At 38.5% G+C, this 116,189-nt stretch overlaps 1 protein-coding gene and 1 pseudogene across 3 annotated transcripts; one reads left to right on the top strand and one right to left on the bottom strand.

Annotated features, from left to right (window-relative positions):
- Window positions 1-23,587: 23,587 nt before the first annotated feature.
- LOC101442653 (EF-hand domain-containing protein D1 pseudogene) lies at window positions 23,588-26,179 on the top strand (annotated as a pseudogene).
- Window positions 26,180-53,334: 27,155 nt separating this feature from the next.
- On the bottom strand, window positions 53,335-115,604 carry IPO5 (importin 5). 3 transcript variants are annotated; one of them, XM_058276490.2, is made up of 28 exons: window positions 115,530-115,604; window positions 105,485-105,595; window positions 101,474-101,567; window positions 93,880-93,960; window positions 91,768-91,960; window positions 87,679-87,781; window positions 86,486-86,582; window positions 85,761-85,865; window positions 83,821-83,943; window positions 83,597-83,717; window positions 80,494-80,581; window positions 78,402-78,508; window positions 72,830-72,954; window positions 72,650-72,739; window positions 72,394-72,567; window positions 67,482-67,700; window positions 66,365-66,448; window positions 64,344-64,476; window positions 64,136-64,257; window positions 63,091-63,187; window positions 62,204-62,376; window positions 60,399-60,510; window positions 60,262-60,317; window positions 59,155-59,277; window positions 57,916-58,135; window positions 57,043-57,271; window positions 55,204-55,345; window positions 53,335-54,661 (listed from the first exon to the last, which is right to left on the bottom strand). In XM_058276490.2, the coding sequence occupies exons 3-28, from the start codon at window positions 101,561-101,563 to the stop codon at window positions 54,575-54,577; spliced, it is 3,294 nt and encodes a 1,097-aa protein (XP_058132473.1). In that variant the 5' UTR covers window positions 101,564-101,567; window positions 105,485-105,595; window positions 115,530-115,604; the 3' UTR covers window positions 53,335-54,574. The 3 variants fall into 3 exon arrangements, with proteins under 3 accessions (XP_058132473.1, XP_071064336.1, XP_071064335.1); XM_071208235.1 differs by lacking the exons at window positions 105,485-105,595; window positions 115,530-115,604 and adding exons at window positions 101,751-102,027; window positions 102,111-102,348; XM_071208234.1 differs by lacking the exons at window positions 105,485-105,595; window positions 115,530-115,604 and adding an exon at window positions 101,751-102,079.
- Between the last annotated feature and the right edge of the window lie 585 nt (window positions 115,605-116,189).

Consider the following 116,189-nt stretch of genomic DNA (forward strand, 5'->3'; position numbering starts at 1 on the left):
TAAATTATATTACCTAGCTATAGTAGTAAAAACAGCTTGGTACATAGACCAATGGAACCAAACTGATGGTTCAGAAACAGATCCTCACAGGTATGGTCAAGTGATTTTTGACTAGCCTGTCTAACCCATACATCTTGGGCAGAACAGTTCATTCAACAAATGGTGCTGAAAGAACTGGATATCCATAGCCAAAAGAAGGAAAGAAGACCCCTATCTTACATCTTACCCAAAAATTAACTGGAAATGGAAAAAAAAAAACCTAAAAATAAAAGCAAGCACCATAAAGCTTCTAGAAGAAATTGTAGGAAAATATCTTCAAGCCCTGGTGGTAGGTGGTAGATTCTTAAAGCAGATAAGAGGAAGACTGAGATGGACTACTGATGTTTAATGTATGTAGAAGCTTTAACTTTTATGTAAAAGTGTGGAAATGTATAGAGTGGATGGTAACAAATAGTGAGAAACAGCTAGTTTATAAATGGGTATGTGGCTGAAAATGGTAATCTAGGGATGCAAATGCCAATTGACAGAAGCTAGAGAATAATCTAGGAACTGAATAGCACAGTAAACCAAGAGGTGGATGAGAATTGTGGTTGATGGTACAGATGCAAGAGTGTCCTTTGGGAGCTAGAGCAAATGTACATCACTACTGTAGGGTGGCAGGAATGTAGGGAAGCATGGGAAAGATATGATTGGAGTAACCCATGGACTGTGGTTAGCAGTAATAATGTAATATGCTTGCATCTATGCCAAAGATGTACTGTGTTGATAATGGGGCAGAATGGAAAATGTGTGCCAAGTGTACACTATGGACATGGTAACAGTCAGACGATATTATTTTTTCTGTAACAAATGATATACCACAGCGTGGTGTGTTTATAGAAGGATATTGTTTGGGAATTGTGCACATGTGCATGACTGTTTTATAAGTTTGCAACTTCTGTCATAAAAAATATATTTAAAAAATAATAATAGCGTGGGTTGGGGGAAATATACACCAAATGTAAGATAGGGACTATAATTAGTAGTAAGATTTTTGACAATATTCTTTCATAATCTGTAACAAATGTCTCACAACAATGCAAGGTGTTGGTGGAAGGTTGATATATGGGACCCCTGTATAATGTTATGCATGTTTGCTTTGTAAGTCTACAACTTTTACTATACACTTATTGTTTATGTATATTCACATATAAATGATATAAAGATAATAATATACTACACTCTGATTTATTGGACTTACTCCACTCAGCTAACATGGAGTTGAAGAATGTCAACCACCACACCATGGAGCCTAGAGTGCTTACAACTGAAAGCAGGAGGATTGCATCCAATATCCATGTGGAATCTAAACTCCCTCTTGACATAGATGTGGAATGGACACAACCAAGCCAAGGTCCACAGGAAGGAGGAATACAGTAAGGATCAGAGTGGACTTAATGATAGTCTATTCATGAACTATTGTGGTTAATAATCGAAAAAATGTGGCATTGATGTGGGAAAAGTGGCCATGGTGGCTGCTGGGTGTGGGGAATGGGAGGAAGAGAAGAGATGTGGAGGCATTCTCAGGACTTGGAGTTGTCCTGGGTGGTGCCCCAGGGACAAGTGCCAGATGTTGTATGTCCTCCCATGGCCCACTGGATGGAACGTGGGAAAGTGTGGGCTATGGTGTGGAACACGGGACATGGGGTGCAGCGATGCCCGGAGATGTACTCACCAGATGCAATGGATGTGACATGATGATGGGGGAGAGTGTTATTGTGGGGGGAGTGGTGGGGTGGGGGCGGTGGGGGTGAATGGGGACCTCATATTTTAAAAATGTAATATCTTTAGAAAAAAATGAATAAATTGAGTAGAATTTGAAAAAAAAAGGTAATAATAGGGTGGGTTAGGGGAAATACTTTGGTTAGTAATATTTTTACAATTCTCTCTTTTTTTTTTTAACAACCATTATTTCTTTTTTTCCCCCTCTCCCTTTCCTCCGCTCCCCCTTCCCCCCCAGTTGTCTGCTCTCTGTATCCATTCACTGTTGTGTTCTTCTGTGTTCACTTTTATTCTTGCCAGCAGCCTGGGAATCTGTCTCTCTTTTTTTTTTTTAAGATTTATTTATGTATTTATTTCTCTCCCCTCCCCCCCACCCCGTTGTCTGCCCTCTGTGTCTATTTGCTGCATCTTGTTTTTTTGTCCGCTTCTGTTGTCGTCAGCGGCACGGGAATCTGTCTCTTTTTCTCACGTCATCTTGTTGTTGTGTCATCTTGCTGTGTCAGCTCTCCATGTGGGTGGTGCCATTCTTACGCAGGCTGCACTTTCTTTCGCGCTGGGCAGCTCTCCTTACGGGGCACACTCCTTGCGCGTGGGGCTCCCCTACATGGGGGACACCCCTGCATGGCAGGGCACTCCTTGCATGCATCAGCACTGCACATGGGCCACCTCCACACGGGTCAAGGAGGCCTGGGGTTTGAACCGTGGACCTCCCATGTTGTAGATGGATGCCCTAACCACTGGGCCAAGTCCATTTCCCTGTCTCTTTTTTGTTGCATCAGCTTGCTGCGTCAGCTCACTGTGTGTGTGGTGCCACTCCTGGACAGGCTGAACTTTCTTTCATGCTGGGTGGCTCTCCTTATGGGGCATGCTCCTTGCGTGTGGGGCTCCCCTATGTGGGGGACACCCCTGCGTGGCATGGCACTCCTTGCATGCATCAGCACTGCACATGGTCCAGCTCATCACGCAGGTCAAAGTGGTCCTGGGTTTGGACCTCCCATGTGGTAGGTGGATGCCCTATCCATTGAGCCAAGTCCGCTTCCCTTACAATGCTCTTTAATCATTAGTTTAAAATGTTTAACAACAATGCAAGGTATTGGTGGTAGGGTCAGTTATGAGAGTCCTGTATGATACTATGTTGTAAGTTCACAACTATTACTATATGCTTACTGTTTATGTATGTTTATGTGTGAGTGATATACTTCAATAATTTTTTTAAATGAAAAAAAAGGTAACCAAAGAGATAAAGAGATGGCCAAAAGAAAGATATGATGTATGAAAGCCAAAAGATGTAATTGTTGTAGTAATGCCTTTAGAGTAATAACATTGAATGTGAATGGATCAAACTCCTAATCAAAAGATGTAGACTGACAGAATGGATTAAAAAACATGAACCTTCCATATGCTGTCTTCAAAAGACCTACATTAGATCCAGGGATATAAATTGACACTGAAAGGTTGGAAAAAGATACTCCATGCAAACAATAACCAAAAAGAGCAGAGTAGCTGCTCTTTTTGACAAAACAAACTTTAAATGCAAAAAGTCATAAAAGATGCAGACAGCCATTGTATATTAATAAAAGGGATAATCCACCAGAAAAAAATAAGTCATAAGTATCTATGCACCTAACCATGCAAAATACATGAGGCAAAACTTAAGGGAGAAATAGAATCTTTACAATAATAGTTGGAGACTTCAACATACTACTCACATCATTAGACAGAACTAGACAGAAGATTAACAAGGAAATAAAAAACCTGAACAACATGAAAAATGAGCTAGGTCCAATAGACATATACAAATCATTGCATCCCACATCAGCAGATTATACATTCTTTGCAAGTGCTCATTGATAATTTTCCAGGATATACCACATGTTGAGTAACAAAGCAGGTCTCAATAAATTTTAAAAAAGTATTGAAATTATACAAAGCACCTTCTCAGAATATAATGGAATGAAGCTGGAAATCAAATAATTGACAGGAGTGGGGAAAATTCATAAATGTGTGGAGGCTAAACAAGACACTCTTAAGCAATTATAGGCCAAAGAAGAAATTGCAAGAGATATTAGTAAATATCTTGAGACAAATGCAAACAAGAACACATTTATAAAAACTTATGGGATCCAGTAAAGGCAGTTCTGAGAGAAAGATTTATTTATTATTTATTTATTTATATTTAAAGATTATTTATTTCTCTCCCCTGTTGTCTGCTCTCTGTGTCCATTCACTGTGTGTTCTTCAGTGTCAACTTATATTCTCATCAGATGGCACTGGGGATCTATGTCTCTTTTTTTGTTGTGTCATCTTGCTGTGTCAGCTCTCTGTGTGTGTGGCACCACTCCTGGGTGGGCAGTGGTTTTGTGCTGGGTGGTTCTCCTTGCACAGGGGCACCTTTATGTGGGAGCATCCCTGTGTGGGCCAGCACTCCTTGCACACAGCAGCAATGCATGTGGGCCAGCGCACCACATGAACCAGGAAGCCCTGGGTATTGAACCCCTGGACCTCCTATATGATAGGCAGATGCTCTATCTGTTGAGCCACATCTGCTTCCTGAGAGAGAGATTTATAGCCCTAAATGCCCATATTAAAAAAGGAGAGAGAGCTACAATCAAAGACCTAACTCAATACCTGGAGAAACTGTAAAAAGAACAAACCAAATCCAAAGCAAGAAGAAAGAAAGATATAATAAATATTAAAATAGAAATAAAATAAATTAAGAATAAAAATACAACAGAAAAAAATCAACAAAACCAAAAGCTGGTTGGTTTTTTTTTTTAAGAAGATCAATAGAATTGACATTCCCTTAGCTAGATTAACAAAGATAAAAAAGAGAGATGATGCAAATACAATCAGGAATGAAAGGGGGGACATTACAACTGACCCCACAGAAATAAAAAGGATCATAACAGGATTTTATGAGAATCTGTATGCCAACAAATTAGACAATCTAGATGAAATGGACATATTCCTAGAAAAGCACAAACAACATACATTGACTGCACAAAATACAAGAACTCAATAAAACAATCACATTTAAAAAGACTTTATCAGACGAGATCGGGCGTGTTCAGGGTGGTATGACCCAGGGGACCTGAATCTCTGGACTGACCATATGATAGCCAGGCCCTGAAGCCTCAACAGACTTCAGCTCCTACACTCTGGTTTATTGGACTTACCCCACTCAGCTAACATGGAGTTGAAGAAGGTCAACCACCACACCATGGAGCCAAGAGTGCCTACAACTGAAAGCAGGAGAATTGCATCCAGCATCCATGTGGAATCTAAGCCCCCCTTTGATATAGATGTGGAGTGGACACAACCATTCCAAGATCCACAGGATGGAGGAATAGAATATGGATTAGGGTGGACTTACTGATATTCTATTCATGAACTATTGTGATTAGTAATCTAAGAAAATGTGGCATTGGTGTGGAGAAAGTGGCCATGGTGGCTGCTGGGGGTGGGGAATGAGAGGAAAAGATGAGATGTGGATGTGTTTTCGGGACTTGGAGCTGTCCTGGGTGATGCTGCAGGGACAGTTACCGGACATTGTAGGTCCTCCCATGGCCCACTGGGTGGAACGTGGGAGAGTGTGGGCTATGATGTGGACCATTGACCATGATGTGCAGCGGTGCTCAGAGATGTATTCACCAAATGCAATGAGTGTCTCATGATGATGGAGGAGATTATTGCTATGGGGGGAGGAGTGGGGTAAGGGTGGTGTGGACTATATGGGGACCTCATATTTTTTTAATGTAATATTAAAAAAATAATAAAGACAAAAAAATAAAGTACTAGACTCAAATCCGAACCTAAAATAAGTAAAAATAAAAAATAAAGAGACTTAATCAGTCACCCAAAATTTCCCAAAGAAATGTCCAGGACCAGATGGTATTACAGGTGAATTCAATGAAGGCTTTTGAGAAGAATAAAGGACAATCCCATCTAAATTCTTCCAAAAAAATTGAAAAGGAGAAAAAATTACCCAACACATTTTATGAAACCAACATCACCCTGATACCAAAGCCAGAGAGAGATACTATGAGAAAAGAAAATTACAGACTAATCTCTCTAAGGAGCGCAGAAGCTGAATTTTACAACAAAATACTTGCAAATCAAATCTAACAGCATATTAAAAGAATTATATAACACAACCAAATGAGATTTGTTCCTGGTATGCAAGGTGATTCAACACAAGAAAATCAACTAATGTAATACATCACATTAACAAATTGAAGAAAAAAACCCCACATGATCTCTCAATGCAGAAAAGGCAATTGAAAAAATCCAGCATGCTTTCTTGATAAAATACTTTCAGAGACAGGAATAGAAGGAAAGTTCCTCAACATAATAAAGGGCATATTTAAAAAAACCCACAGCCAACATTGTACTCTGGGGAAAGGTTGAAGGCTTTCCCTCTAAGATCTAGAACAAGGCAAAGATGCCCACTGTCATTACTGTTATTCAACATTATACTAGAAGTTCAAGATAGAGCATTAGACAAGAAATAAAAGGCATTCAAATAGGAAAAGAGGAAATAAAACTTTCACAAAGGCAACTGCATTCGTCAGGGTTGTCTAAGGAAACAGAATCAACAAGGGATATCTGTCAATAGTATGCAATTTTGTAAGAGTCTCACATGTGATCATGGGGATGCACAGGTCCAGGCAGGCTGCAACCAGGGGCTCCAATGAAAGTCCAGTGAAGGTTATTGATGAGTTCTGGGAGATACTGGCTGCCCAAAGATGAGCTGGGAAGTTCTCACGCAATGCTGGAATCACTTCCCCTTTTAAGGCATTGAACTGATTGGATAAAGGGTCACTCATTGCTGATGGCAATCTCCCTGATTGATATAACTGTAATCAGCTATCTATGATTTACCACTGCAGTAAAGTAAATGGTGACTAACGTCCATAAATGTCCTTGTATTAGTTATCCCAGTGCTTGCTTGAATAAACAAGTGGGCATAATTACCTGACCAAGTTGACACAATAGCCTAACCATCACAGTCCGCCCCTTGTCAACTCAGCAACTATACACATTACCTTAAACCATACTTAGTCTCTAAGTAAAAACAATAACATGCATACATACATATATATATTTCTGCCCAACAATGTTCAACTCTCCTGCGTACAACTGGAAACACATTAATTCCATACAGAATAGGGTGCAAGTTCTTGGGTAATACTCACTCTCAAACTTGTTCTCAAATATTATGACATGAAACTGATACAACTTGTTATATAATAAGGGAAACGTTTGGGGAAAGAGACAAAGAAATTCATTTTGTGTACATATACATTGTTATCATAATAAAACAAGGAAGAAAGATTCATGTCCATTATAGTCCTCATTTCTGTAACTGGTCACATGGTGGAAGTTCATATTTATCACTACCTTCTTCCACTAGCCATTCCATTACCCTCAGCAAGCACTTCAGCTGGCCATGGTTCTTTACCTGGTGGGGTAACCCAAACTTTCATTCCTGAAGATTCTGGGCCATTGTTAGTCCTGCTGGATTGGGTTGTTATAATTTTCCATTGACTTTAATCATAGGACATGGCAGTACTAGGAGATGCCCTAGAGGGTCTCCTGTATTCCAGGCAAACTCTTCTTTACCCCCATTATAGTCCTATTTCTCCTTGATAGTCGGGATCAATCACCCCATCCAGTACAGTAATTCCCTTCTTTGACTGTTGATTCAGAGGTTAAGAGGAGCCCAAAGTGGCCAGGCAGCAGTTTTTTTTTTGTTTGTTTCGTTTTTTGTTTTATTTTATTTTTTTAAAGATTTATTTATTTAATTCCGCCCCCCCCCCCCCCAGTTGTCTGTTCTCTGTGTCTATTTGCTTTGTCTTGTTTCTTTGTCCGCCTCTGTTGTCGTTGGCTCGAGAAGTGCGGGCGGCACCATTCCTGGGCAGGCTGCACTTTCTTTCGCGCTGCGCGGCTCTCCTTATAGGCGCACTCCTTGCGCATGGGGCTCCCCTACACGGGGGACACCCCTGCGCGGCACTCCTTGCGTGCATCAGCACTGCGCATGGGCCAGCTCCACACGGGTGAAGGAGGCCCGCGGTTTGAACCGCAGACCTCCCATGTGGTAGACGGACGCCCTAACCACTGGGCCAAGTCCGCTTCCCCAGGCAGCAGTTTTAACTTCCAGTTTAATGGAATCATTGTTGTGTTCTCTGGTGACAGCACTCCTCCTTTTGGGACTAAAACCTGTAGACCAGCAGAGTTTGAGGTTGCAGGGACAGGAAGCAAAAATTTTCCTAGTGTGTCACTAGGGGTAATAGTGAATGGTGCCACTCACATTTCCACCCCTTGATTCCTGGACCCATGGATCCTGGTTATGGGAGAAACAGCATCATAGAGTGGACACTGATTTAGAGCATACACAGCCTCCTGGAGAGCATTGCTCCAGCCCTGCGAGGTACTGCCACCTAGTTGGCACCATAATTGAGTCTTCAAAAGGCCATTCCACCGTTCTATCAATCCAGCTGCTTCAGGGTGATAGGAACATGGTAAGACCAGTGAATTCCATGGGCATGTACCCATTCTCACACATTGTTTGCTGTAAAATGGGTTTCTTGATTGGAAGCAATGCTGTGTGGAATGTCATGGTGGTAGATAAGACATTTGGTAAGTCCGTGAGTGGTAGTTTTTGAAGAAGCATTGCATGCAGGAAATGCAGACCCATATCCAGAGTAGGTTTCTATTCTGGTTAGAACAAATCACTGCCCCTTTCATGGCAGAAGTGGTCCGATGGAGTCAACCTGCCACCAGGTAGTGGGCTGGTCACCTTAAGGAATGGTGCCATATCGGGCTAAGTGTGGGTCTCGCTGCTGGCAGATTGCTGGCAGACTGGGCACTCAGCAGTGGCTGTAGCTAAGTCAGCCTTGGCAAGGGAAAGTCCATGTTGCTGAGTCCATGCATAGCCTCCATCCCTACCTCCATGGCCACTTGGTACATGAGCCTATTGGGCAATGACAGGAGTGGCTAGGGAAAGAGGCTGAGCATTAGCCACAGAGTGGTTACCTTATCCACTTGATTATTAAAATGTTCCTCTACTGAAGTCACCCTCTGGTGAGCATTCACATGGGACACAAATATTTTCATGCTTTTTGCCCACTCAACAAGGTCTATCCACATCCCTCTTCCCCAGACCAATTTGTCACCAATTTTTCAATCATGTTCCTTTCAATTCCCTGACCATTCAGCTAAACCATTGGCAACAGCCCATGAATCAGTATACAAATGCACTACTGGCCATTTCTTCTTCCAAGCAAAATGAACAACCAGCTGCACTGCTTGGAGTTCTGCCCTCTGGGAGAATTTGCCCTCACCACTGTCCTTCAGGGATGTCCCAGAAAGGGGCTGCAGTGCTGCAGCTGTCCACTTTTGGGTGGTACCTGCATATTGTGCAGAACCATATGTAAACCAGGCCTGAGTTTTCTCTTCCTCAGTCAACTGATTGTAAGGGACTCCCCAAGAGGCCAAAGACATGGACTGAGAAAGAGAAGGTAACATGGCAGGGGTGAGGACATGGGTATTTCGGCTACTTCCTCATGTAACTTACTTGTGCCTTCAGGACCTGCTTGAGCCCTATCTCATATACACCATTTCCACTTTATTATGGAGTGCACACCTAACTTTATGGTTTGGTGGGTCAGACAATACCCAGCTCATGATAGGTAACTCAGGTCTCATGGTAACTCAATGGCCCATGGTTAAGTATTCAGTGTTTACTAAGGCCCAGTAGCAGGCTAAACGCTGTTTCTCAAAAGGGGAGTAGGTATCTGCAGAGGATGGCAGGACTTTGCTCTAAAACCCTAAGGGTCTGTGTTGTGATTCTCCTATAGGGGCCTGCCAAAGGCTCCAGACAGCATCTCTATATGCCACTGAAACTTCCAGCACCATTGTACTGCTGGATCATATGGCCCAAGTGGTAGTGCAGCTTGCACAGCAGCCTGGACCTGTCACAGAGCCTTTTATTGTTCTGGTTCCCAATCAAAACTAGCAGATTTTCTGGTTACCTAATATATGGGCCAATGTAGCACACCCAAATGAGGAATGTTTTGTGTCCAAAATCAAAGAGACCAACCAAGCATTGTGCCTCTTTTTTGGTTGTAGAAGGGGCCAGATGCAACAGATTATCCTTCACTTTAGAAGGGTTATCTCGACATGCTCCACACACCTAGAAATTTCACTGAAGTGGAAGGACCTTGTATTTTAGTTAGATTTATCTCCCATCCTCTCTCAAGCAAATGCCTTACTAATAAGTCTAGAGTCTTTGCTACTTCTTGCTCACTAGGTCCTATTAACATGATATCATCAATATAATGGACCAGTGTGATATTTTTTTGGAGGGAGAGATGATCAAGATCCCGGCGGACAATATTATGACATAGGGCAGGAGAGCTGATATACCCCTGAGGCAGGACAGTGAAGGTTTACTGCTGGCCTTGTCAGCTGAAAGAAAACTGTTTCTGATGGTCATTACAAATGAGAAAAAAGCATTCATCAAATTAACAGCTGCATACCAGGTACCAAGGGACATGTTGATTTGCTCAAGCAGTGATGCCACATCATTGCACAGCAATGATACAACATCATTGCACAGCAGCTGCAATTGCAGTCACCACCTGATTAAATTTATGATAACCTACTGTCATCCTCCAAGATCCATCTGTTTTCTGTACAGGCCAAATAAGAGAGTTGAATGGGGATGTGGTGGGAATCACCACCCCTGCATCTTTCAAATCCTTGATGGTGGCACTAATTTTTGCCATCCCTCCAGGAATCTGGTATTGCTTTTGGTTTACTAATTTGCAAGGTAGGGGCAGTTCTAGTGGCTTCCACTTGGCCTTTCCAACCATAACAGCCCTCATTCCACTAGTCAGGGATCCAATGTGGGGATCCTGCCAGTTACTGAGTATGTGTATTCCAATTATGTATTCTGGAACTGGGGAAATAATCACAGAATGGGTCCGGGAACCCACTGGACCAATTGTGAGGTGGACCTGAGCTAAAACTCTTTTAATCACCTGACCTCCATAAGCCCCTACTCTTAACTGGTGGACCACAGAGATGTTTTGGGTCTTCTGGAATTAATGTCACTTCTGAGCCAGTTTCTAATAATCTCCAAAACGTCTTCATTTCCTTTTCCCCAATGCACAGTTACCCTGTCAAAAGGCCATAAATCTCCTTGGGGAAAGGTGGGAGACCTGATCTGCTCCTCATTCAAGGGGCTCTGGGTCTGTAAACTGTCTCAAGTCTGGGAATTGATTAAAGGGCCGTGATTCTCTGCATCTGTAATTTGAGTTAGGGTTTTGTTCGATTGACCTAGAACTCTTCTGTTTATACAGATTCAGAAGAAATTTAGTAGACTGCCTGTCTATTTCACTTCTAGGTATCCCATGATGTATTAGCCAACGCCATAACTCTACGCGACTTAGACTATTTTGAGTGCTTTTTTGAATCTGCCTTTCATTGCAGTAGCCATACCCACCTTGGCTTTGGCTATTAACTGCTGATACTTGACTTTTACCAGACCGACATCTGATCATCCCCATAATGTTTAAGTATTCTAATTTCATCACAGCCCTCCCTACAGTAACATCTGGACTACAGAGAAGAGCAACCACAACCACAGACCTCTTCAGGAATTAGTCTTACACATTTATTGCTCATAGTCCTGGTTAAATGTGTGTCCACCGGACACCCTGGGTGGGTGGGCAGTTCTCAAATAGTAAATCCATTCTAGCATTCCGATCTCACTAAGCCTTTGAATTCCCTCTTCTACTGTGTACCAGGGCAAATCGGGCATCTCAACCTCAGATATGCTAGGCCATCTTTTGGCCCATGTTTCAATTAGCCACCCCAAAAAACTGTCAAGGGCCCTTTCTAACCCCTGGAATTACAACAGTGAATCCAGAGTTTCTGCTTAGTGAGCCTATATCAATAAATTCAGCTTGATCCAACTTTATATTCCTTCCACCATTATCCCATACCCTCTAATCCATTCCCACATATATTCCCCTGATTTCTGTCTATATAAGTTGGAAAACTCATGCAGTTCTTTCTGAGTATACCTTACATCCTCCTGGGTCACACTTTGTATTTCGCCTTCGGGAGCTTGTTGTGATTTTAGTCTAGTAATAGGTCTCAAAGACTAGAAAGGTTGTTGGGGTGGGTAGGGAGAAGGATTAGAAATGCCTTCCAAGCTACTGACCTCAGGACATTTCCTTGCATTTTCTTCTGGCAAGGCTAGATTTAATCTCTTCAGGCAGGGATTGGAAGGCAGTTTCCTCAGGACAGACTGGAGGCTAGGCAGTGCATGACAGAATTTGGCTGGTACATGCCTCAGGGCTGGGAGGAGGTCCAGACTCCCTGGGGCAGGTTGGAGGCTGGACAGGGCAGGCTCTAGTTTGTCTGGTACCCACATCAGGGCTGGAAGTTGTTTCAGAGTCCTTGGGTCAGGCTGGAGGCTAGATGATACAAAATTGATAAGGTGTGGTGTCCATAGGGCAGGCCATCACAGGTTTATCTGGTAAAGTCTCAGCAGAATTCAGGGTTCCAATGTTTCCACCAATATTATCATCACCGCATATGTCTCCATCCCAGTTCTCTGGATTCCACTCTTTTCCAATCAGTGTCTTTACTTTAACTGCAGAAACCCTGCAGGGTTGAGATTTTAGTTTCCTTTGTAATTCTGCTACTTGTACAATGAGAGTCTGAGCTTGGTTCTCAGATATTTCAAGCCTGTGGCTACAGGAGACAAGATTTTCTTTCAGAGCACACATAGAAACTTTCACATCATTCATATGGTGTTTAAGTTTCAAATTTGAAGCCTTTGACTCATCTCTTTCTTTTGTAACAGTATCCAGAGTATCTCGGAGGAGCCGGCCAACATCACTATACTGTTTGACTCCACAATACTGTTAAGGTGTTGAAAACACTCACCCAGATCCTTGCTTCTTCTTTTTTTTTTTTAAGAGTTCTTTCTTTCTTTCCCCTTCCCCTACCCCCCCCCCCCATTGTCTGCTCTCTGTGTCCATTACCTGTGTGTTCTTCTGTGTCCACTTGCATTCTTGTCAGTAGCACTGGGAATCTGTATCTCTTTTTGTTGCATCATCTTGCTGCGTCAGCTCTGTGTGTGTGCAGTGCCACTCCTGGGCAGGCTGCGCTTTTTCACATGGGGCAGCTCTCCTTGCTGGGTGCACTCCTTGCATGTGGGGCTCCCCTATGAGGCAGACACCCCTGCATGGCACTGCACTACTTGTGCACACCAGTAGTGCGTGTGGGCCAGTTTACCACACGGGTCAGGAGGCCCCGGGTTTGAACCTGGACCTCCTATGTTGTAGGAAGACATTCTACCAGTTGAGCCAACTCCATTTCCTGATCCTTGCTTCTTATAAGCGTGGAAGTAGGGGAATCCAGTGATGCTATTTTGCACATCTCGATTGCCAACTCGTGCCATGACTGTTAGCAGCCTCTTCATTATAGGAAAGGGAGTTGTCAGTACCCTTGAGTCTAATTAGAGAGCCAATTGCAAAACTCCCAGAGCCACCTCAGATACTCGATGTTTAAGACTCTGTTCCTCAAGAACCAATCCCAGTACCAAGCTGTATTAGTCAGGGTTGTCTAAGGAAACAGAATCAACAAGGGATATCTGTCAATAGTATGCGATTTTATGAGTCCCTCACATGACCTTGGGGATGCACAAGTCCGGGTTCCGCAGGCAGGCTGCAACCAGGGGCTCCAATGAAAGTCCAGTGAAGGTTACTGATGAGTTCTGGGAGACATTGGCTGTCCAAAGATGAGCTGGGAAATTCTCACTCAATGCTGGAATCACTTCCCCTTTTAAGGCATTGAACTGATTGGATAAAGCATCACTCATTGCTGTTGGCAATCTCCCTGATTGATATAATTGTAATCAGCTATCTATGATTTACCACTGCAGTAAAGTCAATGGTGACTAAAGTCCATAAATGCCCTTGTATTACAGTTAGTCCAGTGCTTGCTTGACCAAACAACTGGGCACAATTACCTGGTCGAGGTGACACAAAAGCCTAACCATCACAGCAATGAAAAAAAAATAGACAACGGGTAGCTCTTCAAAATTAAACACTTTTGCACCTCAAAGGACTTTGTCAAAAGGATGAAAAGGCAGTTGACTCAATGAGAGAAAATATTTGGAAATCATATATTTGATAAGGTCTTAACATCCATGATAAATAAAGAGATGCTACAACTCAACAATATAAAGTTCAATGATGCAATTTTTAAAATGCACAAAGGCCAGAATAGACATTTGTCCAAAGAAGAAATACAAATGGTTAAAAAACACATGAAAAACTGTTAAACATCGTTGGTGATTAGGAAAATGCAAATGACAACTACAATGAAATATCATTTCACACAATCAAAAAGATGGAAAAACGACAACTGTTGGAGAGAATGTTGGGAGATAGGAACGCCTATTTACTGTTGATGGGAATGAGAATGGTACAGCCACTGTGGAGGATTCTTTGGCAGTTCCTAAGGAAGTTGAATATAGATTTTCCATGTGACTTGGCAATACCACTACTAGGTATGTATGTACCCAGAAGAACTGAGAGCAGTGACACGAACAGACACATAATGGAGAACACTAATTGTTCACAATTGCCAAAAGATGGAAACAACCCAAGTGTCCATCAACTGAAAAATGGATAAACAAATTGTGATACATACACATCGTGGAATATTATGCAGCTGAAGGAAGAAATGACAGCATGGGTGAATCTGGAGGATATTATGTTGAGTGAAGCAAGTCAGACACAAAAGGACAAATATGTTATGATTGGGCTATTATGAATTAAACATATTGTGTAAACTCATGGAATTAATAACTAGAAAATATTGGTCACCAGATAATATAATATATTTAGAGAATGGCAATTGAAGTTTAATCTATGCAGAACTGGTAAAAAAGCTTGTTAATATATCTTTGGAAATGAATAGAAACAGTGAATGCACATCATAGTGTTTGTAACTAGCAGGGCTGATATATCAGTATGATAGTGATTGAAAGGGAATGTCTAAGGTCATGTGCATTACTTTAAGGAAAGGTAAGAAATGTAACATGTGACTGTATAGCACAATGAAACCTTGTGTGAAATGAGAGTATGGGTAATGTTGCATATATAACTCTGTTTTTCTTTGAAACTGAACAAATGTACTTTAATGCTACAAGATGTTAATATTAGGCAACGACACAACCAAATCAAAATATGGACAGTAGTTTATAGTAATATATTAATAATCTTCCATTACGGGTACAAAAAAAAAAAAGGAAATATACTAAGTAAAAGAAACTAGACAAAAGTACTACATATTGTTTGACTACATCTATACAAAATATAAACATAAATAAACTAGAGAGACAAACAGAATAGCAGAAATGAATGGCAGGGGAAGCATAGAAAGATTGAGAGGTGATTATTAAGGGGTAGAGCTTTTTCTGTTTATTATTATTACTGAAATAATGAAATGTGCTAACGATGATTAAAGTGATGAATGCACAATTATGTGATTATATCAAATATCATTGATTGTACACTTTGGGGGGATTGTATGTTTTATTGATATGCATCAATTGATTAAAAAATAACAAAGAAACTTGTGCGACACCATCAAATGTACCTATCTATACATAACAAAAGCCCCAGAGAAAGAGGAGAGACAACAGGCCAGAAAGAGTATTTAAAGAAATAATGGCCAAAAACTTCCGAAATTTGATTGAAAACAAACAAACAAAAGAGCTTTCTGCTCAAGAATTTTAACAACTCCAGGTAGGACAAACTCGAAGTCATCCACAACTAGAACATCATACTAAAACTGTCAAAAGGCAAAGACAAAAAATCTCGAAAGCAAGAAAAAATGACATATCATGCACCAGATATCCTCAATAAAATTAACAACTGATTTCTCATCAAAAATCATAAGTTTGTACCTTCAACATTTTCCTTGTGTAAATTCCCCTCATCTTTGAAAACGAATCTATTTTTTTAAATTTATGGATCACTAGATGCACAGAAATAAATTCTTAAGGCAAATTAATACCCAAAAGTGTTTTTGAAAGCTGATACAAGTACAAAAATACCACAATTACAAACAGACTAATGTAATAGACAATTTACCTTCCCTTGTTATGAAAATGAAAATATGTAAAAGCATTTTTCCCCTTATGGATACAAAGACCCATAAAGAACTGGCAAAGGCAAATAGAAATCATGACAATCAATTCCATTTCCTTTGGTCTTTCACTTGACAGAGACCAGATCATCAGACCATAAAAGTCAGCCACGCAAAATTATGGCCATGTTAAAAAATTTCATGGGAAGCAGATGTGGTTCAAGCAGTTGGGTGCCTGCCTATCAGACAGGAGGTCCCAGGTTCGGTTCCTGGTGTCTCCTAAGGAAAGTGAGTAAGCTGACACAAGCGACTGGCACAGTGAGCTGATGCAATGAGGAGATACCATGAGGACCTCCTAAAAAGAAGACAAACAGACACAGAGAGCACACAATGAACAGAAGCAGAGAACAAGTGCAAACAACAGTGATGGCAGGGAGGAAAAAGAAATAAATCTTTTTAAAAAATTTCTCCATGGGAGCGGGTGTAGCTCAGTGGTTGAGTCCCTGCTTTGCATGTACAAAGTCCTGGGTTCAATCCCCAGGACCTCATATATATTTATAAAATTTCTCCCTCTCCTTCCTTACACAGTTGGACTGTGGACAATGTAGAACCACACTTGTTGAGGAAGTATAATAGGTGCTCAAGATCCAAAGACCTTAACTGCCACACAGTAACACTCACCAGAGAAGCTGAGCCAGAACTCAGGGAGTCCAGGTGAGGTGTTTCTGTAGGCTCCTAGGAACAGGTTCAGGTGAGCAGATCTCAGGCAGACCTCCAGAAACAACTGTCAAAGAATAGTTTAGAGATTGAGTTTAGTGAAATGCCCACCTGAAACTTTCTTGTATACAGGGGAGACCAATCATATAAATGTCACTAAATAAAGACAAACTTAAGAAAACTTAAAATTGCAGACCATCTGTGGATAGAGATTGCCCCTTGCCCTCATTATGTCCTTGGGTAAGCTGATTGGCTGAAAACTATCAGGGAAGGCGATTTGCCTTGGAGCAGACTGACATATTTATCAGGAACGGCAAATTTTGTTTTTCCAGGAAACCTTGTGTTTATTTCAGCTGTGACATAAACATGGTATGTCCATCTCTGTGTAATGGGGATGAGTGCCTGGCCCTGGACCTATGCCTTCCTTAGGTCAGGCTTGCAGTTTCCCTAATTGCAAATCCTCATGGTATGATGGATAAAAGCAAGGGCTGCGAGCCCATTAGACCAAGCCTGTCATTTTCTTAACTGGGCAACATCAAATATTAATTTCCTCATCCAAACATGGAGATAGTCATATCTCCCTTCCAGCACTACTGATAGGATTAAATCAGTAATGTTCATAACATGCTGCTCACAGTGTCTCCCATATAAAAATCACCCCAAAAATGGTAGCCATTATTATATATTATTATGCAAATAGCTCCTACGTCAGTCACGGTGCGGTCAGGAGACCGAAATCACGCAGTAATTTGAACAGATAAATGTTAATATAAAGTTATTAATTATAATGAATGATTACCGACTAAACGAGGAATAAACAAGGAATACGGAAGAGGAAGTGTAGGGGACAGCCACCACTTCTCTGGCTGATGCAGAGTACCCTGTGGAGGGCCAAACCTGGAAGAGGGGACACCTGCCCCCCCCACGACCGAGATCCAGGCTCTGCTGGAGAGGGCGTGGCCGAGCCCACTGGATGGAAAAGAGGTTCACTAAGGTGCTGCCCTGGTGAAACCCAACAGGAATCTGCCCTCCAGGCGCCAGGAAAGTCTGAACACGGGAGAGGCCGCATTTCTGAAATCACTGGGAATCCACCACAAGGTGGTGACACTGCAGCGCGCAAGGGTGAGCAGCCCTGGGTTCCGCCGGAGAAGCAGAGAAGAGGCTCCCAGAAGCAGGAAGGTAAGTCCTTCCCCCTGCGGTGACCCACCAAGCCCTCTACTCACTATGCTTAATAGTGTGCCACCTGGCTGGGGACAAACGCTCCAGTGTCACAGTCTGGGCAGTGAGAGGTGGATTTGGTGCTAAGCAGCGGTAAATTGACACCTGGCACAGCCACCAAGAGCACGATCACGTTCCGGTAACTCATACATCCGCTGTCCGCAGCCTACCAGGACTGAAGAAGAGCGTGAGAAAAAGTCATCACCCTCCTTCCTGGAAAACCTGCTTGATTCGTACTCCAGTCAGGATGGTGTTGTTTCCCTAATTGTAATTGCTCATGGTATTACTGGAACTCACATAGTTCTATTTTAAAACAGCATTAAGTAAACAGTGTACTTCTTAGACTTTATGAAGAAATAATCACTTCAGGTTCTTACATATAACGCACAGTGATATAAGCAGCTATTATGCATATTCATATTTGACTCTTGCAAAATTCTACCAGTTTTTGTTTCCAATAACTTTCTACATGTTTGCTTATATTTCTTTTTTTAAAAAAACACTTTTATGCCTCTAGTAAAACATTTAAAAAGTTTTTTAAACTTTGATGTTGTTTTTGTTAACTACTGTTTCCTGAATGTAATCTCTTCCTAGTGACTTCGTGAAATAAGGAAACTGAAGTTGGCAGATTTGGGAATCCATTATTATTATACAAACTAGATGTAATTTTTCTTACAAATACCATTTATCAGAAGAGAAGATAGAATTTTGGCTCTGCATTATTTCTAAGTTTTATTTTCCCAGCTATAATTTCATTATCATTTGTCTAATTACCAATGTCACCTCTTCCAAACACCGACATTTAGCACTAGTCCTCTAGCACATGACAGTTCCACACAGGTGCATTTATACCCTGATGTTTCCCAGTGACGGTGTTGAGCATCCCACGTCTCCTAGAAGAGGAGGGTCATTTCCACACTGTCACCCATATACTAAAGTAGTTGGAATTCTTCAGAGCTACACGAAGCCTTGAAGGTAACTGTAGGATGGTGAGGAGTGCAACCGGGTTTGGAATCTGAAATTTTTCATCTGAACCCTTCTCTTTTGGCTAAGCCTATCAGAGCCTGTGTCCTCACTTAGAAAACTAGGATGATATTTAACCCTCTGCTTTGCAGTGGAAATTAGATATGAAAGAGTCCATTATAGCACCAAGCATCTATTCAGTTCTTAGTAAAGCTTATAAATATCTAAATTATAGGAAATATTGATCAAAAATGCTCTTTCTTGCACTAACTGGTACCTTATTTTACTACCTCTGTGTTAACAGCTAACATGGTCAACACCTAACCAAATTGTGGACTCTAAATTTGCCTATTTGTAGCACATATACTAGGAAAATTGTACATGGATATGATGTTAATCGCAAAGATATATACTAAATAAACCCATTCACAACTATTTTTATTCATATGAAATTTCCTAGCCCACAGGTAGGGCCATTAGATATACAGCCTTTCCTACTCATCAGCTGTCCATTTTTGCTCATAGTAACCATTTTCAAGACTATAATGAGTGCATTTTATTTTTAAAATCTCCTCCTCCTCCCATTTGTTTGCTTACTCATTCAGCAAACAATTATTGGTCTTTTCCCACATGTCCAGCACATGGCTAGACACTGTAGATTAAACAAAGAAATAAAACATGGTCTCAGGAAATTTATCAAGGTAGGGTGGGTAGTAATGGTACTTGAGTATTTTGCTTTGGTGTTGGGAATAGATTTATGAAGCTAATAATTATCAGATGTTTTTTTTTTCTTGGGAGTATGAAGAACAGCCTCCCCCAAATTAAAGCATTTGCACTTAAAGAATAAGAACAAGGATAAGGAAAATTCCAGGCAGAGAAGAAAACACATGCATAGCTGTGAAATCATCCAGGACCTGAAAGTTGTGATCCAGGAACTGAGAGGTGCTCAGTGTGGCTAGAGAATAGGAGGCATGGTGGGAAGGGATGAGGCTGGGAAGATTTCACAGAGCCAACATGGAGAGAGTTTGGTATGTGCACCAAGGAGTATAGCTTTTATTCCCTAGGCAGTGACTAGCTTTCAGAGTTTTCCGGTGGAGAGTCAAATGAGCAAATGTGTTTTAGAAAGCTCATTCTGAACTTACCAAAGAGAAAGAATTACAGATTTTGTAATCATTTAACATTTTCTATTAACTTTGAAATGCACATACCCACTGAGCCATCACTTGTACAAAGATCTATAAAAAAGTATATTTATTGTAGCATTATTGAAGCTTTATTGTAGTAAATCCTGAAAATAATCTCCTATATGCCCACCAAGAGTGAACTGGTAAAAATGATATATAGCATGCAACTCTTTAAAGGAACAAATTAGACCTGTATGTTTTCATGGAAAGCTAGCCCAGATTGGCTAATATTAAGAAAAAACAGTTGTAAAATGTTATAAGTGGTAGAATACTCCTTCTGTGTAATTTTTTAAAAAGAGAAGTATTAAATAATTTTATTGCAATAAAACAGAGTTAAAAAAAAGATGAAAAAGTAGGGAAATTTTACAACACAACTGGCAAAGAACTAATCACTCTAAAATAAAATTTTTAAAATAGCCAATTACCTCACTTAAACGGTTCCATTCATATTTATGCTTTTGTTTGTACATAAAACTTTCCTGGATAGAAAAGAAACTGTCCCAGGAAGTGGATGTGGCTCAACTGATAGAGTGTCTGCCTACCACATGGAGGGTCCAGGGTTCTATACCCAGGACCTCCTGGCCCGTGTGGTGAGCTGGCCCACATGCAGTGCTGCCACACACAAGGAATGCTGTGCCACGCGGGGGTGTCCCCTGCACAGGGGGTGTCCCCCACACACAAGGAGAGCTGCCCTGCATGAAAAAAAGTGTAGCCCCCCAGGAGTGGCGCTACACACACAGAGAGCTGATGCAGCAAGATGACACAACAAAAAGAGATGCAGTTTCCCAGTGCCTCTGGATAATAGAAGTGGACGCAGAAGCACACACAGCAAATGGACAGAGAGCGCAGACAATGGTGGAGAAAGGGAGAGAAATAAATAAAAAATAAATCCTCAAAAAAAACACACAAAACTGTCTCAAGGTGGGGTGATGGGTAGTAATGGTATTTTCCTTTATATCCTTTTTGCAATTTTTTTTAAACCAGTAGCATATAGCGTATTTAATTTTTTAAAAAGGCAAAAAAAAAACAACAACCCTCTAAAGAAACTTGCAATCTTTTTTTTTTTTTAAGATTTATTTATTTATTCCCTCCCCCCCACCGTTGTCTGTTCTCTGTGTCCATTCGCTGTGTGTTCTTCTGTGTCAGCTTGCATTCTTGTCAGTGGCACTGGGAATCTGTGTCTCTTTGTTGCATCATCTTGTGTCAGCTCTCCGTGTGTGCGGCGCCACTCCTGGGCAGGCTGCATTTTTTCCCACAGGGAAGCTCTCGAGGGACTCCTCTAAGCAGGGGACATCCCTACGTGGGGGACACCCCTGTGTGGCATGGCACTCCTTGCGCCTATCAGCACTGCGTGTGGGCCAGTTCACCACACGGGTCAGGAGGCCCTAGGTTTGAACCCTGGACTTCCCATGTGGTAGGTGGACACTCTATCAGTTGAGCCAAATCCACTTCCCAGCAACTTGTAATCTTCTAGTGGAAACTAATAACTGCATGATGGTTTAAAGCTGTATGTACCCCAGAAAAACATGTTCTTAAAGTTAATCTATTCCTGTGGGTGTGGACCCATTGCAAGTAGGAACTTTTGATGCAGCTACTTCAGTTAAGGAGTGATCTACCTTTTTCAGGAAGGGTCTTAATTGTATTACCGGCATCCTTTGTAAGAAAACGAAATTCAGATTCACACAGAGAGAAAGCAACAGATGAAGCAGCCAGAAGCTGAATTCAACGGAACCCAGAAAAGAAGGGTGATACCGGGAGATGCTGCCACGTGCCTTGCCATGTGAAAAGCTGAGGACCAAAGGCTACCGGTAGCCAGCTCCAGAATGCCACAGTCTTGGGTTGAGAAAGCATTGCCTTGATGATGCCTCGATCTGGACATTTTCCCGGCCTCAAAACCACAAGCTAATAAATTCCCATTGTTTAAGCCAAACCATTTCAGGGTATTTGCTTAAGCAGCCTAAGGAAAGAAAGCACAGCCTCTCTAGGAATGTAATCCTAATCCGAGTAGGCAGAGTGGCCCGGACTGAGAGCGTGGGCTCTGGAGCTAGACTGCCCGGCTTCAGGACCGGCTCGGAGGACACTCAGGCCAGTTCCCTAATTGCTTCATGCTTCAGTTTACTTCCCAGCTGCAAACTGAGACAGTAATTTCCTAGATTACTGTGAGGATTAAATGATAGAATATCGGTAAAGTATAAATGGAAAGTCACATATAATAAACGCTCAGATGTTAGCTATTATTTTCTGCTAATAAGGAAAATTCTGTTTCTTCTTTCTCAGTATCCACACCTCTTATCTCTGCTTCTTTTCATATTACTTTGCTCAAAACTCTTGTTTTGATTTGCTTTCCTTGGTTATAAGAAACAGAGTTTTTCCCTCAAGTGACTTAAAAAAAAAAAACCCAGTTAATTATGAGGACAAAGGTGAGTATCCAGTATTTTCAGCCTCCACAGCTAGGGGGCAGGCTCTTCCAGCAAGGAAAAGGGGGTGGTGGGCGGTGGTAAGGGGTTTCTGTGGCAGGCAGCTAGCGGTGACTGCCACACGGGCCTCCCTCACATTAGGTGGATTCTTGCTAAACTTGAGCAGTGCTGATTAGAAAGGATGGAGCAGAATACAAGCCTGGGAGTTTTGTAGGAAAAGCAGGAGTTCAACTAAAAGGTCAAGCAATCTCAGATTTTATCTGCAAGCTCGAAGATTAGAGTTTTGATGAACTGTACTTTCAAGTGAGATGTTTCAATACAAAGACTTGTCTTCCTGGGCTGTAAGGTAAAAGAACATTTGTGGCTTCTCAGATTCTTTCCACATTAGTCAGAACCACTGGATCTCCAACATTATTGGAATGTTGACCAAATATAGAGTTGCTAGCAGATATAAAGAAACCTTCTGGTTCTGGCCAAGATACAGTAAGCCCACCAGAGCAGATCTCTCCACTGATTACAATTACATTAAAAAAAAAAAAAAACACTGGACAAAGTGCAAAAAAACAATTACCAAAGGACTTTGAAAAGTACACAAAAGCAGACTGTGGAGAGGAATCACAGCTTGGAGAAGTGATCCTTATGGAGGCGAGTTTCCCATTTTCTTCCGCCCTTTTCTCTCTGGCTCTGTCACAGAGCAGTATAGATAAAACTCAAACGCAAACCTTGTATTTCTGGCCAAAGTAATCAAGAAAAGGGGCTCCTGCAGTCTGAGGAGTTTGTGTGTGTGGGGGGGTGAGGGGATGGAATCTCCAGGCTTTTCTTCTTTTTTCCTCTCATGGCAGGTGCTAATTGCAGAGCTGTACAGCAGCAGCAAAGCAGACAGATAAAACTCGGAGAAAGTAGGAGAAAGATACAGCCAAAGCAAGCAGGAAGAAGGAAATAAAGATAAGAGCAGGATGCAATGAAACTGAGAAAGAGAAAGATCAATGAAACCAAAATCTGGTACTTTGAAAAGCTTAAAATGGCTAAACCTCTAGCCACAGTGACCAAGAAAAAAAGAAACTGCAAATTGCTGATTTCAGGATTGAAAACTGGAACAGACTGCCCCGCCCGGTCCCGCGCCGGCTCCGGGTCCCGCCAGCTGCCGCGATGGCCAGCGAGGAGCCGGGGCGCCAGCTGCCCGGCCGGCCGCGGCGCAACCAGGCCACCGAGGGCGGCGCGGGGCGGCCCCAGCCGGAGCCGTGGACCAGGGCGCCCGCCGGGGGCGCCGACGGCGAGCTGAGCGCGCAGCCGAGCCGGCGCCTGGACATCTCCGAGGGCGCGGCGCGGCCCGGCCGCCGCAGGGTCTTCAACCCCTACACCGAGTTCATCAAGGACCTGGAGCGCAAGTTCAAGCTGTACCATGCCGGCCACGATGGCTACATTGACCTGATGGAGATGAAGCTGATGATGGAGAAGCTGGGGGGCTCCCCAGACCCACCTGGGCCTGAAGGGCATGATCAAGGAGGTGGACGAGGACTTTGATGGCAAACTCGCCTTCCGAGAGTTCCTGCTCATTTTCCACAAGGCGGCGGCGGGGCAGCTGCACGAGGACAGAGGGCCGATGGCGCTGGCGAGGCTCTCCGAGGTCAATGTCGCTCTTGAGGGCGTTCAAGGTGCCAAGAACTTCTTTGAAGCAAAGGTCCAAGCCTTGTCATCTGCCAGTAAGTTTGAAGCTGAGTTAAAAACGGAGCAGGATGAGCGGAAGCATGAGGAGGAGGAGAGGAGCCTCCGCCAGGCAGCCTTCCTGGAGCTCAAGGCAGCTTTCAGTAGCTAGTCTGGCTGACCTTGACCCGCGTCCACAGCTGTGCCTCACCCGGTGCCCTTGGGAGAGAGGGCCGTGCCTCCTCCCCCTGGCAGCCCCTTGCTCTCACGCCCACCGGCCAAGGCAGCCTCTTTAGACAGCCGCACTGGGGTGGTCCTGAGCTGGTCCCAGTGCCTCTGCTCCCCTCTCTTCTGCCTTCATTCCTCTGTCCTCAACAGCCAGAAAGAACCCCCTCGCCTCTTCTTGGCAACCTCTGCTTTTCCCTTGTCCCTTTACGGTTCCGTGTCAAATGGTGGTGTGCTGTCACTGTGTGCAGATACTTCTTTCTCTTGTGGCCCTCCTAGTAGATAGTACAGTCCCTGGAGGGCTATGATTGTAATGTTGTCCATTTTCTCGTGTAATTCTTCTCTGCACCCCTGTCCTTTGTTTCCCATCCAGCTCCCCTGTTCTCATTCTTAGCCTGATTTGGCTGCTTGCTCTGGCATCTTCTCTCCTTACGTGCTGCTGGGGTTTAAGGGAGGCCAGGTGGATCACCACTCATCCCCTCTCCACCAAGGGAGTGGCATGTTCCTTAGGCTAGAAGAAAATAGAAAAAGATGGGAAGTTCTGTTCTTTCCCATCTGCCTTCCTTGTTTGCCCTTTAACATTTCTCCGGAGTCCAACTTCTTCATTCCCCTCTATTTATATTTTCCCATTTCAGCCTCTTTTTCCACTTTAAAATACCAGGCTACTTAATTGTAAGAATGAAAGAATAAATAGAAGTAATATTACCAAGTAGAAATCCTGTTCAATTCTGACTATATGCAAATTATATTACAGGAGACCTCTGACATTCCCAAATGACAAATCCAAACTCCCCAAATTCATGAACATCCTCATCAGATAGCCACTTTCCAACATCTGCCCCAAGGTACTGAGATGAAGATGTTCTTGGCTGCACCACAGATTTTTGTGTTGTGAGCTCTTGAGATTGCTCACAAATAAATACAAGGTGTTTGCTGCATTTGAGGAAAGAGATGAGGGAAGCAGGTGTAGCTCAATGGTGTGAGTGCCTGCTTCCCATGTACGAGGTCCTGGGTTCAATCCCTGGTACCCCCTTGAAAAAAAAAATCTCTAATGTAATATTTGTTCTCTTTTGTAATTGCTGTCCTTATAATAAAGAAAACATCTACATTTCTACTTACAGCTATTTCTTGTTAAATAAACTGTGCAAATGAAAAAAAAAAAACTGGACATAACCTCAGATCCCACAGACATTAATGATATGAGGGAGTATTATAAACAACTCTATGATCGTTTCAACAGGTTAGACGAAACAAATTCCTTGAAAGACACAAATTACCGAAGTGCCCTCAAGAAGAAATAGAAAACCTGAATTGACCTACATTTAAATAAATTGTTGAAACCTTTCCAATAAAGAAAACTCCATTACAACTTAATTTATATTATCCTTTAAATGAAAAGATTGAACACAACAAGAGAGAAACACTAGGCTTGTAATCAATGCATACATCCATTTAGCCAAGGACCAAACTTGGTGTGCAAAAGAAAATTCAGTGGAATAACCACTAAAGCAAAAAATAATTCTGAAAAGTGCTTATTAGAAGGACAAAACCCTGAGAGGGAGTGCCAGCTAATTCATGCTGGAAAAATTATCCAATAAAAATCATTGGATTTTATTCTTTTATTCTTCCCACAACATTTGTAAGGAATGTAGGAATTCATGTTATTTAAAACAGTCTTGGGATCATAAATGAAGGAAAGTCTTTAGTAAGTACTCATTTGCTGCAGCATTAATTTCTTCCACTGAGGAGGCAACCATCGTGAAGGTGGAATTGGTAAAACTTCAGATAGATTTCACATCAGGAAACTCAAACTGGAAGATAATACAATTTGTAGGTATCCAATTCAGCAAAGAATTTTGAAAAAGTCTTATGATTGACAATATGTGGTAAAGCAATGTAGGATTGCAAAGTGACCTGAGAATATTGAATGAATAATTTTGTAACAATACGAAATAAAGTTCAACTCAATAGATTATTTGCATAAATGGGAACAAATAAAGTTGTTACTAAAAAAATCTAATAAATTGTCCAAGTCCTAGTTTATTTATTATAGCTCTATACAGAAATATTTGATAATTCAGAAAATAAGTTTTATGTAAACTGAAACATATAGAACAGAAAATGATGTGTCTTACTCTTAACATTACAACATGTATGTGCATATCAGGGATGTAGATAAACATAGATAAATGTATTTTAGATGTTTGGGGAAAAAAAAAGCTAGCTCCAACATAGGATTCACTGGATTCCAAACTTTCAGGAAAGAAATAATAACAACTCTACAAAAATTCTTCTAGAAAGTAGAAGAGAACACTTCACAACTCATTATTCGAGGCCAGCCATTACCCTGATACTACAACCAGACAGTCTGTACAAAAAAAGAAAAACAGAAATTCATTTCCTCACGAACATAGAGGCAATATTTTAAACAAAATGCTATCAAACTTAATCAAGTAATACATATGACTAGGTGGGATTTTTTTCCTGAAAATGTAGTGGTTATTTAACATTTCAACATATTAACAGATTATAGAAGAAAGGTTATGTAATCATCTTAATAGATGCAGACAAAATCCAATACCATTTTTGATAAAAACTCTCAGCAAACTAGGCATAGAAAGGAGCTCTTTCTTTACCAGATAAAGGCAATTACAAAACCTACAACTAGCATCGTACTTAACAGAGGAAGTCTGGATACTTTCCTTTCAAATTTTGGGATAAAGGGAAGAATGTCGGTTCTCACCGCTCCTATTCAACATTTTACTGTTAAGTGCAATAAAGCAAGAAAAAGAAATAAAAGGAACACAGTTTAGAAAGGAAAAAAATGATATATTTTCCACACACAGACGACATGTTTCTCTATGGAAAATTTCAAAGAACAAAAAAATCTATTAGAACCAATAAATGAGTATGGCAAGGTTGCAGGATACAAAAACAAAACAGAAAAATCAATCATTTTTCTATGTTGGTATTAATAGTTTTCTGTTGATATGCAACAAACTACCACAAAGTTATCAGGTTAAACCAGTATAAATTTAAACCTTACAGTTTTGGTGGGCCAGGAGTCCAAGTAACTGTGCCTTCTGCTTAGGGTCTTGCCAGGCTGAAATCAAGGTTTTGGCTGGGGTTGCGATCTTGTCTATGGCTTCGGGTCCCCTTTCAAGCTCATTCAGGTTGTCAGCAGAATTCAGTTCCTTGTGGAGACCTCTCAGCCCATAGGGACCACCCCTTTCCATGGGAAGGTCTCAAAATCATTCTTTGCTTTCTTCTTTGAGGCCATCAGGAGAACATCTCTCTGACTTCTCTGAACCCTGTCTGACCTCTACACGCTTTTGGAAAGTGCTCACCTGATCAGCATAAAATCACTCAGGCCCACTCAGGTTAAAATCCCTTACGAGTAACTCAGAGTCAACTTATCAGGAATTGAATGACACCTGCAAAGTTCTTTCACCTCTGTCACATAACTGTCTATTTACAGAAGTGATGGCTTATTATAGTCCCAGTTTTGGCCAGCACTCAAGAGGAGACATGTCCACCAATGTGGTGGAAATCTTGGGGACCACTTTAAAATCCTGCTTACAGGGACTTGGCCCAATGGATAAGGTGTCCGTCCACCACATGGGAGGTCGGCGGTTCAAACCCTGGGCCTCCTTGACCTGTGTGGAGCTGGCCCATGTGCAGTGCTGATGCGTGTAAGGAGTGCCCTGCCACACAGGGGTGTCCCCCGCATAGGGGAGGCCCATGCGCAAGGAGTGCGCCCCATAAGGAGAGCCTCCCAGCATGAAAGAAAGTTCAGCCCGCTCAGGAATGGCGCCGCACACACGGAGAGCTGACACAACAAGATGACGCAACAAAAAGAAATACAGATTCCCGGTGCCACTGGTAAGGATCACAGAAGTACATACAGCGAATGGACACAGACAGCAGACAACTGTGGTGGTTGCGGGGGAAGGGGAGAGAAATAAATTTAAAAATTAATCTTTTTTAAAAAAAGAAAAAAAATCCTGCTTACAGTTAGCAATAAAAAATTGGAAATTGAAACAAAAAGTTCCATTTTCAACAGCACCCAAAAAATTTCAATGTTTAGGTATAACTCTAACAATAAATGTGCAAGAACACCCAGAACTACAAAACAATGATAAAGAAACCAATGCCCTGAATAGAGAGATGTACCATGTTCACCCATTGGAAGACTCAACATTGTTAAGATGTCAGATCTCAAATTTATCTGAAGATTCAATGTAATTCAAATAAAAACCCCAGCAAGGCTTTCTGGAAATTGACAAACCAATTCTAACATTTATATGGAAAAGCAAAACAATGAGAATAGTCAAAACAATTTTGAAAAAAAACAACTTTGGAGAACTCACTCTATTTTAAGATTTACTATAAAAGTACTGTAATGAAGATATTGTAGTATTGGCAAAAGTACACATATATAGATCAATGGAATAGAGAGTTCAAAAACAGCAATGGATTTGCAACAAATGTATTAAGGCAATTCCATGGGGAAAGGATTGTTTTTTCAACAGTGTGGGAACTATTGGGCATCTATATACACAAAGTAAATCTCAATCCAAACTTTGTACCATATTAAAAAATTAACTCAAAATTGATCATAGATCTAATATAAAACCTAAACTTGTGAACTTCCAGAAGAAAACAAAGGAAGAAATACTTGTGACCTTGGATTAGACAATGATTTTTTCTATATAACTCCAAAAAGCACAATTCATAAAATTAAAAAAAAAACAAAACTTCATCCAAATTCAAGAATGTCTCTTCTTTGAGAGTTAAGAAGAAATAAAGATCTCCAGAGAAGTTAACAGTATGGGTAAATGTAAATGCCAGTACTGTTGTATTTTTGGTTTATAACTCCATTTTTTACTTCCTACAGGATTTAAAAAGCAAATGCATAAAATGTAAAATGATAAATCAGTAGCTTAGGGCTCAAAATGTATAAGCATCTAATTTGTCACAAGAACTCTTAAAGGGTGGGGAGATAAAGTGACATAGGAACTATTGATGTTATGTTGGTACCAAAGCAAATAAGACCATTATAGCCCCATGGTGTCTACAAAGAAAATAGAGAACAGGTTTCCAGGGGTGGGGGTAGAGGGAACGGGGAGTCAATGCATAATGGGTGTATGGTTTCTTTTTGGGAACATAGGAAAGTTTAAGTAATGGAAGGTGGTGAGGGTACTGCAATATTAAGAATATGATGAATCCCATTGAATGTATCCTTGGGAGTGGCTGAGAACATATGTTGTGTATATGTTCCCACAATTAAAAAATAAAAGGCAACTAAAGAGACAATGCCGCCAATTAAATGCAATACATGATCCTGGATGGGATCTGTCAAGGGAGGCTCAAAGTGACATTATTGAAGTATCTGAAAAACTGAGAACATATGTTTTAGAGCAATGTTAAATTTCTCGAACTTTTAACTGTACTTAAGGTGGTTACATAAGTGACTATGTACATGACAGTATTAAGAGTTCAAGAAGCATGCTTGTATATGTCATGCATACTCACATGTTCAGAAAATGGATTGTAGATAGACTGATATGGCAAAATGTGGCAAAATGTTAAAGTGGTGGATCTGAGCATCTGGGGGTGGGTGGGTAGGGGTATGTTGGAGTTCTCTCTATGGGGTTTGCATTATTTTTCTGTCTTGTAAGTTTGAAAAAAATTTTTAAATAATTAAAAAAATAAAGAAGGGCAGTAATATAATAGTACCTCCCTTGTTTTGAAGATTAAGTACAGTGTTCTTAGAAGAGGGCTAGCCATAGAATATGTGCAGTCTATTGGCTGTTAGAAAATAATGGGTGGAAATTAATTGAAAACTATTGTTATTAACATATTAACAAACTGGTATATTATTCCTTTCAGGTAATCTCAATCTAACTAAAGTAGCACAGTTTCTGAGATGCTTTATAATGGTGCAATTTGGGAATAGATTTTATAGTTCCCAATTCCAAGGGACTCTAGATCTGAGTATCTTATATTATTAATCTGATGGATCTAAAACATTAGGCATATCTCCAATAATAAGACTTATAAATGACTAGACCTTAGTAATTGTTTTCTACTTGCAATAATATATTCCTAATAATTTAAATCAATTTTCTGGAAAAAAAATTCACAAAGCTATAGATTTTTAATGTTACAGTTGGCTGTCACATAGACTTAGTCTTTGGAATGCACTCATTTTCTTTAGAATATTTTTAAAAAATCTTTATACTGGTATGAGGGTGTTTACTAGCCTCTTAAAAATTGTATTTTCCTTCTTATGGAGAGCATGGAAGAACGGTAACTGCTGTAAAGGATACCCAAATCTCTCTTTTGTGGCAGCTCTTCACCCTCCTTAACAGAGCCAAAATACCTCTTCAGTTGTGGTCCAAATGAGCACAACTAATAGCCTCAAGTCTCATTCATGGAACTGTGGAATCAACTGTCCAACCCACCAAGATAGTCTACTGAGATTTAATTTTCTTTTTTTTTTCTTTCTTTCTATTTTAGTGCGTGTTTTTCTCTACTCTGCTCCAAAGGAAGCGAGATAATGCAGTTTATGCTTCAAGGGTTATTAATGGATTTGGGGATACTGGGCAAAAAAGTAGAAATCCCAGGTATCCAGAAGACAATCCCCAAGCACATGCTGTCCTTGAAAGTCTTAGGTTTTTACAGGCAAGAGCGCCAGACTGAGAAAAGGGGAGGTGTTCCAAGGTTTGGGAGAGGCTGAAGGGCTCTAACAGAGTGAAAGAGGGGTTCTTTGAGCCTCCCCTGAAACGGGGCAGGGGGTGGTTTGGGAATTTCCGCATTTGGTAGACACCCAGGAGGCAATTGCGCCATGGGCTAGGGGCGGAATGAGGTGGAGAGTGGAGAGGGCATATGGAGAAGGGTGAAGACCCACCTGAAGGAGAGGGTCCCTGTGGGCAGTGCTGTGGTACAGCGGCATGGTTGAAATAAGGGCTGCTAACCTCAGGGGACCCAGCCAACAGCTGCCCCTCCCACGCTGATGCTGCCAGGCTCCTCAGACCCACGCCTTGCAGAGCCGTTTCCATTCTCCCGGGTTCAAGCATTGCCAGGATTGGTGGCAGGTTTCTTTAATCTGGTACTTAAAAAATTGTTTTAATTGGTACAGAAGTTACAGTAGGCTTAACCATATACACATTTAATGAACGTGTAATTTTAGCCTATGAGCATGGCTAATCCCATACAGTTGTACAACACGGGTGCAGTCTGCTTTTTACTGCCAATTCCTCCTTCCATTGGAATTAATAGCTTTCTTTCTCAGTTTAATTTTTTTCAAGATTGGTTCAATGGTTTGTTATTTTATTTCAAGAACTAATTGGTTTGTTTAATATAATTCTATTTCATAGTCTCTAGTTTTTTCAATGCCTTTCCCTTAAACAATGTTCAATTGTATTGTTCCTTTTCTAAATCCTTTAGATGAGGTCTATTTGAGCTTTTCTTTTGCCTTCTTCATATTTATATATTTATTTAAAGGAACTTATTTTCTTCTAAATGAAACTGGACTCATGAAGTTGGATGGGTGGGGTTTGTGTTTTCAAAATAGTATGCTACTTTTTTGTGGGTTTTCTCTGTGATTCCGCTGCCCTTGTGGAAAATATTTTTAAATACTGTGGGGTATTAGTTAAAGCTCTTTTGGTTACTTGCTAACTTATGCAAAAAACTGAATGTGGTGGAAGGATCCCGGGCAGGTCCTAACACAAAAGCTTGAGCTGAACAGCCAGCTCTCACCTCGCTGGCTTTGACGGGACTCAGCTGGGAAAGCCTGTCGGAGCCTGTGCAGCCTCCGTGTGTCTCTGAGCCAGGTTTAAGTTCTTGGGAGACAAAACATGATGGGTCCAGCCTGGGTCCACTTCTACGTCTCGGAGCCTAACCCCCAGAAAGATAGTCTTGTGACAAAGACATGGTCCCCGGAGGTCCATCCCCTGGGTGGGGTCACTGCTGGTCCCCAAATGGAGAATTTTGAACTGGGCAACTGCCCCTGTATGCCTTGCAGTGACTCGTTTATTTTGTATCGAGGCCTTTGGTCAGTTATTTAACTGATCTATTATACTATTATTATACCTTCTTATATTAACTTATCTATTATACTTACCTAGGATACTATTAACAGCTACTTCATAAGGTTATGGTGAGGATTTAATAAATTATTATCGGTAAACACACAGAAAAGGGTCCGGGGACCTCCTCCTCCCTCTTCCGGCCCCAGCGAACCAAGGGCGCTTTTACAGAGGCTGACCTCCCGGCAAGGTCAAGCTGACCTCGGCAGAGGCTGAAGGAGAGCCTGTGGGGTGGGGACAGCACAGGTCACAGGGAGGGAGACCTAGCGTGCCCGGTGGCTTCTCTCTGGGCGGGCCCCGTCCGTCTCTCCACGGCGCCCCGTGCCCGGCACACACCAGGTGCACGACGCGCAGGTGCCGAATGAAGAGCTAGGCGAGCCCGCGCAGAGGCGTGGGGGCCGTTCACACCAGCGAACGCCGATGCCCCCGTGTGCCAGGGGCTGGCCTGGGACTCCGCGAGACACAGCCCTTTCTGACAGGCAGGGGTGAGGGAGGCGCGTTAGTGGGGCGGCGGGGAGAGAACCAGCTGCCGCTGAGGATGGGGATTCGTCCAGAGAGGCCCTGGGTGGTCCGGAGGGTGGACACGCACAGCCACTCTCCTTCACTCTGGAAAGGCCGTTACCTGTTAGGGACCCAGGGCTTTGCTACACGGCAACGGCCTCTGAGAAAGGCCCATTCTGTCGGTCTGTCCCTGCCTAGGACACCCAGCCAGACCCACCCTCTCCTGCTTCCGAGGCTGGGCGCCGTTCAAGTAAGAGTTCAGTGGAACCCTCACTTGCGCCCCCGTTTCCATACGCCATGTTGGGCTGGGCCCTGTGCCGGTTATGTTCTTTGGAGGCTGAGAAAGCAGGGGCTTGACTCAGTTCTGTCAATGCCCTGGAAGTGTAAAGAACCTGAGAAAGGTCACTGCCAGTGAATATTCCTTCCAGGAAGAACGTCTCCTCACCCCTTCTCTGGACTATGTCTGAAACTGCGGAGCTATGTCTGAAGGGAGTATGACTGTGAGCCCTGACCGCTTGAACCTTGGCCAGCCCCTTTGGCCACAGGGCTCCGGGTGGGTGCAGGACACCCAAATGCACCTGAAGAAAAGGAAGGCCAAGCCCTGGAGGGGCAGCAGGCACCTGCCCCACGCCCCAGGGGACCACTGCTCCCACTGCCTGCCCCAGTTTTGTTTGGGTCTCCCCCTCTTCCCTGCACACCATCAGGATGGGACTTTAAACCCAACCAGCCCAGCCATCAGACGCCTTCCCAGGTCTCTGGGCTGGGTGTGTTGTGACACTGGAGGAAGCATGTCCCAGCAGGACTGTCCTTAGTTGCTGCTGCTTGGGGCCCAGGAGCTGATCTCTGTTCCATCTTGCCCTTCCGTTCGTTGTGTAACCTACCCATATCCAAAAACCACACACACACACATACAACACAGAACCATGCCTGGCACATCATAAGCACTGTTTAAGTGTTTACTATATTTCTAATTTTATGAACATATAAAATAATCTGTATAGTCTGTCTTTTTATTTACTTGAAACTTCTTAACCTACGAGATGATTATGTGGGATGTGAGAGGGAGTCATATACATTTTTAAAAGGTAAATTCTCTAAGTAGTCATCAAATTCTCCAAAACTATTTGTTAAATTTACCTTATTAATGGTGGTGGTGAACTCTGTGATTTTTTTCCCCCACCATTCTTGTGTTTATTAATTTTGTTCTGAAAGCAAAGGACTAAGGAATCCTAATAGGGTTTCATTTCTTTCTTCTTGGATAGCTGCCACCTTTATCATTTATAGCTTTTGTTGCTATGAAACCTATGGCACCTAATGAACACTGCCATGTTTTCATAACTCACTGTGCCTGTTATCATCCTGACGTGCCATTGTGGACATTTCCTCAGGCTTTGGTGTAAAATCTGTTTCGTTGGATATTATGATTAAAATTCCTGCTACTCTTACATTTGCACAAGCATTTAAATTTTAGTTTGTCTTTCTTTTCTTTTCAGTATGTCTTTGGATGTAATCCAACAGCTAGCATAGCCTTGTCTTTGGATTTTAAATTCACTCTGTGACTCCTCCTTTCCTGAGGGGAATTTGGGCCCTGCCGGAACAGCCCTGTGGGGACTACATTTCACCATCCTCGTGTGTTTTACTTGGCTGAGATGTTCTTTGAGCCTTGGCTCCAGAGCCTGCTCTTGCCAACTCCGCATTTGTGCGTGTACGGCCTGGATGCAGCGCTCAGCCTCGTCTCCGGTCCACTCACACTCATACTTGCTCACACACACACATGTCTCCCCTCCCACAGGACCATTAGGGATCCACGTGTCCTCTCTTAATGATCTGGGAGCACAGGGTGCTGCGCCACAGCACCCAGCCTCCACATGCTGCCATCTTGCCTTTCCCAGGCAGGGCAGCTCCAGCTGTCCCTCTCCTGGTCCACCCTGAGGCCTTACCAAAGCATTTCTCCTAAAACAATTCTTCTTAGAGTTTATTCTTCTAAATCTCATTATATTTGTGTTCTTAACTTTAAGACAAAGTACTACAGACTAGTTGGCTTAAAACAATGGAGATGTATTATCTATTAGCTTACGTTTCCGGAGGCTAGAAGACTGAAATTAAGGTGTTGGCAGGGCTGTGTTTCCTCTTAAAAGGGAGAATGTATTCCATGCCTCTCTCCTGGCTTCTGGTGAGTGGCTGGAAATCCATGGCATTTCTTGGCTTGTGGAGGGATAACAATCTATATCCATCTATCTGTCTGTGTCCAAATGTCCTCTCCTTATAAAGACACCAGTCATATTGGATGAGTGCCTACCTTAATCCAGTGTGGCCTCGTTTTCACTAATAACATCTTCAATGATCCTAATTTCCAAATGGGACCACATTCACGGGACCAGGGGTGAGGACTTGAGCAAAACTTCTGGAGGGACACAATCCAATTCATAACAATGGGTATCTATTTATTTATTTGATTCTTTCCTGTGTGAATGAATTGAACTGGTAGTCTAATGCCTTGTTCCTCAAAGTGTGGTTCCTGGACCAGCAGCATCACCTAGGAGTCTGTTAGAATCTCCAACCCTACCTCAGACTTCCAGAATCATAAGCTATTTAACAAGATTGCCAGGTGATTCTTACACTGTTTGAGAACTACTGAATGTGTTAGGGCTTTCAATTTGAATGAAATCAGTACCTGATGAGTAAAACTCAACATCTTCTATCTCCTTAAAACCTCAGTCATCCAAGTCAGAGAACTTGTAGACAATCTTGCCTCCCACCCTCACTGCACCTTTCATGTCTAGTCAATAACGAAATCCTCTTGACCTTCTGTCCTTCTATAACTCAAATCTTCTCTTTGCCAGTTCCATTGCTTCCAGGTCCTCATATTTTCTTCTTCTGGATTGCTGCATCTTCCTCCCACTTGCTTTCCTTGCCTAAAGTCTGCTCCAACTAGTGAAGCCAGAGTAATTTTCCAAACTGTAACTCTGATCCTATCATTCCCCTGCTTCATATCCTTCAATGTTCCACATTGCCTTCAGAAGCAGATCTAAACTCTCGATCAGGAAAGATAAGAGCCTTTTTTAAAGAAAAATTCCGGCAAATGACAGAATCCAGCTCAAAAAACCTATGCAAAAGGCAGATTTACTGGCTAGGGCAGGTTCCCAACCAGTGTACTAAACCTGGGTTACAAGCACACTGGAATATTCAAGGAGCAGGTCAAGCCAGGGCTGGTGTTGAGGTGTAAGAACACATAACACCTATCAATCTGAACTCCTTGGCATGCTGGCTTCCTTCTTTTCCACTGCACACAACTTTAGGGCTCTTATCCTCACAGCCCATGGCTAGGGATAAAAGGGGCCTCACTTCCTCATTTCCCCCAGCCTTATGTAGAAAAATTGCAAGAGTATTCTGATTGGCATGGCTTGGATAATGTGTTCATGCTTCCAACTGATTATCATTACCACAGGGCTAGGTCTTTCAATTGGCCAGATTGGTCAGATGTCTCAATAACCCATCCCTTGCAGCTATAGAGATGGGATCATTTAAGAAAATTGAAGCCCCCAAATCTAGACTGGGAGAGAGAAAATATGGTTCTTCAAAATGAGATGGGCACAAAAGTTTTGATTAAATTCAATTTATTAAATTTTTTAAATTGTGTGAAAACAGTTTTTGTCCATGCAATTTCCAGACAGGCCAGAAGATGGTGCTAGTCAGCGCACCTTTCCATGGAGGTCTTTCAGTCTTGACTTTCCTGTATTCCTTTGTTGAATCTCCAGATGGGAGATTCAAAGTGGGCTCTGCTGGTTGAATTCACTGAAGAAAAGCGCTCCCACCTCCCCTCCTTTTTCCCTTGAAATAGCTGATGGAAGAAGATGTCTGCTTTCTTCTCAGTTGGCTGCAGTGCGCCATGTGTTTTACCCCAGCTTAATATCTTGAGGTGGGTGGGGGAGCCCTTCCTGGCCACTACAGGGGCTTGGTGACTCATGTTTGTCATTTCAGCTTCTTCGTCTCTCTGTCCCTCACCCTCCTGACAGTTGTGTAGCACTGTCCCGGTCTACTGTCCCCCAGAGCAGGTCTCTCAGACAGCTCTTGGCTTTCTCTGTTGTTTTTGTGAGAACATTCAGTTCTGCCTGTTAGTCTGTTGCCATGTTCCCACAATCCCAACTGGGAGTTTTTGTGTTGGTCTATTTCTGGATTCTCTATTCTGTTTCATTGAACCGTGCATTTTTAATTCTGCTCTGTCTTGGTTACTACAGATATATATATATAGTAAGTCTTAACATTAGCTAAAGCCATTCCTCCCACTTGATTGTTCTTACTCAAATTGTTTTAGCTCTTCTAATTCCTTTGTCTTTCCATATAAATTTTAGAATCAGCTTGTCTACATGTACAAAAAAAATCTTACTGGGATTTTGATTAGACTTGTGTTGAATCTATAGTTCATTTTTGGAAAAATTCTTATCTTTAGTATGTTGAGTCCTTGAATTCATGAACATGGTGTGTCTCTCCATTTATTTAGATCATCTTTGACTTATTTCATCAGCACATTGTGACTTTTTAAAATTATTGTCTTTTTTTTAATAAAGATAAATTGTTGTGATGTTTATCATACAGATCCTATATGTATTTTGTGTTATGAAGGATCCTGCTAAGAGGATTAAAAGATAACTGACAGACTGGGAGAAAATATGCAAACCACATATTTGATAAAGATTGCATATCTAGAATGCATAAAGAATTCTCATAACTTAACAATAAAAATCTAGCAATCAGTTATAAAAAGGGCCAAAAACATGAACAGATATTCACCAAAGAGGACATACAAATGGCAAATAAGCACATGGAAAGACATTCAATGTTATTAACCCTCAGGGAAATGCAAATTAAAACCACAGTATGATATCACCACATACTTATTAGAACAACTAAAAAATAAATAGTGACACCACCAAATATTTGCAAAGATGCAGAGAAACTGGATCTCTCATACACTGTGGGTTGGAATGTATCATAAAATGGTACAGTCCTTTTGGAAAGCACTGACAGTTTCTTACTAAATTAAGTATGAGCTTTTCATATGACCCAGCAATTACAGTCTTGCCCAAAGCACTTGGGTTTACACAAAATCCTGTCCACAAATATTTACAGCAACTTTATTAATAATAACCAAGAACTGGAAACAGCCCAAATGACTTCAATGGATGAATGGTTGCACAAACTGTTACATCCATACAGTGAACTACTCCTCAGCAATAAAAAGGAATGAACTATAGATACATGCAACAACCTGGATGGACATCAAGCACACTATGCTTATGAAAAAAGAAAATTTCAAAAGGTTATTTATTGCATAATTCCATTTATATAGAATTCTGTAAATGGTGAAACTATAGAGTGAATAAATAGATTAGTTGGCTGCCAGGGATCACAGAAGGGGCTGAGTGGGAGATGAGTTTGAATATGAGGAGGAGGCATGAGGGAGTTCTTTGGTGGTTATGGACCAGTTCTCTATCTTAACAGTAGTGGTGGTAGTTACATGAATTTATATGTATGAAAAAATTGCATAAAATATAGATACACACAAAGTAATGTAATGAAATATGGTGAAAACTGAGTATGGTCTAGTTGTCAGTCATGTATCAAGGTCCATTTCCAGGTTTTGATATTGTCCTATAAAATATATAAGATGTCACCATTGGGAGAAGCTGGGTGAAGGATGCCTTTATTGGAAAACTCTCCTTCTCTGGTTGACACTTGACAGAGCAATGAGGAAAGAGAAAAGGGTTGCAGTCAGATGGGTTGGAATTTGTAGAGTGGGTTAGAGTTGCCATCAGTGATAGAGTGTGCCAACAGTGACATGGAAAGGGTCACAAGGATGAGCCCCTAAGGGACAAGAAGGGAATCAAGGGCTTTGGCCAAATGAGAAGGTAGTCAATGGCCAACACACTGGGGAATTATTAATACACCAAAGCGACTAGAAGAGGACCAGTTACAGGGGCTTTGGGGACAATTTTAACTGGGGTGTTCAAAGACTGTGTTTTTTCTGCTGGTCCTGAAGACCACTAAAGGTCCATGAAAATAAGCAATAAACAACTACCCTTCAAATTAAGTTTTTGTTACCAAAGTAAGACTAGAAAATTTCAAAACTAATTCTTCAAAGGTAAACATACTACTGACAGTATGGTTTATAACATAAAAATTTAGGCTCAAGGAAGACTTGACTGGGGAGCTGACAGACCTGAAGTTTATGGAGAAAAATAACTTTATGAGGCTCTGGTGTCTCAAAGGTGAACACTTTAAACAAACTCCTTTGTAGTTTTTTAGGTAGAGTAAGGCTTACTCTAGAACAGCTTTGTCCAATGGAAATAAAATGTGAGCCACACATGGAGTTGTAAATTTTGTAGTAGTCACATTAAAAAAGAAACAGCTGAAATTGATTTTAATAATATATTCTATTTACTCCAATATACCCAAAATATTATCATATAATAAATTATTAATGAGATTCTTTCACGCTAAGTCTTCTGAAATCAGGTGTGTATTTTGCACTTACAGCATATCTCCCTGCAACAAACATTTCAAGGGCTCAGATATATGACTGGTGCTGTGGGGTTAGACAGCTCAGATAGAGAACCTCCCATTTGTGTCAGCAACCTTTCAAGGGACTCCCCTCTTCTTTGAAGGTGGGGAGAAGGTATCCATCTCCCAGGGAATTAGAGTGTTAAAATGCTAAGTTTGTAAGTTTGTTACAGTTTATATTCAGCTATTAGATCTATCTCAAATTAAACATGAGAAGGGGAAAATCCACTTTTGTCTTTTGAATTTCCTTACCTGTGACTTCTTTTTGTCACACATCAGGGAGAGTTGAGGAGAAAACAGACGCCCATCCTGTTGTTTCTACCCTTCGGTCCAACCACAAAACCAGGCCTGATGCTTTCCAATAGTTAAGTCTGTCTATATACTGCTCCTTCCACCTGAAATATCCTTCCCAGAAGCTTTACCTGGCCACAGTCTCCAGCTCCTGCTCGTACTGTGAGGATATTGAATTCTAGCTTTGCCAGGTACTCTGGTATTCAAAGTGGGGGTCCCTGGGCCAGCAATATCAGCATCACCTCAGAGTTTGTTAGAAATTCAGAATCTTAGGTCCCACCTTGGACCTATGGAATCAGAATATGGATTTTAATAGGGTCCTCAGGTGATTTATGTGCATACTGAAATTTGAGAAGCACTAACCTTGGGCAAGTTACCCTCAGGCTCAATAGTTCCAAGGCTGGTTTACCTTGTGCAGCAAATACGGTGCTTTGGTTGGCTCAGTACTTTCCTATTCTTTCCATTGTATTGTCTGGTATTGCAAAGCCTAGAGAGCAAAACCATTTTTTCCAGACTCCATTGCAGTTTCAGATAGGATTAGGTTTCCATAATCTCATGCCTTCACACTAGATCTGAATTGAGAGTTGATCTAAGTGGGGTGAGAGGCAGTGGCAGGCCAGACCTGAGCTTTGCTGGGCTGAACTCAAAGGCAGAGCACTTCTGGAAAGAACAGCTCTGGCAACAGCTCTGTTGTCTGCAGAGCAGCCAACGTGGTATCATTCTGGAACCCACATTTGGGACTATGGCTTCCTGTTTCTCCTACTATCTACTGTGGTAGAGGTTCCTTTGGTGGGGTTGTTCTGCAGTGGCATTATGGATGTGGCTTAGCCGAGGTCAGGGTGCAACTGTGGACAAACTAAATTTATAATTTGGAAATAATGGAGGGAAAGTACATCAGATACCATGAGCAGAGCCAACACCTGTTGTCCCTTTGCAAAATGTCTCACTGACGATCTAGGCTGGCATCACATGGTAGGGTCGCCAGCCTGGAAGTTTAACCCTGTTGGAGAAGTGGCCTTGAACTGGTTTATAACAGCCAGAGTACAGACCCTCAACATCAGGTTTCCAAACCTTCTAATCTAAAGTCTGCCTCTTGGGTCTCTACTTCCTAATCGAGGATCTGCCTTTTTTCCAGGGTGATGGAAATTACTATGTCTACTCCATTTAGCAGACATTTCCATGCTCACTCATGGGGTCATAGGCTTGCCCTTAGGACTCCAAAGAAAATCACATAATACAAGCAATTTGTGCTATAAATATATATGAATATATAAAAATACATTTTTACTATAAATATAAATACTCTGAGTAGTTGGTATTCAGAAGATAATACACTGAGAATTTATGTTGACATCTTTGTGTGTGTGGTAGAATTACATGCATTCAAACTGGCCACTAATAACAAAAACACAATTCAGCAAATCCATTATTATGTAAAAATTATATGTCTTCATCATATTTAAAGGATATTTTCTCTGGCACATGCCAAATTTATAACAACGGAAAAAGTTGTGATGGTTAGGTTCCTGTGTCACCTTGGCCGGGGGGTGGTGTTCAGTTGTTTGGTTAAGCAAGCACTGACCTGATTGTTACTGTGAGAACATTTTGTGGACTTAAATCAGCAGTCAGTGGATTGCTTCTATGTCTGATTATATCTACATTCAACAAAGGAGACTGCCTTTTTTCTTCAGCAATGAGAGTAATCTCCTCATCCAATTGGCTGGAGGCCTTTAAAGGAAGAACTGAGGATTTCAGCATTCACAAAGAAATTCTCTCCCTCAGTCAGTCAGCTTTTCTTGGGGACTTTATCATCAATTTCGTTGGCATTCCCAACTTGCAGCTTATTCTGGGGAATGATCTGTAGCTGACTACATCTATAATCAATGGAGGAGATCACCTTCAACGATGAGACACATCTCATCCAATCAGTTGAAGACTTTTAAAAGGAGAAGTGATGATTTAAACAGTCAGAAGAGAGAATTTCATCTCTACTTCAGCCAGCCAGCTTCCTGTGGGGAATCCATTGAAAACGTTCATCAGAGTTCCCAGCATGCAGCCCTCTTTATGGAATTGGAACTTGAGCACCCCCAGAGTTGTGTGAGACAATTTTTATTACAAATCTCATAATATGTACAGATATCGCCTGTTCTGTTTCCCTAGAGAACCCTGACTGATACAAAAATATTTACCATATACTACACATATTCCTTTTCAGAAATGTCTTGAGCATGTAGAACTAGCTTGACCTGTATTTTAGGATAACATATGTAACTTTTCTTATTTTCTAATATTTATCCTCAATGTTCTCTTAATTCTACTATGTTACTATTTTGGCCATAACATTTTCATGCTCTCTCTCTCCAAATTCTTGTTACCCATTTGCTTAACTGTATTGCACTTGGCTGTAATTTTGATGGAAATGTGTAAAATCTTGGATTTTAACATTGCTTAAAAAATAAAGCTAGATCTCAAATAGCAATTAATTCTTCATTATGAAGTTATTGAAGGCCAAACAGTTAGTTGACATCAGGAACCAAATGTAAAGGTTTTTAAAACTCCTCCATTTAAAATTTTTTAAAAAAATTTTATATAAATAATATTTCAGGTCTCAAACCTTACCAATTTTATATTGCTAATCAGATTATTAGTCCCAACAAAGGAAGAAAATCAGAAAAGATGGTACAAAACACACTAATAATTAACCTAGGAGTGTAGCAGATGTGGCTCAAATGAGTGAACTCCTGCCTACCACTTGGGAGGACCCAGGTTTAGTTCCCGATGCCTCCTAGAGAAGATGAGAAAGACAGTAAGCTGACATGACAGGCAGGCACAGCAAGCGGATGCAACAAAAGGACACAGCAAAAGGCACGAGGAAAACAAAATTAGAAACACAGCAAAGCAGGGAGCGGAGGTAGAAGAAGCGATTAGGTGCCTCCCTCCCATATCGGAGGTCTTGGATTTGGTTCCTGTTGCCTCCTAAAAAGAAGACGAGCACACAACAAACATACACAGCAAATGCAAACAATGAGGGGGTGGGAAGAAATAAATACATAAAATCTTTGAAAAAAATTAACCAAGAGAGTTCCATTTGAAAACTCTTTGCTAGCTTTTAGCCCCAAGGTGTCGAATTTTTCCTGAGAACCTACATTTCTTACTTATTTATACTTTGAAAGTTGACCTTGGGAGGAAGAAGATATCATCTCAACTAGCAAAGGGAAATATGGCAGCCACATCATACATCTGAGAGCTGAAGGGAAGTGTTCAGCTTTGAGGTACTTCTACTATAATTGGCATATTCTTTAGAAACAGTTTCAATGTAGATAAAGTATTTTTCCCCCAATGGTAAAATTTTAAAAAGTCATTCTTTAAGTTTTAATCCATTAAATGACACTCCTCTATTGCCCACTCAAGGTTCTCATATTTTTCTCTAGAAGGATAGTTTTAAATAACCAAAAAAATCACCCAAAATGGAATGCAAAAACCACACAGAAACTGCTTACAAAGCAAACTACCTATAGTCTGAATAACTAAAAAAACAGTGATATTATCTTTTATGTACTTATTTTGTGGGATGGCTATTTACTTCCCATTAGCATAATTTAGGGATAGTGGACTTTTAAAATGTATAAATTTTAAAATATTTTATGCATAGATTTAAGGTAAAAGAGTAAGACCTTTATTCGAATTTAATGTTCTTGGGTTTTAAGACAAGATATCAATTAGTCACAAAAAATTCTATTTTGTTCATTATTTTGTTTGCCCCCTTAACCTATCAACTATTTTTGTTCTGAGTTAAAGGGACTTAATAGACCTTGTGAAATGTCCACTTCCAGATATCATAAAACTCTTTTAAGGAAAGGAAGATATAAATGATGAGGGATGAGAGGCCCAGTTGGGTCACGTATCGCTTCAAGTGCATCTATGGAAGGAATGAAGAAAGACCTCAAATTTGCTGTACACTTCTTCTTTCCCAGGTCATTACTTTACTTAATTCTCACAGCATTTCCCCATTTTCCTGTGAGCAAACTGAAGTTGAAAAGGTAAAATGCTAAGTACATTTTCCAAATCTGCACAATTTTAAAAAGTATATTTGTAATCGTATCCAGGTGGACCTTACTTCAAAGACCATGCTTTTAAGAGAGCATGTCACTTTCCTTGTGGAAAAAACACATTAATTCTTTCATTTTGTCTCCCCCCACCCCCCATTCATTGAGCATCTCCACTAAGTGGGCCCTGAAGATAAAGCAGCATGTATTCTCATGTGGAAAGCAAACTCAAGCACCCTCATCGTTTAGATGGGATCTCCAGAAGCAGGCCTGAGGGGAGGATGCTTGTGCCAGTGACTTTTTGAGCAATGCTGGCAGGGGAAGCTGGTAAGGGAAGTGGAGCATCAAGACCAGAAAGGAAAGTCTAGCAAGAGTGAGATTTCAGGCAAAGTCCTTCAGGGGATGGCTTCAGCTTTATCCTGCAAGGTGGGTGGGCCTCCAGAATATAAATCGTACCACTGAGTTGTCCTGCCCTGTGGAAGCTGGGCCTTCACATCCCTCAGGCACCGACTAGGAACCAGGGTGAAGGGGTAGAGCTCAAAACCCCAGTAAAATAGCTTTCCAGTCTTTGGGGCAAAGGGAATTCAGTAGCCCAAGGGCAGTTTTCTGAAGAAGAATTCAGGCCTTTAGAAGCAAAAGGACACTGGCGCTGAGGGTGGTTGCACAGGAGTGGTTAAAATAGAAATTCCTTTCGAGCCAGGTTGGAGTGGATGAGAATAGTGGGGCCAATTTACCAAAAATCAATTTGCCAAAACCATTTTACTAAAAGATCAGTTTGCCTACTAACCACTACCTGAATTTACCAAATTTATTGATTTCCTGAAACTTGTTATAATGAATATATTTTGTACATATTAAATGAATGTTTTCTTTTTGAATATATCAAATATTTTCTTCATAGCAACATGTTAAGGAATGTTCAATTCATCAAACACTAAGGGTCCTAGGTTAGTCTTATTAAAAATTCTTTTCTTAGTATACTCATAGAAATAGACACTTTGAATTGTGTACCTTTGTATCTATCAAGGTTTAACCAAGAAAACAGAAACAATACTAGGTATTTTAAACAGAGGGATCTAATAAAGGAAATTGGCTATCCAATTTAGAAGGCTGAGAGAGAGAGAGAAAAAAGAGACAGCAAAAATTGGTTATATAGATGTTGGAATGCTGAATGAACACAAACTAGAATACCTAGATAATGGTAAATTCAGGAAGCAGCTACCATCTCCAGGGCTGAGGTAACTGAGACATTAATATTATAGGCACTAGCTGGCATCCCTAGGGATAGGGGAACAAAAAGGAAGAGGTGGGGTTGCTGGAACCCAGTAGTCAGAAGAGGGGGCCCCCATACTAAAGTTGGTGCTCTGCCTGCTTGAGGGCATGCCACATGTAGATACTCTGAGTGGGAGTAGGAAGAGCAGGTGGTGGCTAGTGCTGAGAAGAACCTAAAGGAGTTGCTGCTTGAAATTGTACATTTTTTCAGCTACCAGGAGCTGCAAAGAGGAAGAATGCCCCTTCTTGTCTCCCTTTGCCATCTCCCATCAGTGCCCCCCATGGGTAGACTCGAAGCAAAAGCCAGCTGGCAAGGAAGTCCTGCAAAAGCACTTTGCAAAGTCCCAATCCCAGTGTCACAGAGCAGGTATAGAAAGGTGCGCTTGGAGCTGAGAGACAAGTAAAAAATAATCACAGTTGGTGAAATGTGAATACAGATAGATAATAGTATATAAATGTTAAATTTCCTGATATTGATTATACTGTGGTTATTTAAGGAAATGTGCTTATTCTTAGGAGATATGCACTGGGATATTAAGGGATGAAGGTTATGATTTTGTGGTTTACTCTCAAATGATTGAGAAAATAGGAGAAATGTCACAAAACATTAAAGATGGGGAATCTGTTTTTTTGAAACTGAAATTACTTCAAAATGAAAGTTAGAAAGTAAACTTTACCAGTATTGTTGTCTTTGTTTCATCTGTGCCTCCAAGCATCTTACTGACTGAGCCATATTCTTCTAGCTGACTGACATTTGTTCAACTAATTTGGCAATCATTGCACTGTATTTGTTAAAAAAACAAATATAACAACATATTCTCACACCTATATGATCACATCGCAAATTTCTGCTAAGAAAAAGTACTTCCTAAACTTCAGTCATGATTACCATCTGCATAATTTTTGCCATATCCACAAAACAACTGTAACTGTTTTATTATAATTAAAAAAAAAAACCCACTTATTTTTTCAGTGTTTTAAAAGAAATTTGAAACCATCATCATGAATAAAAAACTGGTATCATTTGCCATAAATAGAAGATAACCATAAAAGCAGACACATTAAAAACAATGTTGTTAAATGTTTAAGAATAAAATGAAATTTATAGTAAAGATAATTAACTTACAAAAATGCACATTTGAAAATATGCTTCCTAATGAGAATAGAACTTTTTGTGCTTACTTAGTAATAAAAGGATATTTAGGTGGATGCTCCTTAGTTTAAGATGAAATGAGATTCTAAATCAATATAATGACCCTATTTTTAACATTTTGATGACAACTACTACTGAGAGTCCCAACTTACATATTGTCATTTATTGGAAAGGGCAAAAGATATTTAACCTCTGTGGTGGCTTGGAGCTATATACCCTAGAAAACCATGTTCTTAATCTTAATCCACTTCTGTGGGGGTGAACCCATTGAAATAGGACCTTTTTTTTTTTAATTTTTTTTAAATTTTTTGACTTTGTAATAATATTACATTAAAAATATATATATATGAGGTCCCATTGAACCCTACCACCCCCACCCCACCTCTCCCCCCCCCCCCCCAGCAACACTCCCTCCCATCATCATGACACATCCATTGCATTTGGCAAGTACATCTCTGGGCACCCCCGCACCCCATGGTCAACGGTCCACACCATGGCCCACACTCTCCCCCATTCCATCCAGTGGGCCCTGTGAGGATTTACAATGTCCGGTGATTGCCCCTGAAGCACCATCCAGGGCAGCTCCATGTCCCAAAGACGCCTCCACCTCTCATCTCTTCCTACCTTTCCCCATACCCATCAGCCATCATGTCCACTTTTCTCAATCCAATGCCACCTTTTCTATGTGGACATTGGATTGGTTGTGTCCACTGCACCTCTATGTCAAGAGGAGGCTCAGATTCCACATGGATGCTGGATGCAATCCTCCCACTTTCAGTTGTAATCACTCTAGGCTCCATGGTGTGGTGGTTGTCCTTCTTCAACTCCATCTTAGCTGAGTGTGGTGAGCCCGATAAGTCAGATTGTAGGTGCTGGAGTCTGTTGAGGCTCAGGACTTGGCTATCACATTGTCAGTCCAGAGATTCAAATCCCCTAAATATATCTGAAATAGGACCTTTTGATGAAGTTATTTTAGTTAAGGTGTGGTCCAACTGAATCAGGATGGGTCTTAATCCTACTGAGATTAATCCTTATAGAGAAGGCTAATCAGGGAGAGAAAGTCAGAGGGAGCAGCCAGAAACTGGAAGTCAAAAGAATCCGGGAGACAGAAGCCAGGAGAGGCTGCCATGTGCCATTGCCATGTGACAGAAAAGCCAGGAACCAAGGATCACTAACAGCCAGCCCCAGAACACCACATTCTTGAAGGAAAAAGCATCCCTTCAGGACACCTTGGTTTTGGACTACCAACCTCAAAACCATGAGCCAATAAATTCCTGTTTCAAACAAAGCAGCCAAGAAAGTAAAACAACCTCCACCTTTAACTGAGTTCAATATTGATAATTCCTAAACAAAATAATGTAACTTTTATTTTTAAAAAAGCCATTTGATATTTAAAATATCTCTAGAAGGATACATAAGAATTGATAACGATCTTTCCTTTTGGGGAGGATGTTAAACAAAATCCTTTTCAGGCAATTCAGTTACACTGAAATCTAATTATAAACTTACTGTAAGAGGAAAGGGTTTAAACAGGTCACTTTCAAAGGTTTCTTTCTTGGTAGACACATTTGTAGGAAAAAAGTTGGCCTAGGATATTGTTGCTTACTTATTAAAAATATATATACATATTTTTACTCAGAAAATGCAATAGGATCATGATTGTATTTAAATATTTTTTTCACTATTTCCTGTTCAAAGGGGTCTTTATTTTAATGGTTAAAATTGTTAAACTACATAAAATATGCCAGAGGAAAGGGATTTGAGAAAATCTGAGAGTGAAATTAAGCAGCAGGAGCAACTAACCTCAGGCGAGGGACAGAAACATTAGATTTCTAGGTATGAATGAAGAATTAAGATGGCGATTAGGGTCGAGTTTCCAAATGGGCTACAAAGATTTTGGCACATTCTTTCTTCACTGTCAACCTAATTGTAGATTAATTAGGAGACTATCTCACAGCAATATTCCCTCTACAATGGATCTGGGTTTGGATGTGGGGAGTTTTGGAACCCCAAACTTTCCTTGGCTTCTGCCTCTCTGACTTTACTCCCCAAAGTAGCACATACCATGTACTTACTCGTCCCAAAAATCACACTCTGGGCTGTCTGTGGCACATCCCTGGATAACTCTAACTGGATAGATTGCCTCAGTGCAGGGAGGTTTTCTCCATGACCAAGAGCGGGCATATGTATAATGTCTGGTGCATTTTTTTTGCTGAAATATGCCTAAATATAAGTATTTATAGTGCCTCAATTCGGGCCATTGAGTGCACATTCTATTTGCGGTATTAAGTACATGAATTTACTACTTTCTTGATTTCTTCATATTTCATACCATGTAACCTTTACTTTTTTACTCATTATGTAATTATATGATGTACCCTCTTCTGTAAGGCAGAGACTGTTTTGCTCAGCACTTTATCACTCAAATCTAACATAGGTTTTGTTACATAGGAGCATTATAAAATTCTTGGCTCGATTCTTGACGGTTAGTAAATACAATTTTCTATGGTGTACGTATTTTATAACTTAGTATTGAGGTAAAATCCATGTAATATAAAAATAACCATTTTAAAGTAAACAATTCCATGACATTCAGTACATTCACCATGTTGTACAATCACCACCTCTATCTAGCTCAAAGCATTCCCATCACTCCAAAGTAAAACCCCTTGCCCACTCACTAGTTTCTCCAGATTCCCTGCTTCCCCCAGACCCTCACAATCACAAATATGCATTTTCTCTATGGATTTATCTATTCTGGTTATTATATATAAATAAAATTATACAGTATGTGACTTTTTGTGTCTGGCTTCTATTACTTAGCATAATATTTTGAAGGTTCTTCTACATTGTAGCCTTTACTTTTACAGGTGAATAGTATTCCATTGTATATATATACACAGTACAATTTGTTTATCCACTGATAAGACATTTGTATTGTTTCCATCCTTTGGTTATTGTGACCAGTGCTGTTATGAATGTGTGTATATTTGGACTTGCTTGGTACCTGTTTATAAGTCTCTTGAGTATGTATCAGGGGGTGGGGATTGACCCCTGGTAATTCTATGTTTAAGCTTTTGAGGAACCATCAAACGACTTTCCACAGTGGCTGAACCATTTTGCATCCCCTGTATACAAGGGCTGCTATTTCTCTGCATTCTCACCAACCCGTTCTTTTAAGAAAATAGCCATTGTAGTGGGTGTGAAGTGGTAATTCAGCATTGGTTTTGATTTGCATTTCCCTAATGACTCATGATGTTGGGCATCTTTTCCATGTTGTTGGTATTTGTATATCTTCTTTGGAGAAATGTCAATTCAAGACCTTTGCCCGTTTTAAAATTGGGTTGTTTACCTTTTGGTTATTGAATTGTAGTTCCTTATATGATCTGAATACTAGACCGTTATCAGACAAATGATTTATAAGTATTTTTTTTAACAGGTTGTCATTTCCTTAATATCTTCTGATGAAGTTTTTGACAAAATGCATCTTTTTCTCTTTTGCTGCTTGTGCTTGTGGTATTACAGAATCCATCCAAGGTCATGAAGATTTCCCACTTTCTTCTAAGGGTTTTAGCTCTTTAGATTGACCCATTTTGAGTACTTTTTAAAAAAAACTCCTCCCTCGCCTACCCCCCCCCCAATGGCTCCCTTGTCTATCTGCTCATCTTTAGGAGGCACTGGGAACTGAACTGGGGGCTTCCCATGTGGGAGGTGAGTGTACAACCCCTTGAGCCACTTCTGCTTTCTGCTTGTTGTGTTCTCTGCTGGTCATCTTTAGGAGGCACTAGGAACTGAACACGGGACCTCCCATGTGGGAGGCAGGCACCCAATCACTTGAGCCACATCTGCTCCTCCCTTGAGTTCATTTTTATACATGGTGAGGTAGGAGGCCCAATTTCATTCTTTCGTATGTGAAAATCCAGTTTTCCTGCACCATTTTGAAGGGACTATTGTTTCCGTTAGGGCTGGCATTCTTGTCAGAAATCAGTTGGCCACAGATGGATTAATTTTTCTACTTACTTCACTGGTCTAGGTCTATCCTTATTCCAGTACCATTGTTTTTGCTATAGCTTTGTATTAAGTTTTAGAATTCAGAGTCCTCCAATTTGGTTATTTTCATTATTTATTTGGCTATTTGAAGTCCCTTGTAAATTCTTAAGATTTTGAAGATTGGCATCCCATTTCTGCAAAAAGGACTGTTGGAATTTTGATATGGTCTGTGTTCAATCTTTAAGTCTGCTGATCTAAGGTAAGTATGTCCATTTATTCAGGTGTTCTATTCAGCAATATTTATAGTTTTCAGTGCACAAATCTTTCACCTACTTGGTTAAATATATTCCTAGGTATTTTATCCTTTTATATACTATTGTAAATGAAACTGTTTTCTTGTTCATTGCTGGCAAATGTATAGAAATACGACTGGTTTTAGTGTGCTGAGCTTGTATCCTGCAACTTTGCTGAATTCACTTAGTTGTTTTCATGGATTAAAATTTTCTATATATAGCACCATGCCATCTGTAAGTAATTTTACTTCTTCCTAATTTGAATGCCTTTTCGTCTTGCCTGATGGCTCAAAGAACTTCCAGTACAATTTTAAATAGTAAAACGGGGCATCTACATTTTTTTCCTGAACTTAGGGGGAATGGCTTTGGTATTTGGCCACTATGATTTTAGCTGTGGGTTGATGCTATCCAAATTTATGTGCTTATGGTACAACTCCAATGACTTTGCAAAGCTTCCCAATATTTCCAACAACTTTTTTGGTCTCAAGCTGAGGCTGACCAAAGAATCGGTAAAAATATATTTGAACAGAATAAATTATATTTTCAATTTATTAATGGAGTTAAAGCAATTTATGGTTTCTAAGTTTAGGTAATGATAACAAGTAACACTAACTGTGCCTGGCTTCTATTTAAAAGAAACAACTCTTCTATAAAGTATGTACTGTTACTTGCATTTCATAGAGAAGGCAATTAAGTGACAGAGGTTAAATAACCTCTTAGTAGTTGTGAGATTTCTGAACCCAAGCATTAGTTTTAACCAGGGGTCAGCCAACTATGGCCCACCTATTTTTGCTTAGTATTATCTACAGCTGCTTTTGAGCTACAAAGGCAGATTTATGTAGCTGTGGCAGAAACTTTGTGGCCTGCAAAGTCCCAAATACTATCTGGCCTGTCTCAGAAAGTTTGCCAACATCTATCTTAAAACATCCAGGGAAGTAGGGAAACTAATTTCTAATTCATGGAAAATCGTTTCCATTACAATTTTTAAAAAATGTACTTCTCCCCACTGCCTTGTTGTTTGCATCTGCTGTGTCTGTGTGCTGATCTTCTTCGTAGGAGGCACTGGGAACTGAACCTGGGACCTCTGATGTGGGAGGGAGGCTCCTAATAGCTTGAGCAACCTCCATCCCATTTTGTGTCTCCCATTACATCAGGCACAGTGAGATAAGCCCAAAAATTGTCTGGCAAATGATTGTCAGGTTAAGTTTAAAAAAAAAAAAAAGGTTAAGTTCAGTCCACGATGGTTTTAGAATTAAACATACACACACCATCAGAAGTTCATGTGTTGGAAATAAAAATCCAAGTCTACCCACCAACTCAGATGTTTATAACTTGTTGGTAATTCATTTGCTTCTTTTAAGATAGTGATACCATACTTTTAAGGATGAGAAAGAAAATCTGTTTAGGAAAATGACACATGGCAGGTTTTGGCTCTTGCTCCTTTGTGGCAAAGAGAATACTATGAAACAGGACAATAGCCAGAAAATGGTTTGATACAATACTTAACATTCTGCCGAAGTAAAGCATTTAGATGTCTCCTTACCCCTTCAAATTACCTATGCATAATTGCCAACTAGGTGACTGGGATTCATAATTAGATCATAATAACATATGCTTACAATATTGTAATTATGCACACACCCTCTATTTATTATGAGACTGGGTACATAAAGAATGTTTATTTGCTTACATATTTACTGATTGTTCTATTAGTCAACCTACAGAGTTAAAGTTGCCTCTCATTACAACTTTAGGAAAATTTTAATTTTAAACTTTACAGCATTAAAAAATACTCCAAGTGAGTTTTTACTAAAAGTTTCTGACACATGTGCACGCAACTTTATTCTTTACTTTAAAAATCCCCTGAAAATCTAAGAGCCACACATATTTTTCCTCCAGAATTAGCTCAGTCATGAAGAATATATTAATACTTGCTGACATGTAAGACCACTATATTTTATACAAAATGAAGGGAAGAAAGCATGAAGTTTCATCTTGCATAGACAGAATCAGGTATTAAAAGTTTCTTCAGGTAATTCCAAAGAACTATTAGTTCTTGGAACATATTACAATTAGTTTTTAGCCCTGAATTTCAGGATCATGTCATAGTAACAGCATTTAATACAAAACCCCAATTGCTCCCTTCTTTTTCTATCCTGGATGTAGTCAGTCTGCAGATCACTGATTTCAGGGATCTTAGATCAGACCTTTCTTACAGTTACATCTACTGATTTTAATAGTTTTTAAACTGAAGATAGGAGGTGCTTATGTATCTGTAAGTGCTTCACGTGGTGGTTTGCAAACACCAGACTCTCAAAAAAACAAAACAAAATCAAAATCGCAAAAATGTGTGGTTGTATTCTGACTATAGGTATTTTCAGTGTTTTTTTTTTCTTTCTTTAAGCATAGTAATAAGATTAAAAATAAAATCTGAAATTGCCCAATGTTGACCGGCATCAGAACTTGAATTCGTTTTCAAACTATTCCACAAAAGAAAGCAGACAGGTAATGCCTTGATGCATTTTTACTCCAATTCCCATCCATTTTTCACCAACTGGAATACAGGAGTACAAACCACCTCCAATTATTAACACATACACACTACAAAAGTCAAGTAGGTACCCACTGAAAGCAACGAATGTGTGGATGAAGCCATTCAATATGTTGTTTTGCCAGATACTGAATGAAACCTCAAGGTTAATAGTGGTGAGCTCAAAACTGATAATATATTTAGATGGTATTTGCTAACACAAGAACCAACTTAATATTTGCCCATTCTGTTTTCTATTCCATTTCAGATTTAGTTTTAATAAAGTAATGCAAATCATTTAAAGAAAAAAATCTTTAATTTAAATTCGGATCTAAGCATAAAATTCATTTATCAATAGGGTTAAATTTAGTACAAACTATAAAAATGTTAACACTGAAGTTTCAACAGAAATCTATTAAGATCCCTTAGAAAAATCATTTAAAGAAACAGCAAGTCATTTACTCTGAGGTTAACACATTAAAAAAAAAAAAAGTCCACATTTTACTGAATTAATCAGTAAATAATTTTAGCCATAATATACTTATCATAAAATTAAAAGAGCGAAAGTTGTATGCAGCTCTATAGCAATTACAATTGCAATGAGGATACTAAGTCAAATCTTTATCTAATCAGAACAATCCTAGTTTTAAAAAGTGTTGAAATTTGCAAAACTTAAAAGGATACCAACTGTGAATGGAGTAGGCTTATATTACAGTGGAAAATAGTAAAAACTAAAATGCTTTAAAATTGGAATTGCATAAGGAAACTACTAGGGAAAAAAGACTGTTCAGAGCCACAGCTATTACTTAAAAAACAAAACAAAACACGACTATTCTTATATTGAAAACATAAACGAATAAAAGCCAGACAGTACTGAATTTTTACACAAGCTTCTTTTGTATTTCAATGTTGTTTATTGAGGAGTGAATGAGACTACTGTCAGACATGCCAACAACACTTCACATTCAAGGGCTGGAAGCTGAAAGCTTTCCAAATTGAGTCACTGCATAAGCCTTTTGGGAAAAAAGAACCAAGTGACATCAAATATGAGATCTTCATGCTTGTTTTATCTTCAGTTTTTCAACTTTTGGATCTCTGGTTTGCTGGGTAGAAGAAGGCTTCTTTCTACCTTACAAAAGGCTCACACTCCAATTAATAGAATTAACACTAGGGTGTATAGCAATTTAATGCACATCTATGCTGAGCAACTGATCTTAAAATTGTTAATTTCCTTATGTCTAAATGAGAAAATTAATCTTATTTCCCTTTCACCTTCACACGGGTGGGCTATACCAATAGAAAAATACTCTTCAGTGCTACTGTATGGTTTACAGGAAACTTCTTCAGTGGTATGATAGAAATCCATTTAAAAACCATTTTGAAACACAGTGCTTCTCTTCCTGCTGTTGTGACTTTGCAGAAGAATGGCCTATACAAATTACCGTTCTCTTTTGCTCAAAAACAAAACAAAGAAACCTAAACAAAAGGGTAAACGTTTATTTGGAGTTAGTTTTCTGGTGGGTGATATTAAGGCCCTTCAAGCAGAATTCAGGAGCTCCTGTATGGCTGCCTGCTGCTCAGGACTGAGCTGTGCTATGCATTCAGTCCACAATCCTCCAGAAGTCTAAGGAAAAAAACATTTTCAAAGATTTAGATATGGTGGCATTATAATTTGGAAGGCAAAATATAATAATGTCAAAATATATCCTAGGAAAACTAGTTTGATGAATATCATTGTAAAAGCAAGAAATCTGTTCTTTCTTTAAAGCTCATGTCACAGTAATTTTTCCATAGTTATACTAGGCAGGTGGACACATTAAAGTAAAAACCATGAATTTAGGAACTAAAAATCATTTAAGAAATGCTGGTAGGTGACAACGTATTTATTAGCAAATCTCATCTTTTTGTCTTTAGATATGCAGAAAAACTACTGCAGAGTGAGAACGTATGAGGAAACTGGAAGGCTTAAGATGCCTCAAAAGACAAAGATTTTAGTTCTAATAAATTATGAGAATATTGGATAGATATTAAGTATAATGCATTTAAGCCTGCTAGATGAAAGATAAATAACATTTTCTTAGCTCATGAGATTTATATTTTCTGCTAATATAAACACAAAAAGAATAAATTTTAGCCCTTTTTCTCCAGTTAATCAAATCAGTTTACCTGTACTTGGCGAACAACATTAGCCAGACGTTTGGCACAAGGATCTTCATGTTTAATCGCCTCATGCATTTCTCCTTCTGCAATTATATTGAATATTTTGGGCAGATTGGTATTGTTTGGACCAAGAACGATTGGGTGATTACTGACAAAAGAAAAAGAAAACCTTTATAAATGAAATTTTTAAGGAAAAATCACTAAAGCACTCAACACTTTACTAAATATTTTCTCTGATATGGAATTCTGTTAATGTCTTTACAAAATGGTTCTGCACTTACTAAAAGCAACTGTCTTGTAAATTCAGTAGGAGGAAAGTGAGCTAATTTCACGTAATAGCTGCCTAGTTTTGGGAAACAGGCTTGGCCCAGTGGTTAGGGCGTCCATCTACCACATGGGAGGTCCGCGGTTCAAACCCCGGGCCTCCTTGACCCGTGTGGAGCTGGCCCATGCGCAGTGCTGATGTGTACAAGGAGTGCCGCGTCACGCAGGGGAGCCCCATGCGCAAGGAGTGCACGCGTAAGGAGAGCCGCCCAGCGTGAAAGAAAGTGCAGCCTGCCCAGGAATGGCACCGCCCACACTTCCCATGCCGCTGATGACAACAGAAGCAGACAAAGAAACAAGATGCAGCAAATAGACACAGAGAACAGACAACGGGGGGGGGGAGGGGGGGGGGGGAATTAAATAAAAAAATCTTAAAAAAAAAAAAATAGCTGCCTAGTTTCTCCACATGTATATTAGGGAAATTACTGGGCTCATCTCTCAGGATTGTTATAAGGGCTGAACAACAGAACACCTTAAGTGCTTTATAAGGAACATTGTGACTTGTTTTTAAAAAATTAAATAAAAAAAAAAGGCATTACTAAAAATAAGTTTCTTAAACACAAATTTCATTTAGCTACTTCAAAATGGTTTCTAAGATAAATCTAAAGTTCAAAAGAATATATGGATATTTTGAGAGTAAGCTGGAAAAGAAAAAATAAATGCCAGGCAAGTTTAAAGGAAAGAAAATTAATAGTGAATTTCACTAGAATTCCAATCTTTGTCATTAAGAGAATTTCAGATTCATTATATTCAATGGAGATGATCAAATAGAATGATCAAACACTCCAAGAGCAGGTAAGAAGTTTGTAGTCCCCAGAAGAGAAGGATGCTGTTACATTATTTGGTCATTTTCTTGGGGGAGAACTCAAATACAATATTTAGGTGAACCTAAAACAGGTATGAAACAGTAAGTGTTTCTTGGCTTATTTCTATGAACTCCAGCATATGAGTGGTTGTAATCATTGGCTTATTCATGAATTCAAAACGGTAATCAATAGAGTCCAGGATCTGACTAATATTCAGAGGAATCTGGACTTGGAGAAATAGACACCAAACAACATGCTTTTGATTTGATCATTTCTATAACCTCCAGTTCATTTTAACTCTTAGATACACTGATGGACATAAAACAGCATTCAAAATGTCATTCCAGAGGTCAAATAATGAATTCAACAAGGCATGTTAATCTCTTTCTAGAATAAGTAGGGTGGAGTGACAGAACACTACACAAGATCGTCTTAAAATATTACTTTCTACAGTGCCTGCACTCATCTGTTGAATTTAATTCCATAAAGAATATTTTAAAATTAGATCTTATTATAAGGGAATCTTAATTGTGATATAGTTTCTTAAACATGGTTTATAAAAAGACTGGATTATTACAAACCTACACATCCGAAGCTGTGCACAGAGACTGTGGGGTTAAACCTTAAAGATGAGGAGATTGGTAGAAATGGGGAGAAACAACAAAGTAATGTTTTATGTGAAGAAGATAAAAGGTTTATCTATGCTCTTTCTTACCTTTCAATTAGGTCACACAGATAACTGAAAGTCTGAACAGCTTCTTCTTTATCTTCATGCAGTGGAAGCCAAGATAACCAGTGTGGTAGGACTTCTTCAACATTTACACAGTCAGGTTTGAATTTCATAATCTTCCCTACTGCTGAAATGCAGTTCTCTGTGGCATTAACATTTTCTTTGGTCTTAGAATCTGCAGATTGAATAACTCTTACCAGCAGTGGAAGTGCTTCTAAAATAACATTAGAAAAAAAGGTCAGTTAAAATCTTACATTGTCATGCAAATGAACATAAATATAAATTCTTTTTATCTTTGGTAGTTATAGATTACAGTAAAGATATATTAATGTGTAAGGAATGTTTTTTTCTTCTCTGCTACACTTTCATGAATTAACAAATGGGAGATTGTACCAGCATGGTCAGGATGTCATGGGGTCAGAAGCACAGTGCTACTAATCTAGAGACTGCATAATGTACATTAGTAGTCACTGGCGATCACCTGAAGGTATTAAAACTTCAAAAGCTGCGAAGAGCCGATAATCCTGTGCTGAGTGTACAGAGATGTCGGTATGTTTTAAAAGTCTCAGCCAGGGCTTTGGGATACCTCCTAAATTCAATATGAAACATACCCAGAAGGATGGGGCTGGGAAGCAGGGAGGCTTTGATACCACTCAGATTTTATTTCCATTTCAAAGAGAATTAAGATGATAGATTTGTGCATGCTACAGATGAGGTGTTTAAAAAAGAGGAATAGAGTAAATCAGAAGTAGGCATATAATGTTTGGAAGCATAGTGAAGAGAATGAGGTAGAGATAAAAGAGATATGTGGAATGAAATGCACTGCAATCTAGGAAAAAAAAAAAAAAGAGAAAGTACCTGTACAAAAAGGACGGTAGTTATCTCCACCATACTGTGCCATGACTCCTAGGCCATATGCAGCAGCTTGTCTGACTTCTGGGCTATTGTCACATACATATTGGAGCATTGGCCTTAAGAAATATTCTGCATATTTAAATGAGGCTGGACTACAGTGTTCGATAACATCATCAAAGATGCACAATCCCCATTGTCTGTCTGGCCATGGTCTATGTGGACACTGTAAAAAAGACACGGTCTTCTAATACTGGAGTACATGAAGAATGTGAAGAAGTAAACACCTAATACAGACAACAAGTTTACACTGATATCCCTAATACAAGCAATGAAAAAGAAAAAAAAAGCCCCACAATAATAACCATGTTTTATGAACACTCTTTTGACTAGTATACAGATTTAATGAAGTAGAGGTTTAAAAGACCTGTGTGACAATGTGCTGTTACCACATGGGTACCAGGAGGAACTGACTGTAGCAGCAATGGATGTTAAGTTTATTTTACAAAAAAGATAATGTTAATGTTATATATAAAAATCCAACAATAAAAAAAAAGCTGCAAAGGCCTCAACTTTATATAATCAATTCAAGAGGCTATCAGATAAGTCACATGTGCCTAAATCTTATTTTAAATGTACTACACTACTAAATGCAATAAAATACAAAGATGAAAACAAAACAAATACCAAAAAACCCACAAACATGTGATGATAGTTTTTAATTTATAGTATATTCCCAAAAAATTGAATATAGAAGGCCCTCAACCAGAATTACTGGTTCAATTACTGGCTGAACATAAAGAAATCATAACTAAATCTCTTGGGTCCACTGAAATGTAATAATTATGTTTCCATTTATTAATGTAGCAGGACACAGATAATCTGAAATAATGATAAATCACTTGTAGGTCTCCAGAATGGATTCTAATTTAATTGGCTTATAGAAAACCTAATTAGTAATCTTCATATCAAGTGAGAAAATACTGAGAACAACATGATATACAAGACTAAAAATATACCATGGAAATAATTTGCACTTAAGTTTAAGATTTAATATGCTGCAATGAAATAAAATTCCAAATATTTAAACTAATCATTAAAAAAAAAAAAAAAAAAAAAAAAAGAGGTGGGAGCTGGTATAGCTCAGTGGTTGAGTGTCGGCTCCCATATAAGGTCCCAGCCCAGGTTCAATGCTTGGCCCTGGTACCTCAAAAAAAGAGAGGGAGAGAGAGAGGTAACACTTACAATTAAGTTGACAATTAATGGAAGGAGCTGTTCAAACCATGGTAATACTTTTTCCTTGTAGCTACTGAATATTGAGTGTAAAATGTCTGACACTTTGGTCAGAATATAAACATCATTATCATCCTAAAAAAAAAACAAAAAAAGCACAATAGTAAATATTATGTATTAAAAAGTATCCTCACCATTATTAACAGTAAACGTTTACAAAAATCTATTATATAATTAGAAAAGCAAAATATTGTTACTTTCTCAAAATTCTGAAGTAACCTTAATGATTGGATGTCATATTTTCTGCATGCATATGGATAGATGTGTGTCAAGTATTAAACTTACTGTGATGACTTTCCTTGGAACATAATTAAAAATATATGGTTAAAAATATGACCCTAAATTTCAAAGTTCTGAAATGGAAGTGTTTTTACCTTATTATTATTTTTTGTTTCCTCAAGAATGTTTCTATTTTGGAGTGAGATGGTGGGGAGAAGAGAAGTCAGCTACTTATACCACCTCATTCCTGAGAGCAATTTGGGCATATCAGCATATGAGCAACCTGAAGAGAATTTGGATGACCTATACATTTTAGCACTGGTCCACCATGATGGCCAGATACTATATAGTCTAAATACACAGAATATGTTTGATGGTGTCAAGTGATTTGATAAGGAAATAATCAACAAGGTGAGGAAAAATTATACCAACCACTGCAGCACATATGTCTAATTATGACAGAAAAATTTGGGCTTGCGTCCCATGCTGTCAATGTGACTTTAGGCAATAATTTAACCTCTGAAGTTGAGGTCACTCATCTTCAAAATGGTGACAGTACCACCAAATACAAATGGTTATTTTGAGGAGTATATAAAATATTATACTAGGTAAACATCAAAGTAGACTGTAAAATGTGAGGTATTACAATAAAATGTACATATACAGTATCCAAATCAGTCAATTTCAAATCATGTATCTGTAAATCATTAGATTTTTCTGTTAAAGATACCTGCTAAACAGTTAGTTATGTAACAGTAATTCAGCTGAATTTGAAACTTAAGCATTTTAAAATCTTCCAGAAAAAAATGGTCATATAAAGTTCTCAAGAGAATAATTTACCTCATCTTGTAGTGACTCTTCAACCTGTTCATCATAATCTTCATCTTGTCTTTTAACTAAAACACATGCAAAAAAATATTTTGTTTTTCAATGGTCTTTAAGGATTACATTCAGAAGTAAAAGCAAAGAAAACTTACCCTGCCGCAATTCTTGATTTTTAAAATGTTCTTCAAGTTTTGCTTTCAATATACCTCCCAGCTCTTCAAAATGTTCATTATTAAGGCACCCATCTCCCATTACTTCAATGCACTAATGAGGTAGAGAACAAAGATGATTAGGGTTTTAGAGTCAACAGTTAAAAGTCCATTAAAAAAATCACATGGAAATAGGGCAAACTGGTTGCATGTGGGGAGGGGAGATATATGGGAACCCTGTGCTATTTGTGTAATTTTTCTGTAAATGTTCAACTCCTCTACAAAGTCTACTTTAAAAAATCACATGGAAACATTAAGAATATATAATTCTGTGCCATGAAAGATTAATGGTTAAATGAGAAGATACTCTTAGTCTGTAGTTGGTAGAAATAAAAGTATTTTAAAGAGAATTTTAAACATGGACTGAACATATATGAGGCATTATGCTAGGTGGTGATGCTTTGAAGATAAAAGGCATAAACCACCTTCTAAAAAGCTCAATTACTACAATAACAGAAAACACAAAATACAAATATAGCACTGAAGAAAGGTTAAGTGTGCCCTGGAAGGGCATTATAGGTTGAAATAATGACAAGGGCAAAGGCATGGAAATACGTATTCTTTGGAAAAAGATATGAAACTCTGAATTGCAGGAAAGAAAAGTGAACAGAGATGCTGAAGAGCTATTACACCAAACAGTGGAAGGCTAAGGAGCTGTGACTGAGTATAAGGGAAGTGACTCAAATACAGAGCAAGTTAATACTTGAGAAAATGAGGCAGGAGAAAAGGAGACTTTGGGAGTAGACAGACTGGAGGCTATTTCAGCAGTGCAAATTAAAGATAAGACAATAGAGAAATTTAGGAGAGTATGACAGGAACTAGTAAATATCTGAGTGGTGAGTTAAAAATTACATTCATTCAGGCTTTTGTAGTTGGATTACTGGGTATCTGATGGTGGCAATTAATAAGGACTAAAATATGAGTATTTATATTTTAAGTACTCTTATAAACCAAAGGGGCAAGGGGAGGTGGTGATAGCTAAAGGGTACAGGGCTTCTTTCTGAGGTGATGAAAATGTTCTAAAATTGAGGTAAAGGCTGCACATAAAACCATTGATTTGTACACTTTAGATAGTGAATTGTATATGAATTGTATCTTTTTCAAAAAAAAAAAGGATTTTATTTATCTCTCCCTACCCCCTCATTGTTTGCACTTGCTGTGTCTGTCCTTTGTTTCTTTAGGAGGCACCGGGAACTGAATCCCCCAGGACCTCTGACGTGGGAGGGAGGTGCCTAATCACTTAAGCGACCTCTGTTCCCTGCCTTGTTGAGTCTCTCATTATGTTTTTCCTCTTGATCTCTTGTTGCATCATCTTGTTGTGCCAGCTCACTGTCCTGCTTGTCCTCTTTAGGAGGCACCAGGAACCTCTGCTCCCTGCTTTTGTTGCATCTCTCATTATGTTTTTCTTCTTGTGTCTTTTGTTGTGTCAGCTTGCCATGCCTGCCCTTTGCACAAGCTCACTGTCTTCTTTAGGAGGCACTGGGAAGTGAACCACGGACCTCCCAAGTGGTATGCAGGAGCCCAATCGCTTGAACCATATCCGTTTCCCTGAATTGTATCTTAATAACTGTTAAAAAATACCGGCCCCCAAATAAAGAAATGCCAAAATATCAAAATTAAGACTTGAATGTTTCCAATAAGCAACAATAAAAAGATGCTATAGCATATTAAAAAAAAATTCTACTTTCTCCCTAATTTAACAAGACTAATAAAGACACAATTATATTCTTTAAGAGAAAAATATTCACCTTTGCAAAAGAATGCATTATTTCTGAGAGGACATCTGAATCTGGTTCTGTGCCAATGGCCTTGATTAAAGCATCACACATAAAATGCCACATCTGTGTGAGATACTCAGGACCACGAACTCTTGCACATTCCAGGAGAAGAGGCATGGATTCTGCTGCTGCCACTCGAACACGTTTTATTGTTAAGGAAATGTAATCACTAAAGATCCTCAAAAGATTGTTCTATCCTTTTGTTTACTTAAGTTAAAGTGCTTACATTAAAAGCAGTGCTACACAGCTTCTATTTAAGACAAGAGCTTATGTTATATATAACGTGTGTATAAAACAGAAAAGTCTCCCTGCCCATAGAAACACACTTCCCTGACCTGTGGCCATTATTAGCATGTTGCAAGATATATCTATCTGAAATTTTTAGGTAAACTCAAACACCTAATGCAACCAAAGCTATGACTTTCCTGAGAAAACTAAGTTGCGTTCTCCCTCTACTAACCATTTATAAAATAAGGTCCTGATGATTTCCTCTTAAAAATTCCACCTAGTCCTCTGATATTATGAGAAGCCTCTGTGTGGCAAAGACGGTCTCCTTTAAAGGACACCATTGTAGAACATTATTTGAGGAACCAGAGCAAAGTGTTTTGGAGTCAGACAGATCTAGGGATGAGTCCTGGCTCTACCACTTGGGCTGTCCTCATTTTTCCCATTTATAAATGGGAAATGTGTTTGTGTGTAAAGGCATAAATATATGAAATTAAGGCACATGCCCAGTTTATACTCAAACTATAATTTGTGCAAATACTGAAACAGTAATGGTGGTATACAGTAATACTTGAAAATGCTACAATTTTACTAACTCTAGACAAGCTTTATGTTCAAAATTTGTAGGATATCATCATGGAAATAAAACTTCAGTAAAGGGACCATGAGTTTGACAACTTGCTCAGTGTATTCCACAAAGCCTTCCTTTAACTCCTTAGCATAGCAAACCTGAAACAAAAGTATTGGAAAACAAACAAAAAACAAACCAAGATTCATGTTAGTTTTTAGGTATTAATATTTACTAACAAACAGCAAAATTTTAAGGACCACGGAATGCTATCTCCTGGACTAGAACTAGTTTTAAGGCTACATGTAGGACTATCAAATTAAACACACTTTTAAATGAATTAGAGATCACAATAATTCAATATCAATATAAAATAAAACTGAAGTCACATATTCTCATTTATCAAATTAAATATTTTTTAATGAATTAGAGATCACAATAATGCATGTATCAATATAAAATAAAACTGAAGTCACAAATTCTCACTTAAGTTTACCTAACTGCTAAATTTGTAATATTCTAAATTCTATCTTAAAAAAAAATATTATCTCCTTACTGTCTATACCACAGTCATAAAGAAAACAAGAAGAAAACTCAAAATACACACATGCACATGTACCATTCCACCATAAGAGAGAATAGCAGTTTGGTTTTCCTACCATATCTACCTTTTTTTCACATGACTGAAATGATATTGGTTTTGTTTCAAGACAAAGAAAATATACTGACTTTTTATGTTCATTCAAAAAATTCTTCTTGGGTGCCCACCATACATTATGCAATGTTAACTTTCTGATAAAGCAGCTAGCAGAACAGATAATCCTTGTCCTCATGGAGTATACTCCAGGATACAATAACTTGTTGACCTTTTTCCTGCTAATATGCATTTAGGCTGTTTATTATTTTTGGTTATTAAAAACAGCACAGATAATGAAAGGTTTTGACCACATGATCTTTAGGATGGATGCCAAGTGGAAACTTTGTGTCAAAAGGTTCTAACATTTTATTTTTTAAGGAATATAACCTTGGCGCTGTAAAACAATTTTTTCAGCCTCTATGCAAAGCAGTTCCATGAAAACTAGAGTTTAGTAAACGTTATGATCACTTACCAACATCTGGCAAGCAGTTGACTTTTCTTCTAGTCCTGCAGTTTTAATACCAAAACTTTGCTGATCTCCAAGGTTCACAAATTCCCAACCATCATCATCACTCATATTCTCCATGTCTTGGGCTATTAACAGGGAGAAAGACAAATTCATATTAAAAATATTAAATAGAGAAATTATACAATTGATATTTCCCCATGAAGACACCTACTATCTAAAAGAGCTACTTCCGGTTTGATTGAAGCTGTCTTCATTAAAGGACCCATCACCACTGGAAGGTATTGCTGAAATTCTTTTCCAAGTATTTTACACATTCTGGCCCATGCTGAGATCATGTAAGAGATCTGGAAAAAATTTTAAATTAAAATAAAAAAACATGGAAAAATAAAAAAGAAAGCCACTTCCCTATTTCACTTAAACAATGTTTTACTGATATATTCATGACACTTCAAGCAGTCAGTGCATTTCCTGAGGTCATATACATTAAGTGTTCAGAATCGATAATGCGGTAACTATGAACTCTGAATGCTGGGATATGGATAGAGGGTAGGGCAAAAAGAATCCAAGGACCTTGTCTATTTTTCCTGACTTCTAAGAAGCAATTATATAGTTTAACATCCTAATCACCTACTTAATCTTGTCAACTACTGGCACTAATTTACTTGGAGGACAGGAACTTATATTTGATTTTGTATCCCTACTGCCTAGTACTCCATTCATTTAACGCTTGAAACACCCAAGAAACAAAACATTCCTTTCTCTTTGCTCTTATTTTCTGTGTCAGTGGCTGGGTGTATTTAAGAAGGCACCTCTCTTACAACTGTGTTTACACAAGACCATCACCCTACAGAGAACCTGCTCGTAATTCATCATCCCTATAACCTGGAAAGTAAACACCAGTGTCTCTCTCACAGACACACAAGCCTTCTCCCTACCCCTTATTTTTTAAAAAAACCCAAAACCACTAATTTTAAGTGTTAACATTCATCCATCCATCCCACAAATATGTACTGGGTGTACACTATGTGCCAGCCATTCTACTACATGCTTGTACAAAGGTGAACAAGACAGACATAGTCTAATTTAAAGCTTATAGCCCTCTCATTCTTCCTACTGGTAGCAGTTCATAAGTATCCTTCTAGCCTTTTACCTGTGTACAAAGATACGTTTATTTATATACCACATTTTGTGAAGAAGTAAAACCCCCAAATGCTCTTTATACTCCATCTAGCTTGCTTATTTACAATGTCATTACAAGACAGTGTCCTAAGTATCCAACATCAAGACTCTGAACTAATTAGAAAAGTCTTGCAAACTACGTGAAATGAACTGGATATAGAACACTAGCTAGTTTGAATGGGGGTAGGAGGGAAAGAGGGTTCTAAGGTAAAAGAACGTTTGTTCAGAGGGCAGAGTATGGCACATTCCATAAACCAAAAGAAGGGTGTGGCTGAAGAGACAGCTACGTGTAGTGAGGAAAACAGGAAAAACAGATCATGAAGGTCACATTGTTTGTTGTATTATGGAATTTGGAATTTATCTCAAAGGCATTTAAGTATCTTTAAAGAAGAGATGATATGAAATTAGCTTTATTTTTAGTTCAGTGGCTGATATGTGAAGTATGGTATGGTAGGTTGTGAGGAGAGAAAAAAGATTTAAGAGATGTTAAGGCTGGAGGATTTCTGAAGGGAAATGGGAAATAAGGAATGGGAAGAATTAAAAAATGATGCCTGGATTTCTGTTTTGGACAGAAATGGAAATGGGACTATCATATTCACTGAGAATGGTTTCTGTTATTTCTTTTTCTTTTGACAGGGGGAGGAAGTCATATTGCATTGAAAGGGCTAGGAGACATCCACACGGAGATGTCTGGTAAAGTGGCTGGATAAATGAATCGCTGATTCTGGAGAAAGATCTGGAAGTCACAAGCACATAGATGAAAACTGAAACCATCCATGATTGTACATGACACTTTATAAGGAAAATGAAAAGTAAGAGAGCCTAGGATAGAATCCTAAAGAGCATCAACATTAAGAGAGTCAGAGGACGAGGGAGTAGCCTACAACAGACTAAGAAAAAAAAAAGGCATGAGAAGTAGAAGAAAAACCAGTGAAAAGTGTCCAAAACCAATGGTTGATCTTAAGAAACCTATTATTCAATTTTTTGAAAGTACATTTAACCTTGTGCTATCTGCATAAATGGATAAAGGCAAATGTATTAAGTTTGCTTTACCTGAGGATCATCATCTTCCATATCATTGAAGTCTGTCTGGGTCTTCAGTAATAGCTGCATCACATCTGATGCATCTTGCATGAACTAGAAAAAAGTATTTGAGAAAACCAACACCAGTATTATCAGTATATATCAAATCAGAGGAGCACTTGTTGTTACCTAATTTTGTTTCTTGTGTAATGACAAACTTTCAAAAATAAAAAATTCTCATTCATATTGCAATAGACTGTTTTTTCCACTAGAATATATTTTCCACTGAAGCAGTGTAAAGTATTTCTGATGGCATAGAACCTGGAATATGGAGTACACATTTCAAGCAGTAAGAAGAACGTCCAAATCCAGAAAGAAAAATTTGGATCATTCCACAGAATTCACTGCACAGGATTTTACTTGCATTTTTATTTAATTGTTTTGGCAATCTCCATTATATAAACAGAGTGTTTCAAAGACAGTTTGAAAGCCACATACATAAAGCATGAAACAAAATGTTTCATTAGTTAGGTTCTCAGTGTCCCACAGAAAACAATTTAAAATAAATTAATACTGATGCTGGTTTTGGAGAAGGTAAGACAAAGATATTTCAAGCTGATAGTTCTGAGGATTAGACAGAAGAACATCTTTTGGATTAATTTTGACAATTCTGAGATTTTGAATGGAGAGAAAAAAAATGCACAGGTCAATGGTCCTTGCTAATTATTTTCTGAAGAGATATAGGTTTTCTTCTTAGGATATTTGAGGTTTTTTGGATTAACAGGAAAACTGGCATGTTTCTAAGCACATGTTTACATGGATAAAAATAAACATGGATACTGAACTCCAAATACCTACTATGTATGGTAGGGAAAATGGTGTTTTTCCAAGAACCATAACAGAGTTAAGAAACCTTCATAAGACGACAATGAAAATAATGAAGGCGACAATTTATTTACATATAAAATAGAAGTAATATGAGAGTAAGATGCTGATAAAGGCAAACAAAATAAATTAATAAATAAAAATAAAGGGGTGTATGTGTCCAGAAAACCATTTATCAGAAGGAAAAAAATCCTACAGTACTCTCAAAAACTCCACAGCCAAATTACATATGGTAAATTCATTGTACTGGCAAATTACTCACTTTTTCTTTCCCAACAGCCAGACCAATGAGGCTGATACATTCAATAGTTTTTCCTCTTAGAAGTCTGAGTTCCTTCTGAACTGCATTCTCAACAATGTGCTTTAGTGACGGCATAAATAAATCATAGTAGGGGACAAATTTTTCTTCTGCAGTATCTGCAACCGATGCAATGGATGTCACAACTTGTTCCAAAACTAACTTGGTGCCTTTCTGAATCAGCTAGGAGAAAGAAGATATGAAATAAATTACATGAAAAAAAATTCAAATTCGAAGCAATGGTAAAAACTACAGTTTATAGCCTACCCCTAACAGCACAATGATCTTAGGATAACCATACTCTTCAAGTTCCTGAATATTTTTAAAACTGTAAGCTGATACCTATCTAGAAGGCAGAAACAGAGACTGTAGGTTCTAGAGCAAATTTCTATACAAAGAATCCATGTCAAGCTTTATGTAGGATTTGCTTTCTCTCTTCTTTTAACAACATACCCCTCAATCATTTTTGCCTCATCTTAAATCACAGCTATATCTTTAAGTACATTTCTTGAATCCCTGATATTTTTGTATCCAGCAAGCTTAATGGCTAATCTTCTACTCCTTCCCCCCCCCCCTAATTTACACCCATTACTTACTATAGGCAGAGCATGGTCCTTTAAAGATATGGTCAAAAGGTTAGGTAATGTCATTATCTGGATTGCCCTGAAAATAAGGCAGAGGAGTTTTTCAACTCTGTGTGAATGTGGAAGAACAATTTTATGTTCTTAAACTATGTGAGAAATGATGCTAATGAGAAAATTAGTAGCAAAAGTACAGAATGGGGAAGTAGATGTGGTTCATGCAGCTGTGCGCCCACCTACCACATGGGAAGTCCCAGGTTCTGTTCCCAGTGCCTCCTAAAGATAAGCAAGACAATGAGCTGAAGAGATGGGCTGGTGCAGTGAGCTGACACAGTAAGATGACACAACCCAAAGACAAAGTAAGGAAACACAATGAGAGATACGACAGAGAGCAGAGTTGGCTCAAGCCGTTAGGGGCCTCCCTCCCACATGTGACACACTGGGTTTGGTTCCTGGTGCCTCCTAAAAAGAAGATAAGCAGATAGCAAGTGCAAACAACTAGGGAGAAGAAATAAATAAATCTCAAAAAAAAAAAAGGGGGGGTGTAACTCTTGCACTCTTCTCCACCTCAGCAACTTCTTCCTTCAGTCTTTAAATGCCCACACATTGGCCCTCTGGGGAAAGGAAAGGAAGAGACAACATACATTTTTGATTTAACTAACCTATTCACCCCCCCCAACTTGCTTCTACTGCTTTGTTTCCTTCATAATATTCTTACACTGCTGTCACCAGAACACTCAACTTTTGTTTAAAACTCCTCTTACTTTAGCTTATGACACTGTATTTTTGTTTAAAATAAAATTTTATTCAAGTATATCATACATATATTAACATATATAAACACTAAGTGTAAAGTAAAATTTGTGAATTTACAAAACAAACATGCATATCATCATACAAGGCTCCCATCCATCTTCCCACCAGCATCACCTCGCACTGTGAAACATTTGTTAAAAACTATAAAAGGGAGGAGCGGGAAGTGGACTTGGCCCAATGGATATGGCGTTTGCCTACCACATGGGAGGTCCATGGTTCAAATCCCGGGCCTCCTTGACCCGTGTGGAGCTGGCCCATGTGCAGTGCTAATGTGCGCAGGGAGTGTCCTGCCAGCAGGGGCGTCCCCCCGCATAGGGGAGCCCCATGTGCAAGGAGTGAGCCCCTAAGGAGAGCTGTCCAGCGAAAGAAAGTGCAGCCTGCCCAAGAACGGTGCCACAAACACAGAGAGCTGACATAGCAAGATGATGCAACAAAAAGAATCAAAGATTCCCGGTGCCACTGGTAAGGATAGAAGTGGTCACAGAAGAACATACAGCGAATGGACACAGAGAGCAGACAACTGGGGGGAGGGAAGAAGGGGAGAGAAATAAATAAAAAAAAAAACTTAAAAAAACTTGGGAAGTGGACTTGGCCCAGTGGATAGGGTGTCCGTCTACCACATGGAAGGTCTGCGATTCAAACCCCGGGCCTCCTTGACCCGTGTGGAACTGGCCCATGCACAGTACTGATGTGCACAAGGAGTGCCGTGCCATGCAGCGGTGCCCCCCCGCGTAGGGGACCCCATGCGCAAGGAGTGCACCCCGTAAGGAGAGACACCCAGCATGAAAGAAAGTGCAGCCTGCCCAGGAATGGCGCCACACACACGGAGAGCTGACACAGCAAGATGACGCAACAAAAAGAAACGTGAAATGCAGATTCCCATGCCGCTGACAACAACAGAAGCAGACAAAGAAGGTGCAGCAAATAGACACAGAGAACAGACAACTGGGGTGGGGGCGGGGGAAGGGGAGAGAAATAAATAAAATAAATCTAAAAAAAAAAAAAATTTCTAATTCAACTTTAAAAAAAAAAAGGAGTGGATGTGGCTCAGGCTATTGGGCATTTGCCTCCCATGTGGGAGATCCTGGGTTTAGTTCCCAGTGCATCCTGCAGAAGGCAAGCAAATAACAAGCAGACAGACAACAGGTAGGGGAGAAATTAAAATAAAGAAAACAAAAAAAAAACCTTAAAAACAAAACCAGAACTATGAAACAATTGCCAAAATATTACTAATTATAGATCGTATCTTACATTTGGTGTATTTTCCCCCCAATCCATCCAATTTTCTTTTTAAAGATTGATTTATTTCTCTCCCCTTCGCCCCTCACCCTGGTTGTTTGTTCTCTGTGTCTATTTGCTGAGACTTCTTTGTCCGCTTTCTGTTGTTGTCAATGGCACTGGAATCTGTTTCTTTTTGTTGCGTCATCTTGTTGTGTCAGCTCTCCGTGTGTGCGGCACCATTCCTGGGCAGGCTGCACTTTCTTTTGCGCTGGGTGGCTCTCCTTATGGGGCGCATTCCTTGTGCATGGGGCTCCCCTACGTGGGGGAGACCCCTGCGTGGCACGGCACTCCTTGCATGCATCAGCCCTGTGCATGGGCCAGCTGCACACGGGTCAAGGAGGCCCGGGGTTTGAACCGTGGACCTCCAATGTCATAGATGGACGCCCTAACCACTGGGCCAAGTCTGCCACCCAACCCACTCAATTATTAACAGCCTATATTAGTATCATATATTTACTATCTTTCAGAAAAAAACTTTCTCATATTTGTCCTGTTAACCATATCCCACTGTCCACCACAGGATTCCCCGTGTTATACAGTTCCACTCTTTGTACAATCCATTCAAAATGTACACTTGGTGGTTCTCGTTATCATCATAGAGCTGTGCTGTCTCACCTCAGTCAATTTTAGAACACTTTTATTACTCCAAAAGGAAAAATCCTACACCCCTTCATACCTCCTGTATTAGTCAGGGTTCTCTAGGCAAACAGAATCAACAGGAGATATCTGTAATAGTATATGATTTTATAACAGTCTCTCATGTGACCATGGGGATGCACTAGTCCAGATGCAGCAGGCACACTGCAAACCAGGGCTCTGATGAAAGTCCAACGAAGGTCCTTGTTGAGTTTCTGGGAGACGCTGGCAGTCCAAAGACAAGCTGGGAAATTCTCTCTCTGAATGCTGAAAATCACTTCCCCTTTTTTAAGGCCTTTAACTGACTGAATAAAGTGTCACTCATTGCTGATGGCAATCTCCCTGACTGATGTAGATGTAATCGGCTATCTATGTAGTAAAGTCACCGGTGACTAAAGTCCATCAATGTCCTTGTACTGCAATTAGCCCAGTGCTTGCCTGACCAAACAACTGGGCATAATTACCTGGCTGAGTTGACACATTAGCCTAACCATTACATCTCTCTATTGTCCCTTAGGATCGAAATATCATCTTCTTGCCACTGCTGCCAAATATATTACTGTATAACTATAGCTCATAAGTTACATTAGTTATAATTTTCCTGTGTATCACCAGATTCTCAGCACTCTGTAAAAGAAGCGTGTTCTTATATTTATAATACTAACCACAATCTTCTGATTTAACTAACCTATTCCCCCACTTCAACTTGCTTCTACAACTCTGTCTTCAGAAAAACTAATGCTTCCTTTATAATACTTACACTGCTGTCATATGAACACTCCACCCTTGTTGAAACTTCTCTTACCTGAGTGTGTAAGACATTGTATATTTTAAGTCTTCTCCCCATTCTTTGACTAGTCCCTTAGATCAATGCTATGAAGTGTGGTCTGTGAACTGTTTGTTACCAGGCCACAGTGAGCTAAGCATAGAAAGTGAATGTTTGAGACATTTATAGCAATTTGATGGTAATTTTATGTCTTGACTCCAAGACTTTGGAAGAAAATAAAACTTTCATTTTATGTCTTCCTTTCCCCACTTTCTTTTAATAGTAATGATTTATTTTCATTGTATTTTTTAAAAGTATCTATATACCACAGATGGGGAAAAAAACTGATCCCATTCCAGAGACAGCTTGAGAATAACTCTTCTGGAACAAACTGGGGCTTGATCCTTGCTTTTATTTCTCTCTCATACACACTGCTATACTGCATCAATCAACTGTTATTTTCAGATTACATCCCTTACTTTACCTATTTTGAACAATCACATTATCATTTCTCACATAGTTTAAGAACATAAAATGGTTCTTCTACATTCACACACAGAGTTCAAAAACTCTTATTTTCAGGGCAATCTAGACAATGATTTTACCTAAACTTTTGACCATATCTTTAATGGCCCATGCTCTGGTTAAGTGTGAATTCTTCTCCTCCTAACTTTGGAATACCCTCCTGTCTTTGAAGACCACTGTTGAATTCCCTCTTTCTCTAGTCCTTACCCATCAAATCAACCTAAATTCATCTCTCAGTGGGGCTTAGGAATACTAAGATTTTAACTCTTACCTCTTGAAGTTTCAGTACCATGATGGAATGCAAATGTTTCACCAAATTATCTAAATATGGAACTAGTAGTGACTTGGGACAGTCTTCAGTAAAATTAATGAGTGCAGCAGCTGCATGGGCCTGCACCCGTTGATTGCCTTGGTCTTCCATTGTCTGCAACAGAGCTGCAATCACCTGGAAAATGAAACATAAATCTTGAAATGCCTACTCCTCTCTTCAAAGTTTGATTTGAGTCTGGTAAAGACTTGTTACTTGCCTTCTCATGGAATTTCTTTTGGAAACCAGGTGCAAAATCTGTAGCCATCTGTCCCACGGCATTACAGGCTGCATACCTTACTCTTGGATGCTGAAATATGTTTCCTTGTATTAGTAAAGGCAGTATGTCCCAAAGTGAAACTACTGTAATAGTTACAAATCAAATATTTACTGTACTTACAGGATCCTGAAGAAAAAGCAAAACAAAATTTACTATCTCGTTTAGAATCCCTTCCATTTGCTGGTGGCATCCTTCACCAATGGCAGATAAAGCCATTAATCCTGCATGCCGATATTTCCAGTCAGCTATAGAAAAGAATTAGACATAAAAGAATAGCAATTAGACAATAAAAACATGTTGTTCTGGTAGTTAGAAGTGTAAACAGTTCTTATTTAGGAAAGAAAAAAATATTTTCACACATTAGCCAGAAATATGAAAATTAGTGCCTCCTATTTTCATTTTAATAGCTAAAGAGGTTTTGTCACACACCATTTCCAATTCAAAGGTAGAATGGCAACATAGAAGAAAGTGTATCAGTATTTATATCAATAAACTCCCCCAAGGAGTTTATAGACTGTGCAAGTTAGCAAAAGATAGAAATATTCCAACATAGGGACCAAAGAGGAGAAAAAACAATTTAAAAATACCGTTCATGATAATCAAGAAAATAAGAGACTTTACCCCTAAGACTTACTATAAGGAATAAATATCTGGATTTTCTGTATCACACACTGCTTTGTTTACTCATTTATTGATTCCCATGGTTATAGTCTTTTATTAAAAAATAAAAAAATAAAAAGCCAAGGAGAAAAGATACTAATTTTAACAAAATTCTATTTAACATAATAAATGAATACTGATGAACCATATTTGTATTCTAGTGTTAAAAATGGATTTCTGATTAATGGAATATTAACTAGGCAATGTTTATTTTACTGGACTTCACATCCTCTTCTAATTTATAATTTTCCCACATCTGATTTCTAAATACTTATATATACTATATTATTATCTACTTTAGGTTGCTTCAAATTCCCTATAGAACAAAGCAGAATAGGTATAAATATATCAAGCTATGACCTATGTATACAGGCAGTGGTTCTCAATGTGTGACCTGAGAACCCCGGGATTCCCTCTGAGATGCTTTTAAGACGTCCACTAGGTCAAAACTTTTCTCATAATAACATTAAACCACCATTTGTTCTTTTCACTCTCAATATCTGAAGCTACAGAGTTTTCCAGATATTACAAGTGTGAAGTTCCAAGAGATTTAATACAGAAGCAGATATGAAAATCCAGCTATCTAAACCAGAAGTTAGACATTTACAAAAAACACAAGTCACTCTTATAAATAAAACTTTTGGTGGAAATAAGTCACTTTTCATGAAATCATTAAAAATTTATTAATGTAAAATAGGTTTCTCATTATTTAAAAATAAATATTTATAATAGTTCTTAGTTTTAATTTTTAACCATTGATAGATATATCCCAACTAAATACACTTCATGATTCTCAGTAAATTTTTAGAGTGGAAATGGGTCCTGAAACCAAAAAGTATGAGAATTACTGCTGCAGAAAATTAAGTAAACTGTGGAAAAGTCCTATAAGGCTAAATATTTTCAGTTTCTACTATAAACAATCCTGAAAAAGTCTTAGTGCTGCTGTAAAGTATTAAAAATCTGTGATAAACCTAATCAGTTCTAATTACTCAATGTACCATTAAGTCAAAATTTCTCAACTGAGAAATAATGACCCTAAGAAACCAAAAAATCATTATGGTTGCATAGTGGACTTATTAATTTAAAGAAATGAAATCAACACTTAATGATGTAGAAAGATGTCTATATTTGGTTAGAAAGGGGAAAAAATGCCTTGAATATTCCCAGTGTGCAGAGTTCTTCCTCAAAGTAAGATGTTCAGTAGACTATGATGGTAATGGTAACAGGCCTAGAGGTGATTTTCGTCCTTTAAATTAAAAAGTTAAAAAAAAAATTGGCTTATTATTTTAAGAAAAACAAACGTCTTAAAAAAGTTAAGTGGAAGTAAACGCAAATATATATTAAGATTCTTAGTCAAAAAAACATTCAGTGGGGAAGCAGATGTGGCTCAGGTGACTGAGGTCCTGCCTGCCACATGGGAAGTCCTGGGTTCGGTTTCTGATTCTTCATGGAGAAGACAAACAAGATAGCGAGCTGGCGCGATGGGCTGGTGCAGCAAGCTGATACAACAAGGAAACACAAAGAGCGAATACATGAGACACAATGAAACAGAGTGGATATAACTCAAGCAATTGAGCACCTTTCTCCCACACAGAAGGTCCCAGGTTTGGTTCCTGGAGCCTCCTAAAGAGAAGATGAGTAGACACAGACGGCACATAGCAAATGGAAAGAGAGAGCAGAGAGTGAACACAAATGATGATGGGGGAGGGAATAAATAAAATAAATAAATTTAAAAAAATTGGGGAAGCAGATGTGGCTCAAGCAGTTGGGCACTTGGCTACTCAAGTTCAGTTCCTGGTGCCTCCTAAAGATGTGATGCAATGAGATGACACAACAAGATGGTGCAACAAGATGATGCAAACAAGGAGACACAATGAGAGACACAACAAGCAGGGAGTGGAGGTGGCTCAAGTGACTGGGTACCTCTCTCCCACATGGCAGATTCTGGGTTTGGTTCCTAGTGCCTCCTTAAAGAAGACAAGCAGACAGAGCAGACAACGAACAGACATAGATAACAGACAGTGAGCACAAACAACAGGGTGCACGAGGGTGGTTAAATGAAATAAATCTTAAAAAAAAAAATTCAATGAGGCAAAACTAGAGAATGTTTTAGGCAAAAAGACATTAACCAGGGAAGTGGCTATGGCTCAATCATTTAGGCTCCCGTCTACCATATGAGAGGCCCTGGGGCCTCCTTGTGGAGGCAGGCTCACCGGCATGATGCGGAGAGCTGCCCCACCTGCAAGTGCTGCGGAGCATTGCCCAGCCTGCAAACGCTGCGCAGAGCCGGCTCAGCAAGGTGACGCAACAAAACAGAAAAAGGGAGACAAGCAAAAGACACAGAAGAGCCCGCAGTGAATGGACACAGAGAGCAGACAGCAAGCAAGCTCCAAGGGGGGAGGGGAAATAAAATAAATAAATACAGACAGAAGAACGCATAACAAATGCACACAGAGCAGACAGCATGCAAAAAAAAAAAAAAAAAAAAAAAGCAACAAGGCGGGGGGGGAGCTATAAAAAAAAAGATATTAACCAAATGAATCCCTCAATGGCATTCACTACCATAATTTTCAAATAAAGAAATATGTATCCATTTACCACTTTTAAAGCACTTATAGCATATATTCAATACATCTTTCGATCCTAACACCAAGCCTAGTGTAGGGCAAGCATCATTTTCCTACTTCACAGACAAGGTAACTAAGATGCAGATAACTTGGTACAAGTCATACATTAAATTTAGCATTAGTAAATCTTGATTGAGAATGTACTGACATAGGAAAAGCCTTCTGCAATCCAGTTAATAAAATGCAGTTAGCACTTAGCAAATTCTTTAACCAAAAATCTCAATTATTTTCACAAATCTATTTGCTAAGAGTAATGTGAACCAATGGATAGATACTCAAGTCTGTAGACCTTGCACAATCTTTTAATGTCTCTCAGCTTTACACTACTCATTTTAAAAATGGAAAAACTAGGTTTATTCTTTATAGCAGCTCTCACAGGTCAAGCAATTTGTGATGCTGATTAAGTGTCTCTATGCCTCTGGAAAAAAGACACTCAAAAGACTTATTAGAAAAAAGGGAAAACTATTATTCAAGACCCAGATACATTATCACATCATTAAAAGGGATCATGGTTTTCGATCATGCCCTTTCAGAATAAATAATAATCATAGGAAATGGATGTGGCTCAAGCAACTGGGTTCCTGTTTACCATATAGGAGGTGCAGAGTTTGATAACCAGGGCCTCCTGGTGAAGGCAAGCTGGCCCACATGGTGAGCTGGCCCACGCGGGGTGCTGCCCCACACAAGGAGTGCTGCCTCATGCAGGAGTGCTGCCTTGCGCAGGAGTGCTGGCCCATGCAGAGAGCTGATGCAGCAAAATGATGCAACAAAAAGCGACACAGAGGAGAGACAATAAAAGATGCAACAGACCAGGGAGCTAAGGTGGCACAAGAAAATGATTGCCTCTCTCCCACTCTGGAGGGTCCTAGGACTGGCTCCGGGAGCCTCTCAATGAGAATACAAGCAGACACAGAAGAACACACTGCGAATGGACACAGAGAGCAGACAATGGAGGGAAGGGGGATAAATAAATCTTAAAGAAAAAAAAAAAAAAGGACATGAACAAATTAAGTGAAAAGCATAAACACTAGAATTCTCAATAATTCACCTCTCTTTGAATGTGGTTCTGTTACTCCATTTTACTACTTTAAGACCCATTATCAATGGTTTGACACTGAAGTCTGTCTTTAGTAATCTACCCTATAGATAAATATTTATACAAGACAGGATCTCTGTGTAAGAGTCTTTGCATCAACATTATTTTTAATCAACCAAAGCTATTAGAATATAATGGGGGGGGGGGCGGGTTGGGCTCTAGTCCACCATATGGGAGGCCCTGGATTCATGTTCCAGGGCCTTCTTGTGAAGGCGGGCTCGCCACATACTGTGGAGAACCGCCCGGCCTGCAGGCGCCACAGAGAGCCAACTCAGCAAGGTAATGAAACAGAAAAAAAAGGGAGACAAGCAAAAACACAGAAAAGCATACAGCAAATGGACAGAGAGAGCAGAGAGCAAGCAAGCTGTAAAGCGGGAGGGAAAATTTAAAAAAATAAAATAAAATACAGACACAGAAGAACAAAAAAAAAAAAATACAATAGGGGGTTATGGAATGCTGTGTGTCTACGGAAATAATGAGATAAACTGTACGTATGTATGGTATGTGAATATATCTCAATAATGGCCTAAAAAATAAATAACTGTGCAAAAATAGCCAGAAATAGCATCTATGTACAGTAGGGAAACAGAGCTTGAGAGAAGAAGTTTCTTGTTTGTTTTCTGTTTATACTTAATAGTGTATTGAAATAATGAAAATGGAGTAATAATTGAAATGATGAATGCACAAAATATGTGATTATACCAAATACCACTGATTGTACTTTGGATGAACTGTATGATTTATTAATATTAATAAAATTGATTTGGGAAAAAACCCCAAAAACCATGTATACAAAAATAATTTTTGATATTAATGTAAATTATAGGCACAAAGGCTGACAAACTGACCAAATATTTGATAGAGAAAAATCAGTAGAAATATACAAGTGGTTTTTCTTCTCATTATACTCTGAATTTCATTTCTTAATTGTTTACAAATAAAAGATATTGGACAAAAGAAGATTATAGGAGTTAAATATGCTAATATTCCATAAACTTTCAAATAATGATATCTTAAATTCAAATATAAAAACTTCTGACTAAGGAGTAGTAAATCTGTAAATTTCCCTTAGAATTTGTAATTTTTTTCTATACACTGGAGGAAAAATTGAACAATATTTACAGTAGTAAGGAAAAATACTAACAGCATAAGACTGAATTATTTTAAAGATGATTAAATAGAATATAAGAATTAAACACCAAATATAAGACATTACTTTTAAAATATAGTTCAAAAGTATTTGCTAGGAAGATTTTAAAATTTGGAAAGCCATATGCCACTATTCTAGCATTGGAAAGACATAACTTACGATTTTGAAGCATTTGCATAATATGTTCCTTGATCATTGGTAGAACAAGCTTCCCACCAAGTCCACAAGCCATTCGGTCTAAAGCACTCTCACCAGCAACTGCATTACTAAATAAGGAAAAAAATATAAATATTTAAAATATTCAAAAAAAGATGAAAAAAATTACACAGTATAGACATATTACTAATATGTTATTAAACTAGGAATGACAGATAATTAAAGTAGTCTTTCAAATGTGATTTTGAAGTAGTGGGGGAAAAACCCAAGAGTAAAAAACCAAAAAAAAAAAGGCAAATAAAACTTACAGTGATTAACCATGGACTAAAGTTGTATGCCTGTGAATTTTATTTTTCAAGACCTTTCTCCTTCTCTCTAAATGTACCCTCACTAAAAATTATCCTCAGAGATAGCTCTGGTATTTTCATGACTCAGAGGTAGAAGTAGAGAATTTAGGAGAGCCTTAAAATCTAATCACCCAGAAATATATTCGTCAACTTCATCAATGCATAAAACGTAGAAAACTGAAAAGGTGCTGAGAATGTATGATCCCCCGCCCCCGTGAGCTAATTCAAACACCTCTTTAAAGGGGTGCAAATTGTGCAGTCAAAAAATACACATAGGTGAAACTCAACTATAGTGTTTTCACTGAAACCTGAAGAAATTTGGGCATAAAATCATTTGTACGCTTATTCTGCCTTGGTATAACAAGATTGGTACTGAGTTTGTTAGGTGCATAATCTCCAATTGTGTTCTATGAAGACAAGACAAAAGCTATAAATGATGTTTAGGACAGTTTCTAAATAGATTTAATAAACTGATCTTGAAAACATATCTATGGCCTATTTCATTTAGCCCAGAAAAACAGATTCTTAGACTATATAAATTTAAATGTTTTCACAGGCAAATTAAAGAATAGAAGCACATTACAGCACCTGAAACAGAGAAAGGAAACATGAGTGGACACATTTTTTTCTTCAGCCCTATTAGGTTATTTCCATTGAAGGATTACTTCCATATACTTCAAGAGCATTTAAGCTAAAAGTCAGTCATTTTTAATAATGTAATTAAGCATTAAAAACATACATCACATATTCTAACAGTAAAATGTCTTTAATTTTTTATCTTTTTTAACCTACTATCTGTTGCAGTAGCTTATTTTGATCCCAGACTTTCACAGGAATAATTTCAGATTTTAAGAAAGTGTGGTAGAGGAGTGGAAGGGGAAGAGAAATGGTGTTAATCTCCAGTCTACTAATTGACTACATAAACTAAGACAAATCAATCTTCACTCTCCATTTCTGCATCTATAATACCCATAGATAATATGCCTTTATGACTAATGAGAAAATTAGTTATAGTAACAAAGCTTTGGAGTGCTAAGTTTTATAAATATGTAAATGACAACCATCCTTAATGTATAGCAAATATACAGATTTTGGCTTAATTTTTTGGTAAGAATTTGTATTTGTGGAGACCTCCTAAACTTAATAAATAATTCCAGTGGTACAGCCATCCAGTGGACAATTTTGCAACCAATGTACTCTATTCTAAAATTAAATTGCATTATATTGGGAAAATATGGTGCTTTGCAGTACCAATTGTGTTGTAACTATTCTAAATTAGGTTTACGCATATAAAGGCATATATCATAATAAAGATTTTTAATAAGTACTTTAAAAGAAACAGAAACTAAAAAGTCTCAAATTTAGAGTAAGACAGGATAGAAAAGACAGCTACTTTATTTGCTGTATTTCATATCAGGAAGTTTTTTTGTTCTTTAGGAAGTGTTTAAAAAGACAAATTTCCTTGCTGTTGTTCTTGGTGGTACCTTTCCTTTCCTGATTTCAATACACGGTATTATATTTACTGTAAAAGCCTATTTTATTAACCTTCATGATAAATGTAAGTTTTATCAATACATGGAAACTAAAAAATATACTACGTTAAAATTCATTACTAATAGCTTAAATGCCCCTCATATTCCATACTGGTTAAGTTTAACTGAAAGTTAAAGAACTCAGGAGTGAAGAACTCCTACTTCCAACATGGATTTGAACAAAATCTCTGCACAGTACTTGTTCTGTACAATTACCTGTCAAAATCATCATCTTCTAGTTCATCAGCATTTGCCCAATCCTCATCCTCTTCCAGATCCACCATCATTGCTAACATCTGAGGAACTAAAGTAAATAATTATTTCATACCTGAATACTGTGGCTTTATTATTTTGTCAACATCACTGTTTACATACAAGAATTTTGAAGTCAGAAGTAGCAGAATATTTACTTTGCCTTTAAGAGAGTAAGATAAAAGCAGTATTTGCCTGTGTCCTCCAAATCAGGTTTGTAAAATTTCAACCTTATGCTTAATTTGTTTTATTTTACTTAATTTTTTTGGTAAGGCACGTAATTTATTAAGGTAGGGAGGGAAGAGAAATGGGGGAAAATAACAGATAATGATCCTGGGTAGAGAGAAGGGGCTGAAAAGCGATAAAGGGGGCCGATTTTACAGACTACAATTTCCCATTATAGATTATAAATCCCTGGGTTTACTTGCATATTGATCCAGGCAGGGATGAAGAAGGCCAGAACAGGGTTCCAGAGGTGAGAGAGATCTAATTTGTTTTAAATCTTTTTCTTTAAGAATTAACATTAAGGATAAGCCAGAGCCTCCTATGAAATTCCCAAATTCACTGCAGTCTCTCCCTCTCTCACCAAAAGCACCATGAAAAATAAATGCTTATCATTCCCACACTATTTTTATACTTGAAATATAGATTTTATATCATTTACAAAATATACTACAATTTTAAGATTTTTTCTAATACAATAAATGGTATTGTACTATAGGCATCTCTTGGCAATCTGCTATTTTCTTAACCAGGTCGACTTCATCTTAATTATTTTATAGCATTCTATTATAAGCACCCAACTTAGTCATTACTCTGTTGATGGACACTTCTGGCTGTTTCCATTTTTTTCCTGTTAAAAAATTTGCTTTAATGAATATTCTTTTTAAAAAAAAAAAAGATTTATTTATTTATTTACTTATTTATTTCTCTCCCCTACCCCCCCACCCTGGTTGTCTGTTCTCTGTGTCTATTTGCTGCGTCTTCTTTGTCTGCTTCCGTTGCCGTCAGCAGCATGGGAATCCGTGTTTCTCTTTGTTGCGTCATCTTGTGTCAGCTCTCCGTGTGTGCACGGCAGGCTGCACTTTGTTTCGCGCTGGGTGGCTCTCCTTAAGGGGCGCACTCCTTGCGTGTAGGGCTCCCCTACGCGGGGGACACCCGAGTGGCAGGGCACTCCTTGTGTGCATCAACGCTGTGCGTAGGCCAGCTGCACACGCGTCAAGGAGGCCTGGGGTTTGAACCGCGGACCTCCCATGTGGTAGACGGATGCCCTAACCACTGGGCCAAGTCCGCCGCCTATTCTAATTCTTATGTCTTCCTCAAAAACAAGTGTGTGTTCTGAGCAAGAAACTGTTATGAGCATCTTAAACTTTACTAAAATGCACCAAACTGCTTTCCAAAGTGATGTACAAACTAACATTCCCATTTAATCAACCCAAAATTGGTTTTTATAGAATGTTTGAACTTGGGATATTTTTTCCCCCCACAGAAATAACCAGTTGTCTCAAGAACCTTTGATAAATTATCTAAGTCATGTTAGTGGTCTCCATGTGACTGGATCTGTTCCTAGACTATCTTTTTTTTTTTTAAAGATTAATTTTTAAAAATTTATTTCTCTCCCCTTCTCGCCCCCCAGTTGTCTGTCCTCTGTGTCCATTCACTGCGTGTTCTTCTGTGACTGCTTCTATACTTACCAGCAGCGCCAGGAACCTGTGTTTCTTTTTGTTGCATCATCTTGTTGTGTCAGCTCTCCATGTGTGCAGTACCATTCCTGGGCAGGCTGCACTTTGTTTCGCGCTGGGTGGCTCTCCTTACGGGGCGCACTCCTTGCACGTGGGGCTCCCCTACACAGGGGACACCCCTGCATGGCACAGCACTCCTTGTGCACATTAGCACTGCCCATGGGCCAGCTCCACACAGGTCAAGGAGGCCCGGGGTATGAACCGCAGACCTCCCATGTGGTAGGCTGATGCCCTATTCATTAGGCCAAGTCCGCTTCCCTAGACTATCTTTTGTTCCATGTGTCTACACCTGCACCATCAACAAATTCTTAAACTTCTTAGCTGACAGAGCGATATCTCCTAAAACATTTATATTGGCATAAAGAAAGTCGACTACTTTTTATGTTTTTCTTACACTGGAAAACCTTGCCAAATCCTTTCATCAGTTCTAACAGTTTATGTGTTGAGTTGATGCTTTGGTGTTCTCTTTGTGGAAAATCATCCATCTACAAATAAGTAACTTTTCTTTTGTTTGCAATTCTTATTTTTCTTATTGCATTGTCTAATCCTGTCAGCACAAAAGAAGCAGTGACAGCAGGGATACTTACTTGCTCATGACTTTAACAATAATGCTTCTAAAATTTCAACCATGGCCTCAATGTAAAATAATAGATATTACTACAGAATAAATCTGGTAATGGTATTTACCTTTTAAATCAATATAACCAAGTATTCAAAGACCCATTAGCCCATGAAGAAATAGTTAGGCCAGAAAACCATCAGGTTATTTCTCTAGCCCCCAGTCCAGCACAAGGAAACTTTAAAGTAGTATTTCCAAATAAAACAAAAACAAAAGAAAAACAAACAAAAAAGTAGCATTTCCAAAGCACAGTATCTTTTAAGTTTCTCCTGCAAAAAGGATCTATAAAACAAAGCAACATAATTTAGTGGAAAGAGCCCTGACCAGTGTTAGATCCATGTGCTAATCCTGTATTTGTTCTGAAGTACAAGTTAGGTTATTCTTAGTTTTTGGTTGCTACTACATGTCTTTATATACCCTCAATTTTTGACTGCCAATTTTGCTCAATATTTAATATATGACATAACAATATACTACAAGAGAAATTTTATTTAGAACAGCCGGTTTCAAGGAGTCTACACTTGAAAGCATAGGCATAATTTTGGATATATGCATTTAAGTATGTACAGATATGCATATCCCCAGATTGAGTAGATTCTTGAAGTATTCATTATATTTTCGACAACTCTGATATTAAATCACCCTCAGCAAATTTATCAAATTTGCTACTTTAAACACAAAACTATTTTAAAGAACTTATACTTACTAGTCTGTGCAACAATATTGGTGTGTTTTCTTAACATAGCAGCTGCTGTCTCAGACAAGGTCACGATTACTTCAAGTGCAAGCTGGCGTTGCATATTATTGAGGCTAGTGTCTCCACATAACTACAAAGAAATATTTATATACATTTAATATTTAAGATTAAACACTGAATATCTGAGATTATTCACTGAAAGTAATAAAGAAGAAAATTGTTCAAGTATTTACCTTTAGACTTAGCTGCAGAGTAGCTTCTAAATGAGGACGCAAATACTTTGGAACAGTATCCGCAATCTCAACGAGAGATTTTAGGACCGAATCGTCATTCTGGTAGCATGAATCATTTACAGCCTATAAAAGATGCAAGAGAAAATGTCCATGTGTACGCAGAGCCACATTATGATGCCTCATTAGTTTAGGAGGCAGACAACAAAGAAATATTACTAAATAGTATTTTTAACTAAGTATTAATTTAGCAATTTTATTATGCAAACATTTTATCTACAGCCACATGTACATCTTTTGATTAACGGTGATGTGAAATACGTACAATTAAGATTTAAATCTAAATCAAAACCAGTGAGACTACAAGTACCACAATAAAACTTAAGGCCAATGAGGAATTGTTCTGTATAGTCAGAAAGAATCTCTTCCTTCTATCTTTTCTATATCCAGTCCTAGTTGTTTTTCTTTTTTTCTTGAGGTACTGGTCTGGGGATTGAACCCAGGACCTCGTATGTGGGAAGCTGGCACTCAGACACTGAGCCTTATCAGCTCCTGAGTTGGTTTTTTCGTTTGCTTGTTTGTTTTTAGGAAGCATCAAGGACTGAACCCAGGACCTCTCATGTGGGAAGCAGGTGCTCAATCACTGGAGTCACATCTGCTCTCCAGTCCTAGTCTTTTTTATACACATAATAAATACTAAATTCTACATTTAATGTGTCCAATATTACCACACTTATTTAAAGTCAAGTTTGGTCACCGTACTATGTAAGTGTGCACTTATGTACCTACTATTGCCTATTTTAAACTGACAAAGTAGTACAAAGTAGAAGTCCTGGCTAATTCTTTAACCTCCTCTAAGTTCAGAGGTAGAAAAATTTCTGAAATTAGAATTAAACTGAGTAAAAAAAAACAATTTCAAATAACTACTAAGACAATAGCAAGGGACAGTAAATGTTGTGTCACTGATCTACACTACTTACAGCAAGAGAAGATTTTACTAAATCTTGCTCATAACTATCACTTAGAAACCTTCCATTTTAGTCTTTAAATCCTCTTTAATCCACTGACTTTCAATAGAGTTTGTACTATTTCTCCTAGAAGGTGTTTCTTGGTTGCCACAATAATTGAGGGTAGGCAAATGCCAGGGCTACCAGATGTACTTCATCCTTTTGAGAAAGTGTTCTGTACCTCATAAATGCCATATGTTTACAAAAATGAAGATTAACTGAACCTAGATCATAAATTAATTTTTGCCTGGTTGTAATGTACCAAGATTTTCTCCCCCAAGAACATAATTATTGTATAAATCAAGGACTGCTATAACTGATACACTTTGTTTTGGCCAGAAATTCACCATCTCAGGAAATCACATCACCAAGAGCAACTGCCAACTGCAGTGCTTGGCTTGCTGATGTCATGTATATATCAGTTCACATTTTTAGCTACTGTATTTGTACAGAGCAGTTAGAAACCATATAGCCCAATACGTCATTTAGGGTAATTATGCCTGTGCATTTATATACAAAAACGCATGCTATATTACCATACTATGTATTTTTTTACTTCTTTGTATTATCCTCTCCTTCTTAGGTCTTCCTTATATAAAATTGGCGTTAAACCTTAGAATATTTGGTTGACTAAATATTCAGTAAGATTCATTTAAGCGTTATATAACTGCTTATATCATTCTCATAGAATTTCTAGAACTTTAACCTATATATTTTGAGATTAGGAGTCTTTCAAAGGCTGATAAATAAGCTCAATGGGGATTGAGACCTGGATGTTCTTTAAAATCCTGCACCCCCAGTGCCTCAGTGTTAGTACAAAGTAGGCAATACATATATAATGAATAAATGAACTAATATGCAGCAGAACTCTGGTCTGAATTTTAATGAAAGCAAACCAGTCAGAATGTAATTAACATCTATTCTATAAGATTTTACCTGTAAGAATCCGGGTAATAAGTCTGAAAAATGTTTGAAAAGAGCAACATTATGCTCATTTGCAAGTATAAATGCAGCCGTAGCTCTAGCTGATAATGTCCTGATCTGTAAAAAATGTCAAATATGAGATATTTTTGATGCAAGTTCAAGTTTTCTTACTGATAATGAAAAAAAAAAAAAAAAAAAAAAGATTTCTCTTCCCTTCCCCCTCTGCCCCCCGCCCCAGTTGTCTGTTCTCTGTGTCTATTTGCTGCATCATCTTCTTTGTCCGCTTCTGTTGTGAGCGGCACAGGAATCTGTGTTTCTTTTTGTTGCGTCATCTTGTTGTGTCAGCTCTCCGTGTGGGCGGCGCCATTCTTAGGCAGGCTGTACTTTCTTTCGCACTGGGTGGCTCTCCTTATGGGGCACACTCCTTGTATGTGGGGCTTCCCTACGCAGGGACACCCCTGGGTGGCACGGCACTCCTTGTGCGCATCAGCACTGCGCATGGCCAGCTCCACACGGGTCAAGGAGGCCCGGGGTTTGAACTGCGGACCTCCCATGTGGTAGACAGACGCCCTAACCACTAGGCCAAGTCTGCTTCCCCATAATGAAATTTTTATAAGCAAAACCAGTGTTCATATTTTAAAGAATAAAAGTAAAACCCTCTTTTAGTACATAAACTTCTACAAGTCTGAAGTCTTATTAAATTAGGTATTACCCTTAACAGAATTGAAATTACTTACTGAAGGATGTTCCTGGTCTTGCATACACTGAACTAACATCCGTTTGATGACATCTAAATAGTGCTGCTGTTGATTCCCAAAAATTCCAGGGAAGTTCCTAAAAAATGATCCAAAGTACTTTTAAAAAATTACATTATATCTTAGTGTCAGCTTGAACTTCTAATCGTTTGTCTGACTCACAAGTATGCATTTGTCCTTAAGGCTCAACATCCTCTACCCATTCTCCTCCAATCAATCCTTTACTAGATTGAGTAAATGGAAATGTATCAGAGATTCAGGCTGGGAGAAGAGGTAACCCAGGTGCCACAATACTCAGCAACCTGTTCCCAGCCTATGCTTTATCTTACTAACTCTAAGTGGGAAGCTCACCTGAGTACACGATGGGGACAAGGGCAACCACCATGTTTCAGATGGCAACTTTAGTAACTGTGTTTTCTAACAAGGTGTTCCTAACCTTGGTGACTCAGGTAGTCTAAGTTCTGCTCTACTTATATTTGGTAAACAATTAAACTGAATGCTTTAACAAAATCAGTCTTGTTCATGAATATAAACTTAATATATTTGATAACTAAAGTAGAAAGTTAGACAATGGCTCTGCTTTATTCTCTTTTGATGCTAAGGTATGAATTGTTTAGAAAAATAATGCACGATTTTGAAAAGTTATAAATCCAATTATATTAATTTATATTTTAAATGCAGTAGGGTGACTATAGTAAAACAGTAGAGCAAAAAAAATAATCATCCAATTCTAAACATAGACCATTTGTTCACAAATGTCAAACTATTATATTTCTATAAAGCTTGGTCATAAGACCTAGAAAACATGGGATTCACTAACATTTGCCTCTTCTTCTAGATATTTATATCATTAAAGTGGTTTCTAAAAGCTACGTTTATTCCTATGCCAACCTCTAAATAAAAGAAACAATCCCAGAAAATTTTTTCAAATTCAGAAGATATAAGAAATAAATAAAATTGCAGAGATCCCTTATATACAAAGGATCATAAAGTGCAGTAAAAAGCTTTTTTTTCTTTTTCAGTTTTTATTTCCAACACAAATACAAAAGGTTACCTTAACAGCATTACTTTATGTCTATGTCTAAAAAGTCATGTCAGGCAAAAACAATTAATTAAATTATGCTTTGGGCATTCATGACATTAAATCTTTCAGAAAATTAGATCAATGAATATACCAGAAAATGTGAAGGGCAGCTTCTCGCAGTCCTACATTTTGAGAACTGACTGAATCAAAAAGGAACTTCAAACCTTCAGGCCACTGATTGTTGCCATCCTCATCTAAAAGTGAAGAAATCTAAGAATTAAAGTGGGGTCAAAATTTCAAAAGAGCTTCCTTTCATTTCATTAAATATTTACTGTTGGAAAATATTACCTGCTCTCACTATATATATATATATATATGTATTTTCCCCACAGGAGGGACCAGGGATTGAACCCAGGACCTTGTATGTGGGAAACAGGTGCTCAACCACTAGACACATCCATTCCCTGCTGGCTCTATATTTTTAAAAGTTCTAATGAAATCAGGTCTTTAACCATAAGAATGGCATTATAATCTTGAAAAAAAAAATTATGAGTATTTGGGTTATATAAACAGATAGTATTAGGTTGGTGCAAAAGTAATTGCGGTTTTGCATTGTTGAAACTTGCCGTTTGATATTGGAATATATTCTTAAATGTGGTTATGTTTACATCATTTTAATGTGCATTTCTCACTTTGTTTTTTTTGCTAATGACTTATTACTGTTTATATTTAATTTTAGACTATGGAAACAATGTTAGACAAAAAGTAAATTCAAGTGATTTTCTTATTTGAGTTCAAAATGGTTCGTAAAGCAGCAAAGACAACTTGCAACATCAATAATGCATTTGGCTAGGAAACTGCTAACGAACATACAGTGCAGTTCAAGAAGTTCTGCAAAGGAGACAAGAGCCTTGAAGATGAGCACAGTAGATGGCCACTGGAAGTTGACAAAGACCAACTGAGAGCAATTACTGAAGCCGATTCTCTAAAACTACATGAGAAGTTGCTGAAGAACTCAAAGTCAACCATTCTACAGTTGTTTGGCATTTGAAGCAAATTGGAAAGGTGAAAAAGTCCGGTAAATGGGTGCCTCTTGAGCTGACTGAAAAAAAACCCAAACTGTCATTTTGAGTGTCTTTTTCTACACAACAATGAACCATTTCTTGATCAGATTGTGATGTGTGACAAAAGGTGGATTTTATACAACAACCGTTGACAATCAGCTCAGTGGCTGGACTGAAATGAAGCTCCAAAACCAAACTTGCACCAAAAAAAGGTCAGGGTCACTGTTTGGTGGTCTCCTATTGGCCTGATCCTGTACTACAGTTTACTGGATCCCAAAGAAACCATTACATCTGAGAAGTATGTTAAGCAAATCAATGAGATGCACCAAAAACTCCAACACCTGCAGCCCACATTGGTCAACAGAAAGGGCCAAATTCTTCTCCATGACAATACCTGACTGCATGCTGCACAACAATGCTTCAAAGTTGAACGAATTGGGCTATGAAATTTGCCTCATCCGTCATATTCACCTGAACTCTTGCCAACTGACTACCACTTCTTCAAGCATCTCGACAACTTTTTGCAGGGAAAACGCTTCCACAACCAGCAGGATGCAAAAATACTTTCCAAGAGTTCGTCAAATCCAAAAGCATGGATTTTTATGCTACAGCAATAAACAAACATTTCTTAATGGCAAAAATGGTTGATTGTAATGGTTCCTATTTTGGTTAACAATGATGTGTCTGAGCCTAGTTATAATGATTTAAAACTCACGGTCTGAAACTTCAATTCCATTTGCACCAATCTAATAGTTACTTCCAAGAGAGGAATTTAGAGAGAAGATAGCAGTTTTAACTTTATAAATACATGATTGGTTGATCTTTTATATACATATCATTTTTGTTAGAGTTTAAAAAAGTGAACAAAGCTAATATTTGGTAGCAAGATCTTGAAACCAAAATCATTATGACTTTCAAACTAGAGATCTAAGAGAATTCCAGGATTCAGAGAGGGTGTTCATACTTTGAGTTTTAAGTGCCATAGGATGTCATCAATGTACTTACTTATTTACTTTTTAGGCCAGTAAAGACTTTACCGAAAAATGAGAGAAAAAGAAAGAAGTATACACCAAGATGTGGCTGTAGGCTCTTCCAGGCAAAAAGAAGCATTTGGGGTTGGGGGACTGCCTTTATTAAGGCCACTCTTTACTCCTCCCCTTTCCTATGTTGGTTGAGGAGCCCCAGCAGTTTGCTGTTTTGACTGGTTGTGCCACAAGGTGCTTATTTTTTAACAAGATTTTTATGTCATTTTCACAATAATTTGTAATAAAAATGAGTATCCACAAAAATCTTTTGTACCACTTAAAAGAGATACACCAGTTATATTGTCAAAGAACTTACGAACTGTAGAAATTACAGATGAGTCTCCTGACCTTTCCAAAAGTGACACATGCTCCTAAGCTGATATAAAAAATGAAGCTTAATCTGTCCCATCAATGTAGATACGATATTTTGAGGGGAAACAAAATTACTGCTTAAAAATATTGTATGGAGAGAGCACTTTGAAACATTTTGGAAATGGTTCAATTTCTAAGTGATTTTGAGTTAAAATGATACATCTATAAAAATTTATATATAAGTATACTTAAAAACCGAAAACATTTAAAAATACTTAAAAATATTCAAGCTATTTATATTCCTAAGCTATTTAAAAACATTCAAAATTAAGAGTTTCAGTGGATTTTGAACTCATTTATTTAAAATGTAAAAACTTAATACATTCCTTTTTAGTTTCTTAGAATTGGCTGGAGTCAGAAAGGATGACAACCTGCTAAGTGAATTAAACAAAAACTTCTGCATTATGGGTAGATGACATAAAAAAAATTACTGCCACGGGAGCAGACGTGGCTCAAGCAGTTGAGCGCCTGTTTCCCACATGGGAGGTTCTGGTTTTGGTCCCTCCTAAAAACAAAAAACAAGCAAACAAACAAACAAAAAACTCAGAGGAGCTGATGTGGCTCAGTGCTTGAGTGGCCGGCTTCCAAGACTCAATCCCCAATCCTGATACCATTAAAAAAAGAAAAAAAAGGGAAGCAAATAAATGTGGCTCAAGAAATTGGGCTCTTGGCTACCATATAAGAGGTCCAGGGTTTGATGCCCAGGGTCTCCTGGTGAATGCGAGCTGGCCCATGCGGCAAGCTGCCCCGCACAAGGAGTGCTGCCCCATGCAGGAGTACTGGCCCACATGGGGAGCTGGCGCAGCAAGATGACGCAACAAAAAGAGATGCAGAGGAGAGACAGTAAGAGGCAGCAGATCAGGGAGCTGAGGTTGTGCAAGAGAATTATCACCTCCCCCCTACTCTGAAAGGTCCCAGGATCGGATCCCCGAGCTGCCTAATGAGAATACAAGCAGACACAGCACACACAGCGAATGGACACAGAAAGGAGACAACATGGAGGGTGGGAGTGGGGGGGTGTTACGGGATAAATTTAAAAATCTTTAAAAAAGTGCCATAATTTACACAGCAAAACCAACAACTGTCTGCCACTTAGCCCTCATATTCACGAGGTACCCTTTAAAGCCATTAAAAATGACATCTAAATTAAGTGAGTTTACAACCACACCTTTTGATCACTGTCAAAAATATAGCAAAGCCTATTCAATTACATTATTATTTTTAGTATAACTAAAAAGAACTTTTATTAATGAAATGCATCATTAAAAGTTTTTCTTCTATCTCATCCTCTAAAAGTATCTCTGGATATTTTACAATATATTGTATATTAGTATAGTATCATATACATAATTTATAAATCATGTATGTAATATCGAGATAGGTGCTAAAAAATATTTCATTCATGGGTATGTGAGCAAAAGCATCTCTCTCTACTTCTGTTGGCAAATTTAACCTAAAAGGGAGGTTACACCATTAGTGGGTCTCTGCCTCCAAAACTTTACAGATTAAGGGAGGAAGTATAACTGACAGCTTTCAAACAAACTACATGATTATTTCCCCAAACGGTCATTTTGAAGACCATCAGGTAAATATTATGACTGCATTTCAAAAATATACATAATTTTGGCTCTAAATGCAGAATCCATAATCATACTCATTTTGAAAAAAATAAAGAGTACTCAGGTACTTATGATTCTTTTAAAATATTCCATTTTAAAAACAAGAATGATAGACTCCTTTTCTTCTATTACTTAATAACAAAATGCACTATATACACACCTATTAAATTTCTGGCCAGCTCTGCAGCAATATCACAAATTTTTTTCCTCATGCTAGATTGTGTTTCGATCTGAATAATCATTAGTAGTTCACTCTTAATGGCAGTCTGAACATCAGAAGGAAGAGTTGGATAGACTTCATCAAATGCAGAGGACAAAAGACGTCTCAGGAGAACAGCAGCCATTTGTCGAGCCTATAAATAGATACAACATTGTTAATAACTTGGTATCTTACTAGAGAAAACATTTCTAACAAACTAGATTTACTCTGCCACTGATGTATTTCACTGTTCCATTTTTACAATTCATATGAAAAGCACTTTGTTAGTTTTTTAATAGCAAACTTTCTCTAATTACATTAGACAATTATACAGAAATGCCACCTAATAAGCCATTTATGTGTACAGTGAGGGAAACCTCCAAACACAAATAAGAACATGTTTCTCAGTAATGATAAAACTATCATTAGTCACTATTTTTAATACATTCTTTAAGGAAAACAAAATTTAATATAATTGGCAAGTGCTATACTGTTATTTTCCTATTTCTCCACCTGGCTCTTATATTAGTAAATAAATGTGCCTTTCCTATCTAACCACACACTCCCAGACAGGTCTATCTATTGTCCCTTCATCAACCTCTTAAAAAAGTACTATCAAACCCATCATCTTTATGTTTTTTTTTCATGTAAACAAACATTTCAAGTTCCCAACACCTAAAATGTGCTAATCAAATTCAATGTCTATATTCTTGGATTACCATTTTAAAATTTATGGAATATATTTACACTTGTATTTTCTGTATAATATCCCTTGAGATTATATAAAAAAGAGGTGATGAATATTAGCCTTAAATAGGAATGAAGTGGGGAGTGAGTGTAGCTCAAGTGGTTGGGTGGGCACCTGCTTCCCATGTACACAGTCCAGGGTCAATCCCCGGTACCTCAAAAAAAAAAAAAAGAATGATACTTGCTACATGAGTGAACCTTGAAGACATAATGTTGAGTATAATAAGTCAGACACAAAGGGATATATATTGTATATATGTACATATATAAGTGGATAAGGTATGATTCCACTTACAGGAAATAGCTAAAATAGTGATTTTCATCTTATTCTTGGCTTTATAATTTGTTTAGTAGATAGTTTGCCCTAATCTTCAAGAATTAAAAGATCCAAATGTATCTACAGGCACAAGTTAACCTACATGTTCAACTTCATTTCAAGTGATATTCCTTTTGAATTATAAAGAGTATTTTACAAAGGCGAAGAAGTATTTTCTTTTTTAAGGGAACGCTTTTGTATTACTTTCTAAGTATTATAAGAAAACATTCAATTATCAGTTTAAATGGACTGACGAGAAAGTCAGGCGAAAAACTGTAGAAATTTAGTGTGACTTCCATTTCCACCAGGTGTTAGTTTAAGCATTTTACACAGAGTGGGACTATGTTAGCAGAGAAATTTCCCTTTAACAATTCAAAATACAATGTTTCATAGGTGGAACAAGTTTTTTAGAGTTGGGTGTTTTGACACCTTTCCCAAAGCACACACAGGAAATTCAATTACATTCAATACTTATAAAGATATTACTTTATAGGAAAAAAATTAACTGCTAAACACAGGAAAGCAGTACAAAGATCAGTAAGAAGACCAGAAAGTGTCCCTTTGTTCCTAAACACATTTTTAGTATATATTCTTCCCACCTAGAGATGGTTACAAGTATAAAGACAGATAGAAAGTATTTTTGGGGAAACATTTGGCAGTACTTTAAAACACTGTATGAATTTAATTTCCTTCTTTAGAATGAGTTGTTTTAAAGAAAAAAAAATAATTTAGTGACAGATATCACTTAATTTCAATAAACTTAATGTAAATCTTTATAAAATCATTAACTTTTATCTACTCTGGACACATCATCTTATGAGGAAAAAAATCTCCTTAATAGAGTACTCTAAAAAACACCACAACTTCAAAGTAGATTTTAGCAAATAATAAATTAAAGTTTTGGTAATGTCTATGCAGTAAACAAAAATTCTCATTGATCACTATGACCACCCATCTAATACCCAACTTGTTTAAGTTTGTAAGAATGTCATTTTCTCATAAAGGAGTACCTCCTCAGCAGCTGTTGTATTTCTGATGGCTTGTAAGAGGAATGTGATCTTTGACTGGCCTGGGATATTCTCATAGGTTTCCTATGTGAAAAAGAAAAACATTAATGGTTAGAATATAACATGAGAAAACTTCATGAGTAAACCAAAATGAAAAGAAATGAGTGGGAAGGAGCCATGTATGAGATCTAGTCTTTGTTAACATTTTTTTCTGTGACATAAACTCCAGATAGGTCAGGAAAAGAAGAGGTCCAAGGAATTACTTACCAAGGTCCTTCCTATCTATGTATCTTCAATAGATTCACCTGATGTGTCTATACATTTCTCTAACTTACTCTTCACTGGTTAACAAATCTTAAGTTCTAATAGGGCCAAAAATTTTCCAATGTGACTTGAATTTCCATGCTGCAAAAGTGTTTATTTAGTATCACCTTAAGGGTTATCTTCTCAACAATTTTTAGACCAGATAATGTAGAATCATCACTTCTTAAAATCACCAGGGACATGCCTCTGACAAAACAAGTCAGCAAAAGGAAAAGTATTCAAATGGCTTATGCCACATTTTCTTTCAGGCATGGATTATGCTAAAACTGTATGACATATAATTAAATGAAGTCAAGAGACATTTTGCCAGAAGACTTTACATTTCTAGATCTATTAGCAAAAGGTTTTGTGACTTAGGATGCTTCTTCCCTTCCCTGTTAATAAAATGAGAACTGATTAATAGTTAGTTGAAAAGAAGTCATGTGCACATATTAAAATCCTAACAGCAGTCTTTTACTATGAAAAAAAAAACCCAATATTTTAAGTATAATTGAAATTCTTCTCCCTAAAGAAGCCTTCTGGTAAATAAATGATAGTCTACTTTCATCTAGCCACTTAAAGGGTCTTATGTAGGTAATTTGTTGCTTTCTTAGTAGTCTAGGGGGCTTGCCTGCTCCATCAGCATCTCTGTGATCTACCTGGCTTCTCTGGACAAAAGTAACAAGGACATGGGGGAAAAACAAGGCTCCTTTGAACTCAAATCCACTTCATTGCTTTTATTTACTGTTCCATGGCATTCAAGATATTGACAGACAAGGAAATAAAGGCTCTTGAGCTTGCTCAAGCTTATAGACAAATGGTAGAAAGAACTGTGGTCCTTCTGAGGCAAACTGTGCAAGACCTCTTTGGCACTAAATGCTGTGTTTCACCCCTGGGATTACACTACTAAACAACTAGGTTTATTTATACAGCACAACACAGTTTTCAAACTCCTCTTAACATATCACAAACTGAGAACAAATTTTGGAGGAAAAGAAAATTCAACATCTTCTGATAACCTCAAGTTTCTCTCAAGTAAAAAGCATACAGGAGGGGAACAGATGTGGCTCAAGTGGTTGAGTGCCTGCTTCCCACATAGAAAGTCCCAGGTTAGATCCTTGGTGCCTCCGAAAAAACAAAACAAAAAAACAGCAACAAGCAAATAAAGAAAAAACCAACTCAGGGGAGCTGATGTGGCTCAGAGGTTGACCACCAGCTTCCTACATACAAGGTCCAGGGTTCAATTCCTGACCTTGGTAACTCAAAAAATAAACAAATAAAAAGCTGAAAACTGTGAGAAAAGGTACTCACAACCGAGGAGAGAAAATAGTCTGAATTTGATAATTCTTATGAATATATTCACAAACTGATAGCAAAATATGTACCTTGAGACTTTTCACTTATTTAAAAAAGTCTCTCAGTAAAATAAAAATGTCTTTTACATGCTGTACCTAGCTTAGTCCTTGGTAGTTTAGACGCTATTAATGTTTAACATGGGATCCTGTGTAGCTCAGTGATTTGAATGCTGCTTCCCATGTACGAGGGTCCTGGGTTTAATGCCCGGTACCCCTAAACAAAGTGTTTAACACAAATTTCCAATGCTCTAAATAAAAATTTTGACAAGAAATTTTTTCCCCCAACATTTCACTTTCAGTCTATTTGCATCCTAGGGTTTAAAGTTGAGTCTTTTGCAGACAGCATATGGATGGCTCATGTTTTCATATCCATTCTCTCATCCACTAACATTCAATGCTATGACTGTAAAGGCATTACTTACTTTCATCATTTTATCCTTTGGCTTTCATGTCTTTTTTTTTTTTTTTTTTTTGTCTTTTTACCCTTTTGCTTACCCCTTCTGATAGTTTTCACTTCTACACTCTCCTCCAAGCCTCTCTCTCATCTTAACTGGTTGCAGAACTCCCTTTAGTGTTTCCTGCAGAGCAGGATTCTTTTTTATGAAGCTCTCTTAGTTTCTGTTTATCTGTGAATATTTTAAACTTACTGTCATATTTGAAGGACAGTTTTGCCAGATGAAGAATTCTCGGCTGGCAATTTTTCTTTCAGTACATGAATTATATTACACCACTTACTTTTTGCCTTCATGGTTTCGAAAGAGAAATTTCCCACTAAGTCTTACTAGATGTCTTCTGTTTATGATGTTTCACTTATCCCTTGCTGCTTTCAAAATTTTCTCTTTGGTATTTGGTATTTTGAATATTATGTGTCTTGGGGTAGGTCTGTCTAGATTTATTCTCATTGGCGTATGCTGTTTCCTGGGCAAATATGTTCATGTCTTTCATGAGCTGGAAAGTTTCCAGCCATTATTTACCACTCTTTCTGCCCCCTTTCCCTTCTTTTCTCCTTCTAGAACTCCCATAACACATATGTTGGTGTGCTTCTTGGTATCATTCAACTGCCTGAGCCACTGCTCAATTTTTTCCATTCGTTTCTCCTTTCAATCTCAGCTATTATGTTCCTCTATGTCACTGATTCTTTCTTCCATGATTCAAACCTGCTCTACTGTATTTTTACACTTACTGCATCTTCCACTTTCATAAACTATTTTTCCTTCCAAGTTTTCAAATTTTCTTTGTGCTCAGCTAGTATCTTAATAGCTTTTATTTCTTTAGCCATATTGTTAATCAACTCCATTTGATTCAGATTTGTATGAACCTCACTGATAAGTTGTTTCAAGTCTCACACCTCACTTGCAGCTTTGATGTTTCTCTGCCTGAATCATATCTTCCTTTTTATTAGTATGGCTTAAAATTTTTTACTGATGTCTAGGCAGCTGAGTTTACTCTGATGTGAAATTTACCCCTCTTGCCTAGGGATTGACTGTTAAGTAGCTGTGTACTACCACTGTTCTTTGATTCTTGGTTCAACTTGTTCTAGATATTTAGGATTGACCCTGTTTAATTGGACAAGGAGTACAGGTCAGTTTCCAAGGGCCCAGAGGAGGAGGCAGTAAAGGTACCTGTTTGCCTTTATGTATGTATGTATGTATGATTCCCCCTCCCCTTTTTTTCGTCTGCCAGCAGATGGTGCACTTTGGCAGCCCTCTTAGCTTACACCCCAGATGCTAGGGGGGGACAGTAATTCCACACCCTCAGAGCAATTTATAAGTAATGTCCTCAGGATGGTCCAAGCCTCACAAACAAACTTTCTCAGAACTTGCACCATCCCTCCCTCTGCCTCCTCAGCAACCTCTCCAGGACAATAGGGAGGGTGTCTGAGGAGGCAAATTATCTTTATTTCTCTGCATGCTCTCAGTGCAAACAATGTCGGGACCCCCACCCAGACTGGAAGAATATGTGTGATCTCTTGACTGCAGCAGCAAACCAAGTTGGCCAAAATCTAAACTTGATATAGGCTGTTACTCCTCCTCCCCTCTCTTGGGTAAGAGGACCCTTACAACCCCCTCAGTCTGCAGCTGATACAGCCACTGCAGTTCCCAGACTTGTTTGCTCTGAGGGTGGGGGGGATGGGTGCCAGCAGCCGCTGCTACAGCTTTACTCAAAGAATTTCCAGACTCCTTTCACTTGTCCCTTTCTCTTCTGGGTGGTGTCTCACACCTACCCCCGGTATCTTAAATCCCACAGCAGCCCTCCAGAATGTCTCTGCCTATCCTCTAGCTTTTTTCTGGGAGAGAAGTGATCCCTCTGCCTCTCTAATCCTCTATTCTCCTGGAAGTCTTGTCTGTATAATCTTAAAAGAAATCCTTTACCAGGCTAACACATACAGAAAATGTTATAAATTCTGAGGGCCTGTACCCTGGCCCGGTTTGGACTATTGATGAAACAGTGATACTATGCTCATCAGAGCAGACTTAAAAGCATTATGTACTCTAGTTCATGATGAATTAAAGTCAATGAAAGAAGACTTTAGTATAAGTGATATCAGCTTTTGAAGAGGAGTATGATACACTCTAATGCATAATCCAGATATAGTATTACATCCATACCAGAATGTTAACAGGAGTCCAGGAAAGTATTTTGGCAAAAAGAACACAACCTTCAAATCAAGTGTAATTTTTCCTAGCTTAAAACAGACTCAGTTAAAAGGCAGGGATGGTATGTTTTCATCTTTTTATCATTGGTATGTAGCACATTACTGGAGTGTATCGAATATAGATTATTTTTCTAAGAATATACCCAGCACTAACTCAGTTGGTTTCAATGAAAGTTACCATTGTCAAATCCCACTTGATTCCACCATACACAATCACACAAGGTAAAGCATATTTCACCTCTCCCGTTTGCCTCTCCTTTGCCAAGGAGAAATGCCAGCATGTACTCTTCACTCAGTGCCACAAATATTTATGGCAAACCTACCCTATATATGGAAAGAAAGAAGGGACAAACAACTCTTATCTACTGAACACTCTGGGTTCCTCAACAATCAAATATATTTTTCAATACCTTTTTCAATTCAAATTTCATTAATATAGTTCTATATTAGAATTAATGAGGAAGAAAGTTCATATGGAGAAAACTAAGAATGTAAAATCCATGTATATGATTAATAAAATATTTAAACTAAGGTCACATAAAAATGTTTTGTCATGAGTGCCATGAATACTCAATTTTGGACTACCTGTCAATGACTCATTCATGTTAATTATTATTAAACAGAAAATATTTCTATATTTGCTATAAGAGGCTGTAGTACTAAATAATAGTTTAAAAAATTTAAAAATTAAAAAAAAGTTAAGATACTCTATATCCAGCCATTTCTTTTCTGAAAACATATTATCCTTTTCTAGGAAACTCTATTTACAGTGCAATTCGTGCTATATCATATAGTGCCAGGGTGCTTTCTCCCTAACATTTCTTTCAGTCTTTTTTTTTTTTTGCAAATTAAGAAAATTCTATCTCAGGGTAGATTATTTAATAATATAGTTTCAGGATATACAAAGAAAGTAAAAATGTAATATCTGAATGTTTTCACTAGGAATAAAGTGACTAAATGAATACCAGTACTTATTTCGATTGTTCTTTACGGGAAAAAGTGCTGAATGCTGCTATCCATACCCAAAGTGATGTGATAAAAGGTTTACAGCAGGCACCAATTGGAATTCAAGCTAAACCAGACACTGGTATTTAGTTCAATTGAAAAGAGATTCCCCACTAAGCTTGACAATAGAGACTTAAGCAACTGGAGGGAAGAGGGAGAATTAAACTAGCTCACTAATTACAATGCTGTTCTGTTTTGTAACACATGGAAATTTCTATTATGAGCTGAGATTAAGAACTTATTTTGTGAAAAATTATCTCAAGAATTGGCAGAAAGCATGAAAAAAAATTTTTTTTAATAGGCATCATTATCCCACTGGCAGAAGCACAAATTGATGGCAACTAATAGATGCATGTGACTTTTAAGGACAAATGCTTTAAAGTATTCTACAAATAACCCTGAGAAAACATGCACAAGTAGATATACATGTACTCCTATGTATAACTATTCGTAATAGCAAAACAATGGAAATCTCACTAGCCATTCACAGGGCAGTTGATTAAATAAATGATACATGACTAAGACTGAAACTACTACATTGCTGCTTGAATAAATCTCTATGTGGCAATGCAAAATATTCTGAGTGAAAATCTAAGTTGCAAAATAGTATGAGTATTATAAGCACATTTATATAAAAATGGATTTACATATATTATAAAGAGGACTTACAAGACACAAGTGATTACCTCTGGGGAATGTAATTTAAAAACATGTAGTACTTTAATTTTTACCTTGAACATGTATTACACATGTATTACACACATGAATTTAATAGTTAATAGGATAATATTAAACAATAGTTCTTGGAAGTGGTCTTATACAGAACCAAATTCCCAGTGCTTTTACCTCACCTCACAAACCCTAAGTGTACACTAGCATATCCTAAGCGTACGCTAGCATATCCTAAGTCTATTCAAAGAAAGCATTAATGTTCTTGTGGTTTTAAAGACAACTATACTACTCTTTTAAGGCCTTTGAATCCCTAAGACCTGTCATTCTATTTCATTAGCTTTATGTGAAACAATGATTTGCTGTGTAAAAATACATGGTTGAACCTCCTTCACTGACCCTTAAAAATTTTTCAACCACATGGTTGCAAAAAAGCATGTATATTAATATAATCAAATTTGAAGGAATAATCAACTTTGAAGTTTGATAATACACTTAAAAGAAACTGTAAAGTTTCTGTTCTTCCTGTAAGTATTTTACATAAATCACGGTCCGGACACTGACAGTAAAACATTAAACAATCACTGAACCAAGTTGTGTTCTGCAACTTGTAAATGAGCTTACACAGACATTTGAAATATTGTCTCCTGAAACCATACCCACACTTCCACATTTTGGAGGCCAGGAGACAGAGGTTGTTACAGAGAGAGACAGAGGGAGGGAGAGGGAGATTCAGGTTAGATTTAATGAAATTGAAGACTTGAACATATGGTATTGGCCCAGTTAAACAACGGAAATCTCAGTACATCCCATTTGTTATAAATGAGACCACAAATCTCTAGAGATCAAAGAGAATTTGCCTGAAGGAAGAACGAAGTAAGGTGGAAAGTGCTTAGAAAGAAACCCTAAAGGCAACTTCATAAAATTGAGGGTGGAGGGGGTAGGGAAACCCAGCTTGTTAGCAACTAGAAATGAGAGGGGACTGAATGGAAATAAGTGGAAAGAACGGAACAAGGCAAGATACACATTTGAAAAGGAGGCGGGGGGGGGGGGGGGCAGGGAGAGACAGACATCTGAGAGATAAGTGATGGGGTAACAGCCAGGATTTAGGAGAGCAGGGCTGGGCTCAACGACAACTGGCTGGAAGGGCGGGGGAAGATCACACGGTGGGAGGATCACACGGGGAGAAAGCGGTAAAGGGATGAGGGAGAGCCTCGGACAACCTAAGTTGGGGCCCCAGGGCCCGCCCCACACCCCACATCCCTCCCCGCCGTCCGGTTTCCATATCTGGGCGGGGGCAGCGTGTCAAGAGCGGTCGCACGTGTGTGCGAGACGCGGGAGGGTAACTGGCGACCGGGTGCGGAGAGAGGGCACCGCGGTTGCAGGGGCCGGAAGAGCCCGGGGACCCAGCGGGGAGCCGCTGGCCGCCGGCGGGCCGGCTCACACGTGGACTGCGTGGCCACCGCCCGTCCGAGCGGGCCTGCGCTGCCGCGGTTGAGAAACCGAGGCCCGCCGCGGCCGGCGGCCAGCGGGAAGGGTCGGAGTGCTGGCCGGGGCGCGGAGACCGGGGGGACGCGGCGCCAGGTGTGGGGGACGCGAGCTCAGTTACCTCTGCTTGTTTCCGGACCACATTGTCGGGGCTGAGCAGGTTTCCCAGGAGCAGGTAGAACTGTTGCTGCTCCGCCGCGGCCGCCGCCATTGCGCTAGGCGTGAGAGAGAGGAGGGAGGGGAGACAGAAGCCGTGAGGCGCGCTGGCGGGCCGACGGGGAGGGGAGGGGCGGAGGCGGGCCCAGCGCCGGGACCGGCACCAGCAGCGGCGAGGGGGTGGGGGGCGGGCGGGGCAAAGGGGAAAGGGGAGGATGGGGCGGGGCTTCGAGACCTCTCACCCCGTCACGGCCGCCAACGCTGGCTCTTCATTGGCCCTAGCGCAGGGGGCGGGGCCAATGCCCCCTCCTCGGGGGCTGCGTCGATTGGCCACGCACCCTGCGGTGCCGTCACTAGCCGCGCGCGGTAGGCCACCCGGCTTGGTGCGGGTGGGGTGGCCGACGACTTCGCATCTTCGCTAAGGCTAGGACTGCGTCTCGGAAGCAGCAGAAGGAGCCGGCTGGCGGTCCAGGCCGCGGCGCGAGGCGTGAGGCCCGGCGGAGGAGGAGGGGCCAGCCCCTTAGCGCGGGAGATTTCGGCGCCGCGGGCTGGCGGTTCTACTCTGCCGCCTTCCAGCCCCTCCTCCTCTCGACCCTAGGAACGGTCCCGCCCTCTCGGCCCCCTTGGCCCTGGGGAGCCGCTTTCCAACTCGCTCCTTTTATTTAAAGTCCATCTCAGCCTTCAGGGACCCTTCAATCCGACTCCGCATCTCCCCAGAGGCGTGACTCTGGCCTTCCCTTCCTCCTCGTTGCGTGCATCAATGACTCATTCCTGGGGTTTTCCCAGAAGAGGGGTTACTCAGCCCAGGGCTGTCTCACCAGTGTCGTGTCCGTCCTCCCCCCCCGCCCGCCCGCAGGCCTCTGTGTTTCCGAGGTGTCCACGTAACACAGAATTTAAGCCTTGGCTGTAATATATTAGAATCATCCCAGCCACTGTGTCCAGAATCTCTGGGCTGGGGCCCTGGATCCACATGCCAGCCAGAATTTTTTTGAGTATTCTAATTGATTGGTAGAGAAATTCCCTCAGGAAATTTTGTGACAGTAATATGGTTGTCTATAGGAGTTCTGCAGCCCTATCTTGTTAATAGATGTTTTTTAGTTTGTATAGCACTTTTCCTCCCCTCAATAATAGACCATTATGTGCGTTAATTTGGGGCAGATTTTTTTTCTTATTTTATGTTTTTGTCACTTGGCCATGACTGTTCTGAAGATGCTTTTTCCTCACTCAAGGTTATAGAGATTTTGGGAATTACATACAAAAAAACCATTTTTAATGACTAATTTGAAAAGTGAAATAATATTAATTGCCTAAAGGCTAGCTACTCACGTTGTAACCTGATTGCCAGTGCCTTTTTAACACCTGTTGTAGTAGTGTTTATTGGCAATGATTCTATACATTATATATAATTGATATGAAATACAAATTGCAAATAAGTTTAGATTTGTTAAAATAGGGGGCTTGCTTTTTGAGGAGACAAAGCATAAATTTCAGGTTATTTCAGGCCAGAAACAAAACAATTTTATATTAGTGATGACATAGACTACTAGAATATGGAATCACAGCCAAGCCTTATTTTGACATTGTGACTATCCAATTAAAAGAAGCAGAGCCAATGTGGCTCAAGTGGTATAGTGGTGCCTGCTTCCCACATGGGAGGTCCAAGTTTCAATCCTCAGCCTTGATACCTCAGGAAAAAAAAAAAAAAGGAAGGAGAAGATTTTTAAGGGTAATGAATGAAGAGATATCCAAAGCATGGGAGAAATTCCTGTAAATTTGGGTGGATAGTAGAAGGTGTGGTATCCAGAAGACCTACTAGGTGGGAACTCTGTTTTCAGCAAGCTTACCATTTTGGGAAGTTTGTAATGCTCAGCCTTCTGAGGGATTTACTGTACTTAGAGACAGTTCTCATGGAGGGAGTTTTATAAGGGTATTATTTTCCCAGAAGGAGATAGCTTAGATGTATAAAGACAACCCACAGAAATATAGATTTATTTTCCAAGGCGGTGATGTGACAAAAGGTAAGAGCCTTGAACTTGAGTTGGATGGATTTGGATCCCAATTTCTTACTAGTTGTGGGAACATGAGTATTTATTCTCTCTAAGCCTCAATCTCTCACCCATAAAATGAGAAGAATAGCTGTGTAGGTATAATATGATTGGTTCTAACAGTAATTGAAAACATGGAGAGGTAGAAAATGTCGTCTTGCTACTCCCTGACTAGCTGCCATTGCTATGGGCAGATTAACTGTAAATGGTCAGCTGCCAATGCCTTATCTTTCCTGCCTATTAGACCTGACACCACCTCTCTTAGTTATGGAGGCATATTTGCTTAGTCAATTACAACCCCATGTGAAAAAGATTGAGAGTGGGGAAAAGGAAGACTGGGTTTTCTTCCATCTGGTACATGAAATCTAGATAATTGAGGATTTTTGAAGCTCGTCAGGAGGTGCCACAGAATATGGTCATCACCTATTTCAGGAGGCAAGACTTTAACAAGCAAGCGTCAGAATCCCTTGTCTGCTGCTGTTGGCTTTCTGGACTTCCATGTTGGTGGGAGTGCCATGTAAATGGGAGGAGGGTGCAGAAGTTAGACTTAGAAAACTTTTGTGAAAGCTTCTGTCAACTAGGATAGAATTTGTTCTTGCCGTTTCTGGTTTATTGAATGCTGAATACAAGCAAAATAACAATCTAATTTTTCTGTTACCTCGGGACTCCTAAAGAGCCTCAACCACTAGTTCTGATAGTGTTAAGCACTTAGACTATCACAAAATATGATGGTTAATTTAGATAACAAATGAAAATATTATCATTATTTATAGGTCTTTGTATTAATAGTTAATGTGGTATGAAAAAGATACTGGCTAGTTAAAAACTAGTTTAAAAAAAGATGAGAACTGTCAAAAAGTTAATCAGTGAAAATAAGTATGCTGAATGGCTATTTCTTCAGCTGCTTTTTCTCAAAAATCCAAACCCTTACTCTGCTGCGGCCTGTTACTGTCTGAGCATCCTAGCTGGTTACACCCACATTCATGAAGCAGTTTGCACACAATAGGCCTTCAGCAAGTTGCTGAATTGGACACACGGACAATTTTTTTATTAAATTAGTTTCTCCCTCCTCTCTTTCTGTCTCTGTCTCCATGTCTCTCTCACATTTTTATATGTGAAGTTAACTGAATATCTGCAGGTGATTGGGTTCATTTTAGGAAACCAGCAGAGTTTGAGGCTGGGAGCACAGGCTCCAGAGCCAGACAAAATGAGTTCAAATAATGACTTCATAACTTACATGCTGTGTGATCTTGCACAAGTTAATTAACTTTTCTAACCATCAGTTTCCTTTGTATGAAATGGAGATGACAGGAGTACCTTATATGCCATAGGTTAAAAATTTGGCATAGTGCCTGGCACTATCATTCCTACTGTGGATTGAAACTATTAAAATTTGTGTATTTAATTTGTTTACATAGCTACCTATGAGAGTATTACATTTTTTTTACTCTTAATATACAAGCTGTTGTGTTATAGCAATGAATAATAAGTAAAGTTAAATAATATTTTTTATTTGTTTGAGTTGATCAACAGGGAGCATTTTAAGGCCAATCTTGATTGTAAATGATACAGTCGCACTATCCAATATGTTAGCTCTTGGCCATTGAGATATGTTTTGAGTGTTAAAATACACATAAGACTTTAAAGAATTACTACCAAAAAGTAAAATAACTAATAATTTTATATTGATCACATGTAGAAATGATAATATATTGGGTTAAATTGTATTAGTTAACAAACTGTAGTTATTAATTATATTAATTTTACTTTTAACAATATGGCTACTAGAAATTTTAAAACTATGTAAGTAATTTGCACTTCTGGCTTCCATTATATTTCTATTAGTGCTTTGTTAGAGAATAAAATAATTCTAGCTACACATAAGAGTTTCTAAATACATTGTTCATTTTTCACCAAATGAAATCAATTACCTTATTGTGTTTTCCGTTGCTTCCAGCTTTCTGACTTGATTCTCAGGAATTTGGAGACATGGTACAGTACTTTCTGAGCAGTGTTCCTTGCTTAGGAATTTCCTTTTCCTGCTGGTTTGACAAACAGATTTATGGACCTTTGAGTATAATTAAGACTCTAGATTTGATCCTGTAGAATAAATTCTAATAAGTTAATATAAAGGCCTGGTTAACAGGAAAAGGAAGAATATGTATTTTTTTAATGTTAATTATTTTCATTTAAATGTGGTAAATGGATTTTAAAAATATCATTTGCCACATCTTAAAACCTGAAATAAAATTATGCTTAGCAGAGAAATTTAGTTTTTAAGTTAAATGTTTTTCCTTAGAACACGAATAGGTTGAAAGTAAAAGGATGGAAAGATATATCATGCAAAAAACAGTATCCAAAAGACAGCTGAACTAACTATACTAATATCAGACAAAATAGACTCTAAGACAAAAATTGTGATTAGAGACAAAGGAACATTTTATTATGATAAAACAGGAAGATACAACAATTATAAACATGTGCACCTAATAGCAGAGCCCCATTCTATATAAAGCAAAACCTGACAACTGAAGGGAGAAATATAGTAAAAAAAAAAAAAGTTGCAAACTTCCATCCCCACTTTCAAAATGGAGAAGACAACTAAGCAGAAGATAACAATAAGTAGAAATCTTGAACAACCCTAAAAACAACTAGCCCTATTAGACGTCTATAGAATACTCTGCCTGACAGCAGATATACGTTCTTCTCAAGTGTATATGAAACACTCTCCTGGATAGGCCTTATGTGAGGCCTTACAAGAAGACTCGATAAATTTAAAAGGATTGAAATCATACAAAACATGTTCTTCAATCACAATAGAATGAAATTAAAAGTCAATAAAAAAGAAACTGTGAAATTCACAAATATGTGGAAATTAAACAATCTACTCCTAAACAACAAAGGAGTCAAACTCAGAGAAATTAGAAAATACTTTAAGATAAATGAAAACAAAAACACAAAATACCAAAACTTATGGGATGTCACTAAAACAGTGCTCATAGGGAAATATCGCTGTAAACATCTATATTAAAAAAGGTTTCAAATCAGTAACCTAGTTTCTTAGAAACTAGAAAAAGAGGGGAAGACTAAACCCAGAACAAGTAGAAGAGAAGAAATAATAGAGTGGAAGTATATGAATTATTAATAGAAAATAGAAGAAATCAACAAAACCAAAAGTTGGTTCTTTGAAAACATCAACAAAACTGACAAATCTTTAGCTAGAACAACAAAGATAAAAAATAGATGACTCAAATTACTAAAATAAGGAATGAATTAGGGGACATCATTACCAAGCTTTCAGAAATAAAAACTATTTTCACTATGAGCAATTTTATACTAAAAAATTAAATATTTAGAGGGAATAAATTCCTAAAAGGATGCAAACTACCAAACTGATTCCATAGAAAATCTGAATAGACCTTTAATAAGTAAAGAGACTGAATTGGTCATCCAAAACTTCCTACAAATAAATTCCAGAACAAGATGGGTTCCCTAGTGAATTCTACCAAATATTTAAAGAAGAATTAACACCAATTCTGCTCAACTCTTTCATAAAATAGAACTGGAGCGAACACTTCCTAACTCATTCAAGAAGGCCAGTATTATCCTGACACCCAAACCAGACAGTCAAAAGAAAACTACAGACTAATATCCCTTGTGAATATAGACACAAATATCCTCAACAAAATTCAAGAAAATAAAAACCAGCATATAAAAGGATTGTATATCAATATGATACACACTATTAATAGAACAAAGGATAAAAGCCACATGGTTATCACAAATCATGCAGAAAAGCTATTGACAATCCAACACCATTTTATGACAAAAGTCCTGAACAAACTAGGAATAGAAAGGTACTTCTTCAACCAGATAAAAGCAATCTATGAAAAACCCACAGTTGCTATCATCTTTAATGATGAAAGACTGGATGCTTTCTCCCTGCAATTAAGAACAAGATAAGGATACTCTTTTCTTATTACTTCATTTCAACATTGTACTGGAGATTCTAACTACTCACAAATGGCATAATCTTTTTTATTTTTTTACACTTTATTTTTTTGTCTTTTTTTAAAAAAGATACATAGATCACAAAAAATGTTACATTAAAAAATATGAGATTCCCATATACCCCACACCTCACCCCCTGGCATAATCTTGTATAGAGAAAATCCTAAGGAATCCACAAAAAGACTATTAAAGCTAACAAACAAATTCAACAGGGTTGTAGGATATAGGGACAATATACAAAAATCTTGCTTCAAAATTTAAACAAAGAATTATATGACCCAGCAATTCCACTCCTGTGTATATATTCCAAAGAATTGAAAACGAACTCAGGTTACTTGTACACCAATGTTCATAGCAGCATTATTCACAAAAGTCAAAATGATAAAAGCCCTAAAAACCCAGTGTCCAGCAACAGCTGAATGGATAGACAAAATGTAGAATATATATATACAATGAAATATTGTTCAACTGTAAAAAGCAATGAGGTTTTGATAGATGCTACAACATGGGTGTGATGGTTTGAAGTTGCTTGTACTCCAGAAGACATGTTCTTAAAGTTAATCCATTCCTGTGGGTGTGGACCCATTTTAAATAGGACCTTTTGAGGAGCCTACTTCAGTTGAGGTGTGACCCACCTCATTCAGGATGAGTCTAAATCCTCTCAATGGAGTCATTTCTAAATGAAATGACTGCAGAGAGAGAAGAAAGCCATGGAAGCAAGGAAAATGGAAAGAGACCAAGAAAAGCCACCAAGTACCTTGCCATGTGGCAGAGAAGTCAAGGACCACTGGCAGCTGGTCTTAGGGAAGAAAGCATCTCCTTGGTTTGGACATTTTCCTCAGCCTCAAAATTGTAAGCTAATAAGTTTACATTGTTTAGGCCATACCATTTCATGGTATCTGCTTTAAGCAGTGTAGGAAACAGACAACGGATAAAACTTGAGAGCATGCTTAATGAAAGAAGTCAGACTCAAAAGGACAAATATTGTATAATTTTACTTATATGAAATACCTAGAATAAGCAAATTTATAGAGACAGAAATATTAATGGTTACCAGGGGCTAGAGGTAGGTAGAATGAGTAGTTATTGCTTAATGGGTTCAGAGTTTTGAGTGATGAAAAAAATTTGGTAATGGGTGATGGTGTTGTTTGCATAACTTTGTGTATGTAACTAATGACACTGAATTGCACGCTTGAAAATTATGAAAATGGCAATATTATGTGATATATATGTTACCATATTAAAAATTTTGTAATTCAATTGTGTCTGTACAGTAGCAATGAACAATACAAAAAATGAAATTAAAGAAAATGAAATTTGATGTTACAATAACATCAAAAACAAATAGAATACTAGATGTATACACTGAAAATTGGAAAACCTCATTGAAAGAAATTAAAGTTTTATATAAATGGAAAAATCTTTCATCGTCACGAATTAGAAGACTTAATATTGTTAAGATAGCAATACTCCCCAAATTAATTACAGATTCAGAGCAATACAGCTGTTTTTGCAGAAATGGACACAGTGATGATAAAATTGATATGAAATTGCAATGGACATAGAATAGACAAAACAATCTTGAAAAAGAACAAAGTTGTAGGACTCATGCTTCCTGATTTCAAAGATTATTACAGAGCTACAGTAATCAAGACATTGTGGTACTGACATAGGATATACATATAGATCAGTGAAACAGAATGGAGGGTCCAGAAATAAACCTTACATTTAGAGTCAATTGATTTTTAGACAATGGTGCAAGGACAATTAAATGTAAACATTAGTCTTTTCAAAAACTGTTGCTGGTACCAGTGGATATCCCCATGCAAATGAATGAAGTTGAACTCCTGCCTCACACCATACACAAAAAATTTAAAATGTTTCATAGAGGTAAGCATAAGAACTAAAACTAAAATTTTTAGAAGGAAACATAGGACTGTATCTTTATTACTGCATTAGGCAATGATTTCTTTGACACTAAAAGCACACACACACAAAGAAAAAAATAAATTGGACTTAAAATTAAAATTGTGTTTTAAAGAACATTATCAAGAAAGTGTAAAGGTAACCCATAGAATGGGAGAAAAAAATTGCAAATCATATATTTGATAAGGGACTTGTGTCCAGAATATATAATGAATTCTTATACTCAACAACAAAAAGACAAATAATCCAATTTAAAAATGGGCAAATTGTTTGAATAGACATTTCTCCAAAGAAGATATACAAATGGCCAATAAGCACGTGAAAAGATGCTCAACATCATTAGGCATTAGAAAATGCAAATAAAAACCACAATGAGATACAACTTCGTATCCACTAGGATGGCTATAATAAAAAGGACAGATAATAGCTAATGTTAGCAAGGATGTGGACATACTGTAACCCTCATACATTGCTAGTAAGGATGTAAAAGGTTACAGCCACTCTTTAAAAAAACTATTTTGTACATTTAATAATTGAAGATATAAACAATAATTAAAAAATAAAAACAAAGTACAGTTGAATAAAAAATGCATTTCTGAAATGAACTGGATACATTAAATTTTTTTTTGATCATACAATATGTAACAATATATTTGGTTCATAGTAATGCATAGACATGAATAAACATCTGAATACCTGTGTTCGTAGTGGCATTATTCATGATTGCCAAAAGTTGGAAACAACCCTGGTGTCCATCAATGGATGAATAGATAAACAAACTGTGGTGTATTTGTACAATGGAATATTATGTAGCTGTAAGAAGAAGTCATAAAGCATGTGATAACATGGGTAAACCTGGAGGACATTACGTTGAGTGAAGCAAACCAGATACAAAAGGACAAATATGGTATGATTGCGTTACTGTGAAACAAACATATTGTGTAATATATTGTATGATTAAAAATTTTTTATACGTATCCAGTACATTTAATTAAGAAATGTATGTTTTTTTCTATTTTTTTAAAAGTTACATTAAAAAACTGTAAGAGGTCCCCATTTACCCCCCTACCCCCCTCACCCCACTCCTCCCACATCAACAACCTCTTTCATCATCGTGGAACATTCATTGCATTTGGTGAATATATTTTGGAGCACTGTTGCACCACATGGATAATGGTTTACACTGTGGTTTGCACTCTCCCCCAGTCCACCCAGTGGGCCATGGCAGGACATACAGTGTCCAGCATCCGTCCCTGCAGAACCACCCAGGACAACTCCAAGTCCTGAAAATTCCCCCACATCATATCTCTTCTTTCCTCTCCCTACCCTCAGCAGCTACCGTGGCCACTTTCTCCACATCAGTGCTACAATTTCTTCCATTACTAATCACATCATTCCATAGTAGAATATCAGTAAGTCCACTCTAATCCATACTGTACAGTGCCATGTCAGTTGGCCCTACTTTGGAGTTTGTGTTCCTGAGTGTGATGGAGTTGGACTCAGATGTGACCTTTCTACACATGCCTCTTCTGTCACTTTTACTGGACCTGTGGTTGGCACTGGGGTTGTTGTATACTCAGGAGACCTGAATCTCTGGACTGTCCATGTGACAGCCAGGCCCTGAGCCTCAGCAGACTTGCAACTCCTATCCTCTGGTTTATTGAATTTACCCCGGCCAGCTAACAGGGAGGTGAAGAAGGTCAACCACCACACCAGGGAGCCAAGAGTACCTACAACTGCAAGCAGGAGAATTGCTTCCATCATCCATATGGAATCTAAGCCCCCTCTCAATATAGAGAAATGTATGTTTTTATTCAACTGTGCTTTCTTTCTTTTTTAGTTGTTTATATTTTCAATTATTAAATGTATAAAATAAAGTTTTAAAAAATGTAAAGAATGAATTTAAAAAGAAGAAATGAAGTTGTGCAGCCACTTTGGAAAGAGTCTGACCATTCCTCCAAAGTTGGATATAGAATTACCATAGGACTCAATAATCCTACATACATACTCGAGAAATGAAAAGTGTATCAACAAAAATTTGTACATGGATGTTAATAACAAAATAATTTGTAATAGCTAAAAAGTTGACACAAACACAAATGCCCATCAACTGATGAATGGATAAACAAAACATGGTATATCTATACAATGGAATAGTATTTGATAATAAAAAGAAATGAAGTACTGATAAATGCTACAACATGGATGAACTTTGAAATCGTTATTCTAAGTAAAAGAAGCCAGACACATAAGCCATATATTGCTAGATTCCTTTTATACAAAATATCCAGAATCAGCATATTCATAGAGACAGAAAGTAGATTAGTGGTTGCCATGAGCAGGGAGGAGGAGGGGATGAGGAGTAACAGCTAATGGACATGAAGGGCTATTGAAGTGATGAAAATGTTCTGGAATTTGACAGTGGTGATGGTTGCACAACTCTGTGTCATACTAAAAACCACTGAATTGTACACCTTAAAAGGGTGAACTTTATAATATGTGAATTACTTCTCAGTAAAGCTGCTATTTAAAAAAATGTTTTTCCTTAGAGATCTGAAGGAAATTGTTCATCCAGACCTCAATTACTGATTTTTTTTCTATTTGTTTTTACAATATTTATACCTCAGTATAGAATACATGGATAATAACATTAATAAGTCTCTAATGTTCTGAACATTCCTAAATGAATATCTGGATGGAGGGATGAGGAAATTCACACATGGTTTGGTCTACATATTTTCCTTTTCATCTATTTGCAATTTATAGCAAGTATCTTACAGTTTGATCACAATGACGTGCATATTTTACCTCATACATTATGATGACATACATAGTAAAGTTTTAATTGTGACATCATTCCACATCTCCAATTTTCAGCTACTGGCAGTATGGATTTTTAGCAGTCTATAGTTAATAATGAAGAAACAAAAGGGACTTTATCATAGTTCATGTTCATCAACTCCATTCATGCTCTATGTAAAACTGCCTTATGTCGCATTTTACTCTATTAATATTTATTTAATAAAAATTTCATTCATTCATTCATTCATTTAACAAATATTTCCTGGGTCCCTTCTAGGTGGTAGGTACTGATAGGCTGTGGGGATTGGGTGGTGAACAAGAGGGGTTCCTACTTTTGTGGAGTTTATAATCTTTGAAAAAAAAAGATTTACATAAACTAAATAGATAAGATAATTTCATTGGTGATAAGTGAAAAAAAAAAGAATAATAGGATCAAGAATGACTGGGTGGAGCTGGGTGCTACTTTAGGAATATAGTCTTTTGGGGGAAGGTGCCATGTGAATCATGACTTGACAAATGAGAAAGGACACAAGTGAAGAAATGAGGCCAAGACTTCTCCAAAGCAGAGGAAATAACATGTAAACCGTAAGGCAGAGGTGAGGCTGATGTATGCCAGGAAGGAAAGATGGGTATAGTCAGAGGGTAGTAAGCAATGAGCGAAAAGGCTGGTAGACAAGTAGGGGCCAGATCACATAGGGCAGTGTGGTAGTTTAATAGTGTGGTATATGTTTAATGGAACGGGGAGCTATTGAGGAGATAAGCAAGGGAACATGACCTGGTAAACTGTATAATAAGATCGTTCTGGCTGCTATATAGAAAAGACACCTTGGAAGGGGAAATGTGCAAGTGGCTGTGGAGCAAGAGGAGGCCATTTGCAGTACCCCAGGCCAGAGAAATTGGTGACTTCAAACTGTAGTGGAAGCAATCAAATTGTCTGAAGTGGTAAGATTTAGATACTTTTAAAAATGCAAGTAGAGCTGGATGTAGAGCGCAGAGGTAGCTCCAAGTCTTATAAATCTTGAAACTAATACAAGCTGAGGGTGCTCCATAAGAAAAAGAATAAAACATTGAATTCAAAATGAGATACAGGACCTAGGAAGAGTCTTGTCCAAGTGAGGGACCCTGAAGCTTAAGCTCCATGTGCTTCATGGTGAACCTTTCTCTGACGGCGAATTGAGATAAAGAGAAATTAAGGATGCCTAGGTTTGGGGTCTGAGCAAATTATGGTGACAACAAGATGAGAAGGAGCTGGTTAGGGGCAAGTTGGGAAAGAAGAAAACATGATTTTGATTTTTGTTCACTGTACGTTTAAAGTTCCCAGTGGATATCCAAGTGGTAGATCAAGTAAGCAGTAGGATAGAAAGGACTGCAGCTAAGGAAAAAGGCAAGGCTGGAAATTTGAGTCATCACATTGAGGGCATTTAGAGTTTTGGAAATGGGTGGGATCACCTGGGGAAGAAAGAAGTGGGCCAAAGGCTCAGCCCTGGAAGACATCCTGGCTTTTGGAGGTCAGGCAGAGGAAGCTTCTAATTTATATATAATATAAATGTAATCATATGAGATATCTGGTGATAGTATCATTATTAGTCACCCTACATATTAATTCCCTTTTAATCTCTAATTGTAAGGGTTTCTTTAACAACTGGAAGTCCACTAATAAGTATAATGGTAGTTGGGAGAACAATTAAGCACAAATGGTAATGAAAAAGTCAATTATGCAAAAATCTTTGTTTGAGGGGATTGTTTTTATTTTTATTTTTTTCTTGTACTTCAGTGGTAGTAGAATTTACTTGGTGCTAAGTAAAATTCATTAATATTAAAAATGCTCGACCTTTTTTTTCATGAAAAATTTGTAAACATTTATTAAATCCTTCATAGTCTTTTAAAACCTTGATTTATTTTAATTTTTCTGAAGTGGGTTGTATAGGACAAGAGCTGGACCTTGGGATCAGGTGATCCTCACTCCAGGTGCAGCTTCACCACAAACCAGCTGTGAAGGTGAACTGGGCTTTAATGCTGCTGTAGGCCTCCATCTCCTTCCCTGTAAACTGGGAGAGTGGGACGAGACTCCTACGGTGTCTATCCAGCTACAATATACGAGGACCCTCAAGTCAGTTGTGGTACTGCGTTGTAATACAGTGATGACTTCAGAAGCCATTTAGGGTTGTTTGTCCTTAAACTTAATTTCTCTAGATCACGAAAGTTTAAGGTTTTATATCTCGGCCTACTTTTTAGAAATGTTTTTCCTTCTATTTTCTTTGTCAGACAGCTGTCATTTATTGCAGCTGCCAACATAAAATGATAGCTGTCTCTACTTGTCAGATGCTCCATCATCTGGTTTACTGTGTCTGAGCTGCGGTGTGCTTTGGAAAGCAGATAACCAAGTCCAATATTCATTAGGTAGCATATGAAATAGGTGCAGAATAGAGAACTGAGAATATTTCCAGTAGAGTTAAATACATGAGCTTTATGACAATTATTTGGTCACTTTGGTATTTTTCACTTGGGAACTTATAATTGCATGCCAAAGGTTTAACTTTACGGGAATCCTAACACAATGCCCCATGCCATTCTCTCACTGCTAGTGTTATCAAGTTTCCAACATTTATGCGTAAAAACACTTGAATGACAGAACAGTAGAGCAAAATTATTTAAGAAAATCTAAATTAAACTATCTCATAAACCCATTGCCATTTGACACATTCCCTATACCTAATAATTTTCTTTGTAAGATGACATTTTGGCTTTTTTAATGCCTAGTTAGGGGATTGAGTTAGAGAAAAGGCAGTTCTAACGACCAATAAATAAGTATTCTCTTGACTATTTAGTGATTTAATTTTCCCATAAGGAAAATGATTTTTTTTTCCTTCTCATTTACTTGACCAGTGATCTTTGAAAATGAAGATAATATATACCCTGAGGTTAGAGAACACAATTTCAAAGTATAGAGGCCTACAATGGGACCTCTAAAGATTTTAAACAGAATACTTTGAGACACTTGAGAAATTAAAGTCCCTTAGAGTCAGACTGGTTTTAAGTACTTATTTCTATAGGAAAGCAGGGTAGAAAATCCTGGTGAGTAGGATTTCGACTATTTAGTGAATAGAAGGTGACATGATCAAGAAACAAGTATTTTAATTGTGGGAGAAAGTAGTGGGAGCTCTTTATAATAAAGGAAATAACACAATTAGCCATGACCAGAGACAGAACTAAAATATCTGATAATTAAAGTCTTACTTGGGTGCTGCAAGGATCCTGATCAAGGCAAACAGCTGTGTCCTTACATGGGTCCTGGAAAGTTTTTTCCCCCGGAACCACCTAAATGAAATAAAAACTCATTTCTGACTTGAAGTCTTCACAGATTACTAAGGTAATGGGTCTGCTTTCTCTCTGAAAACTCTAATCGTGTGATGCTTTCTTAAGTACTGGGAGGCAATCACTGAAGGAACAATAGCAAGGAACAATGAGCAGTCATGGAATACTCATTCTTTCATTTTTGGTATCTGTCTAGGAGGTTCTCAGCATTGTTTTTCCGGCCTTTCCTTCCTCTCATATACTACTCCTGGGACTCCATAAAGAGGTGAGAAAGCTGAAGTAGCTTCCTAGATCTCAGACTCTTTCCAGTATCATCGTAATTTGTTCCTTACTGCAGGTTAAGTTCTTAAAGTTTTTTCATCTAAATTTGAGGTTTTGAGATTACTTACAGTAGTCAAAGCTGTTCTCAGCACTGTGGTTGCTCCAGTTGTGGGACGTCATTAATCCCACGGTTCCGACCTCATGGGTCAGAGAGGTCACCATGGAGACACAGGTCTTTCATTATGACCTGCTGCAGGTGAGCAGTGTCACAGTGCTGGCACATATCAATTTGCCTGCCATACAAGCTTTATAGGCCTCAAA

Source organism: Dasypus novemcinctus, chromosome 15, assembly GCF_030445035.2.
Source record: "Dasypus novemcinctus isolate mDasNov1 chromosome 15, mDasNov1.1.hap2, whole genome shotgun sequence".
Taxonomy (NCBI): Eukaryota; Metazoa; Chordata; class Mammalia; order Cingulata; family Dasypodidae; genus Dasypus; species Dasypus novemcinctus.

Coding starts and splice junctions, on each gene's coding strand:
- IPO5 (XM_058276490.2), bottom strand. CDS start 101,563: ATGGCGGCGGCCGCGGCGGAGCAGCAACAGTTCTACCTGCTCCTGGGA. Junction 83,718..83,820: donor CTCTGCAGCTAAGTCTAAAG/GTAAATACTTGA, acceptor ATTTCTTTGTAG/TTATGTGGAGACACTAGCCT. Junction 60,318..60,398: donor AAATCAAGAATTGCGGCAGG/GTAAGTTTTCTT, acceptor CATGTGTTTTAG/TTAAAAGACAAGATGAAGAT.